Genomic DNA, 121,896 nt, shown 5'->3' on the forward strand with positions numbered 1-121,896 from the left:
TTCTTCTTTCCAGCTCTTTATCGTTATTATTATTTATTAGCTGTGGAGTGTCCACAGACCCTCAGGGATCTGGGCCTCAACGTGTTTGGCACTGCACACATCAGAGAGTGAAATACACTCCCAAGACCTGACAGACTGAAATTAAGGGGAGACACAATTGGTGGGCTGAGTTGCGGGAGAGAGGCCCACATTAGTGGTGAAACAGGCAAATGATCCTTTCGACTAGCTGAGAGCACAAGGTGCAGGTTTGGACTGGAGTCAGTTTTATGTGGGGTATAAACAAACAAGGGATATTGAGAAAATACCAGAAACTTTGTGGTGAGGATAATTTCACTGGAACTCGCTCATCAAACTCCAGCTGGGGTGGGAAGAAATTGCAGGTGGTCGCTATCTGTCAGCTGCTTGGGGGGGTCTGTGTGTGCAATGAGCTGGGGGGTCTCAGAGCAGCACAGCACCTCTGCAACCCAAAACTGACCAGCTAGCCCTCTTGTTGGCAGTCATAGCAGAGCCCACTGAATGGGCTTTCACTGGCCCTAGGGGAGGTCACTCCAGGTCATGGCTCAAGCATGCTGACTGGGAAGCATGGGGGAAGCTCACACTGCTACTGCCCGTGATGTTCCAGTCCTGTGGATAAGCAGGGAGTTTCATTCTCCAGGGCTGGCAGTCCCCCACCTAGCCCCAGCATGAAATTCACTTGGAAAAAGGAAACCATGTATATCTTGTTAGGACAATTTCCAAGGCCTTTTTCTACCAGGGATAGAGTTTTCTCCCTTTCTCACACCCACCCACACACCCCACCATGGATTTCTAAATTCTAAAATCTGCAACACTCCCAAAGTGATAAGCACATTAGCAAGACAATGTCATTTTTGGGTCCCCTTTCCGTCAAAGTTGCCAGCCAAGGAGCTGAGAAGAGAACCACCTGTTGAAGGATGCACTGATCTAAAACTGCAGACCCCCCCCCGGCCTCTCCCCCCGAAAGCCCTGAGAAAGCGACAGGAATCTGACAAGACTAGCATTTCAGTGCAAGCAGAGCTGTGCAGTCAGCAGCAGCCTGCTCTATGGAAGAAGAATGCTACCTACTTCTTTTAGAACAGCCGCTGGGGCACTCTGCCAGTCCTGAGGTCCCATCCCGAACAACGGCAGCAGGGCACTGCCCTTGACAAGCCATCTCCGTGTGCAGGAGGGCAGCCGTGCAACCTAGAACATCCTGCTGGTACCTTCGCAGGGTCCGTGCTGCACACTTCAAAGTCTGCAGAAGTCTCAGTGAAAAGGGAAGTGCCTGTGTTATTTCAAGACGACTTCCTCTTTCATTTAAGAGGTCTCCCAAGGAGAGAGCCGTTGTTGGTTATCTCTCTGGCATCTCGCAGGGCTCAGGGGAGGGAGAGGAAGGGCCGAGCGTTGCTACACTTTGCTAATCTTAAGAAACTAAACGAACGTTCGGGTCAGGTGGAGACTGCATGAAACATGGCCTGAGCCAAAACTAACAGTAGGTGGCATGAGTCACTTCGCTGGCACTACCCCTCCACCCCAGCTCCAGGGTGTGTCGGCTCTCCCCAGCGAGAGGCTGTGCCTGGAACCTCTCTTGTGATGCCACTCTGCTAAGAAAGGGGCGGTGTCTGAGACAAGCAAGCCATGCTAAATATACAGTGTGTGCACACATAAACAATGTTGCTAAGAGCGACAGGGAGGCATCTGACCAATGCACGGCTATTCTTCCAGCTCCCCAGTGTAGCTTCGGCTTCCTTCGGATAACAGCGCCACTGTGCATTTCTATAGGGCCTTCCATCCCCGGCACGTCGCACAGCCCTTCACAAGCATTCATCTTCACAGGAAGGTCAGTACTGCCCCCATTTCATAGACAGGGAAATCGAGGCACAGGGAAGGGAAATAATGTGACCGCGGTCACACATCAAATCCGTGGCAAAGCTAGGAACAGAATCCACAGAGCCTGACTCCCAGTCACATTGTCTAACTACAGGAGAAAGCTCCAGCCTGAGACAGAATTGCTTGCCTGTCAGTCCCCACTGAAGCTCAATCTTTCACGAGCTCCCCTGCTTATGCCGCGGTGATGGAAGGAACCGTTCCCTGTATAGCTCATGCTCACCCAGAGTGTGAACCAGGGACCTGGCTGGCCTCGCTGCCTAGTTGTGACCCAGCGTACCCTATTGCACAAAGTCCAGCTCCCAAGCGTCCTGGGCCTCGCTGGGATTTTATCACGGGGTAGGATGGGGCAGGGTGGGTGAGATGCTTTTTGCAGCCTGTCCACAAGATTTTTTTTCAAGAGCCTGTCTGCAGCTGTTGCATTCATCTGATAACCAAGCGGATAGGACAACACTGTTATCAGCTGGGGCGCTGGTGCCTGGCGGTGGGAACCTGGGTCCTTTGGGTAATGAGCAAAGGCAAATCAAGCAGGAAATTCCAAGGGGACATTAGGACTTTTGGTCGGTAGAAGCCAAGTCCAAATTTTGGTTCCACGGGGCTGGCCAGGTAATTCCCAGGAACGCTGGCTGTGGGCAGACAGCAATTCTGATCAGTAGTGCGTAAAGCATCACCACTCTCCATTTGTGAGGGGATCTGATTTTGCATGTACAGCCAAGCCGGGGCTGCAGGATCGTCTGCACAGCCTGCTCTGGCCAGTTCAGCATGAATTGAGAGGTGACCAGAGAGTAATTATGGGCAGCTACTCGCCCCCTTGTTCAATGTGAATCTGAGCCATGCGAGGTGTTGGGGATAACACGCAAGTCTGGGTGTCCAGTTCACCCACGCTGGCTACTGCAGTGCAACAGATATGCAGAGTCTTTGCTTGACACTAGAGCATGTTTAAGGCCAGCTCACTGAGGCTCAGGCGGGATGACTGAGATCTTGTTGGTAGGTTGTGGGAAGCATCCAGAAGGGCTGGCAAAAATTCAGTCAGCACCCCTGTCTGAGGGTGTGCAATCACCAACAGTGATACAGGTTCATAACTTGGAGGGGGGGGGTCTCGCTGGACCCCCTAAGTTTGTTAGATGTCCAAACTTCAGCCATAGGAGCCCTTTTGATCCTGCTCATGCTGGGTAAGAGGAGTGTGACGGGGGTTTTTTGGGTGCTGACCTTGCTACACTTGTTCATGCTTTTGCCACTGTGACCCTAGACTGCTGTGACGCAGCTACTGCATAGGGCTACATCCCGAGTCCTTTTAGAAACTCAAGCTGGGGCAGAACTCAGCAGCTGGTCTATGGAGCAGGGTATCACATTACAAGCACATGGTACCAGAGCTCTGTGAGTTAATCTGGCTGCCCGGGGGTTTCTGGGTGAGGTTTGTTGTTTTAACCTGTGTAGCTGTACTTGGCATGGCATTAAGCGACTTAATATTCAGGTTGATGGAGGCAGGACTTGTTCTATTCATCAGTAGTCTTATTAATCAGTGGTTTGGCACCTATCACAGTGAAATGTGTGGGTGGAGCAGTCCATTGCATGATGTTTGTGTGGGATATAAATGTGTCTGATGTGAAGTTTACGTTTTGTTAGGGTGCCCAAACACGAGGGATGAATGTTTGTTGCTAGGTGACACATCTAAATAGAATGACGTTTCAACTAGAGCTGGGTAAATTATTTGTCGTTAATAATTTATCCGGTTAATTTAGCACATTCTTCTGCTACCGAAGCATGCACGAAAAGGGCCCAGCCTTCATGAATAGAGTCATTATTCATAATTATTCACTGAATCATTTAGACCAATAGATTCCTGCCTTGTGAAAGAGGCAACATGGTTATTTGCTGATCAGGATTCATGGTTGGAGATGAAAGATCGCGCTCTTAAGTCACACGTACGTTATTGTTGCTGTGCCTTGACTGAATGATGTAAGTGTTCAAACCAGTCATTGAAGCTGTGATTTTTCTCAGGGAGAGGCTGGACCAGAGAAAGCAGGGAGGTGTCCTGTGATGAGCAGGCCAATGGAATAGTTAGTCCATGTTACATCTTGTTCTGTCCTCATTTCGTCGGTGGCAGCATCGGCAATCCTTCGATGCGAGGATAATCTCTACCACAGATTTACATATGTGTCCTGAGATGACTCAGGAGTCCAAGACCACAGATCTGCCCGCTATAGGTACAAACATTTCCTAGCAGGTCAACTCCTGCTGGAAAGAAAGTTTTTTCTTCCTTCTCTCTCTCTTTTCAGCTTCAAGGGCAAGATGCTTCTCCTTGAAGCAGGCCACTGTCTGATGGAGGATATGAAGCCATCGAAGTCCTTCGGTGGCTTGCACCTTCCAGCTTATGATGTCCACATCAGTTTTCTTGGGATATGCTTTCAGTGTATCTTTCCAGCGTTTCCTCTGACCCCCACGAGATCTCGGACCATAGGTGAGCTGAGAGTAGAGAGCTTGTTTTGGGATGCAAAAATCTGGCACCCGCACATAATGTCCAACCCAGCGGAGTTGGGGCATAAGAATCACTGCTTTAATGCTGGTGACACTGGCTTCAGTGAGGATGCTGGTATTAGTGCAGTGATCTTCCCACTTGATGCAAAAGATCTTCTGGAGGCATCGTTGATGATCTCTCTCCAAACACTTAAGATGTTGTCAGTAGGTCACCTAGGTTTCGCATCCATAAAGGAGCGTAGGGATGACAACTGTCTTATAGACCTGAATCTTGGTGTCCTGCCATAGTCATGATTCATGAAAACCTGTCGAAGCAATTTCCCAAAGGAAGCACTTGCGCACTGGATCCTGTGCAGAATTCACTGTCAGTTTTTGCCTTTTGAAAGAGCTGGCTACCAAGTGAGCAGAAATGCTCGATTGTCTCCAAAGTCTGTCCCTCAACAGTAATGTGTGGTAGATCATGTGCAAGACCTGAGGCAGGCTGATAGATTACTTCAGTCTTCTCAATATTAAATGATCAGCCTAGGCTTGCGCAAAAGAATCTAGTGTGGACTGAAGGTCATTCACTGTAGGCGCAAGCGTAGCATAATCATCAGCATACTGAAGATCACTAATGTCTTTGTTTACACTAGAAAGAGCAATATATTTGGTTACAGACGTGGGCTCCGCAGTTAAAAATAGATGGTTTCCTTCCTGACCGAAAGAGAAAGACAGAGGCTTGATTTATGTGCTGTCTTACACATTAGCTTGTCACACCAGGTAATAGTGCATGGATGTGATTGGTCCACTTTATAAAACCGTGCTATAAAACTGCTATCTTTTTTTGGTCAGACCTTCACTCCAAATCTATTCTCTGTGTGTGCATGTGCATTGCTGTTTACAAAGGGTGCTTTCATGTACCCTCGCCCTTCTCGATGTGTTACCTGCATTAGTGACAAGTCTCTAGCACCTTTCTCATTACTGTTGCTGACAATCCCCCTGGCAAGTTTAATTATTGCATGTGCTTGTGTGATACCATTTGCAAAGGGTGAAGTCATGCACCCCAGTCAGTGTCATGTTTAGGGTGCCAGGTCTCTGGCCTGAGATTTTGGGACCTGCTTTCTCACTGCTTAACGATCCCCTCATCTTTCCATAAATACAGCAATATTTCATGGAGTATCTTTCTCCAGCCAGAGTTACAGGAAATGTCCCCTTTTTGCAGGCACGTCAGTAAATAAATCATTTGTGATCTGAATGCTGGTGCGAAACAGTGCTGAGAAACAGACTCACTGGCTTTATTTTTGGTGTGTCAGCCCCAGTGCTAGTTGATTCAGAGCTGGCAACCCATTCTTTTCACACGGCTCTGAGCACTGGCTACTCAAATTACTAGTAAGCCGATGATTCCAGCTTTCGCTGTCTAGATGTGGGAAAGGGAGGAGGTGCATTATACACCAAAAATAGACACCTTTGTTCTGAAGTCCAAAAGTCTCTGGATAAAGATAAAAGGGGTAAAAGATGGGGGTGAGGGCATAATAGAGGGTCTACTATAGACCGCCAAATCAGGCAGAGCAGGTAGCTGAGGCATTTCTAGAACAAATAACAGAAACATCAAAAACACAAGACCTGGTAGTAATGGGGGACTGCCCAGACTTTTATTGGAAAAATAAAATACAGCAAAATACCACATTTCCAGTAAGTTCTTGGAATGTATTGGAGGTCAACTTTTTTATTCAGAAAATGGAGGAAATAATCAAGAGGGCAGCCATTTTAGACTCGATTCTGACCAATAGGAGGAATTGGTTGGAAAAATGTGAAGGCGGAAGGCAATTTGGGTGAAAATGATCATGAAATGAGAGATTTCATGAGTCTAAGGAAAGGAAGGAGTGAGAGCTGCAGAATAAAGACGATGGACCAAGAAAAGCAGACTTTAATTAACTCGGAGAACTGGTGGGTAAGGTCCCATGGGAAGAAAATCTAAGGGATAAAGCAGTTCAGGAGAGCTGGCAGTTTCTCAAGGAAACAATATTAAAGGCACAACTGCAAACTATCCTGATGCAAAGGAAAGATAGGAAGAATAGGAAGAGGCCACTATGGCTCCATTAGGAGATCTTTAACTTGACTTGAAAGTTCTTTGACTTGAAAATCAAAAGTGCAAACATGGATAAATTGCAAGGAATGAATACAAAAGACTAGCGTGAGCAAGTGGGGTCAAAAGAGAAAGGCTAAGATACAGAAAGCGAGGGACATAAAAGGTAATAAGAGGCAGCTCTGTAGGAGCAAGAGAAAGACAAAAGTGTACATGCTCTTCTTAGCTGGAAAGGAGCGCTAATCAGAAGGTTGAGGTATTTAATGCCAGTTTGCATCAGTCTTCACGAAAAATGCTGATGGTGACCAGTTACTCAACACAATTGATATTAACAGCAAAGTGGAAGGAACAAAGGCCAAAATAGGGAACAAGCTGGTAAAAGAATGTTTAGATCAGTTGGATGTATTCATGTTAACAGGCGCTGAGGAAATTCACCCTAAGTTACTTAAGGAACTAGCTGGAGCAATCTTGGAGCCGTTAGCAATTATCTTTGAGAATGCATGGAGGACGGGTGAGGTCCTAAACGCCTGGAGAAGGGCAAACATCATACCTAGCTATAAACGGGGGAAAAGAGGACCCAGGAAATGATAGGCCAGCCAACCTAACTTTGTTACCTGGAAAGATACTGGGACAATCAACTTGGAAGCACCTGTCCTAGAGGATAATAGGATTATAAAGAATAGCCACCATGAATTTGTCATGAACAAACCATGCCAAAGCAACCTAATTTTCACAGCACAGCTCCCAGCACAGCTCCCCCCATACACATTTAACCGTTTAAACGTTCTGTTTTTAGAATGTTTAAACAGATTTTTAATTAAACTAATTTTTATATCCCTACTCGGCACTGGTGCGTTCTCAACCTGAGTAGTGCGTCCAGTTTGAGCACCACACTTCAGGAAAGATGTAGATAAATTGGCGAGAGTCCGGAGGAGAGCGACAAAAAGGATAAAAGGTTTACAAAACCTGACCTACGAAGAAGAGTTAAAACAACTGGGCAGGGTTAGTCTTGAGCAAAAAAAATCTGAGGCAGGACCTGAAAACAGTCTTCAATATGTTAAGGACTGGTATAAAGAGGATAGTGATCAATTGTTCTCCATGTCCACTGAGAAAGAGTAATGGGCTTAATCTGCAGCAAGGAAGATTTTGGTTAAATATTAGGAAGAACTTGCTAACACTAAGGGTAGCTAAGCTCTTGAATAGGCAGCAAGGGATGTTGTGGAGCCCCCATCACTGGAGGTTTTTGAGGCAAAGGTTGGGCAAACACCTCTCAGGGATGGTCTAGTTCACTTGGTTCCTTGGTTCACTTGGTCCTGCATCTCAGTGCGGGGGGGCTAGATCTGATGACCTCTCAAGATCCATTCCAGCCCCACGTTTCTATGATTCCTTCCAATGTACCTGCTGATTCATAAATCTCATTCAGCAGATTTCAAGGCTGGAGCCTCTGACAGGAAATACACTGGCCACTTTCACGCCTTCTGATATTTTCAGACTTCCCTTTTCACCCACAATTTCCAGTTTCTGAACTTTCATCTTCCCCCTTATTTACTTTCCAAGGGTCAGTTGGTTGCTCAGGGTCAGACGAGGAAGAGGTCACTGAGTGATCTCACCAGTTTCCGTTGTTATGGACAAGGCAGCTCTGTTCTATCTGTGGATGTCTGACTCCGTTTTTGCTGGCCCTTTGGTTATATATGGAGCTCAGCACCATTGTGGCACTGGAGACTGCTGTGGGCTCAGAATGCAGAAGCAGAGCTTATCACTTGAACTAACCTGCCAACAGATTTCCCCCTTGCTGAAGGGTTCATGTCAGCTTCCTTATGAGCAGCGGATGTCAGGTCTGCATTTTTTCCTTACAGATTTGACGTGGCCAATGTTGGCATTTTACAGCATGAAGGAACTCGGCATTCCCCATCTGCCTGCTCACACTCTGACAGCTGACAACCCTGACTTGCAGATGGTTCCTATGGAATACTGCAGGACCTATATATATTGCTGCAGCCATTGGCTGTTCTGGCCTTTGACTTGTCTCCATGGAATTCCCTCCTCTCCTGAATTTTACCATCCCCGTTTCTGTCAGTTCCCTAACTTCCTCCACCATGAAATCCATTTAGATTAAGGAAGCCATGCACATCATACTTGGGAGCCTTTCCCGAAAGCGGATAGCATCTACACATACCATGGATTTCTATTCACTAAAAACTAATAGATTTCAGTCCAAGCCTCCAGGTTATCTGCTTGGCTTAATATTTTTTGTCAGTGACACATATCACAAAACAGATGGAATTAGTTCCTCCCTGGCCTCTCTGATGAACCGGCCAATTGGCATCAGTTGCAGTGCTAGGTTTTAAGATACGGACATTTGTCACCTGAGAATTAGGCTGAGGATCATCAAAATCATTTCATACAGTTCCCCAAACAGCTCCTAGACAACTCTGATTCATTGCCAGCCTGAGCTGGACTTGAACTGACAACCCAGAGGTGAAAGGTTTTGTTATGAGCCAAAGTGAAACCAGTCAGAATTACTTTTAGTTTAGATTAAAAAAACAAGAAAGAACAAAAGCCAAGTCTCCTTGGCCGAGGGAACACATAGCATTTCTCTTCTGTGCAATCTGTATGAAACTGCCCTCAGAATGGCACTCTGTCACTGCAGACAGCAGAGTGCTTCAAGATGGGAAGGTGCTGTGATATGGAAACAAATGAACAAAGATGGCTGCGTATCTAAATATGTCACGCATTCCCAGTCCTGCTACACCTCTCCGGTGCCATTCTGGCCAGCTTTATTGAACCTAATTTGTTAGACTTGTCTCCCCACAGCTCAGGCATAGGTGAAGATCTCTCCTCAGAAACTGTTCGAGAAGGATGTTTCAGACCAAAGGGGAAAGTGTCAAACAGAAGGGGGATTTCCTGCCCTACAGCCATGTGGTGTACTTTTTCTCCTCTGATAGGCATTGAAGACATGAGGCTCCATGCTTTTGCCAACAATAATGCCTCCTCTGACATCGCGTGCTCTACAGATTAGCTAGACCCTGCCCTGCTTAGTAACCGGCCTTGCTGTTCCAGTTCGCTTGTTCCCAGCTATGCTGATTGCAGACTTTTTGCTATGAGGTGCACACCCAGCTCCTCCTCCCTGTCAGCCTTTAACACAAGTGCCCTTTGCAGCTGACTCAGTCTCCTTGGAAGTGGTACTGCACTAGGAGTGTTTACGGCTATGCTTGGACTTGCAGCAATCAGGATGTGTTGCCAAAATCCCTAATAGCAAATAAGGTCAGAAGCCAGAGTGAAGGCCACTGAGCCACTTGTAGGAGCTCAGTTCCTGTTTTGGTCACAGCCACATGCACACACACCTCTCCCCTGCTACGTGCTCCTGCCCCGGGGAAAATTCTTCCTGGAATCACATTTGTGCTTCGGCTGCCGCTCATGGAGAGTTTCGTTTTCCCTACCGTGATGTTATGTCGCTGTGTGACCCCTTTAATAACAGACCCACCAGGTCACTGACTTTGTGATGAGAGCTGAATCAGCTTGAGAGAGGAAAAGATGCTGCCTGCACAACTCTTCCTGGATGACGTGGGCTGCATCCAGTCCAGAACCAGAAAATAGACTAGACGAAAGGCTTCATCCTGTGCCAGTCAAGTCAATGGGAGTTTTTCTATTGGCTTGAAGGGAAGCTGGATTAAGCCCAAGATTTCAGGAGCTATTTTGGAGCCAGAGAGTTGAATCTCCCATCTCCCCCACACCACCACCTGAAATTCAAGGATATTTGATTTAAAATTCTAGTTTCATCCCATCTCTGGTACATATGGGCTTGGGAGAGGGACGGAGAAGGGAAAGCTGGGTAAAGAGACAATTTTGCAGCCTGGAAAATGGAGAATTTTTCTGGTCTGTGCCATACTGAAGAAAATGATCCTCCTATCCACAGAGGGATGGTCCAGAGCACCCCTCTTCCCAGAGCTCTGACCATAGGCATCTACATAGAGCAGTAGTTGTTAATGAGCCCTGAATTTCCCCTCACTTTATTTCCTCCCTCTCAGTGAATCTCCCCGTCACAGATCCCTGGCCAGCTCTTCAATGGCTCATGGCAAATATTAAAGGTATCATAGAAATAATGATGACCTTGAAGTGGTGAACAAGGTCACGTATCTGGGCTTCACTATCACAGACAACCTTTGACTTGAAATGGAACTCAACATCTGCGTCGGAAAAGGTGCTACAGCAATATCTAGACTGCGTACGAGGGAACGGTAAAACAACAAACTGACAGAACACATGGAGCTCTGTGTGTATCGTGCACATGTTCTCAGTACATTTTTGTATGGGAGCGAGACATGAACCTTTTACTCTCATCAGGAAAAAAGGCTCAACAGCTTCCATTTGCATTGTCTTCATCGAATTTGTGGGATCTCCTGGAGGGACCGAGTCACCAACACCGAAGTGCTCAAGAAGGCCAGTGTACCCAGCATGCAAACACTCCTTAAACAGAGACACCCCCGCTGGCTTGGGCCCGTGTGCCGAATGAATGATGGGAACATCCCAAAGGACATCTTCTACGGCAAATTGGCATCTAGGAAAATAACTAAAGGACACCCAAAATACCATTTCAAGGATGTGTGCAAGTGAGACCTCGAAGAAATGCACATGGGTAGCACACATGGGTATGGTGAACTGGGACGATCACACTCAAGACTGCAGTCTTTGGAAACAAGAACTCAATAAAGGTCTCCAAAGCTACGAGAGGAAGCAGTCCATCTTAGCAGAGGAGAAAAGAGCTTGCAGAAGGCAGAGCCGAAAGGGTCGAAACACCCCCTTTAAATGTGACAAATGCGGCAGAGATTGTCTTTCTCGAGGGGTCTCCAGCCACAACCGCAGCTGCCATAAAACCAACTGAGCAAATTTTTTACCTCTCAGTGGTGCATACCCATGGTCTCTCGAGACTGAAGGATGCCTATTACTGGCAGCTGCATGCCAACCTGTCTCACATTATATTAGTCTGCCATCTTGTTGATATAGCTCCCTCCCCACCCTTCATATGACCACATGGAAACACTTCTCCAAGGGCTCTGTGGTGTTTCGGAGGGAAAAGGAGAAGAGTGGCTCTCCATGGAATTTTTGCCCTCTCCTCAGCCCCAAGAGGCTGCCCAGATCCCTCCGGATCACTTAGTCAACTGGACGCAAGCAAACAATATGCATGTTAGTACCGCTAAATGTAAACGTGTACATTGCGGAACAAAGAACGCAAGCCATTCTTACAGGATGGCGGCTCTCGCCTGGGAAGCAGGGACTCTGAAAAAGTTTTGTGGATTGTGATGGATAATCAGCTGAACATGAGCTCCCAGTGCGACCCTGTGACCAAAAGAGCTAACATGGTCCTGGGATGTGTAAGCATGGGAAACTCAAGTAGGAGCAGAGAGGTTATTTAACATCTGTATTTGGCACTGGTGTGACCGCTGCAGGAATCCTGGGTGCAGTTCTGGTGCCCACAGCTGAAGAAGGATGTTGATAAATAGGAGAAGATTCAGAGAAGAGCCATGAGAATGATTACATGGTTAGAAAACCTGCCTTCTAGGGATAGACTGACTAGATTAAGCTCCTTGTGTCTAACAAAGAGACAGTTGAGGGGTGACGATCACAGTCTATAAGTATCTATATGGGGAACAAATATTTGATAATGGGCTCTTCAATCTAGCAGAGAAAGGTCTGACTTGATCCAATGGCTGGAGGTTGAAGCTAGACAAATTCAGACAGGAGATATGATGTTCATTTTTAAGGGTGAGAGTAATTAAACATTGGAACAATTTACCAGGGGTCGTGGTGAGTGTCCATCACTGACAATTTTTAAATCAAGATAGGATGTGTTTCTAAAAGCTCTGCTCTAGGGATTGTTTTGGGGCAGTTCTCTGGCCTATGCTATCCAGGAGGTCAGACGAGATGATCACAGGGGTGCCTTTTGCCTTGAGATCGATGAAACCCTTTGGAGAGCCATGCTCCACATCAGGCATTTACTTGGACTCTTCGCTTGCATCCCCTTCAGAGAGGAGTGTTTTGCACACGAGAGGGCTGTCGGGTGAAATGAGGAGGCGGTTCTCTGTCACAACCACCACCACTGCAGTTAAGCACTGATATAACTGGCCCTTCGGTGAGCAGCATCAGCAGAGAAGCCAAAGAGTGAAAGCCAAATGGAGGGTCTCCCCCTTTGAGGTTGTCCTTTCGGGGCAGGGAGGAAGGAGCTGTGCTGGATCTGGTCAGGTGAAGAGCTAAAGAATGTGGGTGTGCAGGGCTGTTAACCCAGGACATTGCACTGAAGGCAGGAGAAAACAGCGAGTTGAGTCTCTTTTCCCCGAGGAAGCCGTAGGTCAGATGTTGTGAAGAGGGTACTTGCTAGTCCTTATGCCCTGAAGTGTAGAAAACTCTTGACCCCTACATCTTCCATCCTGACAGCAGTATCCAAGCAAATGGATTGTAGCTGTGTATGATTTTGATATTGTAGATGTCACAAGTGAAACATGGGTGCAGGAGACGACTGACGAGTGGTGGATTGATGTTTTCAATTCCCGCCATCTTCACCAGCTGCTGCGTATCAAGTGGTAGGACAAGATCAGCAACGTGGATGTTCCTAGTCACACCGCCCTTCGCACAGTGTGCCCGCTGCACAAAATGGTACCTTCTGTACAGTCTGACCTCGCACATATGGTGGTGAGGTCTCACCTTGCATGTGAGTATAGAATGGCATGTCTTACTAAAAATGTCACGGCACGGCAGTCTTAAAGCAGGCACCCAGCCTGCGTGCCTGTATATGGATGCGGATCGGCCCTGATAGGAGAAACAATTCTGAGAAGAGCTGGTTGAAAAATGTATATAAGAATGTAAGAATGGCCATATTGGATCAGACCAATGGTCCAGTGTCCTCTCTTCCGTCAGTGGCCAGAGTCAGAGGTTTCAGAGGGAATGAACAGAACAGGGCAATTATTGAGTGATCCGGCCCCCGTCATCCAGTCCAGCTTCTGGCAGTCTCCACTGTAACATTTTTTTTCAACAGGAAATTTACTTTCACCACAATGGAATTTTTAAGAAAAAATGTCCAATTTGGTCAAAATCCAAAAATGTTGTATGTCACTTACTGAAAAAAGAAAGATTTCTAGGATTTTTGGGGATTGTATTGTTTTTTTTTTTTTTTTTTTGACGTGCCCCACTCAAAATCTAACATAAATAAATAAATGAAAACAACAGCCAGTGAAAAATGTTCTGGTGACATTTTTTTTTCCCCCAGGAAAAAAAAATCCTACCTAGTTCCGAGCAGAGCTTGGGATTCCAGTCATGTCACTCCCACTGCGGTGAGTGATAACAATGTCCTTTGAAAACTGAATGTACAAGAACGAAAAGCAGGAAACACGACTGCTCACCTACAGACTAATAAATAGAGGGGAAATCCAAACGAATTGAAAGGGACTGCTCCAAAGAGCAGGAAGAGAATAGTTAGGGGATTTCTGGTAAAGGAACCAACAAGGCCTTTAAAGCTTTTCTCTCTAATCTCCAATCTTCTGAGTCCTGGTGAATTCAATCATGTGTTTGATCACACAAAACCAAGGCCAATTAATGAGCCACAAACAAAAGGTGATTAAGTAGCTTAAAGAGGAAGAGGACAGGTTTTCGCAATAACTTTCTTAAAGTGAGACCTCTAGTCTGAGAAGCAGAAAGAACTTATCAGGGTTCTTGGGACTTCCCTTGAGAGCTAATGTGTTATGCTTACCTAATCAAGGACTATATTTTTCAAGTGCCCTCACTACAAACTCCACCTATGATCCTTTTCACTGAGAATAAAGACTCTGCTCGTGGTACCTAGGTGATGATTTTGGAGTGGAGTCAAATCCAGCTTGCTCTCCAACTGGCTCTGCAAGAGATAAAATATACAAATACATATATATAAAGTAAGTCAGCTCAAAAGACACCCAGGGAACAAATTACCTGGGTTGGAAGGGCCATTTTACTGTTACTTTTCAGACTTTGAGTCACCAGCACTTTAGAGACACTGCAGGAGCTTCCAAGCTGAAGTATAAGACAGAGAAAGCACAAGTTCATTGCTTAAACAACAAGAGACTCCTGCACGTACCTGATTTGTCAGGCAAAATGCATCAGCAATGCTGTCCCTTGTGCAGGTTACATCCCCTCTGTATAAGATTGCTGCCTGCTGTGTTTAACAATAAACAATCATATCTAGCTCTTATATAAGATTTTTAATCAGTGGATCTCAAAGCACTTTGTAAAGGAGGTCAGTATTATTATTCCCATTTTACAAATGGGGAAAGTGAGTCACAGTGCAGTCAAATGACTTGCCCAGGCTCACTCAGCAGGCCAGTGGTAGAGCCTGGAATAGATCCCAGATCTATTTTAAAATGACTTGATCTACCTCTCCTCAGGTCAAATCCTCCTCCCATTGGAATCAAAGGGAGTTCTGTTTATTTACATCAGTGGGAACAGGATTGGGTCACCTGAAAGGGCTCAGTGACATTGAAATGTACAATGCAGGGCCCACAGTCACTTCCAGTATAATCTCGCACATACTGTGGGGAAATCTCCCATCCTCTCTTGTTTACAATCATATCATCTTGTGAAGAATCCCCTTTTGACATATGTTTTCCATCAATGAATATCGCTGAAGGAACTCACTCCAATATGTCACTGGGAGACCTGGTTAACATGTTTCAGAGACATTTGTGTCAAATTATGGCTATCAAAAAAACTTTTTATTGCAAAAAATAGTCTATTTTTAAAGCTATTTTGTAAAATGGTTTGGAATTTATTTTAACTTTTGTGTGTGTTGGTTTTTCTCTTTATTTCTCCTATTTTCCTCGTCCTTTTCAAACATTGGGGAGTGGGGGGGAGGGTTGGAATTAATGATGGGGTAAAGAAAAAAGAGAAAGGAAAAAACAAAAGAAGACAGAGTGGAAAGTAAAAAAGGATAAATGAAAAATTATTTTTAAAAATTCATACACAAAAGTTGGGAAGCCAATGAAAAAAAGGGTCATTTTCAAGCCCAGTGTAACAAAACAACTTTGAAATCATGAATGAAATTGTTTTTTAAATTTTTCAACCAGCTTCACTCCCTGGCTTTCCTCACCACGGATAATATGGGACAAAGGACCATGCAGAGCAGGCCATACTCAGGCCTGGTCTACACTGACAATAGTGGATGTCATAATGCAGTTTACATCGACCACATAAAGGATGCATCTCCACTGGCATGTCAGTTCCGCCGACCTAAATTGCGGTAAAATTCAACGTAATAAAACCACCTCTGCAAGCGGTGTAGTGCGGAAGTCGAATTCTATGGCTCGAACGAGCGTCAGTGTAGGCAGAGCGCAATGTAAATTGACATCATTGACCTCCGGGAGGTATCCCATAATGCTCTGTTGTGACCACTCTGGACATTCGCACTCTACTGCACCACAGCCACGTGCACAGGAAAGAGCCCTCCCTTGAAGCCTGGGAAGTTTTGAACTCCCATTTCCTGTTTGGTCAGCGTGGACAGAGCTTTGTAGCTGAACTGCTTATGGTGACTGCACGCCCCAAAGGCGCTCCCGCCTGGAGTTGACCTGAGGTCTTGGATCTCATCAGCGTGTGGGGCAAAGAGTTTGTTCTGGCTCAGCTCCAAGTCAGTAAAAGAAATGTAGATATCTACGAGAAGATATCACGTGGTATGGTGGAGAAGGGTCACAACAGGGACACGCAGCAGTGCTGCATTAAAATCGAAGAGCTGAGGCAGGCACATCAGAAAACTAGCGAGGTGAACAGTCGTTCTGGCTCATCACTGAAGACGTGCTGCTTTTATGAGGAGCTGCATGCGAGTCTCGGTGGTGACCCCATCACTGTCCACAGCGCAGCATTGATACCTCTGAAGGTACCTGATGTCGGTGAAATGTCCCCTGTGATCCACAAGTGCCTGCAACACCACTGAGAAATATCCCTTTTGGTTTATGTAACTCTGTGGCAAGGTGGTCCGGTGCTAAGATAGGGATATGCGTGCCATCTATCGTCCCCCCACAGTTTGGGAACCCCACTGCAGCAAACCTGTCCACTATGTCCTGCACGTTTCCTATCCTTCTTAGCAGAAGTCTGTTAATGACCCAGCAAACTTATATTACAGCTGCTCCCACGGCGGATTTACTGACTCCGCATTGATTCCCAACTGACCGGTAGCAGTCTGGCATTGCTAGCTTCCACAGAGCGATGGCGACTTGCTTCTCCACTGTAAGATCAGGTCTCAAGTGAGTGTTCATGCGCTTCAGGGCTGGGGACAGCTCTGTGCAGAGTTCAATGAAAGTGGCCTTTCTCATACGAAAGTTCTGCAGCCACTGCTCATCATCCCACATCTTCATAACCACGCGGTCCCACCAGTCAGTGCTCGTTTCCCGGGACCAGAACTGGCGCTTCACAGACTGAAGATGTTGCATGACAGGCTGTAGCAAATTGGAATTGTTTCGCTCTATGGGATAGCTACTCACGGTGCACTGCTTTGATTATCGATGCAAGTGCGGCTGGTGGGGACACAAACCAACGACGCAATGCACGTGGTGTGATCACGCTCCTCCAATTTCTGCAGCCTGGCGGGTGCAGGTCAATTTAAATTAAATCGACTTCGCTCTGCAGTGTAGACATACCCCAAGTCTTTGGTGATGTGTCTCACAGCGGTGGAGTGCTGCACCTACAGCTGCAGCAGGTGAGTCTGTGAGGATGTGCTGAGTGGGCAGTAAACGTTGCAACAGACATCTGTAACATCCTGTGATGTTTCCACCTTCCCGCCCACCCACACCCTCCACTACTGGGGGTAGTGGGTGGAAAGGCTGAATGCAAGTGTCTCACTAACTCTATTTAAAAGGCGCTAATGATGTTCAGCATCAATATTTCTGGCACTGAACTACACCAGCTGACGACAGGATGGTCTGTCAGCTTAAGAAGCTGTTTGGATTTTTATTTGTTTAATTTTTTCCGTCGTGATTCAGGTCATTTTGCTGTTCTGAGTTTTCTTGTTTTGTGTAGGATGAGGGCCGGAGCAAAGGGAATGTGAGTGACACTTTATATTAAGGGTACATTTATAAATAGTGCCTAAAGGGCTAATAAACGACTAATAGATGTTTTGGTAAATTGTTAACCAAGTGTTCATAGGCGTGCGCAGGACGTTTAATTAGGGTGTGCACCCAGGCAATTTCCATTCGGGTGTGCACCCAGAATCTTTATAAGGGGTGTAAAACTGAATTCCACCGGCGGGCCACATTTGAATGGTCTCCGCCGAGAAGTCTCACGCGGAACGGGATTTCGGCAGCAGATCGTGGCGTGTTGCCATCCGCCACAACATTCTTTTTCTTCTTTTTCGGCGGCAGCTCGCTTTCTCTGGCCATCCACCGAGAAATCGCGCGCGCCCTCTGCTCTTTTGGCAGCAGCTGTACCGGCCCTCATCAAAAAGGTTCGCAGGCAGAAGAGAAACGATTGGACTCCCCTGAATTAGGGTGTGCCCAGGCATACCCGGCACACCCCATGCACACGCCTATGCAAGTGTTACAGAGTCCAACAGTTGCTTACAACACATACCACTCTATGTCTGTAACATGCTTTGAAACTCTGATTAATCTTTTCAACTGTTGGTAAATGTAGCCTTAATACAAAGCAGGCAGAGGATAGGAACGATGTGGGAAAGGGAGCACAGCCTTGTTTGGAAATGCAAAGGCACAAGTAGCTTACGTGGCTGGGGTGTGTCATACGTCACGCCCAGGCCCAGTATGGCCAGAACACAAGCTATAGACCCCACCTGTCTGAATGACATAGTCAGCATGGCAGGGACTGAACCCAATTCTCCCACATCAGGACCCTAACCATCGAGCTACAAAGTCTCTCTTGCTTTCCCCCAAATGAATATTTATTTATGCAAAGTGGAATAGCTTCCACAGGCGAGACTGAGCGAACCCAGCCCAGAACAGCCGACTGGTTCGAGCACTCACCTGCGAGGGGGAAACGTGAATTCTAAACTCTGCCCCACCCTAGGCGGAGCCAGGATTGAAAGCTGGGTCTCCCTGTCCCAGGTGACTGCCTTCCGCACTAGGCTAGGGGCATGCGCTTCAGCTCCTGCCACCAGGCGGGGGATCATGGCTGAGACTCCTGGACAGAGACAGACAGACACCCCACCCCCCTCCCACCCTGCAGCCCTTCAGCCAGGTGCCTGAGGCTCAGATCAGAGCAGTTAGGAGCCTAACCTTCAACCATCTGGCCCTGAGCTCTGCCCCTTTCCTCTGCATTTCACTGCTGGCTGGCTAAGGCAGCTCCCCGCTCAGCATGCTGCCTTTGGAGACTCCCATGCTGTGTGCGCCTAATGCGGGGTAGGTAGCAGGGTGCCGATGAGCTAGGCATTGCACTAAGTCCCTTTGTGGATCTAGTCCTATGGGGCAGGGACTGTCTCTTGCCGTATGTTAGTACAGCGCCTAGCACCCTGGGGCCCCACTTGCAGCAGAGAGTACTTGAATACAAGTAGTAACGCAATTCCTCAAGGACTGTATGGAGCAGGACTATCCCCCTTTTCACTGTGCTGTGCTGGCTCTTCAGACACAGGCCAACCTTCCAAAGGGGAGAGAGGTCATGAGAGTTTTTCCATTCTCAAGATACTAGTGCCAGTGAAAGCCAAAGGTTCCAGTGGATTCTTTCAGTGCTACAATAGCCTGTAGATTATTGACAACACTGGATGACTCCTGACCAGGGTCCACCATTACAATCGGGCTAGGTTGGTAGTGACCAAAAAATCACTGTTTGATGGTCTACGTGAAAAAGCTTGGTAGCATCAGTCCACTCTTGGCAGGGAGCGTCTTACAATGAGCCTGGGTTAATTCAAGAACTGGGCAAATACTGTAGAAGCGATCCATGATACTTAGTGGGAACTTTTCAATGAGTTTGCTCCATCTGTGCTCCTGACCCACCACACTGGCTTTCCGTGAATGTGCCAGTCACCGTATTTACTGAAAGGAACAGTGAATACCAGAGAACATTCGGGAAAAGCAAATGCTGAATTTGTAATCACGCATATTCAAACGGGAAACCTGATTCGAGAGCTGTGTTCCTCCAGAACACATTGGGTCCATTATATGGGAGGTTGGGGATTGCCCCCCCAAGCAGAACAGCTCCATCTATGGACTAGTCCGCACTGCAACATGATTGCAAAGGGGTGATGGAGAGACCTCTGTGACTAATGGCTTTTTTGGTTCGCAGCCAATGCTGAAAAATTTAAAACAATTTAAATTTTGAGCCTTTTTGTAACTTTATATTTTAAACTAAAATTGAAGGAAATTTCAAAACTGTCATTTCAAACAAAAAAACCCCAAAAGCTTTCATTGCAACAGTGTCAAAGTGCAGTTTCATTTTTTTCTGGTTGTTTTTTGTTTTTCAACAAAAAACAATTCAGTGAAACCGACATGAATTCACAATCAGTGTTGCCAATTCTGCATTGTTTTATTAAAAAAAAGTTTGTTTCACTCAGCTCCAGGTACAGAATTACACCCAGGAATTATTCAGTTAATTTCAAACAAATAATTAAATTGAGAAAATGACAATTTGAGCACACAGTCAAGAGGTGAAGTTATTTCCTTATTTCAAACCTTTTTGGGGGCTCAGGAACAAACCATCCCAAGGTGCAGAAAGCATAGCAAATGTGGTAGGTGGCCAGTTTGGCTTAACAGGGAAATCTTTGGTGAGCTTAAACACAAAAAGGAAGCTTACAAGAGAGGAAGCTTGGTCAGATGACTAGGGAGAAGTATAAAAATATTGCTTGAGCATGCAGGAGTGAAATCAGGAAGGCCAAAGCACAACTGGAATTGCAGCTAGCAAAAGGGACATGAAGGGAAACAAGAAGGGTTTCTATAGCTATGTTAGGAATAAGAAGAAGGTCAGGGAAAGTGTGGGTCACTTATTAATTGGGGGAGGCAAGCTAGGGACAGAGAATGTGGAAAAAGCTGAAGTACTCGATTTTTTTGCCTTGGTCTTCACAGACAAGGTCAGCTCCCACAGTACTGCACTGGGCAGCAGAGAATGGGGAGGAGGTGAGCAGCCCTCAGGACTGAAAGAACAGGTTCAGGACTATTTAGAAAGGCTGGACATGCACAAGTCCACGGGGCCGGGTGCAATGCATCCGAGGGTGCTAAAGGCTGATGTGATTGCAGAGCCATTGGCCATTATCTTTGAAAACTGTGATGATGGGGGGAGGTCCTGAACAATTGGAAAAAGGCAAATCTAGTGCCCATCTTTTAAAAAGGGAAGGAGAAGGATTCAGGGAACTACAGACCGGTCAGCTTCACCTCAGTCCCCGGAAAAATCATGGAGCAGGTCCTCAAGGAATCCATTTTGAGACACTTGTAAGAGAGGAAGGTGATCAGGAACAGTCAACATGGATTCACCAAGGGCAAGTCATGCCGTGACCAACCTGATTGCCTTCTGTGAGGAGATGACTGGCTCTGTGGATGTGAGGAAAGTGGTGATATACCTTGACTTTAACTTGCTGGCAAGAATACTGTGGGAGACTGTATCCAAAGCTTTGCTAAAGAAGTATGGGTTGCATGAATGGACTATAAGATGGATAGAGAGCTGGCTAGATCATCAGGCCCAACAGGTAGTGGTCACCGGCTTGATGTCTAGTTGGCAGCTGGAATCAAGCGGTGGGCCCCAGGTGTTGGTTTTGTTTGACATCTTCATTAATGATCTGGAGGATGGGGTAGATTGCACCCTCAGCAAGTTCACAGATAACACTAACCTGGGGGGAGTGGTAGATACACTGGAGAGTAGGGATAGGATACAGGGTGATCTAGACAAATTGGAAGACTGGGCCAAAAGAAATCTGATGAGATTCAACAAGGACAAGTGCAGAGTCCTGCACTCAGGACAGAAGAATCCCATGCACAGCTACAGACTGGGGACCGACGAGCTAGGCAGCAGTTTGGCAGAAAAGGACCTGGGTGTTACAGTGGACAAGAAGCTGGATATGAGTCAGCAGTGTGCCCTGGTTGTCAAGAAGGCTAATAGCATATTGGGCTACATTAGTAGCAGCATTGCCAGCAGATCGCGGAAGTGATTATTCCCCTCTATTTGGCACTGGTGAAGTCACATTTGGAGTATTGTGTCCAGTTTTGAGCCGCCCACTACATGTAGGATGTGGACAAATTAGAGAGAGTACAGAGGCGGGCAACAAAAATGATTAGGAGAAGCTGCGGGAACTGGTCTTATTTAGTCTGCAGAAGAAAAGAATGAGGGGAACTCTGATAGCAGCCTTCAGCTACATGAAGCGGGGGTGTCCAAACAGGATGGAGCGAGGCTGTTCTCCATGGTGGCAGGTGACAGAACAAGGAGCAATGGTCTCAAGTTGCAGGGGGGGAGGTCTAGGTTGAATATTAGGAAAACATTTTTCACTAGGAGGGTGGTGAAGCACTGGAATGGGTTACCTAGGGAGATGGTGGAACCTCCATTCTTAGAAGTTTTTAAGGCCCAGCTTGACAAAGTCCTGGCTGGGATGATTTAGTTGGGGTTTGTCCTGCTTTGAGCAGGGGGTTGGACTAGATGACCTCCTGAGGTCCCTTTATGGGTTTCTGAATTATTTGTACCAATTATGCATTAAGCTCTAGTTAATTCTAATCCTGTAAACACAAACCATGAAACATTTAACATGGCTGGAAGCGCTAGGTCATTCCTCTGCTAATTTTCCTTACAGTTTAGAGCTGATTAAATATCTGAAAACAATTCCAATAAAATATTCCATTAAAAGCAGCAAAACTCAGCTCTATAGGACTTAATTCTGTGGATTAGCCCTGTCAAAGTAACACCATGGCTGGGACACCATTTCCTTTACTCCCTCTAATAGGCAGAATTTATTTGAATGTTGCCCATTGCATCTGAAAACCATAAACCAACTTGTTTACAAGGAAGCAGAAATAAAGTACAAAGGGCCCTTCAACCTTACCGGAACAACTTACCTAGCAAAAGAAAGTGATTGGAAACATTACATTGAATAAACAAGTGGGAAACAAGAACTACCTACCAGCGAGCCAATGCCCATTAACCAAGGTAGCAGTAAAACATCCTTGTATGCACGTTGTTCCATCACCTAAACAACATAACAAACACCTTCAGCACCATCTTGGCTTCTCCAGATACTCTTATCCAAATCCTGACCTGGCATATCCCTGCGTACCTGTAAGAGCTGATGAAATGCAAATAGGTGCGGTGGCTTAGCTGGGCTTGCAGAACAGAAGGCAAAGCCTTTCCATTCGAACACTTCCCACCATTATTGTTAAAAACGACAATGAATCCCTCCCAAAGGCTAATTTCCTTTCTGCACCCGTATGTTAAAAGGGCAAGTGAACCCCAAGCAAAGGCTTTTGTATGGCCAAAGTCCTACATGGCTTTGAACAGGACACTGGACACAACAGAGCAAGTATTACATTGTGATGGGCTGTGATCTGGAGAGGGAAATGAGGCTGCACTAGGGTACTGGTGCCAACATGACCTTCATTCACCAGGGTCTTCTGCCCCAGGGCCAAAGGTTGAGGGCTTTTTAATGATCAGTTAGCTACATTTTCCTGGAGCTTTCTGGCATAAGAGCTTGTTTACAAAGGGAAAGTTACTGGCAGAACTATCCAATTATACCAGTTTAGCTGTGCTTGTTCATTTTCCCTGCATAGACAAGCCACTCCCAGCTGTCTGAGCTCCTGGGTCCTCCCCCACCCCCTCCTAGTCTGGCAGCCTTGTCAATTTCATGGCTCACTGAGACTTCTTGCCCCAGCTCCCAGCTGGGAGCCGGGTCCAGCCACCTAGCTCTCCAGGGGAGCCTGGGACAGCTGAGCTCTGGCTGCCTGGCTTTCTTGTCAATTTCAGGGCTCCTGCCCTGAAATTAACAAGACAGCCAACAGCTGATGAAAGGGACACAGTGTCTAGGTAGCTACTGCCTCCCTAACTACACAGACATAAACCTTAAGCCTCTCATGGAGGGAGAGTTATGATGTCAGTGTAGTAGGGCACTGCATTTGGCGGGAGGAAGGCTGTAGTGTGGACACTGACATAAGGCAGCTTATGTCTACCTAACTGTGTACTGTGTAGACCAGCCCTGATTTCTTCTTGCTAGCCAACGGGCAGGGCTATAATATACTATCATAGGTATATTAGGTTGTAGGAACGATGGCGTGCGCTTTGGAGGTGCTGCAGGTTCCATTCAGACAAATCCTGGTTTACAAATGCCATTCAGGTGTATGGATGGAGAGAAAAGGAACGGATGACTGAGCCACGGAACAATTGTAGGACATTTATGGGGTTCAGTTCCACACAACAAACAAAGAGGATGAGCTGTTCAAAGAAGTGCAGGGAATTTAGGCCAACTCTGTAGCAGAAACTTTTGCCAGTACTGTACTGTGGGATAGAAGTGTGATGTATAGAGATCTTTTTTGGACACATTACTACACTAGCAGAAGTTTCTAGGATAGATGCAGTTATCCCACTATAGAAGTTTTGGTCATGCTGGGGGAACTGGCAGAAAGCACTCTCTTGCTGCAATAAGCTTTATCTCTAGTTTACTGATAAAGCTAAACAGGAATTTTCTAGTGTAAACCTGACCTTAGTCATTTTAATGGCAAATGTTCCTAAACCCCTTGCACTACACAAAAATAAAACCAAGGTATCTAACAGTGCTTAGAGGATCAGAATTAGTTCTGGCTGACAAATGGCAGGTATTTTCCATGGAAAGTTACAAATGAAAGTAGAATATTTCATTTTGTTCAACTTTTTCTTTTAAACGAGTGTTCCATTTTGGTTTGGTTTTAATTCCCCCCCCCCCCCCCCCTTTCCTTTCTCTCCCATAAAAAGGGGGAAAAAAGAGAGAAAGATAGGGAAAGTTTTTTTTAAAAAAGGCCAAAAACTGGAGGAAAAAAAATCAAATCATTTTTGAAAAATTAAAAAAGAGTGAAAAGGTTTGTTTCCTTCAAAAAGACATTTTTAATTAAAAATTGATAAAATTTCAACCAGCTCTGATCAGAATTAAAATAGTGTTGGGTGGGTAATTCCTGAAAGATTGTTTATATATAAAGGCTGTCAGCATCGCTTTGTACAAGTTGTTCACCTCACGGAAAGGGAACACAAAGGGGGATAGGAACACTTCGAACAATTATTTTTTTAAATGTAATAGTGGGGACCTATTTGCTTGTGTGTGGAGTTTTGGGGGTATAGTGTTGGCTACAAAGGCACAGGCCAGAATGCAACATGTGGTAGGTGAAAAGAAAACACATCCCAGCTCCATAGCAGTTGTGCTAACCTTACCATAGTGGTTACTCGAGCCCCTCACTCTAGGACTGTAGTTTTTTCTGTAACTCTGCTGCTTGGATGTATCATACTACAACCTGGTGTAACTTTATTACAGCCAAAGGAGCTGCAAGACTTACAGTCCTGGAAAAAATATCCCTTCTTTATCTGCAAAAGAGGAGTTGCTGCAGGGTATTACAGAAGAAACTCATTCACTGTGCTCTCCTGGAGACTTTACTTTTATTCTTTCTCCTCAATCTGACGGAAAGCTGTTTTAGACAGACTGTATACAGCCACTCTTTTTATGGAAAAGCGTATGTAACTCGCATCAACCCAGTGTGGGTGGGTCTTCACTCCCCTCTAGTGGCTTGACTATATACCCTTAGGATAAGCCGGTCCCTGTCCTCAAGTAATACGTCCAATACTTCAGCTCAGGCTGTCGAGGTTAATTCTTTTCAGCTCAAGGTCATGGCTTCAGCCCCTGTAAACCACCCATCTCTGGCCATCGCAACGTTTGAAAGGATCCAACTCCGATGCCTCACTATTCCCCTTTCACCATCAGGAATTGCTGGGCACCTTTATTTACGACACGAACTCTGCACTCACATTATTCTTGAAATGAATCAACTTTTAATATTTTACAGTTTCCTTAAAAGTTCATTTTGAACAATATTTTACAAGTTAGCCCAGACACACAAACTTGCTGATGTCCAGCATATGTACAGTTCAACCTGACATGAGTTTCTATCATTTTAAAAAAAGCATTGCAGGCCCAAAGAATTGAATCGGGTTATACAGTCCTGGAGTTTTGTGCTTGCTTTTCTTCATCACAGGGCAGTTCTGTTCTTCAGTATTTTGTATGGCCAGTGAAAGCATCAGTGTTTACAACGTTAACAGGGGCAAGGATCTATTTAGTCACAATGGCCACGATCACAAATTACACTATGACAGGATAAGGTGCTATTTTAAAGTGTTAAACAAAAAATGGCTTTCCATCTGCAACTCCACTCAAAAGACAAACACAGATCTGCTAGCCAAGAAATGAAGAGTCAGTGGGAAATTGTTGTTCAGTGTCTGGAAAAAACATTTAGAGTGCAATGCTATAAACCCCCCTGACTGTTTTACAGGAGAAAATGAAAAGGACACTGGACAACCCTGATTTCCATTTTGGGACCTCCCAAGGCTACTTTTAAATCTCAGTGGGCTGCTGTACATGCGCACAATACATCACCCGACCCCTGAGCTCTTTCGATGGTGAGTGGCTATGAAACAACCTAGCCCCTCCAGAAGGACAAAGCGGGTCCGGGTCTCATTGCGGGTCCGGGCTGGCTTGGCATTTCCACTGAGATTACTGCTGAGAACAAAAACGAAGTATAAATATTAAATAAAAGGTTCTGAGGCTCTTGGGTCCATAGAGCTGATGTCCGAAGCAGGTGCCTCTCCAGGCGGGCGGCTGTGGAAGCCCAGACAGCATCCCCCGGCCATAAATTCCTGCTGCCGCACAGGGGCAGCGTAGGTTCGAGACCCACTTTGTTACATGGAGGTGCCTGCTTAAAAAAACAACCCCATGCGCTGCAAGCCAAGAACATCACTGTGCTGGTTCATTCAAGTAGGAGGAGGAATGCCAGCCTCAGGCTGTGAGGGCTTTACTGGGAGGCATCTCCAAAATGCTGAGGAAGGAGCCATTAGATGATCTTCATGCACGAAGAGTAGCTGTTTGGGCTGAGAGGAGGATGTGTGGGGGGCCAAACACAGGAACATGCTAGGTCACTGGAGAAGCCATCACTTTCAGATCCATACCTGCTGAAGACGGTTTGAGTTGCTACCCCAAGCCCCACCTTTTGTCCCTGGGCCATGAGTAAGGGGTCAGTTCTCATTTCCGTTCCCATCACCAGAGCCAGAACTCCATACACAGAAGCAACCAGTGCCCAGGCCGGGAGGGGGCTAGGGTCTGTGCTCTATGCTGGATCTACTGAGCATCATGTATGGAGGGGGGCAGGGCCACACCAAACCAGTGGGCTAGTGTCAGCCGGGAAAAGGTGCCCCTGGGGCCAGATGGGAGCTCAGTCTGCAGCCATCTGGCCTATTTCGCAGCAGTGACCCCTTCCAGCTGCCCGTAGGTGCTTGCAGTTTACAGCATGGGGTGCTGGAGGGTGAGGAGTAAACAGAGGGCAGAAATGCGAGGGGTCCATGCCAACTCCCCCCTTCCCCCCTTTACACACTCATTTCTGGGTGCATTTCACTCTCCTCTGAGCTGTGGCCAGGGAAAACCCCAGCAGGACACACAAAAGTTCTGCAGTACTTTTCTTTGCCAACCCTGGACTTTGTTTTACAAAAGTTTGTGGGCTTTTGGGCGAATGGGGACTTGCGGTTCGTCAGACCTCGAGGCTGACACAGACTGCAGGAAGGTAAATCGCCATCCAGCTGTCTAACAGGGCATAAAAGGGATCCACTAACCAACCGGCCCAGGACCTGCAGCACCCCTGAAGTGCAGTGGGAGAAGGGGCACATCCCTGGCCCACTGGGCACAAGCCCTCTGGGAAGGCTTAGCAGGAACTTGGCAGACACAGGTCTGGGCTACGATGCTCAGCCAGCCGTGGACAAAGAGGGGACAGCTGGCATGTGCCCGACAGATTTAACCCTCAAAGTGCAGGCCGTCTCAATATCCAGATCAAGGGCTTCACGGCCATGCGGCAGCACCACCCATCCTGGGGGAACAGGGGTCCCAATCTCACGCCCAGCGACGCCAGGGGCACGACAGATCCGACTCTCTGTTCCCAGTCAAACAACACGGATCCGAACCTTCTAAGTGACTCAGGCCACTGCCGGCAGCCTCCGGGGACACCTCTCAGTGCAGTGAGCCCCTTCTGGCTTGGCAAAAGGGCATTTTAGCTGGGGCCAGGGGCCGAGCCCACCTTGCGTTCAGAACCGCCCGTGCTCACGGGAAGCAGCCTAGGCCTGCGTGCGTTAGCGGGTTAGTAACAGTGCAGTAGGGCAACGAACATTAATAAATAGCTTCGTGACGAACAGCATCCAACGAGGCTCTTCCACCTTGCGTTGCATTGTGGGTCGGTGCACACCCACAGCTATTGCACCTTCCTGGCACCTTGGAACAAGACGGAAGGGACTGACTGGTCTCCTGGTGGAGAGAGGGGTTCTCTCGGGGGCCTCAGCATCAGAGAACCACTGTGTCACTAGTGTTTTTGGCTCCAGGGCCTCCTGCAGCAATGCTGTCATGCTGGTACGTTTAAACTTGACCCCACTCGATACAGCGGCCCCCCCAGTACTTGCCTTCCTCCCCTCATGAAATGCGAGTGTGATTCCATCGGCACCACACGCTCACCTCTCCAGGGTGTTTCTAACCCAGCACTCGGTGCAGGTAAGCCGGCCACAGGAGCGTTCACTGAACGGGAGAGCTTGTGTCTCCCCCAGAATTTGAGCTTTCAGAGATGTGGCGGAAGTAGAGGCGGATCACGCGGGTGACCTGGTTTTACAATGAATGTAACACGGTGCATAGAACAACGTACGGCCATAAACTGCCTATTGCACTAGATCACTGGCACCCAAGCCGTGGTCTGCAAGCTGCATTCAGTTCCTCCTTGCCCTAAACGCAGCCCTCATCTTTGTGGCTTGGCCTGTAGGACATATAAGACGCAGAACAATTCAGAGTACACATGCCCTGGACCCCAAAGAATTTGTAACTAACAGAGATCCTAAAATTTGCTTTAGGTGAAGCATCATCAGGACATTGGCAGCAGGATAGTTTGAAACTCTCCAGCAGTTTGAGATGACTCGCTACACCCCAGCAAGTAAAGACCTTGTTAATTTGTGTGACCCCAAAAACATCCACCCGTCACAGTCTTTCCGGTATCTACACTGGCTGCAAGTTCACTCCAAGTACAGCTGATCAGGAAAGTGGGTGGCACTCCTGTCCTTGTCCCATCCCTTCCAACCACAGTGCCATTTGGAGATCACAACGAACTCACTTCCCTCCCAGAGCCAGGAACTGCGACAACTACCAGAGCTCTGAAGTGACCCCTCCATTTCACAAGGGCATGCCAGACACAGCCAGGGGTAGCTCATCCATTGTGCTAATGCTTCAGGTGCAGGATGGTTGGGTGCAGGAAGATCTAGTTCCCCGACTCAAGGGAGTGCAGTAAATTTCCTCTGCCAGAGGCTGCTTTTGCATCTATCGGGATCCGCTGGAGGCGTGTCTGGTCGGAAGCGTGTGGGGCCTTGGACGTTACCCTAGCCTTGCTGGTTCCTCTATGGCAGTGCTCCGCTGAAGGTGGCAATGGGCAAGCACAGAAGAGAACAAAACTCAGGCAGGCCTTGGTGGAGGTGATCCAAAGATGAGGTCCTCGGCGTGCAGGGTTCGCCATCCCGGGGCTTGTAGCATGCCGAGACCTCGCACCTGCAGATAAAGTGAGAAATGGAAAATCACAGGGTTGGGGCTGGCTCAGATCGAAAGGCTCAGAGCGCAGTAAGGACGTATGCCATGGAATTCAGGTTACAGGGACCACACACCCCCTTAGAGAGGGGCCTGATCTGCACAGGCGCTGAGCACCTGTACAACAACCAACCCCTTTCAAGTTGCTCAGATTATGGACCCAGAAGTGGAGGCATCCAAAAGCAATAGGCACTTCTGAAAATGTACGCCCTAAAAAAAACCAAACCCACAAAACTTTTGCATTTCCTGAATTTAAGCATGGAACACTTTCTCTTTTGCATTCTCTGTATCAAATTTTTAAATGATCTTCTTTGGATCTGGCAACAATAAAGGAATTAAGATAAGAGCTGGGGCATACGTAGTTGAGGAAGACCTCTGTGAAGCTCAAAAGCTTGTATCTCTCACCAACAGAAGTCGGTGCAATAAAAGATCTGACCTCACCCACCTTGTCTCTCTAATATCTTGAGACTGACATGGCTCTAACACTGCGTACAATCAAATTAAATGTTCATAGGTTCCAAGGTTAGAAGGGACCATTCAATCATCCAATCTGGCCTCCGGCCAGAGAATTTCACCCAATTACCCCTTTACAGAGCCCAAGTGATAATACACTGCTCTGGGTCATGTCATCCAATCTCATCCCTGGTAATACAGCTTGGTCCTCTCTGAGGAGAATTAGTAACCCATCGAGGATGATACTCTAGGCTATACTCATGGATGGAAAAGTCAATTGTCTTTTCCCCTTTCCCCCACAACCTCCCCACTGAAGGTCATGTGGACTTTCTGGAGTGGGTGTCCTGATACCAGGGCAGAATCCATCTGCTCTGTTTATATGCTCAGCCCAGTTTCTAGTCACAGTATTTACTGTGCCTGGAATTCCCCTGGTTTACTGATTTGTCCTGCTGGAAGATCTCTTTCAGCTTGGAGATCCTTGGAGACCGCACCATACCCCTAGGTGGGCTATTGAATGTTAGGAACTGGAGATCTTCTTTCAAACCTTCGACCTCTTGCTAAAAGTTCAGTCTCCAAGTGGCTCCAGCATGGAGCAGAATTGGAGAGGAGCAGCACAAGCACTGAGGCCTGTTGATAACAGTGGGGAGCCTTGGTGCAGAATCCATCCTGGGACAGAGGACTATTAGTTGTACCCATGTCTGCACGCAGCTGTCGGGATCTGAGAGGCGCCAGGGCTCATGACCTGCAGCGTTGCTGTATAGCGCAGAGCCCTCCAGCCCCACACAGGCCACCTACCGCCTCTACTGCATGTTTACTGGAGCTCTGGCCACATAGGGTCAGAAGCGTAAGCAGCACATATAGTCTCGTCCCCCCAGGGCTCACCCGACTCGTTGGGGGTGCCTTACACACAGCACGTCACCAGCGGAGGGCTGGCCACGGCAGCAGAGACACATGCTGGCTGCTTCCTACCTTGTGACACTCTGCAGGATTTTCTGCTCATCCTGATCCAGGCACACGGCAAAGGAACAGTTGACCCCAATGATCTGCACCTTGTCTGCTTTTATCTGGGACACGCTGATCTGCTGCGAGAGAGAGAGAGAAACACAGTGGTCTTCAGCCAGCGAAGCTGGGCCCTGTGGGGTGGGCAGCAAGGGGCCAGGAACCCTTTCACTGTGCGCTGCACCTTTCAGGGTACATCTGCACTTAGCCCTAGGTGCGATTCCCCAGACTCGCTCTCAGTGCAGGCGTGGGGGCACAGGCAGCAGCGAGCAGTGGTAAGGGCTTGCTGTGCCAAAAACAAACCCGCCTGAAACCAGCAGCTTTGCACTAGAGGTGGCTAGCCCAGCGACACTACTTCTGTTAGCAGGTCAGCCCGCGTATGTCTGGGACTCACAGCCCTGGTGTCAGGGCTTGGCCCGGGGGGGCAAGGCTGAGAGGCAATTCAAGAGGGAGGATTTCATGAGGTAAGACACACCCTGGACGCTCACGTACGCATAGAGACATTTGTCTTCCTTACTCTAGGATAACGAACTAGACTGGGAGACTGTGTTGGTATAACCTGCCGCTGGAGGGGCGGGGGTGTTACACACCCACCTCTGGGTCCAGTCCACGGAGGATACGAGTCTGTTAAGAGATGTCCTTTCGCACAAGAGTAGCGGCTCGTTCTGATAGTTCTAGAGCCCCCGGTTCAATCCCCACTTACGACCAAGGCTCTCATCGGGGATTTAAACCGCTGGGCCTCACACACATACAAACGGGAATTTATCCAGCCTGGGAAAATGCTTTGAAAGCAGGAGTTATATATATAGATATTTGGATATCTGGATTCGGGTGATAGAAGCAGAGAGGGCTCAGACTCTCCCACCCGGGCTATTAAAGTAATTGTTCAGTGTTAAAATACTGTGACCAAGATTTTCAGAGGTGGGGGCCCATAAGAAGGCTCCCCAGTCCTAGTCAGGCACCTGCGTAAAGGAGCTGATTCTCAAAGGGGCTGAGCACTCAATAGCTTCGTCTGTGGACTTTTCAGCTGCTGGAGACAGCACCAAATCCCAGTCTCCCAGCACACGACGCTCACAGACAAAACTGTCAGCCAAGCACATGGAGCAGTTATTCCCTACAACTCCCCGACCAGCTTCGCTATCAGTGCCAGCATAAGATGGCAGCGCATCGCTCCCTGAACACGTGCTGTGCTGGCAGGGCTCCTCTGCCACCCTGGCTTCCAGGGGCTGATACAGCCCTGGATACACAACAGCTGCAGCTTTGCCTAGGGTTTTCCCTCTGCCACTCGGCCTGCTAGTTCTTACTGTGCTGATGCTACCACCGGCAAGACTCCCTGAGCCAGCTGCCGCTGGATAGGTTTGCTGGCACACGCAGGGTCTTTCTGCCAGTCTCAAAGGGGAAGCCCCAGAGTTCATGGAGATGGCAACTGAGATGGGATCCGGGTGCAAGTTACTGGCCTCTCCATGGCTCTCAAACCTTCTCCTCCCCCAGCAGCGAATGGGCCCAGTCCCTCTCTCCTCGCCCGCCCAGACGAGGATACAAACACAACTTACCTGATTGAAGCTCTTCTTTGACTTGGAGTTTTGCCTCTTGACGACCTCGGTGATGGTTACAGTCAGACACTCCGTTTTCGAGTCTGGAACACAGGACAGCGGGTTTATTTGGTATTCAAAAGGGTTTGGCTTTTAATTGAAATGGTCTCTCTGGCAGCCAGGGCACAGAACCGCCACACTCCCCAGGGAGCAGCCTCCGGCTGGGCCTGGCCAACTGCAGGTTCAGGTCTCTGAAAGGACAGAGGGGGGGAACTCTCGATCCCGTTCCCCATGTTATCTTTAACGAAGATCAGTCGCGCTATCAGGATGGATCTCACACGAGGCCAGAATACACCTGCACCTCGGAACAGTATAGAAATTAGCCCATATCAGATCAACGGAGGGCTATCCCTTAGTCTCAGACTTTGAATGGGCCAGTCCAGGGGTCCCACATACAACCCGAGAGCCTGAAAATGGCACCTTACGTTTGGAAAGGGAGATTATTACAGGAGTTTAGGATGCGCCTTGAGTGCAGGGGCCTGGACTGGAAGACCTTTCGAGATCCCCTCCAGTCCTGAGTCTGTGATTATGATTATTATTATTCCTTTGTATTGGAAATCCCCAGCTGGACACAGTAGCACTCCAGGATGGTTGTGAGCTACAAGATCCCAAATCCCAGCTCAATGGAGTTAATTAATTATCTTAGAATAAAGGGTACAAAAGGAGACATTGCTCAGCTGCCACCTACAACAGATGTTCCTTCCAGCCTCACCTCCTCTCCCCACACACACACACACACACACACACACACACACACACACACACACACACACACACACACACACACACACACACACACACACACACACACACACACACACACACACACACACACACACACACACACACACACACACACGGAGAAAAACCAGAAAAGGCAGGCGGAAATACTTAGCATTATCAAGCCTCAACCACTATTCAGCTTTACAAATGTCACGCTGAAAGCCAATTAACTTCATTAGAGGCTCCAAAAATTGGATCTACAAAAGTGACTATTGCAACATCGGCTGGAACAAATTCTAGCTCCCTCAGCATAACTAGTGCAGGCCAAGTGACCTAAAAACTTTCCTGTCTTCACAGAAGGTCTGACACCTTTCAGCTATTTGTGAACAGCTGGTGTCTCGAGCTGCCGTGACATCCTCTGGCCAAACCAGTTAATCTGAAAGACCCGTGCCCTCACTGAAAAACCAAGAGATAATCCCAGACTTCTGTGGCATGTAGGAAATTCAAGTGCAATGGGGAAACCTCTCCCTAGACATTGCATTGCCTGGAGAAAGACACCCAGAATAAACTCAGCTTGCAGGCAGACCAGCAGATTGAGCTCGAGAATAAGGATAGAAAAATACACCTTTGTAAGATTTGCAACCTGGTGGTGGTGAACAAAAAATAAGCAATAGCAAGACTTCAGCTTTTCAAGGGGGAGGGAGGGAGGTGTCTGAGTGGATGGGAGAGCTTTACATATACCGGCTCTGAGAAGCTCCAGTTCATTGGCTCTTGATCCAGCTGAATGATTGGTCCAACTGCTACTTTTATAGCAAATTTACACGTGCCAGGCACACCACATAGAGCACTTTAGCAAAATGTAATAATGTAAGATCTTCTTAAGTGAATCTATTCCATCTGCTGAAGTAGTGTTGCTTTCAAGCAAAGAGAAGAGCCATAACCCTCTAATTAAGAAGACTATGGTACTGAAACATTTAACAGGGTGGCTCGGACACATTGTACTGCCAGAGTATCTAAAGAAAGACATTTAACAAACAACACAAAACAGACAGACAGACCAACTGCCTTAGGGGAGCAGGGAGGAAATGAAAGCACTGGCCTCTTGTGAGTTCAGTTATTAACTCGACTGGAGAGGCTCAGCTGCTAAGGATGGCAGGAGACAGACAGACAAAGGTCAAAGCTCACATCTCCCTGGTTCTCACATTGCATCTACAAGAGCATTATTTTCTTTTGTGCTTCTAAGTAGGTATTGTGCAGCCTCCAACGACCACATCTCTACTGCAGCAAATTTCTGCTCTAGTCCTCTTTGGTGAAGAAACCCCAAACCAGAGCAAACTCACCAAGATTCATGTGTTTGATACAACCCCAAAACTCAGGCTGGGTGCAACAAGGGTCACAAACCCAGCTCCTGCCAACAGATCAGAGATGCTCCGGATTTCAAACGCCCCCAAAGCGCTGGGTGATTGAGCCAGGCCCCACCTTCACCTTTCAGGAACCAGGGCACAAGCTCTGCCTGAGAGGAATTGCTAGACTAGGTCCGACACTGGTCCGAGTCCAACGTGCTGCCTTTAACATTGGCTGGTACCAATTTTTTCAAAGGAAGGCACAAGAAATTCTGTAGTGGAGAACATTATGCAAACTTCCACAAGAGAGGTTTCTCCCTAACCCCAGGCAGTAGGCTGTTGCTTCTATATCCAGGATGTTACTGTTCATATTAGTTATTGGAGATATCAATGTGCAATACATTCTGAATCCTGCTAAACTCTGGTTTCCACATCCTGTGGCAGAGAGAGTCCTACAGGCTGTCGTTGGTGTAATGTACAGGTTACATCTGGCTTTGAAACATGACAGAGCTGAGTGCTGCTATAAACAAACAATGCGTTGAATTTCAGACCCTGCACTGACCAGGTCAGACAGGCTGTCCAACGGTCCCGACACAGCGAGTCTCAACTGCAGCTCTTGTTGAAGGGACACTGCTCAACCCCCTAATCAGCTGCAGAAACCAGCAGGGCAGATCTCAAGCTTGGTGTGTTCTGCATTTTTCCCCCCCTGCATCAGCAACACTTTCTTGTTCCCAGAGCAAAAAAGCTGCTTCAGCAACATGGAGTCTGCGCCTGGGTCTGATGGGATCTGACCCATATCTGAGGAGCAGTTCAGTGACACAGCACTGAGTCTGCTAGGCTGCCTGCCGCTCAAGTGGGCTGGGATGACAGCTGTGTACGAGGAACTGAACGGCAGCTCCGAGAGCACGTTCACCTTGGAGTGGCCGGGACGCACCAGCCCGGCAGGGGGGCCAGGTGTGAGCCGGGACATCCTGAAGAGAGGCCCAGGCACCCCGTTGCTGTGGGGCTGCCTGCTGCCATGAAGGGGAAGTAATGTTAGACTGCCCAGGAAGGTCACAAAACCGCCTATGCATTCAGGGACACCGCGCCCCTCTGCTAACGTGGCAGTTCCCGTGATGATCCCATTTCCCCTCTGGCAGGCTTTGAACTGTCACTGGACTGCTCCTCCTCAGCCACGGGTCAGGTCCCTTCAGATCAAGCAAGGCAGGGAAGGCGAGGAGATGGCTACTAGGCAGATTTCACCCCTGTAACATCCACAGCAGCTTCTCACCCTGCAGTCCTTCAGCCAGCCCTGGGCCTGTCTCCAGCCACAGCAGGGGCCTAGTTCATTCCAAGGATCCTACACAAAGTTAATCCAGGGCATGGCCTGCGAGGCCCAGGGCAGAGCTTGGGGTTGAGTGCTTTAGCCAACAGGCCTGCAACCTCTCCCCAGGTTTGACAGCCAGGTGGAGGGTCAGAATCCAGGGCTCTTACCAAGGAACTAACATAACGATTCACAACACAACATTTCGGCCAACAAGACACGCAGCAAAAAAACTGCTTAGAGAAATCAATGCCCCGGTCCTCTGCAACATCCCATTCCTGGCCTCTGTTGTCTGTCCCAGGCATGCGGTATGTTTACCCTGTGTGCACCTGTCCGCCAGGCAGAATAGTTTTGGAAACAATTTTTAAGCCCTGGCTGTGAGGTTTGTTAATGGGACACGGAACCATCACCTCTGTCACCTGCTTCATCTCAGATCAGGTCAGCACAGATTGCCAGCCTCTGATGGCTGCTCTGCTCCTGCACGAGATGCGTTGCTGATCTCACTCCAGTTCCTAATGGAGGGACGAATGGCACCCTATGGGGAAGGCAGAGAGTCCAATGCCTTTTCACTCCGGAAAATGGCCTTCCAGGTGAAGGGGACCTGATTCAGGATGGTATGGCTTGTTTTGGTCCAAAGCTCATAGGGCATCTCCAATTTATCTTCTATGTATTACACACGCATGCACGCACACACACACACTTACACTTTGCCATGCCAGAACCACCATTATCCACTTCCCTTCCTCTCCCACTGCCCCGGTGTAAAGTTTTAAGGTCACCAGCACTCACCGAGCTCTTCGTATTTTTTACAGCCCTTGCTGAGGTTGACGGAGGTGCAGACCTTTTCAACATCGTTCCAGCGGCTCCTTCCACTGATTGCTGCCTGCAGAGACCAAGCAAAAGTCAGGGAGATGGGTCACATTCCACCTTGACACTGCTCTTCCTCACCCCTGACCTTCGGGCTGATACAGACCAGAACTGGATTTACTTTGAGCTGGAGGGTTCTGGTACTTTTAGCAGCAGTTAAACGTACTTGCTGTGCACTCCAGCTGCCAGATGCCCATCCATTCCAATAATAGTTAACAGTGGACAGCTGAGCAGGGTGCTGAATCGTCAGCAACTGGACTGTTATAAGCAGGTGGGGATTGTTCTCAGGATTCTTGCTATTTTGGTAAGGAAATCCACCAGCGTGAAATAAGAGCCAGTATTTATATCGGGCCTACCACACTTCCTGCTCACTTGGAGGCCACCAGCAGTTATGCCAATAAATGAAGATGAAAGCAGAGGCCAGTCAGCCAAAGTGCTTTCAGCTCCTTTAGGCTCGGCTCCAGCAAAGCACTTAAGTACACATTTCACTGTAAGCATCAGACTAGTCTCGTCGAAGCCAACTCATGAGCTTAAAGTTAAGCACCGGCCAAAATAATTTGCTGGATCTACTGACATGCAGTAAACACTAGACGTGTTTGCCAAGTACCAGAAGAGTGCAAACTGGCACTATCCTTCAGCAATGAATAGCCTCACACCCCCACATTTTGGTTCTTTCTGTCCCAGATGAGGTTCCCTTCATGTTCCGGAAACAAGCACATGGAGGAGATGAGGGTGAGATATGAACAGAGTTCTTCTTGGGGATTATATTCTTTTCATTTAAATAGCCACCCATCCCGTTCACAAAGGGCCATCAGGCAGAATCAATTCACACAAAGAATTCCCCTCCCAAGAGGGCCACAAGGAACCTCTTTGCATTACAAGCGGAAGAGTGTGTGGGAACCTGGTTTCAACACAGACTCTCCAGGGCTGCACCACAGCTCAGCATTAAGATTAAAGTCCTGTCTACACTGCAAAATGCAATCACCTTGTAACCGGGTTCCCAGACACGGGACCTAGTCAGATCTCCCACTCCATGCATGACTTATACTTGAAGGCAAAAACCCCCACCTGGTTGTTTGGCAGTGTGTTATGATGGGGATGGATGTCTTCCCTACTCCGCAGAGAGGAAAGATCAGTTCCTACCCTGAAGCACAAGATATTCTCCCCCCGCCCCGATCAGTTGATATTAACACACTCTCCTAATCATAGAAATGTAGGCCTGGAAGGGACCGCAAGAGGGCCAGGGCCGTATTATCTATTAGGCACAATAGGCACAGTGCCTAGGGCCTACGAAACTTTCAGGGCCTACGAAAAAAAATGTATATATAATTTTTTTTTTATTTAAAAAACTATTATTAATAGCTTAAAATCAAATTAGTTATTTCGGTCGGGGGGCCTACGAAGGCAAGTGTGCCCACGGCCTACGAAGGTCTTAAAACGGCCCTGAAGAGGGCATCTAGTCCATCCCCCCACTACGAGGCAGGACCAAATAAACTAGACCATCCCAGAGAGGTGTCTGTCCAATCTGTTCTTAAAAATCTCCAGCGATGGGGATTCAACAATCTCCCTAGGTAACCTGCTCCAGTGCCTAATGTTAGAAAATTTTCTTAACATCTAACCTAAATCTCCCTTGCTGCAAGCTATGCCAGTCGCTTCTTGTCCTTCTCTTCAGAACAGTCCTTTATATATTTGAAGACTATCATCGGGTCCCCCATCAGCCTTCTCCTCTCTAGACTAAACACACCCACAGCAGCTCTCCGAGTTCTATTTATTTCTCTCTCCACTTGGAGAGATTTCCTTCATAAACTCTATGCAGGTCTCTGACTCTGTGGAGGTCTGCAAAATGCTGAAGAGGTTTCTGCAGCCTCTCTCCCCCTGTGACTAGCAGCCAGTTACCTTGCTGTGGGCGATGTGTAGTGTTAGCGGGATTGCTTCTCTGTCGCCGTCTATTCCCAGTCTTTTGCTGCCGGGACCTTTGCAAGACAAAGAAGCTAAAGTCACACAAGAGCCTTTTCTCTTCCCACTCTTTATAGATGTTCACACTAGCTGCTCCCTACCCCCCACTTAGGAAAAGCTGCCCCGTTTCTGATGAGTCCAGCTCCTCGTGATCTCTCAAGTCATGCACCTGGTGCCAGCAGAACAAGTGGCCTTAGGGTACGTTAGCTTGCTACAAAGCAGAAGGGGCATCATCACTAGAGGCTCAGAGGAAAGACCAGGCACCCTCTCATTGCGTGTGGTGGTTTGGCCAACGAAGACTGCTGGCTATTAGGGACAGAGCTAAGAACACCAAATACTTCAGTAGGATTCGAATCCTGGTCTTACAGGGGTTCTACTATTCTGTCCCAAGGCGGACACTGATTCCCATTTCCAGAAACCATTACTGCATCAAAATGTGCTCTTCAGTACACCTGCAATAGCCAGGGAGGGATCAGTGTTAACCTGTCTGTTACACTCTATCAAACGCCTCCCAGTTTGTGGGAATGTACAGAGGAGCAAACAGGAAAATTAAAGTTACTTCAAAAGCTGCCTCCCGTGACTAAGCGAATGGAGGACTTTCCACATAAGATACAACACGCAACTGGAGACATCTCCACAGAATGAAAAAATGAAATTAAATTAGCAGCAGCTGTTGGGTAAGTGTTGGATCTTGGGGAAAATACGAAGCAGTAAAGAGCTGGTTTACCACCTGGGCCTCCTTTTTTTTTTTTTTTTTTTTGGCAGATTTATACCTATAATAAATTGGGCTTGAAATTTTTCATCTGAAGTTCACAGATGCTTTTATCAGGCAAAATTATTGCAGGTACAAAAGGGTGGGTACAAAACTGCATCATCGAAACCAGAGGCCCAGTTAAAGATCATGTCCTAAGTGTTTAAAGATGACAGTGGTCAGTGGGTGTTAAGCATAACATGGTTCAGTCCATAGTTATGGGGATGAGGCCAACCAATTGAATAGAGAGCACTTTGTAAGCTCTGCTTGGAGACAGGAAGTTAGAGCACAGAAAAGGGATCAGTGCAGAAAGAAAAAACAAGATATGTGGTTGCTTGCAGTATATAATTCAGCCACTAGATGTCTCTGTGTGCTACACAAAGCTCCGAACAGGATGTGGTATCTGGTAAACAAGTAACACTAAATTGGAACTGAAGCTATGTGGATGCCTGCTTGTGTGTCTGTTGTTGTAGCTGTTTTCTATTAAACAACATTTCCTGTTTTAAAATATCTGTGAATCCATCTATCGGGATAGATTCCACGTGTCTGCAAAAAGAATACCTCTGTTCCATTTCTTTGCCTAAGAAGGTATAATCACAAAGATTCTCAAAGCTCCAGAAAGAAAGAGAAATTATAAGTAAATAAAAACAAAACAAAAAAAAAAGGAAATCTAGCTTCCAAGACAGTTGACTGTGCCAGGACCTTAAAATAAATTAACTTTGGATAAGATAAAAGCAACTAAAAACTTCCTTGAGAAACAGAACTCGTAAAGACTGTTACTGAAGGGAAAACGTAGGTTTCACAATACTTTAATTTCCAGGTTTGTAAAAATCCCTTTCTATATCCTAGCTCACTGCAGAGTTTATTTGGAGCAACTTTCTCCCAAACCACCTGCAATCCAACCCAAATGTTGATCTGATTTCTCTGTGCATTTCATATGAGCTTTTCTAGCTTCTCTAAGGTTATTAAGCATCCACCATCAACTCTGTTTGTGCCCCCATTTCTAAAGCTGCCATAATGTCACTACAGAACCTATAATGCATGAGACTCTAGGAAGGCGAGGAAATCTGTGTCCAGATCTGATACCTACCCGACGCCCGGATGGCTCGCGTGGCAGCCGAGTGACCCAGTTCGAGGGAGTGAATGAAGACCTCAGTCTTCTTCTCACCACCAATGAAAGTTAGCTGTCAGAGGAGGGAGAGAAGAGAGGGCTGTCATGTGAACGCATTGCAAAATGGGGGTGCTGGGGCATATTCCTACTAGCCCAATGCCTTCAAGGGAAGCAATGCAAAGAGAGAGAACCCCTCAAACTAGACAATCCCAGCAGGGCAAGTCACAGACCGCAGCATTCCTGCTCTGCGAAATGTCTGCCATCATCACTACCTACATATTCATCCCACACTCATCACCCTGTTATCAGAGCTCCGGGAAGACAAGAACCTTCCTCTCAAGCTCTGCATGCTGGACAGAGCAGACTATGGAGAACAGGCTCCTGGCAGGATGCAGAGGGGTTTCAGAAAGCAAAGCATAGGAATAATTTCTATCCAAGTGTGCAACTGGTAGCACAGGTGAGAACCACACTTATGGGGGAAGGAACACAAGCTGGCTGAGAAGTTGTCTGTGGGACACCCATCCTCTCTTAAGCATTGGGAGAGAGCGGAGCGGGGAATGCAAGTTGGAGACTTTATGGTGTGATCTGCACTACACTGCAACCATCCCCCAGGAGCTGGGAACCACTGCATTCAGCAGCCAGTCGGTCTCTCTGGAGGTTGCTGTTGGTTAACAGTCGCTCCTGCATGGCCTTATCCCTCAGGAGCCTCCTACATCAGCGCCATCCCCAGGATTGGCAAGTCCAAGGGCTGCCAGGTAGTGTCAGCAGAGGCAGCTGCATCTAACAGGCTCTACCACGTGGACTGGCCGAACCCTCGAGCACCCTGGACGTATGAGTCCTGAAGAGGCCTTTTGCCGTGCAGAGATTGGTGCGGTAGTCCGGAGTTGACCCACGCAGAGACAGAAGGTCCCCCAAGCCCAAAGCGCAAGATGGGACAGAAAGGCCCAGCCCCGCATACCTCTGTCTGGTAGAGCTGCAGCAGCACCGGGCGAGTAGCGAACCGGCAGTAGTAAAGCATCATGTCAGCCAGGATGGGCAGCTGTTCCCTGGAGTCCTCCGGAGGCTCCACCTCGTGTTTGGCAGATTGCTGGTGGAGGCGCAAGGAGGTAAATGGGAACTCACTCTGCATCCTCCTTCCAGCGCAGGGCGGGGAGGTCACAGGCTCGGAGACTAACCCCCAAAACAGGTGCAGTGGCCGGGCGAGCTCCGCCCCAAACAGGCCTCCACCCCACCCGGCTGGGCCAGCTCAGCCTCCTCGGCCTCTCTGCTGGGAACGGCGCCACAGGCGTGACCAGGGTGTGGGGAGGGCGGGGAGTACTAGCGAGAACATCACTTGCACCCGAGTCTCCCCCCGCTGGCCAGTCAGTCTCCTAGTGCACAGCAGGGCTGATGGGGGTGCTGGCCTCCCACGCGCTGGGGGCCAGGCTGGAACCAGTCCTGCCCCAGAGGCAGGCCAGGCCCAGCAGCGGGAGAGCCTCCAGGTGGCTCCAACCGGGATCTCGCAGGAGAGCTCAAAACTGTACCCAAGAAAACAGCGCCCTAGGGCCCACTCTACTGGCTCAGACCATCGGCCCAGCTGCTCCTGCACTAGCAGCTGATGGTGGATACCCCAAATGAAGGGGAGACCCTCCCCCCGCCCTATGCCCACAGACAGAAGGGGGCAGTGGGGCCAGGGCCCAAAGCCAAGCTCGTTTCCGCCTGAGCGCCCGGACATACCTGACACAGGACGTCTGTGGGCAGGTTCATCAGCCCGAGAACGTTGCGCTCGTACCACGGGTCCAACATCCCAATGTAATGGGAGATCTCGTTGGTGCTGCTTTGTGCCCCAGCTGAGCCAGGATCCTGCAACCAGACAGACAGAGTCACTCGGGGGGCGTCTACGCTGCAGTTAAACACCTGTGGCTGGGCCACGGCAGCTGACTTGGGGTTGCAAGGCTGTTAACTGCGGTGTAGATGTTCCGGCTCAGGCTGAGCCCTGGTGCTGGGACCCCATGAGGCGGGAGGGTCCCAGAGCTCGGGCCTGAACATCCACGTTGCAATTAAACAGCCCCGTCGCCCAAGCCAAGTCAGCTGCCATGGGCCAGCTGTGGGCGTTCAATTGCAGTGCAGACGTATCCCCAAGGGTTGGGATTTTTCATTTATTTCTCGCACTACATGTGACTTTTGAGCTGGCCGAAGGTGTGGCACTGACGGCCCTGGAGAGGGCAGGCTGCCTACAGACCAGACAGGGACAGGCCAAGCCCCCCTTCCACGCTGCCCCAACCCTGCCAGCTTCAGGCGCACTCAGCCTGGTCAGTACTTGGCCTGTCTGCCGAGCCAGCCACAGCGGGAACCGGTCTGGTGCTGCTTGTGCGACAGGCCGGTCTCTGCCCTAGAAGTTTGTCTGAGGGCAGGCACCGCACGTACCATTTGCCCTGAGGCTCTTCGCTGCGGGTCTCCTGGAGAAGGAGGAGGAAGTGTCAGTGGTGCGGATGAGGTAAGGTGGCTCCTCTTCACCGGGATGTAGAAAAACTGCAGCTTGAAGTACCTTGTCAGTAACGGGCAATCGATTTCTTGTAGTCTAGAGTGGGGAGGGAAGGAAAGCACTGCAGAGAGCCCAATGTATCGACCAGAACGTGCCCAGAGTCAGGGACAGAAGGACACACGCACGGTCCCCGTCCCCACACAAACCGTCGCGTGCACGGTGAGGGGAACAGACACCGCAGTAGCTGTAACTTAGCTTGTAAGCTCCCCGGGGCAGGGACCATCCTTCTGTCATATCTTCGCACAGCACCTTGGCGGGAGGCACTGCCACACGGCGACGTGCACCGCCAGGGGCAGCAGAGTGGGGTGGAAGGAACGTCACCGTGTCACAGTCCTGGAGGCTAACAGAGGGACCCCAATTTCCCATCATCGCCTCACAGCACAGCTGCCTTGGGGCCCAGCCAGCCTCACCAAGGAGGCAGCAGAGCATCTGGGGCCCACCTTTCATGGTCTTCAATAGAGCTACATCCCCTGATGCGATTGACAGCTCTGGTCCTTGGGCACCAGACGGTGGCATTTGGTGGGTGGGCTGGGAAAGGGGGTCGGGATCCTCTGGCTCTGTCCCACTCACCTGAGGTTCCTGTACGCCCGGGCCACTTTCCCGGAGATGCGGTCTGACCCGAAGACCACGACCCGCAGCGTGGAGACCGTGGTGTCCTCGTTGTAGCTCAGGAAGGGCCTGCGCTGGACGCAGACGTTCTGCACTGGGTGGCGCTGAGGGAGCCGCTGGCTCAGCACGTGCTGAGGCAGGGAGTGAGCCCTCCGGGAGCGTGCTGGGATGTGCTGCTTGGCCTCCGGATTGCACAGGCTCTCGGCCCTGCGCAGAGGCAGGGAGAGCGAGCCCGTGTCGGGGTAGTCCCTTATGTCTCTCCGCAAGACCAGCTGGCTTTTGCTCTTGAACAGTTTGCGGATTTTGCTGGCCAATCTCTGCTTCTGTTTGTGGAGCGTCTTCTCCTCCTTCAGGTCCGGCCTCCCTACCAGATCGAGAGAGCTCTCGTCACTGTCTTCCGCATAGCCGCTGTCCATGCAGTCCTTGAGGCTGGAGACAAAGAACTTCAAGGACCTTCTGGAGACCACCGACAGCTCCGTGATGGAGCCCTTGGAAGCGGTGGAGAAGAGAGACAGCTGGGAATGCTTTGACGCCTCCTCCGAGAACGCTGAGTACACGGAGTCCTTGGAAACCGCTGAGATGGAGGAAAGGAGCGAGTCTCTTTCTGGAGAACAGCTATCAGTTTCCGTCTCCTCCTCTTCCTCCTCATCCTCCAAGAGCACCGGTTTGAGGACATCGCACTCCTTGTCGAGTATGTCTCTGAAGATGTCTGAAAGGCACCAGAGGAAGAATCAGAGCCAGCGCAGAATCCGAAACAACACACCACGAAAGATGAGAGGGGTATATCGGGCCTCCCAGCTCATCCACCCCGGGGCCAGTGCAGGGCTATCCTCTACGGCATGTTCTCAGTACTTTGTCCAGCCTCATACGATCCCAGTGCTGGAACTTCCATCACTTCCCTTCTGAGGCCATCCCACGTTCTAACACCAAATGCACTTGCGCCCAGAAGTCGTCTTAATAGGAGGTCGTCAACATTTCTTGACCAACAAAATGTTTTTGGTAAAAAACAAAAACAAAAAACCCCCCCCGTTTTGTCAAAATCTAAAAGCACTTTCATGAAAACTGTTAGATTTCAATGAAATTTGTATGAAAAAAGTTTGAAACAAAAATCTGTTTCCTTTCCAATGGACGGTTTTGTTTCATTTGGGTTCAAGAACCAAAGTGAACGAACATTTGTTTCACTTCCTTTCAAATTGGATTTTCAACTAGTTCTTCTACTGATGCTTCCCACACCTCATTAAAAATGTATTTTAACACTAACCAAGACAACAACTTTCACACGGCAGCCAGGGAGGAAAGCGATAAGGGCACCTAATGGCGACTGGCTCCCTGACGCAAATGTACTCAGTGCGAAGAATGAAACAGACACGCTCAGAGGACATTTGGGCCAAGTTTTCCAGACTGACAGAACTGATGCATCTCGTTGGGGCCTGCTGGTAATGAGTGCAGAGTCTGCAAGTGCACAGTGCAAATACAGCGGCTGTGAGAAAAAGAGAAGTAGCTGCTTTGCTTGCACAATTGCCACTGGGGGGAGGGAAGTTACAGCTCAGGCACCAGAAAACCTCACTCACCTGACTCGAATGGAAAGACCCTAGTATTTTACTGCCCGAAAGGTACGCCGACATGGGAGCGGGAGGTGTAATTCCCAGCTCGGGGAGACGGACTCATGCTAGCTTTCATCAAGCTAGCGTGCTAAAAACAGAGCTTCACCACGGCAGTGGGAGGGACTAGCCACCCCGAGTAGGTAGCCACCCGAACCCAGAGGCATGGACTCAGGACGGCCAGCCCTCCCACCACTCCGGCTGCGGCGGCATGTCTGTGTTTAGCACCTAGCGTGGGGACATTTCCTCAGGCTGTGACTCGCACCTCCAGCGCCGGTGTAGCCCTCCGCAAAGGAAGTTCAACTTGCCCCTGACGAGTGGGCCAGTAAAACGTGGCAAGGTTGCTGTAGGACAGCTGGCCTGTCTGCCCAGCCCGGGAAAGGCTGATGCTGTGCCTCACGTCTCTTTCAGACCCCTGCCGCAGGGCCTGGTTTATCAATTGGAACACAAAACTGGCCAAGTAACAGAGTTATTTCCCAGACCAAAGCAGGCTGCAGGGACCCAGGGGCCTTTCCCCTTGTGTCTCTCCCCACTGCTCCGTGGCTTGCCAGGAACCAGCTTCCTTCCTGCAGCCCCTCCTCAACTAAGTCTTTTCAGCCTTTCTCTGACCCCTCCGCAGCTGGGTCTGATAATCAGCCAGGGCTGGCTGGCCTCAGGCTCCCTGTCCCTTAAGGGGGCGCACTGCCCTGTTACAGTTGCATTATTATTAATGATCTGCCTTGCGATAGTACCTGGGAATCCCAGCCATGGGCCAGTCCCCACTGCGCTGAGCGCTGTGCACACAGAACAGAAAGCCCCAGGGCGCTTCCCATCCAAGTACAGGGTAGGTTCCAGCAATGTACGTTTTCACTGTTTCTCTTGACATTAGCTACGTCCTAGGAACACAAGAAGGTGCCTGACCAGCGCAGAGCAAGGCCCCAGTCCTGCAAACACCTACATACGTGCCCAACTTGAATCCTGCAAGTAGTACCGTTGACTTCAACGCATTGCAAATGAAGCACATACGTGTTTGCAAGAGCGGGGCTTGAAAGCCTCCCTGGTCTGAGAATCTGCCTCCACCACTAGCCGCTTCGGAGGAAGTCAAACTCCCTACAATGCCTGTGCCATGGGGCCAGCGGCGTTCTCCCTCAGCCACACTGGCCATCAGCTGTGAGTGATTTGCCTTACCGAAATTATCCTTGTCCCAGCTGTACGTGTAGCATCGAGCAACAGGAATGGGGAACGTGTGGAGTTTACACGACGGGGCCGCCCCTGAGAAGAGAAAAGAGCAAATGGCAAGTTAGGAGTGTAGGGCAGAAAGGCACCATCTGTGTCACTGAGTCCAGGCCCCTGCTACCACAGGCCGCCCCATCTCATGATCCCATTCATGAATTTATCAAACTCCTTCTTCAAACCATTTCGGTTGTTTGCCCCCACACCACCTATTGGAAGGGCCATTGCAGAACCTCTCTGCTCTGACGGTTCAAACCTTCTTTCATTTCCAGCCTCAATTTATTCATGGCCAGTTTAAGTTTGCCCAGGCAAGCTGAGACCGAAGTGAAAAGTCCAGCATCAAGGCCCCTCTTCCACTCATGACTCCTCCCACTCCTCTCCACCAAGTGATGCCACTGGTGATTCACCCTAACAGCCAGGGATGAAAGTGGGGAGGGGAGGAAGTAGTGAATTCTCCCTAGCTCCTCCCACAAACCAAGCTCCACCCATGTAGGACAGCAGCCTTAGAATTTTCTCACCATAGATGGTGCACACGTTAAACAAAACAGCCTCTGCCAAGCTCAGCTGGTCTCCAGTCCTCCCCTCTGGCTTGCTGGGTCCAGAGATCAGACTGGGATACAGATGTAATGATACTCCCAAACTCTGCCCACAACCCCTGCTACACTCAGTCATGACACCACAACGAGCCGTCGCTCACAGCCGCTCACGCAGCCCTTCTCCATACAGGCAGCCGTTCTGCTGGTGTGCATGCTTTCGGCAGCAGTTCAAAAGCCCATTTAAAGCGATCACTGCTAGGCATTGGTGTTGACACACTGAGATGAATGGGGCCGTTCACAGCTCACAGAGCTATACTTTCAGGCGTCTGCAGACTCAGGCAGACGACAGTGTCCCAGTCAGTTTGTGTTTTGAATTGTTTCTTCCTAACCCCTAATGACTAGAGACTTTTTTTTTTAAATACAAGCTGAGATTCTGGAGCAGAAAAAGTAACAAGAAAAGAAAAGAAAAGACTGGCTCATCGTGACGGAGTGAGCCAGAACAGTTTTGTTGTTCTACTTTTGAAACTTAGCCCCATCAAGGATTTTATACTTCGTAGCATTCACTCCCAAGCTCTCAAAATAGAGCAGCTAACTTCTATGCAAAGGCCAAGGTAGAGAAAGAAGAGTGGAACATCGGATAGATTAGAACAACCCCGCTCGCTCTCCCACCTGTGATTCTAGGGAAGCCTGCCGCCTTCCCAATGTCCTGCAGCATGGACTGCAGCTGTTCCCGGGCTGCAGCAAGGTCGCTGTTAACAGCTGCCATCTCCTGAGCGTCTGTGGTGCTAGCATGGATCTCTGAGAGCTCTTCTAAGGTCTTGGACTAAAGAGAGAACAGAGGTTCAGAGACAGCTTGTCTACACATGAGTCTCTCTCCACAAAGCTTAACCCATTTCTTCAAGAAAGACTCCTAGTCAGAGCTAGGTGGATCCCCCTTCTTCCCCCGATCCTCATGACAGGTTTTGGGTAAAAAATGTTTTAATTTCATTAAAAAATTTCCAATTTTTTGATGGATGGGGGAAGAAATTCAAACTAAGTATTTTTAAATGTTCATTCTAAATGTCATTAAACAAAAATGTATGATAGCAATGAGAAACCATTGTTGAAACCCTGTTATTTGGAGGGGGGGGAAATTTTGGACAACATTTCAACCGGCTTCCCATCGCTGCACTGTAAAAGAATGGGAAAGGATGCTTTTCTACCTTCTTAACTGATCTGCTGCGAGATCTGACCTCCCCCTTGCAACACACGAGACAATTTACATCCATGCAGCACCCGCCACCCCCAGAAAAGCTGTGCAGCCAAACTGATCCGTGAATTACACAAGGGTCATTTCCCCCCGGCATGGAAACGCAGCCATCTCTGGGATGGAGGAGACCGCTGCTTAACAGCACACAGCAAAATCACCCTGTGCTCCAGGGCAGAATTGCTGTGCTGTTCTTTAAAGGTGTCCATGCGGCATGCAGGGCTCACTCTACCTTCAGGACGCGCTGTAAGCTGCCCAGATCACACTTGGTCCCAAAAGCGGCCTGGTAGATGTGTCCAATTAGTATGACGAAGGTGCTGTGCGGTGTGTGCTCCGTGCTGCTCAGCTTCTTGGCGACAGAAAGGTATTCGCTCTGAACCTCAGAGGGGTTGAGCAGCAGAACCGTGCTAAGGGCAACACAGGATGGTGGTTAGTGAGCCTAGAGAAAACCAACTCACTGCAGAGCCCGGGTTAATTAAACAGAACCTTGCCAACTGGGCCCTGACATGGGAATGGACAGAAGAAAGAATAGTTGTGCTGCTAGCAAGATCGGGGGAGCAGAGGAACTTGGGCGCTTTGGGTGGCATTCGATCAATTCCAAACGATTCATCAGACTCCCACCAGATGGCGAGATCTTTCCACATTGCAGGAACACGGAGCCTGGGAGAAGCTCTTCACCTCATTATCCGTGTTTAGCGTAGACACACAGCACCGGTGAGCTCTCTCCCCCTCCGCACACTTATGGGCTATCAGCAATGGCACGGACAGACCAGTTTTGTTCTGTTAGTGCTTGGCAGACAGCAGGGGAGGGATGGGCAGGTTCCCTGGGCTTCCCATCAGCACAAGCTGCCAGTTGCGCCAGGCCGCAGGCTGTTCTACCAACGTGCAGACTGGGCAGAGAGCAGGAAGTTTACGTTGGCATCGGCCCACACCTGGAATTCTGTGACTGCACCCGGCGCTATGGCCCTCTCATCAGACAGACACAGCGGCCCAGCCCCAAACTGCCTGCAGTCTAAATCAGATGGATCACACACCATCGGGGAAGGCCGGAAGGCCGATGGAGTAAGACAAGGAAAACAAAACTTGCCCTTGGGACAGCATCTTGGTTAATGGGGTTGGCTATCAGGCCCACAGGGTGTTAATGGGGTTGGCTATCAGGCCCACAGGGTGTTGGCAGATGCATCAGATCCCTGGTAGCTTCCAGGTGTGATCGAAAATATCCATGTTGATCTTTTAGGCATGATAGGGTTAGGCCAGGCAAGACCCATCTCTCCCAATGTGTAGTTGCTGCTGCAGAGATCAGCCTACATGCTCAAACTCAGATCGAAACATCTGGGGGGGGGGGGGGGGGTGGTCTCAGAGGAAGGCCCCTGAACCTAGACTTGGGCTCCCTGCTACTCCATCAGAGGCAGAGCTTGTTAACCTTCAGGACACAAAGCACAGCCTGAGGCAGAGCAGTGGGGGACCGAGGAGGCGCTGCTTACCCAAGGCAATGCTCCTTCCTGGGCGAAGAGCATCCTCTAATTGCATGTTAATTGCAAACGCCCTGGTCCAGCAAAGCACTTGAGCAGGTGTTCAACTTTAAGCAGGTGACCAGTCCCACTGGAATCAACAGGACTTACTTAATGCTGAGCACACGCTGCAGTGGTTTGCGGGCCTAGGGCCTCAATACGCTAAGGCTCAGGCAATGGGCACAGGCCGGGTCCACACACACATTTTGTGCTGCTGTAACTATGTTGGATGAGGGAGGGGGGGTGATTTTTTTTTTTTTTTTTAACCAATTCAGTTATACTGGTACAGCTCCTAGTATGGATGTGGTTCTGCCAATATTAACGTGCCTAATACCAGTATAACAGTCCCTGTGCCATGCAGGAATAGGTAGCCTGGTATAAAACACCTTTATTTTTATCCTCCCTGGGTGGCGTGGTATTGTACCATTGTAACCAGACCAGCATATTTAAAGCAGTGCAACATGTGTGTCAATAAGCCCGAAATAAAAACTGTTCACAGTCTGGGCACATGACGGCAGCCGTTGCTAATAGCAGGCTAGGGAGAGATCAACTCTGTGCTCAGACTTTCATGTTTACAGATGAGGGCGATAGCGTGGGCAGGAAGGGATCGAAGGCCCAGATAAGGACCCCCTTCCTTCCCTGTCTCAGTCACTCGTGTCTACGTGCTAGCTTGTTTATTTGTCAAGAGAATGCGCTTTTATTGATCAAGCATGAACCCTGTCGAGCTTCCTGCCCAGAACAGGGCAAAGCTGTTCCCCTCCCTCCGACCTCTCCTCCGCATGGCTAACACACAGGTCACCTCGGATGGTCTCTGCTCTCCAGCACATGTGGCGATCAGACCAGTCATTCTCTGGGCAACAGCTGCAGATCAGCCCCCGCTTTTCCTTACCCTCTTCTCGCCAAGGCCATGCATTTCCCACCACCGCCAGGAGGTACATGGGGTGATAGCAAACATACTTACATAGACCCAGAATGGTCACGATGGGAATGCTGGGATTTCCACTCTATCCAAATGCCGTGACCATTCATCCAGTGCTGTTCTCAGCTGCCCCTTCTCCCCCTGAGCCCGTACACAGCCACGGCTACATCTAGGGTAACGTTCTAGGAGCCACTTGCCCAGCTCTGCCTCTGCCCATTGAGCAGGGTTGGCTCCAGGGCCACCTGCAGCTAGACCACACTAAAATGCCCCGTCAAACCCCTCTTATCCCCCCAGCAGCACTCACATGGTGGAGCTCTGGCAGCTCTTCACGGACAGTCCCTGCTCCGCTCTCACCAGCCTTTGGTACGAAATCCCTGCGGGGAAAGAGAGGAGCAATTCACAAACAGCAGCAACTTGGACCACACGGGAGCGAGAAGCCAGTAAATTACTGGCATCAAGCCTGTACAGGCCGTGTTTTTTTAACATGCGCTGAACTGACCAGGAGGGAGCCTGGTCTTTTAAAACGTATCAGCCACCACACACGAACGTCACATCTTCAGGCCTAGCCTAAACAAGGCCTTGAGGGAACATGTATTCAGAGGCTCACCCAGCTCTGCAGGTGGAACTGATCATACCCTGGGTGGGTGGGAACACAGGGTAGGGTGAAATGATAGGAGAGATCATGGTGGTGGTGAGTTACCGGCCCTACTTCACGTATGCACGAGCTCTGGAGAGGGAACAGAGGGGCGGCCAGGACCAGGCAAGGATGAATGTGGGCCTGAGGCTGGAGTGATGGGACAGGAACCAAAGGAGATGGAGACAAGATCAACTGCAAGTCTGGAGCGGGCAGGGAGACGTCGGATGTAAGGTTGGAGGGCGCATGTAAAGCAGGGAGGAGACGCATGAGGCGTCCGGCAATCAGAGGGATGGTCTGGGTGTGAGGTGAGCATGAGACAAGAGAGATTGAGGTGACAAATACGAGGGAGAAATCACAGGAGCAGAGCGCAAGGGGGTGTGGGAAAAAGACGAGGATGCAGGGAGGAGGGGGCTCTGAAGCCGCAGCACCTCCAAGGAGACGTGAAGGCCAGTCTAAATTATGTTCAGCTAACAAGAGAAAGCCAGAGAACGTCATGGAGGGCTGAGGCGGGGGAGAAAGAGAGTAAAAGAAACACACAGCAGAGAAAACCCATCCCTCTGCCCTGCCAGACCGTGCCCCGCCCTGCGGTAGGTTTTCTACTGTGCTGTCCAGTCTTCATTTCCAGCGTCCCAGGATCTCCTTCAGCTGAGCAGACGGGGACCAGGAAGGTGAGCCATAGCTTAGGCATAAGACGTGTGGCCTCAGCTGGGTAGCCACCGAGGCCACTGGGATCACATGACAATGCTGTTCACCAATCTCACCCTCAGCATGGGCTACACCATAGTCTGCACCAGTCCGCAGGGAGCCCACGGTGGTGGCCCAGCAGTGCTGAGCATCGCTGCACATCAGTGTCAAGAACAGTCTCTAGACTGGCAGAGAAGAGTCAGGTCAGCAACGGGGAACCAGGACAAGATAAGTGGCTTTCTACCAGGGTGCAGGTCTGTCTCTGAAGGGTTTGACATGGGTCACTGGTGCGGGCAGGATGTCCATTCCAGTAAGGCAACTCCAGGGGAACAGTCACAGGGGAAGTTTTCCTAGGTCACTAAGACTTGCCCTATTGAACTGCAATCAGCAACCACCTCCAGCTTCCACTCGCCTCTCCAGGCCATCCCCAAGGCCTATTTCTGTGACTTATATATTAGTTAACTCATTCAGTGTCTGGAACATGCTTTAGGAACCAGGAATCCCAGGTGCTGAGGGTGGGTGTAGAGACTGTGCCCCATACCTTCCCTTCCCCATCATGACTTTTAAAGTCATCGCAAGTTGTGTGCACGCGCTATGTCAGTAGCTAACAACCTGCATTCTCAGCCCTGGGCACAGGCTTTTTATTCGTCCGTAGAACAAGTCGCAGTGCAGGCAGCAGCCATGCAAGCTTCCCTCACGCCCCACCCCCAGCAGCCTCACCCCTGAACCAGAAGCACCAGAAGGCGTTCAGTCGATGCAGGACACTCATGACCAGCCACCCACGAGGAGCTTCTCATCAAGGCGGCCAATGAGCACCAAGCGTGGCGACAGCGTTGTCGATCCGGATTTGTAGCTGCAGGGAAGTGGGCTGAGACCTACCAAATGTCTTTCAGTCAGGACACCAAGTCGCTCCCAGACGTGCACATTGGAAAGCCCCTGCAGCAGCATCCCCTGGTTGACAAGTGCCCTCTTGTGCCGCTTCCCAGGGTGGCTTGTGTGATCCATTCCAAGCCGATGTTTTGTTCGCCGTTTCATTCAGCGATCGTGTTCTGCAGAGCAATCCGGGCCGACCCTGGCTCGCAGACAGTACCGAGCCTCGTGGAGTTCTCGGCAAATATCGACAGCAGCTCTGTACCTCTTGGTTTGAACCTTCCTTGTAAGGTTCTCAGGAGAGCTGAAGCACTTGGGTATTTTCTGGTGACCCTACACCACAAACTGCTCCAGCAGCGCCCGGTAAGCAGACTGAGTGCGTAAGGCCTTGGTTGGATTCCCAGTGGACAAGTGTCATCTCCACAAAGCCACCACTGTCACTGGTGCTAGTTGAAAGTGGGAAGGGCAAAGATCAGAGGTGCCATGGAGAGAGAGCGAGGCTCTGCCCCCGAAGGCGGTGCTCCCAGCTCACGAGTGCAGCACTTGGGCACTGCCCCGGGCTTCGTCTGTTTCCAGGACATGCCTCCTCGCAGGGTGTAAACAGCCGTTTGGCTCCAAGCAGCCAGCCAAGTTATTCTTGGGCAGCAGTCCTGGACCGATGAGAGCAGGACGCAGTGACGTCACCTGGGCATTTCCCAGGGTTTGCTGTTGTGTTTCAAACCGGCTTCCTGAACTGGTGTCACTGACCACAGAGATGAGGCTGGGAGATTCCCGAGAAGTTCAGAGACAGCACCCTCTACATCACCACCAGGCCAGCCACATGGTACTTCTAGGGCCCATCCACGCTACAAATACTGCGCGGTTCCCATCTGGTGTGCAGACACAATGCCTTTCCTGGGGTCAGCACAAAGCCGCAGCCCAGCTAGAAGGGCACAAAGTGCATCCAAACCTGGCTCAGGAGGAAGGCTTCTGTCGGGACTGGGACCAAACCTGGGATGGATTTCCAGCCTCCTTCTCCTGCTCCATTTTCCACTGCAGTACCAGAGCTGCGTGAGTGCGTGGAGCTACCATAGCGGTAGGACACAAACTACCCCAACATCTCCTCTCCCAGCCCAGGGGTCAGGTCTGGAGCCCAATCGTACGGGAATGTCCCAGCCTGAAGCTCACACTGCAGACTGGTTCTCTCTGGTGGCACGGCCCCTGCTCCTGTCGGCAGAGGCCCCCCGATTGAAAGAAATTAGATTTGTCCTCATAGCAAACCCAGTGTCCTGGTGGGCTCTGCATGGTTCAGAGGGGGAAACATTAACCCTTTGGATACTGCACACACCACTCGGTATGGGTGACTGGTGGGAAGGGCGTGTCAAACGGACATCTTAGAGCAGACCTGGGGGCTGCAAGGAGAAGAGGGCTATTGTTGCTAAGTCCTGCCTTGCTGCCCGTCTTTGCTCCCCACGCAGAGGCAGCCCTGTGAAATCCGCATAACCTTCGTCCCAGCACCGCCGCTTTCGCTACAGGATAACGAGGCTTGTGCTGCTGTTCAACGGAGCCAGAACGCACGGCCTCCCGCCAGGAGCATGGAGCCCAGGCTGGCTGTCAGTCAGTGTGAGGCATTCCCAAAGCACACTGCCCCTGGAGAATACTGCAGGTTCCTGCCAGGCCACAGTTTAGCATCCCGAATGCATCCCATCACGGCTCCCGTGCAGCTGAGCATCACGCTGCAGCAAAGGGGAACTGGCCAAAAGCCTGCACTGAGCCACAGACGACTCTCCTCGCCATGGTGGGGTCGTCTCCCAGCTCTCACTCTTTGGCTCATGCTTTTTCCCTTTTATCCCTTCTGCTTCCGTTTCCTCTGGAGCCCTCAGCCACTTGCTTGCAGGGGAGCAGTGCTCGTTATGGGGACCAGCAGGTCCCTGGCCAGCGCAGCCTGCCCTGTCAGCTTTGGTTCTTATTCCAGGCAGTGTGGGAAACGCCAGGGCCACCCAGATGTGCATGGCAGAGGGGCCAAGATGAGAATGCCGGACCCACACAGCTTTCTTTGGGAACCTTCACATTAGGATCAGATCCCCAAGGACCCGTCTCTCTCTGGCCAAATCCATGGCAATTTTCCACTTGCTTGCCCTAACTTTAGGGGGCTGAATAAAATGGAACTGGTCCTGAACCGTCCCTGGTTTGCAGAATCACAGCCTGGCTCTGTGTGGGCTTGCCATTCCAAAGAGCAGGCCCAGCCGGATGGGAGGGGAGGGCTGGGGACCCCTTGGAGAGGTGTGGGATGCTAGGCCACGGTTACTAATGCCGTGGTATCCAAGAAAGGCTGAACGCACTGGAGCTGGTTGCCCATTGAAGGTAAACAGACCCTGCAGCCTTATCCCGCTCAGGGCATGTCTGCATTACAAAATTAGGTTGACCTAAGTTAAGTCGACTTACAGCCACCACATCTCGCAGAGGGGGAGTTCTTAGGGCGGCGTAACGGGCGACCTATCTTGGTGGGAGCACCGGTCTAGTGTAGAGGCTGACTGAGTTAGGTCGATGTAATTTGCCTTTTGTCAACCTAAGCCCTTGTCCACACTGCAGAGTTTTGGCGACACAAGTCATGCCAGCGTGCAGCCACCGCTGTCATTAAACCGCTGCCGCACGTCCTCCCTACGCTCCTCGTGTCAGTGGTGTGCAGTCACACCACCAGCTCTTGAGCGACACAGGGCGCAGTGCACTGTGGTAGCTATCCCACTGCACAGCTGCAGGCAGGGTGCGTTGGGAAGGGTTTGCAGTGCCTCGTGGGGCAGGCGCAGTGTCCCAGGATGCAGGTTTCCGAGTCCCACCAGTCCATGGGCATCGACTAGGCTGAGAGCCACGTTCCAACGGCCCTGCCAGCCACACTGGCCGTGCTGAACACACCCACAAGAAGCCCATAGACGTGGGGGGAGGGGGCAGGTGAGAGTGTGTGACAGGCAGTGAGGTGTGTGTGTGTGTGCGTGCGTGCATGCGTGCGTGCGTGCGTGCGTGCACGCTGTCTCTTTCAGTTCAGACAGCAGCCAGAAGCCACCAATCCTGAGGCAGAGGCTGGTGCACAGACAGCTGGTGTCCGCCTGTCCCCCCACCCCAGCTCAGGGGAGACCTGTACACCGGCGGGGGGAGGGGACACCCCAACATCAGCCCCCACCTCCCTCCCCAGCTCCGCACAGCACATCAGGAGTCTCTCCCCCTCCGCCCCCAGCAGCAGCCGGCGCTGCCTGCAGGCCTGCCAGGGGAGAGCAGGATTGATTCCCTCCGAGCTCTCCCACAGCCTCGGCTCCCCGCACACCCAGGAGAATGATCCACCCCCCTGCAGGCCAGGCAGGAGCCCGTTTGCTGCCGGGAGCCGGCACGCTCAGCTGGGCAGTGGCTGTGTGAGCCCCGTCTCCACGCGGAGCAATTTCAAAACTTCCTGGGGCTTTGAACGGGGAGGGGCACATGCCTGTGTAGCTGGTGTGCAGGGCAATGCAGCAGAGTTCAAACCAGTGAGCAGAGCGGTCAGACTGGGCATTGTGGGATAGCGCCTGGAGCCCAGTTACAGCGCACAGCGTCTACACTGACACTTTGTCGCTCTAACTTTGCCGCAAGAAGCTCCACGCCTCTTGCCGAGGTGGTTTTATTGTGTCACCAAAGCAGGGGAGTTGTGTTGCTGGGGGAGCATTGCAGTGTGCGCACCACCACCGATTTGTCGCCAAACGCTGACTGTGGTCAACAAAACCCTGTAGCATAGCCCAGCCCTAACTCTGTAGCATAGCCCAGGGCCAAGTGTAGCCACTGGGCTGCTTCACGGTGAACACTGCTTGGAAGGGCCCGATAGCACCAACAGGTGGAAGGTATCTCAGCCAGACCCCCTTGCTGGCTGGGACTCATTTGCCACCTCATTTAACACAATCAATGCACGATTCTTAACCTTGTACCCACAACCCCCCAAACACCTGGGGGCCCAACTCAAGGCAAGGTAGCTATGTGCTGGGATGTGTTTAGATGGGGGTAGCGTGGCCTCCTGGGGCTTCCCAACTACTCGAGGGCTATTTGCAGACAAGGGTAACTGGCTCCTCCTGCCTTTGACTCACATGACAGCAGTTTGAGGATTTTTTTATCCTTTTGCTTCCCTCAAAAGCATCTTTTATCCAATCCCACTTCTGGTGCCTCTGAAATTTTGCTCCCACTTCACACCTGGCTAATCACCACTTAACCCTTGGCACTGGCTGAGGAATCTTTGCTGGTACCGATAATCTGCTGATAATTAGCCTCAGCTGTTGCCATTCACGGTCACCAGCAGAACGTGGATCCCTGGGTAACATCATTAAGAAGCATGGGAGAATCTCCCCCATCGGCATGATAAACCTGCCTCCGCAAGTGGCAGAAGCGCTGTCGGCGAGAGAAGCTCTCCTACCAGCATAGCGCTGTCCACACAGGCACAGATGTCAGGGGCACTTATGTCACTCGGAGGGGTGGTTTATTCACCCCCGAGTGACATAAATTATGCTGACATAAGCTGCAGTGTAGACGTAGCCAAAGCCTTAGTGTAGACGGGGACCATTGAGTTGCCAATGCAGGTTTTCAACAGCATGTCCCCTAACCCTGCTTGGAGCTCATCTAATCCGGCATCAGCACTCGAACGGTGCCAAGGGGTGACGCTTTGATTAAGCAGATGGTAAATGGGAGTGAAATTCTACAATCTGTTCTATTACAGTACTGAATGAAAACGATTCTCTGCATCCCACCCTAATCCTACGACTCTTTTTAAATGACCTCTTCTTTTAATTGGAATAGCTGCTGAATTGGAATCAATAGGCCATCCACCAGCAGCGCCTAACTGAGAAGATTATACTGCATAAAGACAGATACTATCACACGCCGCAGGTCTCAGCGGTAGCGGAGCCCAAAGTCCACTTACACAGAGACACCATCTCGGCCACAAAGAAGTGGCTGGGAGTTCCAGCGTACTGTATGAAAATTTTTTACAAAGCAGCACACTCAAAGACTAAAACCACCTTGATATGAATGAATGGATTCACTGTTATTTAACCAAATTGTGCTGCTGAGTCACTTTCCTTCTCCAAGCAAAGTTCAGGGCTCACTGGAATAGTAGCAGGGGGCAGCCAAAGCTGGTTTGCCATGCAAAAGTTACCCCCAGAACAAAGAGGCTGCAGAGGAAAAGCTCATCCGCTTCGTTGATCCAAGAAGATCAGCATGTCTGGGGAGACGCACCCAGTGCTGTGTGATGCGGCTCCTCTACATGACAGCATTAATGCTAAACACATGCCCCTAGAAACCGAACTCAGTCAATTCAGCTTTTCACCTCTGAAGGAGTTTGCTTCCAATGTGTGTTAGGGCACCAGTGAAATGAGTTCAGCGGTCTCAGCCCTCTCCTCCCAGATGACAAAAGCCCATTTACAATTGTGCAGGACACACAGAGCAGAGGGTAGCAAATGGACCCACAGTTTGCTGCATGGCAGCTGTTTGTGAGCTTTGCATGATTTGTTTAAACACAATGTGTGTGCATGAGAGCAACCCTGGGAGAATTTCAGAGAGAACACTGTGTATACAAGGCCACTGTGTGAGCACTTCTGGTTTGGCATGAAGAACAGTAAAAATACTTGAGGCGAAGTTAGCTGCACCCAACACCACAAACACTAAGGAACAGAGGATCTATAAAACCATGGACTGTTTGGATTCCTACCTGGGGCCTTGAGTTCATCGGTGATGAAGGTCAACAACTCCCGGTAGATGTTGCAGTAGGGCACAGGCCAGGTGAGGAAGCTGTGGTAGGTGCTAACGGCCTTCAGAAGCAGATCACAGTCTGGTGGGAAGTGAGGCGTCTACAGGGGAAATAGAAGTAGCGTGAGGATTACAATTCAAGGTGGGTCACGGACGCAGTCATGGAGGTCTGTACTTCCCCTTCAGCCTTGCACCCCAACACCACTGAGACAGATCCAGATCCTCCCGGGTCCCCAACTAGGCTCCCACACTGAGCTATGGATAGGCCAAGTAAAAGAGGAGGAAGCCTCAGAGGCCATTAACATCATGGGAGAGCAGGTCTGTGGGCTGGCGCTGGGAGGTTGCTTGTTTCTGATCCCTTTCCACCTCTGCTAGATGGTTTTTGAGATGGGAAGAGCACCGGACTTTAGGTGAGGATATCCCAAAAGTATAATTAGGTTCAAAAAAGAACTAGATACATTCCTGGAGGATAGGCCTATCAATGGCTATTAGCCAAGATGGCCAGGGATGCAACCCCATGCTCAGGGCAACCCTAAACCCCTGACTGCCAGAAGCTGGCAGGGGAAGCTGGAGTGGATCTATCCAGAACTGACCTCCCCCGAACCTCTGGTACTGGCCAATGTCAGAGACAGGATACTGGATTAGATGGACCCAGTATGGCAGTTCTTATGTCTCATACAATGACATTATATTGCTTTCAGCTAGGACAGAGCTCCTATTCTCAGCCCAGCCCCGAAGCTGAAGTTACAATAGGTTAAAAACTTTAGGACTTACACACACAACTGCAGAATAGAAGAGCAGAGCCAATGGAGTGAGAAGGTCATAGTTGCATGTCTCTTGGACCTGCAGGAAACACACATGAGAAGAGGATCAGTTATGCTACAGCTTACAGAGATACACCAAAGGAGATGGAAGGAAGCTGGCATGAAACCAGCCCATAACAAGAATTGCTCATATAGGGTCCTATCCCAATGATGTCAACGCTAAGACTCCCGTTGATTTCAACAGGCCTTTAGCTATATCTCTAGAGCAGATACTCTACCCATAGGTCAATGAGCAATCTGCCCATCACCCAGAAAACCTTGATTGTAGTGGTAAGTGCCCATCTAGTTCATCTGCTACTGTACTGTGAGATGGACATGATTAAACCCATCCACGCGGCGGTTTTCTCCAGGTAACTACTTATATTTATACAGCACCTCTCCTCCTTCAGTGTTTTACAAACACCATGTACAGAGATTACTCTACCCGCCAGTGCCAGAACTCAGCTGATGTCTGACTGCACAGCAACAGTCAGAGCTGTTTTGGCCAAGGAACGAAGAAAAATTCTGTATCTAGTTGAAACTATAGGGCAAATTCTAGGGTGGCAGAATGCAGCTTACTTCGGGCTTGTCTACATTTAAAATGCTACAGCGGCACAGCTGCACCTCGGTCGCGCTTCAGTGCAGATATTCTCTAGCCCAACAGGAGGGGCTCTCCCACCCTTTCATTAATCCACCTCCACAAGAGGTGGGAGCTAGGTCAGTGGAAGAATTCTTCCATCGACCTAGCGCTGAATACCTGGGGACTGAAGGTTTGTCTGCATGTACAGCGCTACACCTGAAGTGTGTTCGTGAAGATGCTACTATGCTGGCAAGAGATCCTCCTGTTGGCATAGTTAATCCACCTCCCCGAGAGGCAGTAGCAAGGTCGACAGGAGAAGCTCTCCCATGGACATGGCGCTGTCTACCCAGGGGTTACATCAGTATAACTACATCACTCAGGGATGTGGATTTTCCCACACCCCGAGCAACGTAGTTATACTGATATAGGTCTGTCATGTAGACCTGGCCGTAGGTTGGCTTAACTACACCACCTCTACACTGGGGATTAGGTTGGTGTACCTATGTCGGTCAGGAGCGTGGATTTTTCACACCCCTAACCAACGCAGTTATGTCAGTCTAGATTTGTAAGTGTAGCTCAGGCCACTAGCTTCAGCACATCCAACTTTGTCTACACCAGGAAAGTGAGGAGCATTAGAAAACGTGTTAACTACAATCTTTAAATTAAACACTACTTAGCACCCAGCATGGACAAAGATAGTCATGTTTAAAAACGTGCCTTAGCTGGTGCCAGTCAATCCTAGATTTCCCCTTCGAGGAATGAGCACCACAAGAGTGAATAATGGAAAATATTTTTGCAACTGTCCAAATTCAAAAGGGAATTTAGATTCAGCCAAGTTTGTGACCCTTTACATTTTCTGAGTGACTACCCTTTATTCACACTTGTTGCAATGTGTGCTGTGTATGGAATATAAGTCATGCAACCGGATAACAGAAACACCAGTCAACTTATGTCACTAGGCAACACAAGGCAAACTGTGAAAATTCGCCACAAACTAACTGTGGACAATCTGCAGACTAAGAATTATTCACTGAGGGAACTCACCAGCGATTTTAACCCATACAGGAATAGTGCAATCTGTTCATGAACAATTGGAGAAAAGGGGGGGAAAGAGTAAAAATAAAAAATAATCAACTTATTAGTTGCTATATTGCCAAACCCAGCCATTTAAAAATCATGAATCATGCCTCAAAAAAACAATTTTTTTTTAAGACAGACATTTTTGGTTCATTTTAATTCTTCTGGTTTGAGTCTTTAGGGTAGGTACACTTGGGTCATGTTTTAGAGCTTTTCTCCGTAACTAGGAAGGCTAGAACCCTTTTACAAAAAAGGAAGCTGAGATTCTCATCTACTCACACGGGCCTAGGAGCTGGGGCTTTTAAAAAAAATAAATAAATAAAATATTGCCAGACTCATGATAAAATCGTGAGTGTTGGCAACACTACGTGCCTGTTTGTACTCCAGCCACCAGCACCACCTCCTGCCAGGCTAAGGTCTCCCGGCCAAGTCCTGCTGCTGCTTAGCTTGGGAGAACTGATGGTCTCACATCAGAAGATGGACTTGTTGAAGGTTAACAGAGCAGCACCTCTGATCCTTCTTTTCCCATGCTTAGCTAGACACAGCAAACCCGAGAAGCCTGCTGCTTACTACGGCTGCTGGCATTTGCTCAGAAACGTCCCTAAGTTCCATATGTATTTTTGGTTACAAAGCAAACCCAGAATAGCCCAGGCAAACCTTCCATTAAAATAGCAGGAAGCCATCAATTTCTTCTGAATTAGACAGGCAAAAAAAAGGAAAGATTGCAACAAGGGAGGGTCTCAGGAAACCAAGCCTCATAAATCGTAGCGCACCAAACCAACGGCAGCCCTGCCCCTAGAAACGTGCATGGCCAGGACTCCGGGAACCCTATGGCTGGAATCTCCCTTCCCCGGCTTCCCCCTGCACAATGGGCAGCCCACAATGGAGAATGAGCCTGGAAGCCAGGCTGCTCCCCAAGTGCATAGGAGGGCAGTCGCTATTGTAGGCTTGGAGGTCATGCACACAGCAGCACTTCAGGAAGTAGGAAACCTCTCCTTGTATCTTGTGATGCTATTCAAAGTGCAGCTGGTCAGGCTTGCTCTCTTCCCCGGTGCACTGCCACATCCCTTTTCTTTGCAGTTCCCACATGCCAGAAGCTGCTCTCCAGAGGTCTGACCTCAGGCCAGCCTGCCTGCCTCCAGGTGCAGATGCTCAGTCACGTGTTACTACAATACCAGCAAAAAACTGCAAAATTCCAATTGTCTCAGGCTCAGGGGCTGACCCTTTTGCAAGCTGACTGGAGTGGGGCAAGCTGGAATGGAGCCAACTCACAGTAAATCAGAGTCATGTTTGGGGGGGTGATCGCACAGAGCTGGGCGGCTCAGGTGCTGAGAGAGAGAATCTGGCCAACTGACCAGCAAGCCTGCATGCCGGACACCAGCTGCTCTTTCACTGGGCCTAACGCTCGGACTTCCTCCTTCTCAAAGGCTTCCTCCATGGAAAGCAAGAGATCTAGCTGCGAGGGCTTCTGCGACAGGAGTCAGGCTGAGCTACAGATTCCAGTCCTCCCATGCACTGAAGCCCTGCCCATGCTACTGTGGCAGACCTTGCTGAAGGAACGTGATGCTGTTTAGAATCTGGCAGCACATTTGGCATTGTGCACTCTGTGCAGTCCACAGGTAGAAATGGGGCAAATCTCTGCACTCAGGTGAATTAATGTATTTAATTGACATAGCAGCTTCCTATTTGCAGGCGGCCTGTGAACAGCATCTTGAATTGTTATTTGAATTATTTGCCAAGTAATTCCTGTCAGCAATTCTTACTCTAGTCAGAGTTTCAAGCCAGAAGGGACAACCAGATCATCTACCCTGATCTCTTGTATATTGCAAACCACCACCACCACCTGTACTCGCACACTATACCCAAGTATTACAGCTCACAGAAGACCAGACTATTATGTGCCACAGCCAAAGAATAGAAGGAACTGAGGTGCACCATGCCGGAAGGCCCCCGCAACGGCAGGGAAATGGTTAAGTAAGAAATATACAGATAATCCTCAAAAGTGACCTGTACGCACATGCTGCAGTGGAAGGCAAAAAACCCACCAAGATCATAGTTAAGTTTTTATTCTGCCTTTATCTGGAGATTCCTCAGGCACTCTTTACTAATGCCTCATTACTACTATTTGGTATTTGAAGCTGTGATGATTAATTCTGATTGGACACAAGTCACTTGGTGTGTTTCCATTTCCTGACTGCATGTGCATAATTCTCGGAATCAGGTTTCAGATTGTTGAATTCCTGAATGTGAATTCTAGCTTCATGCTCTGTGATCATTTCCCAACATTCTCTTAAAATTCACCTTTTCTGTGAACTTTCCTTCCAGCAACTCTGTCTGGGAGAATATTCAGAGAGAGAGAGACCACAAGAGGGACACAAATGCCTTCAAAGGGATTTATCAGAACCATGGGAATTGTTGGGTTTTTTTTTTGCGTAATATCAACCACCCAGCTCCAGTCTCAAGCCATGCTGCCAACTTGTTACAGAACCATGCTCCCACTAAAGGAAGGGAGAGATCTGCGAACGTGGCTCTAACACCCTTTGCTTTTATCCCACTAAGCACTATGCTGCAGGCACTAATGCCCAGATCCTCAGAGGTATTTGAGCACATAACGTCTATGGGAGTTAGGTACCTGAATACCTTGGAGGATCTGGGCCCAGCCTCTTGTGTAACAAGTAGGGTGAGTGCACTCAGCCTGTTCTGGAAGGGTTTCACTGACACAGTTGCCTCTCATTTCTGTGAAATAACCTAGCACCAGCAGGACTGTAGGAGGGAAGGAGCTGGTACCAGGAATGAAGCAAATGCCCTCAAATTAGGACTTGCAGTGCTCCCTGAGATTATCTCCGTATCACAATAGTGCCCAAAGGCTCCAGTCAGGGACATTCTGCTAGGTGCTGTTCATGCACACACGCACACACGTGTGCACAGAGTTCCTGCTCCAAGGAGTTACTGTGAAAGACAACTGATAAAGATATAAGAAAAGGGCCTCACCCAAAACCCACTGAAACCAAACTGGAGCCTTTCCACTGATGTCAGTGGGGTTTGGATCAGGTTCCAAAGCGAAGGGACCTCCCGAGCGAAAAGCCCAAGCGGCGGTGTCTTGAGCTGCAGAGCCAGCGCTGCTGGGGCAGCTGTAACAGACTCAGATCCTCTGCAGACTGGGCACAGCCGGAAGCCTGGGTTACCCTAGCATTTCAGATAATCCATGTCTAAAATCCTTCACAGGTGCATCCAAATGATAAAACACACAGGGCAAGGGACTTCTTTAGAGACTTCAGCGCCAGACCCCGCCAGACCCCACCTCAGTGACCACAAAGCACCCTCCTTGCTGGGGCAGCCTTCGTTCTCGCTGGCAGGGCCTTACCTCTTTGGTTTTCTGCAGGATTTTCTCCAGGAGGATGAGGTAGTTTCCTGCATCTCGGCTGACCAGCTCCTGCAGGCTCCAGCAGTTCAGACACAGCCCAGCTATCGGAGAGAGAAAGGAGAACCACATTTCAAACACTCCAGCGATGGCAGTGGGAGTGTGCAGAAGGAACCGACAACACATGGCGTATGGGGCTAGCGCTTTGTTTCAGTGAGAGCTAGGAACCCAGCACGTTCATTCTATTCTACTCTACAAGGGTCTTATCCCGCCCCCATTGCCACACTATCTGGCAATCATTCTGGCAGGGTCTGGGCTTCGTGTTCAGTGCCCATGCTGCTCTGTGTTTATGTCCCAGAAGGCAGGTCAGGGAAGCGCACACAAGGCACTTGAGGTAGAAGGTTGGGAGGTTTGCGATGGTCCTTAGAGCCTGGAGGAGTTTGTTCCATGGTCCGGGACTGGCCCAGAGAAATCTCCATCTCCTGCACAGATGAGCTTTACCCTTGCGGTAGAGAGGTCCGCTGGGGCAGAGGAGTGGCAGTGTCACCTACAGCAGGGCTCGACACATTTGCTTTGGAGCTAGGAGCCAGCCCAAAAATTAAGGAGCCAGACAATGTGGGCTCAGCGGCTGGGTGCCCTGGCCGGAGCGTGGCAGCCGCAGCGCTCCCCCTTCCTGGCCTTGCCCCTCTCCCACAATGTGGGCCCACCGGCGGGGCGCCCTGGCTGGAGCACGGCAGCTGCAGCACTCCCCGCTCCCAGTCCTGCCACATGGACGCAGTGGTGCCCTGGCCGGAGCGTGGCAGCCGCTACCCCCGGAGAAATACTAGGCGCCAGAATTAAATTTCTAGGCTCCATGGCGACCTGGCGCCCAGGGTCTGTCGAGCCCTGACCTACAGTCCTCACCCGGAGATTCAGGCTCTTTTAGATGCTCTACGCTCTGGCCCCATAGCACCTTGAAGGATTGAACTTGGCCTGACAGCGATGGCATGTCTGGGTACGGAGGTCATGAGGCAAAGAGCTCCTATTGGGATCAGCCAGGGATTTAATAACCCTCAGTTCCAAGCCTTACGCTGTTATCACCCCACAGCTTCCCACCTGTGCAGCTCGTGTAGGAGGCCAGAGACGTTAGAGACAGTAAAGAGCAGCAGAGCGAGCTGAGGAGAGAGTCCCTCAGACAGAGGATGCCTCCAGTACATTGATACTGCCACTAGCCGTAGCTAAGAGGCTCAGAGAGACGTCCCAGCTCTCAGCTAACCATCTTCACAGAGGTCTGGATACAACTTATTTCTTCTGCCCTGGTATTACAGGATTTCTGAAGGTGAGGATGCAAGATTAATGAGACACAGAGAGAGGAGAAAGGTCACAGAGGGCGGGTAAAGAAGCCTCCATCCAGACCAACTGAAACTGCATCACCAGTAAACAGGGGTGTGCACAGGAATAAAAATTAGGCCGCTTTTGGAAAGGCAATTTCTGTGCCCCGGCGGCCGGTGGAGCTGGCTCTGCTCCTGTAGTCCCGCGTGTGTAGGAGTTATTCTCCCACCCCGGCCCCAGAGGAGTTCTCTGCCCCCACCGATTTGGGAGGCCCATGCCCCTGCTTGCCCTCCATGGCGCACGTCCTTGCCGGTAAAATACATCTCCTGATACTTGCTTCCTTTGTTAGTCCACAGTCCTAGCGCTGAAATGGTGCAGGGCGCCTCCCTGTTCCTAGCTCCTCCTGTTTCAACAACCGATCAGGGGGTCACCTCGGCCCCCAACTCTTCCCAGGCGGTCGCGGAGGAAACACTCGGTGCTAAGATAGCCCCTGCTCCCCCACTGCACTCCTGACGGAGCGGTCCCCGGAGAAGAGATTCACTTGTTGGCTCGGCTGGTTTTGCATGTGTGTGGTTCCAAAGAAAGCGACTGGTGCAGCAAAAGCGCTGCACGAGAACGTCTGCAGAATGCCTGCCCTGGGACCTACAAGGACCATTTACACAGCCGCATAGAGCGAAGCTGCTTGGGAATGGAAACACCATATATCAGAAGTCCCTGCATTAACCCTTTAATTGTCAGTCCCCCTTTACTCCTGCTCATGCCGTCAACCATTAAGATTCAGTTGGGCGTGCTACCTGGACCATTGGGCAGTGTAGCTGGTCTACTGAGAAACACTCGTGCAATTTCATAATGCAGTCTTGCTCCAAGGTTATTCTGAAAAGGGGTATGGCCAATCTCCTTATTTATTGGATCACTGTGGCTCTGGATCAAATGTGATCAGCTGACAAGTAAAAGATATTTTTTCCCTAACTGCCAGCTCACCCTGCAAGTCTGAGAGTCAAGTTTGGTTCTTTCGATCTCATGCATCATTGCTAGGAACCTTGGCCCAGCTGTGGTGTATTATCACTGTGATTAAGCTGTGCACGTTTAATCCTAGAAAGAAAGATGCTGCCATAGGAACTGAGTAATTGTGTAAATAATGTGCAAACCAAACAAAACTCCAGCTCCCTCCGCAATAGCTGCACTGGCTTTACAATGCAAACCGCAGTCAAACTTATTAAGGTCTCTAGCGTCAGCAGGTAGGATTCTGAATGCCGCAAGAGCTCAGAACAAGGGAGCCTGTACAGTCCTCATTCTAACTAAAACCTTTGCATGTTGTTACAGGGCTCAGAGGCTGAGATTTCCTAAAGGTGTCCAGTTCCTATTAATTTTGAATTTGAAAAGCGCAGTCATAATGCTCCAATAGTCTCTTGTTCCAAACTAGAAACTCGCGTCTTTCTTGTGGCATGGCTTGAATATATGGTTTGACATAAACACAGCTGTCAAACAAGGATGCATTCTCTCACCCCTCCTTTTTGTCATTGCCCGACTTCACGATGAGACATGCGGATGAATACAATACAAGCCTCATACGCTTTAACTACACTACTTTAGGAAATTTAGGTTTTGCTGTCGACCTCCTTCTAAATGACAGCTCAACACACATTAAGCATGGACGGCCCACCACTGCAGGAAAGGCGGATTTAATAATCAGTTATAAAAACACAAATCTAATGAAAAGCCCGGCTACTCCCACCTCGCGTGTTACGTTAGGAGGCAAAGGAATGCAAGAGGTGACTCAGCTCATGAACTGTGGCAATAACGTGCAAGCCAGTGGGTACGTCCAGGAGGAAATAATGTCACAACCTGGCAATTCACCAGTGTAAACAAGATTTGGTCATCGAAAATCTACAACTTAAAGACGAAACAACAAATCTTTGACTCAAATGTTATTGCTACCTTAACAGATGGATGTGCAAACTAGAAACCCTCCAAAAGGTACTGACACCTCAATGCCTTCGAAAGCAAACGCCTTAGGTATTAAACACAAATACCAGGTATTAAACTGAATGAGTTTATAACCAATGTCGAGATCCACCAGATTGTTCAACAGCCCCTTATCTCTAAAGTTACCCAGAAAGGGTGGAAATATCTGGTGTTAAGAATGAAGCCAGAGCCTCTGCCATTGGACAGGGAACACGCAACACAGGCCAACCGAGAGAAGTTCTGTGTCAGAGAGAGAGGAAAAACACAGAGGACAAGCAAAGAGCAGTCCAGGATAGACAGGGATGGCGGTTTATGCCCTACGTGACATCTGCCAGCGCAAGGAGGATTTAGACTGGCATGCTGGGTATAACTGGACTGTGACTAGCCTGCTGCCAGTGAGGTTACAGGCAAAGTCCAATGCAACACGTTATGTTTACAGGTTGCAGCAGGAACCCATGTGGCAGGAACCCCTGAATTACCCGCACTTTGCTCCACCAATCCCTCTCCTCCTTACTGCTTTGCTAAGTCCCCATTACCCATTTCTCCCTCAATATTCATTTATTTTTGCAGTTCAAGTTCAGTTGCACATTGCCTCTACATTGTCAGCGGCTGCAGACGTTTGGCACTGAACACAGTGGGCTGCTTTGCGGACAGAGGGTGCTGGGCAGTGCGGGGGGAGGGCGGAGGTTTTTTGGTACTGGAGAGGGAGATGCATCTCCTCTTCTCCCCTTTCTGGGCAGAGGTGACTCCAAATTTGGAGGAGGGAGAGTCTGAATTCCTGGTTTCCCACCCCCAACAAAGCTGACCGACAACCGGCCGTCACACTGCAAGATCTGCCGCCACTTCCAACAACTGACAGGCAAAATATTAGCTTGACCTTTTTCAATAAACTGATCAGCAGTGAAATACTTGAAATGCCAACATTAACTATATCATCAGCCTTCAGAATGAACACCCCCTAAACTGAGATTACGGGGGCAACTCCCACCTCTTAGCTCTATTGTTTCAGAAGGTCCGTACAGGCAGCACTATGTCATTGCCCTTGCGTCACATTTTGAAGGTTTTCTTCACAGCCTATAGTGGCTAAACACATTTAATAAATAATAATAAAGCGGACTTTGGAAGCCAGTTGCTCTGCATAGCCAGTAATTATACGTTAACGAATGTGGCTGCACAACCGCATTATAATACGCAGTGCCCTGGTTATGCTTACGTCAGTAACTGCACGAGCCAGACAGGTTTGTCCTGCTTGTAGGCACAAATTCCATGGGTGATAACAGTGATAAGACTCTCCAGGCTGTGGATTTCAGGGAGGTTACTTCATCGTTTGGCTGGGCAGGATATCACACAGTTAAGGCCCAAGATTTAGCAGGGGAAGGCTTGGTCAAGAAAAAGCATTTTTGCAAAACCCAAACTTTCCAAGCAGCTCTAGTCCATTTGTATCTGCCTTGAGGCTGACAGAGTGATTGTACTCGGGTGTGCAGCTTCCTTCTTCTAATCTAAGAGGTGATTTGCAAATACATACAAAACAGCTGCCTCATTCACCAAGCCCTGAATCAGGCAAGGGGCCTGCAGAAACAACAGCATGTGATTTCACAGCTAAAGACCTAAGGGAGATAAATAAAACTGCACTTGTAACCTTACCTTTGGCATTCCCTGACTTGTGACTGCTTTGCTTACAATGTTAGCGCTCTCCATGCCGTATTGTTAGGATATAAGCTGTGGTGTACTATGGAAGCATGGCCAGCAACTCAATAGTTAATTCAACAGCATTTCAGTTTTTCATTCAACAGTACCTCTGACTGACTTTCCTCCCAGAAGCCAATCAGATCTGACATACACACTTCCTGAACTTCACTACTCTCTTTGCTGGGCTTTGGTAAGTCGCTGTAATCAAATCTTTCAGGCAGTGGGGCTTCCCTAGGTCAGTGTCAACCTAGATTGCTGTACCTTCCTGGGAAAGTCCCAAGACACATGAGATTTTTCAAGAAAGAAGCTGTCCCAGGCAGCAGAGGTGGCTAGAGTCCTGGGAAGTGGCTGATTTTGGCAAAGCAAGAAGGATGTTGGGACCAGGGGAGAGGTCAGGACAAGGACTGGTCATGATCTGGATACAAACTACCACTGCCTTCAGCTGGAGATTTGGGCAAAAGGGCACAGGCAGGTTTGCCCATCACTAAGGCAAATCAGGGCTATTTGGAACAGATGCCTTGCAGACTATCTGCCTCGCGGTGGAGAAGGGAAAAGCCCACGGCAACAAAGTGGGATTTGCAAAAGCGGCGGGCACTGAAATACACTTTGGTTAATTGCCAGATGAGGAGAACTTCATTTCCTGTGCAAGCACAGCCACAAATACAAATAGCCCAACAAGAACCATGCTGTTTCCTTCCTCTCATCACTAGCAAGGCAGAAGGAAATCACAATGATGTCTGGATGCTTTATTCTGGACTGAATGAGATGAGGGCAAAGGGGCTGGATTCCTTAGGGGGGGGGGGGGGAGGATTGGACAAGCTCTTAGAAAATGGCCAACAGGGAAGATGAGGAAGGAAAGGGCAAAGGAGGAGTTAAGGCAAGTATCACAGATGCAAAACTGGCCTGAGATCACATGGGCCATTCTTATGGTCACAGGGTCTCCCAGTACCTAGAGCCAACCTCGTGATGATGTGGCAAAGTGATATTTAAATGCCACACCATAAAATAGAGTGGATCCTCTGTTAGATACAGGTTAAAATCAGGGGGTTGGATAATCGAAGTTTCCTCGTTACAGTAGAAACTCAGAAGGCTCAGGCAGAGGGGTCAGCTGCTTCAGGGGTTAGTTCCTGCAGAGCGCCTCAGTCCTGCAGAAGCAGAGCTGCAGACAGCGCTTAAACCAGCATAACCCCATGGGACATCTGCAGCCTTCAGTTACCAGAGTTCGGTAAGCCAGGGCAGTGCTGTGTCCCTGTTAAAAATATATTTAAGCAAAAGCATTCTGGCTCTGAAATCCACAGACATGGCAAGTCAGGATCACATGGCCCAGTGAAGCAGTACAGTGCCAGTATGGATTCAGGACTGCAGATCTCAGCAGGAATTTCTGATTCCACCCGCCATCGCCGTGTTATTTCCACACCAGCTCTGCATTTTGAGCATCGGGGCTTTGGAGCTCATCTTCCAGGGCCTTGACGTGCACCAGAGAGTCCTGGATCCATGACCCTTTCAGCCCCCGCTACAGCTACACGGAGACATGAACATCATACTGACTATGGATTGGTCAGAAGATCGTAGGCCAGCTTTAAAGCAAACGGGTCATTCAGCCACAAACTCCCTCTCCTTCCTTCCGCAGATGTCATTGTGGGGTGCGATGCAGTCTGCCGGGAAGGGAGAGCAGAGCAGAGCAGAGCACCTGGCAGCACCGCTGCCACAAGAGGGTATTTTTATGAAACACAGAGTAAAGCAATTAAGTGTCCTGTAATTGGAGATGCATCCACTGTAACATGTAGCCAACACCCCCCCCTCATGCCAACAGCAGCTCCTTTCCGCAACTCTTGTGAACATACCTTTACAGTATGGTCACAAGCACCCAGCACACGTGAGACAATTGATCCAACTCCAGATCATTAACTAACTTGTTGGCTAAAACTAAGGCTGAATTCTTGCCCCCATCTCCCCCGTTATAACCCACCATCCTCAGTCAGCTTTCTGTCTTTCCTAGTGTACATCTCCCAAGGGGTTTTCTCTGGGAATTAAACCTGGGGGCTCCGGACGTAAAAGCATGGGTTGCTAGAGTAGATTCCAAAACCAGAAGGAACCACTGTGATCCTTTAGTCTGACCTCCTGTATAACGCAACCCAGAGAACTGCCCCCTTCCCCCCCAGTAATTCCCAGAGCAGAGATTTGAGAAAAATATCCAATCTGGATTTAAAATTCGTCAGTAATGAATCCATCATGACTCTTCATAAGTTGTTCCCAGGGTTAATTATTCTCTCTGTTAAAAATGTATGCCTTATTTCCAGTCTCAATTTAACTACCTTCAGCTTCCAGCCATGGGAGTGTGTTACACCTTTCTCTGCTAGATTAAAAAGCCCATTATTAAACAGTTGTTCCCCATGTAGATCCTCATAGACTGTAATCAATTTATCCCTCCACCTTCTCTTCATTAACCTAAATCGACTGAGCTCCGTGAGTTTCTCTCTCTAAGGCATGTTTTTAATCCTCTAATCATTCTTGTGGCTCTTATTTGAACCTTCTCCAAATTATCAACATCCTTCTTGATTTGTGGGCACCTAAATGGGACACAATATTCTAGCAGTTGTCATACCAATGATAAATATAGAAGTAAAAACCTCTCTATTACTACTCAAGATACCCCTGTTTATGCAGCTGAGGATTGCGTGAGCTCTTTTGGCCTCAGCATCATACTGGGAGTTTGCATTCAGCTGATTATCCACCACAACCCCAAATCAGAGTCCCTACTTCCCAGATAGAGTCCCCCATCCTGTATGTATGGTCTGCAATCTCTGTGCCTAGATATACACATTTAGCCTATTGCATATTGTTTGCTTGTGCCCAGTTCACCAAGTGATCCAGATTGCTCTATATCAGTGACCTGTCCTCTTCATTCTTTACCACTCCTCCGGTTTTTGTGTCATTTGCAAACTTTATCAGGAACCATTTTATGTTTTCTTTCTGTTCATTGATCAAAATTATTAAATAGAATAAGGCTAAGAACCAATCTCTGTGGGATCCCACTGGAAACACCAGCTCATGACAATTCTTATTTACAATTACAATTTGAGACCTATTGGTTAGCCAGTTTTTAATCTATTTAATGTGTGCCATGTTAACTTTATATCATTCTAGTTTTTTAAAATCACAATATCATGCAGTACCAAGCTAAACACCTTACAGAAGTATATTATTTCAAACTAAATTACATTTATCTACCAAACTTGTAATCTCATCCAAAAAAGATATCAAGTTTGTTTGACAGGATCTATTTGCCATAAACCCATGTTGATTTGCATTAATTACTTTACCCTATTTAATTTTTTATTAATGGAAACCTGTATCAACTGCTCCATTATCTTGCCCCGGACTGATGTCAGGCTGAAAGGCTTACAATTAGCTGGGCTGTCTTACATACCCTTTTTAAAAATAGAAACAACATTAGCTTTCTACAGAAACCTCCCCAGTGCTCCAAGACTAATTGAAAATTAACATAAATGGTCCAGTGAGCTCCTCGGTCCGCTCTTTTAAAACTCTTGGATGCAAGTTATCTGGAGCTGCTGATTGAAAAATGTCTAAGCTTAGGAGCTTCTGTTTAACATTCTTCAGAGATACTAGTGGAATAGAAAGAATGTTATCACCAATATGGTGAATTCTCTGTTTTTTCCCCAGATACAGAACAGAAATATTTATTGAACACTTCTGCCTTTTCTGGAATATTATTGATAATTTTACCATTTCCATCTAGTAACGGAACAATACCATTGTCAAGATTCTTTATGTTCATAATATATTTTTTAAAACTCCTTATTGTCCTTAACTCTGCTAGATATAGATTTCTCCTTGTGTCTCTTTGCTTTCCTTATCAATATTAGTTAGCCAGGTGTAGCCAGCTGGCAGGTGTAACCAGCTTATGTGGGCCAGCAAGTTGGGTGGGGAGGGGACAGGGTATCATTCTGTGTTAACGAGCGTTACACTGGGTTCACCATGGTTACATCTGCATGAAAATGCAGTTTAGAGTGTGCCCGTTAGAAAAGACCCTGTGACTGGCTAAGCGCCACATGTGGGTGGAGGGGAGCTGGGCTGATTTCAAGCCCCTATGTTTTAAGAGTGTTTCACAAAGATATTCAGAGTCTCAATATCTACCCGTAACTTAAATCCTTGTCTCTCTCTCACCCAGAGGGATCCAGCTTGCTGCCCAGTGCTCGAGCAGGTTTGAAGCTAGGCACAAGGTCTAGCACCTAGCTAGTTCAGGGACTGTCCCTGTCCTTTTGAAGCTGCTGGAGGTTTTGCCCCGGAGTTCAATGAGAGCAGGTCTGGGTCTGAAGGGCACAGTATGAAGGCACACAGGGGTACGTAAATGCATCGTATGCCACAGCAGTTAAGTAGCACCAGGAGGCTTCAAGTTCCTTTTACTGATCAGGGAGGAGAAAATCCCGCAAATTCTCAGAGGCCTCACTTCCTAGTCTGGATACTGAAAGCTGATTCCAAAACCATGTGACAGATGGTGCACCCCATCATTCCCCAAGGCAGTGCGCACTGCTCATCTACAGCCTTGACGGCAGGCATTTTACTGCCTTATGCTTGCTTGATATCTTTAGGAAAGGCACTGATTTGTCGATGACTTCATGACACATGTGCAGCATCTCTCTCTCAAACTACATGCCTCCGACCTCCATAAAACCAAGAACAAGCACTTGGCTCCTCACTGAGGGCTAGTTTCATGCCATGGCATGATCTTCAGCCAGTTTTTAGTAAGTCCGTTTTAAAAGCATGGTGAGAACTGTTTTAGAGTTGGAGAAGTCCTTATTCAATGGAATGGCCAAAAGGATCTTGCTCAAACTTTCCAAGAGGAGCAAATCACCTTAGGCAAGAGACCAAACCTGACACAATGATTTTCCTTACAAAGCCACAACTGCATGACCAGAAGTTAATCAGTGACAATGTTTTGCACCAAGCGGCAAATGCCATAATCACGCCTTAAATCACAAATGTTGGGCTCGATACAGGAGTAGCTGGGTAAAATTCTATGGCCTGTGTTATAGAAGAGGATGGACTAGATGATCTAATTGTCCCCTCCGGCTATAAAAATGTATGAATCTCTCAGCCTGCAACACTCCAAATGCGGGATGAACAAAGACCCCAAATGAGGGAAACAAAAATTATTCATGCAGGAAACTGCTAATGCTGTGGGACCATCCCTTTAGTGTATCTCATTGACTTTTGCACCATGGTTCTTTATTTCTGATGTAAATAATTCTCAACATCACACATGATGGGAGACCAGATGTGTGTGGTGTGCACGGAACTCTGGAACTGGAATGAGGAACATCCCTTGAAACGAGGAACATGGGTAATGTATGTCTGCAAACTCTGTCATTCTTAATGAAGCGCTGTTCTCAGGCAAAGACCAGCCAAGGCACTGTGTGGGCCCTGGAGTCGGTGGAGTGAACATTCCTTTCCTTACTAACCTAAGCCCATTAACGAGGCAGGGCTTACCCAGCCCAGGGTCAGGCGCTTGCCAGCTGCAGGCACCGGAAAGTTAAATACGAAACCAGTTTAATATCCTAAAGGAAAACATTGATAGCTATTTCTCTCCCTCTAGATGACAACTGACCCTGTGCAATCTGAAGCAGTGAGAGCCCATTTATACTGTTCTACAGCACACTGACTCGGGGCTGACCTCAGTGGAGGAGAGATGAATGCACTGCAGAGAACAGACGCTATAGATAAGTTCATACAGTGACCTAGGACTAGAATCTTTGTCCCTTTGCTCAAAAACCCCACATCTCCGCCACCTGAGCTACAGAAGAACCCAAACCAGGGAAGTTGGAACAGCGCTGGTATGCCCTATAGCCTGTCTATGGGCAATATCACCCACGCTCACCAAGCTGGTGCATTGCAGTGGGATCACTCTGGCATGCACAAAGAATTAAGACATTTATACAAGCAAGAAGGTCTAGAATAGTATCCCAGTAGCTCTGTAGCCCCATTGTTCTGCCTATTCCCTCCTTGCACACACTATGGTGAAACCAACGCAGCCCAGCAGCATGTTTGAGAGAGAGTACTCTTCAGAGCTTCCATTACAAAGTATTTCTTCCTAATTTCATTGTCAAATCCAGAGTATTCACATGCAGGAGCTCCCACAGCAGTTAGCACGGTCTCCAGCGGAGATAACCTGTTACAGGATGCAGACACTGCAGGGAGAACGGCCATTTAAAACCTTGGCCTCTTCTGCAGTTTTACTGCACCCTAAATGCTTCCTTACAAAATTAAAGTAGCATCAGGTCATAGTGTCATCCAGGAACTCCCAGGGTCCATTCCCAGCAACCTCACAGGGTAGTGAGCAAGTCAACTTTTCAGCCTCATTTCCTGGTCTGTAAAATGGGAACATCACACAGGGAGCTGCATTCACTGATTCTAAATCAGAGGCTCAGAACCACAGAACCAGAGCATGTGAACCACATTGGCCCAGTCAGAGGACTGGTGCTTGACTTGAAAGGTTACCACTACTAGTCACTTCTAGAGTGCGTTACACGTACAAGTTACTTCACAGACATTAATTCATCCTCACAAAGCTCTTGTGAGTTTAGTGGGCAGGTAAATAAGTAGGTAAATAAGTATCTTCACTTTACATGTGAGAAAACGGAGACAGATCCATTAACAGCCTGGTTTTCAGAAGTGTTGAGCACTCCTGAGTCCCGTTGTAGTTCACAAGCTCAGCATTTTTGAAAAAAAGAACAGGTCATAAGTCGCCTGCCGAAGATAAGTGTTTACCGTGCTAGTCAGTGGCAGAAGTGGGACTAGATCACAGCTCTCCTGACTCCCGTCTCATGACCCAACCCCCAGACCATGCTGCCTCCAACACCACCTCAGTATAGACCAATCTGGTTTTTGCAGCAAAGAAATTAACAATGTGACGGAACAGCCAATTCCAGAGAAATCTCACTTTAGAGCAGGACACAGAGACTCACAAGCAGCTTTTTGGGGCACAGACGATCATTTTTGTTCTGTTTGTACAGTGCCTAGCACAGTGGGGTGGGTCCCAGTCCACTTCTGGATGCTACAGTATTACCAATAAATATTACAAACACTGAGTTTGGACTAACAGAATAGCAGCATTTACACTTTGAAATGCTTCTGCTTTGATCTCCAGTGTCAACAAAGATTACACCATCACGCCTAGATCGAGCAACCACCCGCCAATATCACTGGGGGTGGCTAGAAAGGATGAGGCTTGAAAGTTTCTTTTCTCAGAACTATACTGCAATACTTGGCATCAGCACGCCTCCTCCAGCGGCTGCTACCTCCTGAATTCTGCTGCTGTGGTTAACGCTTCCCCTTCGCTTCTTGTCGAAAGGGACAACTGTCAATTTACAAAAAACAATAAACCAATCTCGCCAGATGACTCTTAGCCAGCTGGTACAAGTGACACCCAGGATCACTACAACAGACACAGGTTGCCAGGGACAAAAACATTGTCTATTTTTTTCAGTTTGTTTCCATTATGCATTTGATGCCTCACTGTGAATAAATCATTTCACTGGGATAAGTCGCCCCTGTGTGTGTGTGTCTCCTCAAAGTCTAGTACGTTAAAGAGACACTGGGCAAAATTCTGAAAATGTATCTAAGTCCCACTGAAAAAACCAAGAAAGTCAATGGGACTTTGAAAGACTTTTGAAGGTGCTTTTGAAGCCGGTCCTCTTTGTCAGAATTCATGTCCCTCAGATGTCACCTGCCTCCAACTCCAATTTTTGTTCCAGGTTCCACTGAGTTCTAGGGTACGTCTCGTCTCCCACATCTCCCCGCAAGGCAAATATTTTAAATGGGCTTTTTTCTTTGATCTACACAAAAGAATGGCAGTAACCCCTGAATCAAGAGGCAGCCCCAGAATAAGCCAATACACACATCACAGGAAACTTACCAAAACCAAACCATTTTATGCACTATCGGAGGATTTCAGTTTCCATTATTAATTTGGTTTACATTTGTGTATAACTCGTACCCCCTCACCCGCAATTAGCGTTGAAAATATCATTAAAGCATGAGGAAAGGAGGTTTTCCCCCACACTTTTAGTTCAGATTCATGCATTATCTTTGAAGCTCATGCCAATACATAGGCAAGCCAGGTATTTAATCAGCATAGCAGATGAGCACACCACTCTCGTTAGCAGCTGTTATTCTTATAACAACACTCAGGTCAGGAGGGATCATTAGCCCCCTTTTATAGGGGGAGAACTGAGACACAGTTAAGTGACTTGCCCAGATCACATGGAGACTGTGGCTGAGCTAAGAACTGAATGTGGATCCCGTCTGCCAGTCCAGTGCTTTCACCACAACCCTAACCTTTCCTGCTTAGATCTCTAACCAACAGCCGAGAGCCGTGTGTTAATGGCTCGCCAGTCCAGGGAGCTTAATATGTGCTATGGGTGGTGCTAAGAGGACACAGGACTTGCAATGAGAGGTTCAATTCTTTGGCTGAGAGTGGGTCTTGCCAATCCATTTCCCAGCACTGGGTTTTCAGACATGGGATACAAATCGATAAACAATTGAGGAATGGTAATACAATAAATTAACATGGTTTTATGGAAAATAGGACTTCTTTTATGGGGTCACAAGTTTGGCTGGTAAAAGGTAACTGTGTTGGCATAGCAGACTTATACTTTTGTAAGGCATTTAATTTAGTCTCTCATGACATTCTGAAAAAAATGTAGCCCAAATTAAAATTGATTAAAAACTGATTGATGGATCTCAAAAAGTAATTTGAAATGGGGGGGAGTCATTCAATGGGAGAGTTTCTAGTGGGGTCCCACAGGGATCTGTTCTTGGTTCAATTTAATGTGAACTAAGAAATATAAAATTATTGCTAACAACATTTGCTGACGGCACAAAAATTGGTAGAGTAGAGAGGTAAATAATGGTGGGGACAGGTCAGTTATACAGAGCCACCTGGATTGCTTGGCAAACAGGGTCATTTGAACATGTTTTAATACAGCCAAATGCAAGGCCACACAATTAGGAACAAGGAATGTAGGCCACATGTACAAGCTGGGGGACAGTATCCTGGAATGCAGTGACACTGAATGACCTAGGGGCCAAGGTAAATAACCATTTGAACATGGGCTCTCAGCATGATGCTGTAGCTAAGAGGGTGAAAGCAATCACTGGATATATAAAGGAGGAATATTGAATAGAAGTAGGGAGGTGATATTACTTCTATATACAGCATTAGAGAGACCATTACTTCATATTATGCCAAGTTCTTGGGTCCCCACTTAGGAAAGGATGCTGAAAAATTGGAAAGCATCCAGAAAAGAGCTACAGGAATGATACAAGGTCTGGAAAATCTGCTTTACAGTGAGAGACTAACAAAGCTCAATCTATTGAGTTCATTCAAAAGAAGGTTAAGAGATGACTTGATCACAGCTTACAAATATCTAAATGGGAAGAGCTTTCTGACAGACTGATCTTTAATCTAGCAGATAAAGGCCTGACAAGATCCAAGAGCTGGAAGCTGAAGCTAGACAAATTCAGATTAGAAATAAGCCACAATTACTTTTAACAGGAGGGTCATTAACCACTGGAACAATTTACCTAGGGTTTCTCCATCACTTGACATCTTTTAGAAAGGTACCAGTTTGGAATTAAAGATCTGCTCTAGCTCAAGCAGAAGATATGAGGTTGATGCTGACGTTTCAGGGTGAGCATTTTTAGCCTAGGTTTTGCAAGAGGTCAGACCAGATAATCATAATGATCCATCTGGCCTTAAAAATCTATTAATCTAATGTCTCCATGAAAGCGTGCAGTGTGCAACTCCTTACAAGCATGCTGCATCAGCTCAGCCTTACCAAACGGCAGCTGCAGACAAGCAGACATCTAGAAACACAAAGGTGCCCTACATCGAAAACAAGCCATGACAGTTACCTACACAAACACAGCACACCCAAGCTGGGACACACCCGTTATTTTTCCAGCCACTGATTGAAATATGGCTGACACAGCTGGCTAAGAGAGGGTTGTAATACTTGGTTGTTTTGGCAGAAAGGGAAGAAGTTGGTAAGGAATGGATGGAATTGTCCCAGGCCGAAACCTGGCTCTAAGGTTTCAATCCAGTTACTGATATATAAGTTATAAAACCCTGAAAATGAGGGTAGCAAAGACAGACAGTCCCAGAACTGCAGTGACTGGTGAGTGCAGAGGTACCCCCAGCAGGACAGAAATTCAGGGCCAGTTTCCAACATGCTTACTACACAGAGTAACACCATACTCGATAAGCAGTCTCAATGTCTTCAGTGATGCTGCCTGACAGGAGTAAATGACAGAGCAGGAGGGGGATGATGGAACTGCCGTTCCAGGGGACGGTTTAATCGCTGGTTAACAGAACGCCCACTCCCCCAGTGAACTGAGAGCTGCTCACAGCCCCCAGCACCAAATGACAGGTAGGACTGCCAGAAGACAGTGCTGAGCGAACTCGGCTCCCAGTGCAGTGAATGGGAGTTTTACCATTGACTTTAATGGGAGCAGAGCTAGGCCAGCACTGCGCTTTTTGGAAAATGCCATCCACCATGTTTCGTTGGCTCACCTGTCCCAAACCCTAGTAAACCCACCCCCTCAGAAATACAGCTCTGAGCTGTGTTTACACCACAACAAGATCGCACCAGGTAGTCAAAGAACAGGGGTCATCCCTTGTGATGAGTGGAGGCACCTACCCTTTTCAACCCATGCTCTGGCCAGTTCACATACACCTAGTACTTCTGCTGGAGACCCTCGCCTACGTGAAGCTTAACATCAATCTCTCAACATCTTGGCACATCTCCCAGCTAGGTGAAGGACTTGGGAAGGCACAAGTGGGTAAGTAGAGCGGGCCCATCTCTAATTCATGTATTGAAGGGAAGATGGTTCTGAGCCCCAGAGTTTCTAGAGGAATGGGGCAGTAGCTCCTAACCACATTGTCTTCCCACTGCTTTGGCAGAATGTTACCAGGCGAAGGACAAGACATGCAAACATCAACAGAAAGGGCAGGAAGGATCCCAGGACATTTATGCCACAAGGTTTGGTGAGGATACCTTGGGCCTTCAGGAAGCACATGAACATTGGGTCACCTACCGGTCCACGTGGTGGAGGGGGCTGCACTTCTGCTAAGTCCATGGAGACATCTTTCCAGCGCATGATGGATCCTGTCCTCTGTGCATGTTGTGTGCTGCATTTTAGTTCATCTCCTAAATGGAGAGAGACAGAAGAGTTAGTATCACCAGGCCGTACCCAGGAGCACTCTGTGCTGAGCAGAGGACACAAAACAACCCCCTCAAAGTCTTGACAAGCAAGGCATCCGCTTTGAAATTTCGCCCAGTTAAAAGTCTCTTTTCCTGACCTTTTCAGCCACTGTCATTGCTACCTTGTAATCTTCTCTGCCAGTCCTGTCTTCCCCTATCTACCCAACTGTCAGCAAAACAAGAGACGTGCAACTCAATCAAGAGGAGCTGCAGGGTCCCTTTGTGGTGTCAAGGGGGCGTAAGATCCTCCAAACCCGCAGCACATATATTCTCACCACTATCCTCTGCTGGAGAGAGCAAGATCTGCTCGTACGTTTACAATGATGATGAAGTCTAGTGGCTAGTGGCCTGCAAAGAGTCTCAACGTAACACAACTAAAGACGTCCCACAGCTTAGGTGGCAAAGGAAGCAGATGGTTCCGAGTTCTTTCCACCCCACAGTGCATGCACGTCATTTAATTGGTGACCATGATGGACATTGTTGGTGGCTTTGGATTCATCCCACAATGCCTCTGCTCACAGATTACAGTCCTAGCCTTAGACAACTTGCAAAGGGGAGCTGGGTCTGCTGCCTTCTCCAGCCATCCCCTGCTGCTGACTGGCCAACGTAAGGCAAAGGCGAAGAAGCTATTGGGGTAACACAGGAAACATGCATGGTCATGGCATCTGTGCCAGGACAGAGCGCCTCCCCATGCAGAATCATCAAGGCCATGTTGAAATAGCAGATTGCACGCACATTTCACAATCAGACTGTATGGAAAATACCCTTCCGCCCCTACCACTCAGGAATCAAATCCACGACGTGGGCTAACACACAACGAGTCATACGTGATGAGGTATCCTCCGTCTTAGAGCATTACATCCAAACCAAGGGAGTGGCAGGTGACACACCAGTGGTAAGAAAACTAGCCTTACAATTAAGCATTACGGCCACTTATCTTCTACTATTGCAAATAATCAAGAGACTGCTGAGTTAAGGATATCTCCCCTGCAATCAGAGCTGAGCATCCAGATGGCTCCTGTTCAGTATGCACCTTCCCTTCTTTAGCCCGTGGTCTCAGCGGGGTCACCGAGAGCTTCCTTGCCTCTTGATTTTAAATAAATAAATAAATCTAAAATCCATCTCTCTTGGGACAAGGGGATTGCCAGTTCAGCCTTTGCAACTGGATGGCAGGAGCAGCCTTCTATTCATTCTCTACACACTAGGATCCTAGAAGATCCTCAAAGGTTTGAACTTGAGTCCAGGGTATCCCAGCATCTGTCTTGGCTTGATTCGCCAGTGCATCCAAGCAGAGCGCGGCGATCATGGTTCCCTGATTCGCAGACACTGGGGACAGTTTAACTCAGTGGAGAATCTGGTGTAGCAGAGCCATGCTCCACTTTGCTCCTTCCTCCCCACTCGCTACCTCCCTTAGTCAGTGGGCGGGAAAGGGGTTCTGGCCTAGCAATTCATAGAGCCACACCATCAGCTATATGCTGATGGAGATTACCCCACGCAGGGGAAGATCGCTAATGCAGGCCCCCAGCTGCCTTCGGTTCCCAAAATGAACTTGCCAAGTCAGAGAATCAAGCCCCTATTCCTACCTCTTCCACACTTCAGAGAATCCACACGAGGGCATCCAGGCAAAAGTGGCACTGACGCACAGGTCTGGCAGGTGACAGCACTCTGCTTCACTGTGAAGGGAAGAGCTGCTTTTGCACATTGGCACTGGACTCTGCCACAGACCGTGTTGTTTTCTATCGAGTATTGTACGCCCCCTAGACTGACTCTGCTATGCCAGCTCAGGGAGAAGAGATTCTGCCACAAGTGTCCGAAGAGAACAGACAGAGAGTGTGTGCTCATCTTCAGATCCGCTTGGCATTTCGCTCATGACTCGTGGCAAGCGTCAAAAGGAAAACGGTGACTAAGAAGGGCATGACTCACCCAGCACATTGCTACAGGACATAAAAATACAAATCCTACATGTCAGCTTGTTTGAGAACAAAGTGGGATCATCAGAAGAAAGGCTAATGTTAGTCTAGCACTCAGCAAAGAAAGACTAGGAAATTCCTCTTGCCTCTTGAGAGCGCTTGAACCACCTGCAACGCACTGTCCCAGAACGGCAGAATTCCCTGTCATGCTCCTTGATGTTTAAATCGGAAACTGACATTGGGACATGAAGGGAAAGTCATTACTGTAATTTTAAAACCACAAAGTACAGATGCTTCTGTCAATTTCCTAATATGCCTGTGGTGACCCCACACATATCTAAGTCTTGGCATATGCAACAAAGTCTGTTGAAACTTCATTGGAAAAATGAGTTGGAATGTGTCCAGAATGGTGAACTGGCAACATTTCATCCCCCTCACCTCCTTCCCTCCCCAAACACACACAGCTTATGCAAAATTACTTTACTTACAGGGGACAGTACTGGAAAGTGCCAGTCAGACCTGTCACGCGGCCTTGCTCAGGTCAGGGTCTGTCTACATTGCAGAGGACGGTGGATGTATCTGAGCAAGCTTCGCTCTAGTCATCTCGGGGCTGGAAGCAGCAAAGCTGCAGTGATGCAGGCTGTACGAGCCCACCTGGGACCCTAGGTATTTACTGGGGCAGTGGCCTGTGCTGAAGCCCACGTTGCTGCAGCTTCGCTGCTCACGCCAGCTGGATTAAAGACAGGTCGAGTAACTCCACATGCTGCAATCACACACTTGCACTGCAGCGCAGACGTTCCCTGTCTCACCTCCCTACTCCCAGAAAGGTGAGGGGAAGCTGAAGACTGAGGCTAAGGTTTTTAAGAGTGTCTAGTAATTTGGAGTGTCTCCTTTTTGGGTGCCCAGCTTGAGACACCCTAAAAGGGGCCTGATTTTCTCTAAGAGCTGAGCATGTACCCTCTGGAAAACAGGCCCTCTTTATGTCTCTCAAGCTGGAGACACCCCAAATCACTAGCTAATTTTGGAAATCTTCGCTAGCACATTAGTGCCCCTGGGTGAGTTCTTCGAATGCAAGTGGCGGAGGGAGCTAAGAGCATGCACGGTGAATTGTCCACAGTGGTGCTTCTGAGCACTTGATCCCAAAGCATCAGCCCCGCTCTGACAGCCCCTGGGGCAGCTCCATCGCCACACCTTGGTGTTGCTTTGTAGATTTCCAAGCAGAATGCCATGCTACAATGGAAGGGCTCTCCTGCCTGTAACAAGTCCTGCAGCTGTGGCTCAGCCAGGGTCCCAGAGAAAGCCTGAGAATGACTTACTGAAGGCTGGGCAAGATCTGGCAGAAGACAAGAGGCACCTGGAGAGTTTTCGGTGGAGGCTTCAAATCTGGAATTGGTTCTTCAGGGAAGGGAAAAGAAGGGAAAGCACCAGAAAAAGACCAAGACAGCTAAGAGATTCAGGGTGTGTCTTTTCTAGTCGTTACAGAACCGGCTGTGTGTGGAAAGAAAAAAGCAATAGTGCATGTCACTACCATTCACTCCACACACTAGCATCTGGAAACGCCACACCCAGGACAGAGGAGGGAGGGGGAGAAGCGACAGCAATGTTGTTTTTGTGGTGGTTGTCGGTACGAACACTCCACTTGAACAAGGCAATCCAAGTCTCTCCTTAGAGAATTTACTTGCATATGGAATAGGGTAGGTTTCAGCTCAACTGCGTCAACTATTCTGCACAAACTGGGCATGTGCTGTATGAACCAGATGTCAGGGTTTTATACTACTGCCCATCACTGTAGTCTCTGGGCACCTTCCATGTAAAATCAACAGCGAAGTCCCAGTGGACTCCATGGAGCATCTGACAGGTCTCCCTTTGTGGGGTAAAATCTCCCCATCTAAGAACTTTGCCTTTCGATAACAGCCTCCATCCAAAGATCTCCAAATGCTTCACATGCATGAATGATTTAAGTCTCACAACCAGCCCCATTTTACAGACAGGGCAACTGAAGCACAAAGAGGTTAAAGTAATTTTCCCAGGATCACACAGTGAATCTGCAACAGTGCTGGGAACAGCACTCAGGTCTCCTGACTCCTAGTCCTGTGCTTCAACCAAAAGCCATCTTTCCTCCATACCCAGAACAGTTAGAATAATCAGGAGGCACTGGGACTTCTGAAAGAAAACAGATAATCGCACCTAGACAGAGATTTCTAGTGCACCTCATCACCATAGTATCTACTGGTAGCTGATCAGGTAGGACAAACAGCTACTGTTATACATGCTACAGTATGGAACCAGCCTCTCTCTTCCCCATCCATGAGCGGCACCACACAACTAGATTGAAGTGGCTTCTTACTAATCAAGGAGAAGTGACTGAGAATGAGAGGACAACAGGGAAGCTTACAACCATTATCCACCAACTATGTGAATTACAAAGAAGTAGCAGTCAGTTCACAGAAAGCAATCAACAGGGATGTTGGATCTCAAGAAAGCAAGTTTTGCTCCTATCAGCATTTTAAACACCTTTAATAGTGGCAACAACAAAAGAAAGCCATGTTGCCTCTCATTGGGGCATACTTCTTTTGAATACCAAATATACGTTAGCTAGTTTTAGTTGGGTTTTTGAGAGATGGGGTGTGGAGGATAGAAGCGTAGATGGGCCCAAAGCAGAGTAAAAGCCGATCTAAGCCTCACCATGGAAGAGTCTGGATTTGAATAGAGCTGGTTGCGAATTTTCTCACCAAATGATTTTTTCTCCCATCAGAAAATATTGGTTAGTCAAAACCGAAACAGTTGGCAGGAAAGGGTCGGTTTTGACAAGTTTCCCAATTTGAAAAAGATTTCAAGCTTTTTGAACCAAGGAGTTGTGGGTTTTGGTACAAAATGACTTTTTGTTTCAAAATTTTCGTTAATTTATAGTAAAATAATGTTTACATTTTGTTTAAAGGCCAACACGGAAAGGAAACAGTTTGACTGACCCATTCCAGAATGATTCTTGGACTGGCTGTTCACAAACAGAGCTGAGATTTTGACTGTTTGTCTCAGGTCCAGGGCAGGTAAATTCTCAAAATCTTGAAAATTCTCATGGGATGGGAAAATAGTTTCCTCCTCAGTTCTAGATCTGAACCATGCAATTCGAGGCCATCTTTCAGTTATTAGCAGGGGGTTTCAGCTCTATTAGCCAGGCCAGAAAACATGGCAAAAATAGTCAGACGGGAATGCCCAGGTTAAACATTAGGTGAGGGCATCAGCCGTTCGCTACGGCCCTTTTATACTGTGGAAGTGTCGAAGGGCAAGTAAAGGGAGAATTCCCCCTGCTGTAGGCTTTGGTCAGAGCAATTTATGCAGCCCTATAGGTCCACTGCTGCAAGTCACAGTGTACAGGGCAAGGCAGAGTTACAGTGCACAGCTCTGTGGGCATTGTGGGAGGAAGCCGGGACAGGCTGCCATAACTTGGGCACTCCCCCAGGGCTGTGTAAGTTAGGTCCCTGGAGCAGCCCAGAACTGGAAGGATGGAAAGGAGGCTTAGGCTGTCAAAATCGCACAGCTCCTGCGTGAATAGGGCACGGTATGCTACAGATCTGAAATGCGTGAGGGCTTTACTGTAGGAAAAGCGCCTGTCCTGACTCAGAGATGTCTATTACGTACAGTACATCCTACATAGATAGGGCCCAATTCATCCCCTGCACCGGTGAGGGATCAGGAGTAGTTGCACTGGCCAAATGTAAACAAGAGGGGAATCAAGCATAAGGGCCAGATCCCCAGCTGATGTGAATGAGTGCAGCTCCACTGCAGCGAATGGAGCTGTGCCCATTAAGACAGCTGCTTTTGCTTAGGCTACACAAGGGGCAATTCCCTACCCCACTCATCTTCAGATAAATCAGACAGCTCCAGCAAGACGTCTGGGGAAGGCACAGCCCTGTGCATCCCGGCTACGTTAATGCTCTTTCTATTCTGTTTGCCCCTCAAAGGCCAAGAGAGGAAACACAGACAGCCATGTCACAATGTGAGATTTCCCCGTCCATTGCATCCAATCCCAGCAACAGCTCCCCAGCATGCACATGCAATCATCTCCTACAGTGGAGGGAAAACCCACGGCACGAAACAAGGTCTTTAATCCAAGCATACAGGTCACACAAGAAAGCCTCCCGGGCACATTCATGGCAAGACAGTAGCCCTTCCTGCCCCAATTGTTCAGAGGCTGCTGGCTGCACCTCCAAAGTAGGAAATGGAAAAAAAATGCACAGCGCAGAGGATCGGTTTGTAAACATGTTCACTTTCACTGGGAAGTCCAATGGGTGGAGACCTGAGTGTGAGCATGATTCAAACGCTGCCCTGCCTGCATCTCAATCACTGACTGCTCCTCCAATGCTGACACTCTTCACCCAGCCCTCACCGTAACTTGAATGAGAGAGGAAGGGCTTGGATCATCTGAGCCAAAGGAGGGAAACTAAACCAAACCAGGGATACAGAGAAATCCATGCAGGTCTGCTGGGTGGGAGAAGAACTGCAGCAGCAATCATTTCATTTGGAATTGAAAGCATCCAGATCATATCTAGTTGTTTCCCAAGCCCAAGAACATGTCATTTAGAACCAACAGTGAATTCATTTTCTTCCTTTGACAATGTCTGGTCTCTCCACCTTCCCCATTTCGCTCTGAATCAGGGTCAGCTGCAGGAATAAACTGACATCCCCAGAACATAGGTCCAAGTAGATCAATCCCTCCAAGCGGTACCAGAAGCTGAAGCAGCACAGCAAACCCAGTCCCCTCCCACAAAGAGATTTGGAAGTTCAGCACCAGTGGAGAAGCAAGTGATTGTCTCGGTATCTCTCTTGCTTCACATGCCAGCCTGCAGGGATTAGAAAGCAAGATGTCCACAGGAGGCTGCAATGAGAGGCATCAGCTCACTACACCATGAGCAGGTCACCTCCCAAGAAGAGCTATTGCCAGTGATCACTCCTTGAGAGAGACAACCCTAAAGCCGCCGCGGACTGAAGACTATTAGCCTCAGCCCTAGATTCTTCTGACTCTGATTCTTCCGATTAGGAGTCCCCTCTTGGAGTAAGAGCAGTCCTTGTCTCACAAGTACAGGTCTAGAAAGCAGGAGAGCACCCATTTGCGTGTGTACACATGTGCTACATGCAGCAAGTCCTACACAGGTGGTACTTACTCCTATGATATCCACGTATTTCCTTAGATTACAGAGGAAGCCCTAGTTTCTGCCATCCTTGGTGTCCCAGCTTCTAGGGTCTCCTCTGTCCACCAAATTCCTAAGTACCAGGGTTAAAGGATGGAGCCCCTGAGTGGAAAGACTGAGCAGCCATAGGATATTTCTTGTAGGATCTGGGGCAGAGCAGGGAGAAACACACCATTTTTTAAGATCCTCTCAGCTCAGGCACAGCCATCATCTGTGTTTATACTCAAGCACGCACAGAGCATCAAAGGGCAGGGAGATGAAGAAGATAAGAAATTCGTTCAAACCCCACAAAGGTGGCATATCAAAGGATCCAGAAGGCAACAGGTTTGACAAACATCCGCTCGCAAAGCAAAGTGAGCCATCCAAACACCCAGGCCGTAAACATTATTTCCTTATAGGGTCACCTGTTCCTGCCCCGCTGGTGTAGGAAGTGAGCTGATCACACAGCGGGGCTGATGGAAGAGAACAGCATGTATTTAAGCTCAGGCAGCGCAACTGGGAGCAACCCTCTCTGCCCATGTTGTCGGAAGCCAAGTACCCCAGCAACGATGACCATAGATCCCATGCCTAAAGGCACTAGAGACTCCACACTGATTTGAGAATCACCACTGGCTTGAGAGGAGAAATCAGAATCTGACACAGAATCAGAGGATCTTTGGCCACAGCTGGATGGCGAGGAGCTGCCTCTAGTCACAAACCGAGCCCTTAACAGAGCCTGGGAGTGAGGTCGCACTGCTCAAAAACACTGGCTAGGCCTCACGTGACAGTATCTCTAGAAATAAGAGAAGTGTGAACTGGTTTTGATTCACCATGTAAAAACCAAGCGACCAACTGGCTGTCTGGGCCCAGTTGTTCTGTTTATAATAGCACAGACAGCATGGGCTTGAGAATAAAGGCCTAAATCTGAAAATCAATAACTCTTGGGTCTTCTTCTGATCCCGTCTCTGGACTTCACCCACCTCCTGCTGAACTCAACAGGAGCAGTACTGGGCCCTCACTGTGTGACCGTCTCTGCTCCACTTTTCCCAGCTATACAGCAAGAATGAGATGATTATTTGAACAGGGTAGTGCCTATAGATCCCCAACCAAGAGGAGGTCTCCATGGCGATGGGTACTGTACATGAACATAGAAAAAGACAGTCCCCTATGATCCAAACAGACAAGAGATTATGACCCAAACAGACAAGAGACAAAAAGGAAGGATTATCATCTCCATTTTCCAGATGGGGAAAATGAAGCAGAGAGATTAATAGATTTGCCCAAGGTCACACAGGGACTCTGTGGTAAAGCCAAGAATTGAACCCCGATGTCCTGAGCCCAAGTTTAGTGTCTTAGCCACAAGACCATACTGTGTCTCACATCTCCATACTACTGATCTACTTCGTACTTCAAGGGCCATAGAGAAGTTGAAGAGCAGGTCACTAACTCCATCCCAATTATGGCAGCAGGTGCCACTCACTCATGGTTTCTTCCTAAATGGAGCATGAAGCCTTTAATATCTTAATTTCAGCTGCGAGTTGAGGCTGCTGAGTATCTCTCAGGTCTTCGTGAGCCAAGGATGAACGGCTTGGTTAAGCAACACCCTAAGCATATGGCACATGGGTGGCCATCCACAAGAATCCCACTTCAAGTATGGAAAGAAATGATGTAGTTCAGAATGGAGGACTGTGGGTGTACCTATACATCTAATGGGATAATGGGACAGAAAAGAAAGAAACAGATCATTTAGAATACAAGCAAAACTCTCCAACAGCAACAACTCTTCAACTAGTGATTATACTCTCGAAGGAAGCAATGGAAGTCCCATCACTGAGGATATTTAAGATTGAATTGGACAAAGTGCGCACACATACGCACAGTGTGGAATAACCATGCAATAATCCTTGCCTTCTATTATGCAAAAGAGAGACCCATGCTTCTGCTTTTCTCCAGTTTGTAATGAATACTGACAATACGATGCCTTTTAGCTAATGGTGTATTTATATTTTACTACTTCACATTATTTTTCTGGCCATAGTCAAGCCCTGCAGAATATTCTACACCAGCCTGTGAAGTGCTTTGCTACCTATCTAGATGAAATGTGGTATAGAAATGTAAAGGCAGAAAGTTGCACCAGTAACATGGATTACTGCAGCGTCAGAACAAGGCATGGGACTGACTATGAATGGTCTCAAACACAACATTATGGACATATTGGAATTCAGCACCAGGTATCTTGGAAGTAAAAATCAATGGTGCTCTTCCTCAGGCAAATCTATTGTGATCATGAAAGAAAGGGTTGTCCAAAACTGACCTGCAAAAGAACTGGAATAGTATAGTGCAAATATTAAGCAGAATATAGAAGAAAGAGCAACTTCCTGAAGAGTTACCAGCTGCTGGAGATAAATATTTAAAAAACACACCCCAGTGAACCAGAGTGACTGATTTTCCAGCTCTTGATACCAAAGTGTTGGCTCTTTTGAATGTGTTAATCACGTGTGATTTATTCCCCTAACTCCCTCTGGTACAGTTTCTTCTGTTTAGCTTTCACAAAGTACCACAGATAAGGGGATCAAAAAAGAAAGCCAACAGGCAGCCGAGAGCTGCTTCAGAAATGTCATCGCCACATAAATTCCTCTCTCCAAGCCTTTCACGCTGCTGAAAAAAGGAATTATTTAACAGGATTTCCCTAATTCCCCCCTGGAGATTAACTGCATCAGCAGCAGTAGCTTAATGCTAGGGTTCGTGCATTGAAGGGGCCACAATCTTGTGAAACTAAAACTAGAGACGCTTATCAACTCAAATACCCAAGAAATTGATGTGGCTTCCAGGGAACCAGAAGATCTTAGTCCAACGGCTGATTCTGCCAGTTTCCCTGTGTGACACTAGACAGGGTGGGCAATAAAGCACAGATGACAATTGGGTCACTCAGAAAGCATCTGAAAGATCTGAGCCCCAGGTTAGTCAGGTCCCTTGAGCTGCGTAAACACATGTAGGACATTTTTGAAGCGTGAACACTCCCTGCATGCTGTGTGGACTGACTGGAGACCAAAGATGGTCTCGTGGTTAAGGCACCTAGCCTGGGACTCAGGAGGACAGAGTTCAACTCCAAGCTCTGCTATAAGCGCCCTGTGGATAGGTCCACATTGCATAGTAAACCCGGCTGTGTGGGACTCATGCCTGTGGACCTGTTCTTCCTAAGCGTGCACTGGAGCATCCACACTGCATCGTTATACAGGCATCAAACCAGTGCCGGGGGCAAATAACGTAGGGTAACATTTTCAAAAGCATCTCTGTGACTGAGGAGCATAAATCCCATTGACTTCAGTGAGACGCATTCTACATCTACACTGTGTGGAGGGGTGGCATGTAGCACATGTGGAGCTGCATGCCGCATCCACACTGTGCTGTGTAGCTACACGTGGCAGAGGGGAGGCTGCAGGGAAAGTCTCCAGAAACAGGGAGTTGCCCAAGCCTTTCTCTGCTGCCGGAGCCTGTTCCTGAGGTGGGGAAAGGCAGAGGTTGGGCCGTGTAGAGCATGTACATACACACACCCTTCAGGCGTGTCTTTGCCCTGCTTTATCACTACTTACTCAAGTCTCACGGTCTACACCACTACTTAGGCCCATGCTGGGGGGCTACGTGGGTATTACGCTACGTGCACTTTTGAAAATTTTACTCCAGCCTCTGGGACTGATTTGTAAAGGTATTTAGGCACCTAAAGATGCAATGAAATCAATGGGTGTTCGGTGCCTAGGTGGTGCTGCTGAAAATCCCACTAGGTGCCTAAATCTCTCTGAAATCTGGCTTTTTGTGCCTCAAGTCCCCCATCTGTAAACAGGATAATATTTCCTCTCCATTTAGTTTGTAAGCTCTTCGGGACTGAGACTGTCTCACATTTTGTTTGTACTGTGCCTAGTAGCCACAGCACCCCATCTTGGCTGGGGCCTTCAGCCGTTACTGTAACACACGTAATAATGGCCATCCTTTGTCTTTGTTTTTTTCTTTTTTCCTTGGTTTCTTAGGCCTCTCTCTTCTCCAGAACTGCTTTCTTAATCTTCCTATGTTCCTCTTGATAAAGAAACCAGGCTCGTGAGCCTAAAGACTTCATAGAATTCTTTTGTAACAGTGGATTCAAGACATCGTAGCTGAATGTCTGTCTCTGGTATTAGCTGACTCCATGCCAGTAGTACCTGACAGCCTCACAGCCTTTAATGGATTTATCCTCATTACATCCCTGGGAGATAAAGCAGTATCCCAATTGTACAGCTAGAGAACTGAGGCAGCAAGAGATTAACTGGCCTGCCTAAAGCCACACAGAAAGCCTGTGGAGGAGCAGGGAACTGACCTGGGTCTCTCCAGCACCTGACCATCTCCTGTACGCAGGCTGAAAGATTATACTTAAGCCTATACTTAGGAGCATTATCTTAAAACGTCTCATGAATGGAAGAACTTTTCAGTCATTTAACCACCTGGCTTTGTGGCTGGAGGGAGAGATGTAACTACAAGAATGAACACCATCAGACCTGAAGAACAGACTCTGCAAACCTGTCAGCTCCCAAGAGAGCTTCTGCTACCTCGACAGATGTCTCAGGGCAGGAAGAAGCTCAGCTCACAACCAGAGAGCTCATGGTGGTGTTTATCTAGTAGTTCCTGTTTTTAGCTTGGTCTCTTTTCTCTGTCTTTGTTCCAAAAATTGAATTGCTGCGCTGGTGATAAATAGTCTGCAGGGAGGAGGTTTGCTGTGAAACATGAAGAGGTTATGCATTTGGGTTTTCAACTTCCCTTCTCTAATAAAAGACCGAAAGCCTTGACATCCAAACAAACCAGGTTCAGATCACAGCTAAAATCCAAAACACCAGACAGGTTTCTTTAACAGTGTTGGTGCAGACGACAGCTGCTCTGGATCATTTGGATTTGAAGGGACAAATTCATCTCTGATGTAAGTCCACTAAAAGTCCATGAAGTTACACCAGGGATGAATATGGCCCTAAAGCCACAATGACGGCAAGAGACTAACAGTGTGAATGGGCAAGCTCAGCTTTCGTATGTCTGAGTTTATAGGATTCTTCACCCCCCATTACTGGAAAGCAACTCATCCTTACAACTGCATCCTTCGTCTGTGAAACGTGGATAACAGCACTGCCCCACCTCACAGGGGTGCTGTGAGGATAAATGCACTAAAGACTGTGAAGCGCATTGAGATCTACTAATGCCAAGTCCTCCACAACAGCCAGCTATTACTGTTATTGCCATCACTTGTGTTGTTGCCATTGCAAGAGACGCACCAGACTCAGTTTAACATTGTAGTGCTGTCAGGCGATACACTGCGGACAACACATGCACACCAGTCCTGGTGTCTAATTTGGCAGGGTTTTCTTTTAAAACTACAATTACTTCAGCAAAGTGCAGAGGGGCCCATCACTGGGGCGTTCCCTCTGTAGGCAGCAGGACAGGCAAACACCCTGGCTGACACCTGGGGGCAGGATCTTCACAGTGAGGCCAGCCAGGCTAAAGGCATCACCCCAGCCTAGAACACAGCCAGCAGTCACCCCTGGCAGATACAGTCCAGCAGAGTTTCTCCTTTATTCACACCCACAGACATGCTGTACAGTCAAGGCTCACTCTTGTTCTTCCCCAGGTCCCTCTTGTCCATGGTCCCGTCCCCCTCACCACCAATCCGTAGCCTGACAGACAATTAGACAGACTACAGTTTCGAATCCTATTAAGGCAGGTGAATTAGGGGCACAGACCGACCCCACCCTTCACACCAAGCGCTGTCACTGCTCAGCTGTTGAAAAGGCAAACCTTTCCACAAACACGGCCCACAAAGAGCGGTGGCTAAGTCAAGGCCCGGCTGTCTCTCACAAGAGCTTGCTGAAGAGGAGCCGGACTCTGAGAACGTACAGTTGGGTGCCAGACCCTGAGACTCTTTGGGGGCTCCATACCAGCATCTCTTCATTCCTGTCCTGCTGCTGCTGCCATGTTTCAACTCCTTGCCCTTGTTCGCAAGGCCTTGCATCCCTGGGGCCTACCCTGCATTCGTTAATAGAGGCTCTTCAACCTAGCAGACAAAGCTGTAACAGCCTAGATAAATTCAGACCAGAAAGAAGGGTGCTATTTTCAGAGGTGAAGGGAATTAGCCATTGGAACAACTGACACAGGAATGTGGTGGATTCTCTGGACATTTGTAAATGAAGACTGTTTTATCTGAGCACCCCTCAGGCTTTAATGTATTTATCCTCAGAAAACCCTTGTGTGGTTGGGGAGTGATATTATCCCCAGTTTACAGTGAAGGAACTGCCTCAGGTCACTCACAGAGTCTGTGGTAGACCTGGGGCTACCACGGCCTAACTGCTGGGCCATCCTTCCTGCTTGAATAAGGGGATAAACATGATTTTGCATTCTTGTTCTTCCTCTTACTCCTCCTCCTCGTACTTTGTTGATCTTTGATCCTCACTCCTCGGGTCATGTCTGAATTCAGCTGGTCACGTGTTGGAGTAGGGACTGTTTCTTATCTCAGTGATGCGCCTAGACACATTTTTGGGTGCTCAAAAAAATGTAATTAGTGCAGATGCTGCACACCAGAACCACTGTGTCTTGTTTCTACACAACATCTAGGAGGCTCAAGGAAGCAGTGTTACCAATCCCAAGCATTCAGAAATCATAAGTCAGGCCTTTCCCCACCCAGTGTCCCTAAAGAGATTTTAAACCAAACAACAACATTCGGGTCTTTTGATTTGATTTGCCCTCTGGTGTTTGTGCCTTTAGGGGTTACATTTTCCTCTGCAACTTCCATTAAAAAGAAAAAAAAGGCAGATTCTCACATATTCGTGTGGCTGATAAAAGCTGGAGCTACCAGAAAGACACCAAATGTCACAAAATTCAATGAAATCAACACTGGGGTTGGTTGTGTGGCACCACGCCCTGCTCCTCAAATAACTGTGGGATTGCACAGGGATTGAACTAATTAGCTCCTACAATCCCCAATCCTTAAGCAAAGAAACTCCTTAGCACATGCAGTTTGCATCCAACAGCCATTTACTATTCTGGCAGAAACTGATCTTTCATTTTCTGAGAGGACAAACATCATGTATGCTCCATGTGAATTGCTTTTGTCACTGCTTTTGTCATTTTCTAAACATTCATCTGCAAAACTCATTCCAGTAACTGCATCAGCACTGGGGCTGGCTCTCCCTGGAGGGAGAATTTCCCCATCTGTCATCCCTTAATGAGCACAAATTCAACTATCCTCTAATCACCAAAGGTTGTTCTTGGTATCAGCCAGAGAAGGGAGAAATAAGCCTCAAAATGAGTCAGCAGCAGGATCAATGTGACTAAAGGATTTTTTTTTTTTTTGATTGTTGATAAATAATCGGGCATACAGCAACTACTCCAATTCCCTCTTCTGCTGCAGCGGCGATGCTGCATACAAGCCTGGGGGACATGATAAGAGGGGTCATTTCCTTGGAAGATCTTTACTGGCTGGCCCAACAGCAGGCCAGGCCACATTTTAGGGTCTCTCTCTAAGATAGGGACTATGGGTGCTGAGTGCCACCCTGAGAAAATCAGACTCCTTTCAAGGGGTCTCGACTTGGATAGCAAAACAAGAGTCATTTCCGAAAATCCCAACCTACAGGCTGATCCTCAGCCCGTCAGCCTGCCTGGTGCCACGCCAGCAGTGGAGAGCAGGCTTAAAGCTCATGGAAATGGCCAGCTAAGGATTCCCGCTGCATAGAGGCATAGAACCAGGTCTACACAATCCCCAACTTTGCAGTCCCTGGCACCAGAGACACAGTCCTGGAAAAGGGGACAAGACACGAGCCCCTTTGCTCTCCTGTGATCCTGGCTGATAGATTCTAGCATGATGGCAACTGCTGCTAGCATAAATTAGCAAGTCCTGAGGCTGCTCTAAGCTGCTCCTTGGTAGAACCAGAGCAGCAGGCTGGGGAATCAAACGACTGCAGAGATGGCCATACCCACCCCAACTGCAACCTGCCCGAGGATCTGGCCCTGCTTGTCTATGTTAGTAGAACACTGCACACTTTGCCGAAGAACAGCACAGGTAAGCAACTTATCCAAGAGCCCCTACAAAACTACACAATATGCTCACCACGTGCCATGCCCCCTCTATTACACAACCCCCTCGACTGTGTATGTTCTCCAGCTTCCTACTGCTCTTTTACCCCAACTAACTTCTCCAACTGGGAGTTTGCACACCATCTCTTGAGCATCTCACCCTTATCAAGCTTCATGCAGATAGCAGACCACACTTGCTTGTTGTTATACTGCTGACATTTCTGCAAAGGAAAGATTTAAATTTGGGGGTGTGCACTACTCTCTTTCGAAGTCCCTTCCAATTTTAATTCCCAAAGCAAGCGAAGAGCAAGTCTCACATCTCAGCTGCAAGCAAAGGCTCTGCCTATTATTGTGTATCAGCCAGTAATTACAAGGAAATTCCACTTATAACATGGTAATCAAGTCCAGATACTGCAAAAATGATGCAGGCTGAATACCACAACCTGCCTACTTGACCAAAGGCAACACACAGTGGTTTGCGAATCTAACCTGAGTTTAGATGTAACCTGTACAGAGAAATCCTAGGCAATCATATGAAACAGCAGCTCTCCCATTTCATCCTCCAAAGCGTTACGTTGCAAGACACACACACGCGCGCTCAGCAGATCGACTGGACTTGGTGGCACATCAGAGAGGAAGGATAATCCAGTGGTTTGACCACTAGGCTGCGATTCCGGAGAGGTAGGTTTAATTCACTGCTTGGCTCAAAGTCACACAAGAAGTCAGTGGCAAGTGAGTGACTCTCTGTGCCTCAGTTTCCCACCTGGGAAAATGAGTGGGGGTATTGGTAATAACAGGGCTTCAATAGCTCTTAAGGTGTTGAGAAGATAAATATATTAAAGACTGAGCTGCTCCAAGACTATCATAATGGGAGCCAGATAAGTACCTAAGACAGAGAGAGAGACAAATAAAACCACCCAAAACCCTAACACTCTCTCTCTAACAACCTAGTGTACAGTCCAGATGTCATAGCTACAGTAAGATGGTGTTTCCTAGTGTTTAGAAGGGGAAACTGAAAGTCCAGACTGCTAGCAGCTTCTTCTGACTGCTTCTGAGTCACTGTACAAGCTAAGGTGATGTCTCTATGCCTCGGTTTCCTCCTCTGTGAAATGGTGATGTCTCACCTGCCTCAACCTGCTCTGCTCATTAAGAGTAACAGATGAGGAGAATTATTTTTTCTTAAATCACCTTGTTTTTACTGAGACTAAAGAACCTTCTTTGACCTTAAAAGGTGTAGGGCGCATATACTGAAAGCTTCTTTTAAATGGCAAACAAACTCTATTTCATAGAGGTTATTTCTAACCCACAAGAACCACTTGTTTTAACCAAGACATCCTGCCAGGGGTACCTCAGAAGCAGTACATGCCAGTGACTGACTGAAGCTTTAAAGTCATGTAATTAGGTTAAACTCTCAAATACACAACAGCTCAGACAACTTCAACCAAGAAAGCAAAGCTAGCTTTGCTTACTTATCTAAGGTCAGAGCCTGAACTGGTGTAAAACAGAGCAGATCCCCTAAAATCCACACAGCTATCCCATCTTAGAACAGCTGAGGATCTGACCCCTAAAGTTCAAATGTGTCTGGGGTTTGGGTCTTATTAGAAAGAATTACCTATGGATTTCCAAGAAAATATATTAAGAAATATCTTGCCCAGGGGACTGCAGCAGCAGCAGCATCTGAGGACAACCACTCTTCTTGCAAAATCTAATTCACAAGCAATGAAAAGTGTAATTAGTTTGCTAGCTATTTTACCCCATATTGCCAAATAGATAAATAAAAGATTTAGCTGTGGCAATGGGCAGGACTCTACTTCAGCCAAGAGAGCCAGGATCCTGGCAGAGAGCACGCAGGCACAGCAAAGGATTAGGAAAAACAACAGAAAAGATTAGTGTTTTAAAAACACAAGCACATAAATTTGCTTATCCCGTACATACAGGAGTGGGGAAAATCACAGCACCCCAATAACGCTGTACACGGCACCACAGCTCGACTGCATTTTGCTTGTGGGTGAGGACATAACAAAATGCAAATTCTGACCAAAAAACGGCCTTGTTTTAAAAGCAGCATTACGATCCTAAATTCTTACAGAAAGTTGTTGTTCAAAGAAAGATTGCCAAAGGCAGGAAAGTCACAATTTCTTTTAAAGTTTGAAAGTACTGGAATGTGGCACTATGTAACTAAGGGAATTCAAGAGAAAGGATGGCAGTGTGGTTATGGCTCTGGGCTGGGTCTCAGGAGATCTGGGTTCAATTTTAGCTCTGCCACTGATTACCTGATTGACCTTGGACAAGTTATTTGCCTCCCTCAGTGTTAGTAAGAGTGATGCTATAGTGATAGGTCCCGTAAAAGTACCTAGACAGAGAGAGACCAATCCTTACTCTGCCACATGGCAAACCTCATCATCCCCTACAGGAACTCAGTCTATGATCCACACAAAACATTAGCATTAACGCAACATTAAGGCTGGGAAGTCAAGCCCTCAAGAGGCATTATTAGTATTACGGTATTATTAGGCTGAACTTTACAAAGTCAGTGGGATGGAATCCCTAATTCAAGCGGAGAGAGAGTTGGTCAGTTGATACCTTACCACACCTCAGTTGATCACAGAAAGCGAGCTTCAGTAGCTATAGCCTGAGGGTAGCTTTGTTTGTAGATTTCACTGAGGTTTAAATATCAAGACAAGCGACTGAAGAACAATAAACCAACGGCTTTAAAGTTAGGAACTGGGAAAAATCCATTTGAAAATTCTTCTGAATTGACTCCAATCTAGAGTGTTTTAACATTGACTGTGAAACTGTTCAGTGGTGAAAGGATCAGTTCCTTGGAGTCCATCAATATTATATAGATAACAGCAGCATTGGAGGTTCCAGCTGAGATCAGGGCCCTATTGTGCTAGGCGGCATATGGATGTGGAGGCTGGGTCAGCAAACCAAACGCTGCTACTGTGGACACGGTTGATAGTGGTATCTCGTATTTCAGCTCCCTCAAGTGAAATAAGCTATATGCAAAAGTGCAACTTTGCCAGGGTAACTGCAGCTACACTGGGCCAAAACAGCCATGTGCCAGCAAAAGTTTTCAGTAGAGACCTGGTCATAGACAGAGACTCCCTGCCCCAAAGCGCTTACAGTTGCAATAGAACAAGACGAAAGTTGGAAGAGGAAACAGGTGCAGAGTGGGGAAGTGATTTGCCCAGGGCCTCATAACAGGCGATTGGCAGAGCTGCGCATAGAACCTGGATCTCCTGATCCCCACACCACCCCGCCTAGCAAAAACCTCCTTTGTGACTGCACCTGCTGGCTATAGGAAATGCTCCTGACATACATTCCCTCACTAAAAAGCAATTTTCTAAAATTAAAAATAATTTTAAAAGTAATTTTCTTCACTAAAAAGGTTAATGGTGACCAGATACTAAATATAATTAACTAACTAAAAATAACTAACTCGTGATGACCAGATACTAAACATAATTAATATTAACAACAAGGGGGGAGGAGTGAAGCCAAAATAGGGAAAGAACGGCATAAAGAAGATTTAGATAAATTAGATGTATTCCAGTCGGCAGGGCCTGATGAAATTCATCCTAGGATACTTAAGGAACTAGCTGGAGCAATCTCAGAACCATTAGCAATTATCTTTGAGAACTCATGAAGAACGGGTGAGGTTCCAAAGGACTGGAGAAGGGCAAACATGGTACTTCTCTTTACAAAGGGGAACAAAGAGGACCTGGGGAATTACAGACCAGTCAGCCTAACTTCAATATCTGGAAAGATACAGGAACAAATTTTTAATTATCAATTTGTAAGCACCTCGAGGATAATGGGGTTATAAGAAATAATCAGCATGGATTTATCAAGAACAAACCAAGCCAAACCAACCTAATTTGCTTCTCTGACAGGCTTACTGCTCTAGCGAATGGGGGGAAGCAGTAGATGTGATAGATCTTGATTTTAGTAAGGCTTTTGACACAGTCCCACATGACATTCTCATAATGATAAGGTGGGAGCTTGAAAGACCATACTTATCAATGATTCGCTGCCAAACTGGGAGGGCATATGAAGTGGCGTCCCATAGGCGTCAGTTCTGGGTATAGTACTATTCAATATTGTAATTAATGACTGCAATGAGAGCCTGTTTATAAAATCTGTAGATGAGACAAAGCTGGGAGGGCCAGGATTCAAAGTGACTTTGACAAACTGATCTGAAATCTACAAGATGAAATTCAATAAAGATAAATGCAAAGCACTACACATAGGAAAGAAAAATGAAATGCACAACTACAAAATGGGGTATAACTGGCTAGGGGTAGCAGCGCTGAAAAGAATCTGGGGATCACAGCAGATCACAGATTCATAATGAGTCAACAATGTGATGCAGTTACGAAAAGGCTAATATCATTCTGGGGTGTATTAATAGGCATGTCATATGTAAGCCATGGGAGGAAACTGTCCTGCTCTACTGAACACTGGTGAGGCCTCATCTGCAGCACTGGGTCCAATTCTGGGCACCGCACTTCAGGAAAAATGTGGACAAATTGGAGAGATTCCAGAGGAGAGCAACAAAAATGAAAAAAAGGTTTAGAAAATGTGGCCTATGAGGAAAGGTTAAAAAAACTGGGCATGTTTAATCTTGAGAAAAAAAGACTGAGGTGGGGATCCAAACACAGTCTTCAAATATGTTAAGGGCTGTTCTAAAGAGGATGGTGATCAATTGTTCTCCATGTCCACTGAACACAGGGCAAGAAATAATGGGTTTAATCCGCAGCAAGGGAGATTTAGATTAAATACTAGGAAAAGCTTTCTAAATATCAAAGTCGGTAAACTCTAGAATAGGCTTCCAAAGGAGGGTGTGCAATTCCGGTCACTGGAGGTTTTTAAGGATAGGTTGGCCAAACATCTGTCAGGTATGGTCTAGGTTTAATTGGTCCTACCACACACAGCACAGGGGGCTGGACTTGATTACCTCTTGAGGTCCCTTCCAGCTCTACCATTCAGTGAACCTTATGCACCACATCAGCCCCATTGTGCTGGGGTGGGAAATCATAATCTCATGTATTACAGAATCAGTAAACCCAAATTCTAATCTTGGTTTTGACAATGACCGGCTGTGTGACTTTGCGTCCGTCACTCAGATATCTGGAATGCGATGGCTTCAGATATGTATTTGCATATGCTACTTCCCTGTGTGTTTTCACCCGCTGCTCAGAAAACAGAACTGAGTAATCAAATTAGATTAAACTCCAACAAAAAACCCTGATATGTCAGCCTTTTCCCCAGTTGCAACGATGAACAAACAGTTGTCACCCTAAACAGTGCAATTCACAGTCATCCAATCCTCTCCCTTCCCCCTTGATGAGGGAGAAATTACCCTATAGTAATTTCATCTAGACACAACCTGAGCTGCCATTTTGGGTTCAGAATAAACTTGTGGCATTAACACACTGCAGCAGGCAAGACTTCAACTCAGGACACAGTTCAGTGATGGGTGGGAGATTCCCCCAATAATTCCCTACTGTCACAACAGCAGCATTATGGAAAGAGACTCTTCAGAGAAAACAGCCAGTTCCTCTCAGCCTTTCATTTTACACTGCTAGACTTCCTGTCTGAAGAGGAAGCAACAAGCTGTGTGGCTGAATCCATCCTCAAACATACACACCAAGGCCCAAATGGTTCAGGGCCCCAACAGGAAGCTCCCATTGGCTCAAAATGGTTTCCACCAGCAACCTACACTTCTTCATTTTCTGCAGAGATCCTCTTACTTCACCTTTCCGTATGATCACCCCAAAGGGGAAGCACTCTGGATTCAGAAGGAAGTTCTGCCGTAATTTCCTATTCTGGCCTATGACTTCACCTCCTCCCACTGTTGAGAACCATGCATGATATTCCTTCGCACTATGCAGCTGATCTGCGTGGTCACTAGCAGGCAAAAGACTTTGGTCTAGTCTATACAGTACCAGGAAATGTAGAGAGTGCGTGTGTGAGCATTTGAGAGAAAAATAAACCACACACTGGTTACTCAGAGCCAAGAAATAACCACATTATCACAAAGGCAAATCACCCAGCAGGTTACCCACGAAGAGAATTATCCATCTCGCCACCAAAGGGAATGTAGGATTTAAGGTGGGGGGAAATGGGGGAGCCTGCCAAGGATTGGAGAATGAAACTGATACAGACACAGGGGATCAGAGGATACAGAGCCAACACCCCATGTACACAAATGGCATCCCTCCTCCACAGCCGTTGATACTCCCCACTCTAGTAGAACCAGTGTGGTTGCACCACAGAGATAGGGCAGGATTTGGAGAGCTAAGAGGGACATCCTCCTCTTGCATTAAGAGGAATCCAGCTTCCCCTCACTCCGTGCATGTTGCCAGGCAGTGGGGATTGGGGGAAGGGGATCCACCACCCTCCCCGCAGAGGCTATTCCAACCTTGACATTGGAGAAGCAGCCACAGATTGGCTGCCATGAGGTGTCCTGCCATGAGACTCCTTCCATCTCCAGACCCAGAGGGATTCCCCAGGGCACAGTCCATCTGCTCAGCCTAGGCACTGAGGACAGGATTCGCAGGGTCTCAGAGAGTTCAGGTCTCACTGCTGTTTCAGGCTATCACTGCATCACTGACACTGAGAAGACTTTCTTCACAACCACAGTCGTTTAGGTTTGCCAGTGTCAGATGGGTAGATTCCCTCTACCTACTAGGGAAAATTTCTTGCTTTCTCCCTGCCAGAGTATTCATCAAAGACACATCATAAGAAACCATTTCACAGCAGAGCTGTGTGTCATGTTTGTTTCACAAAATATTCCCTGCTTCAAACTTACTGTTGTAGCCTCATCACCAGATTAACACATCTAAATATTTTTAGAGGTAATATTTGCTAATCACGCTATGATTCTTCAGTTTAGGAATTACAGTGTATTAATTAGCAAGCACAAGGCCAACGACCTATTCCTGTAATTCACACCCCATAGAGTCCTACTATGTAATTGGCAAGTGTGAGAATCTGCCCTGGGACTTAAGATGCTTGAAAGACAGGAGTGTTTTGTCATAAAAAAAGCCGTAAGGCAGGCAGACCTCTTACCTCCCCACTGCACGCTTATTTTCTGTCCCTGCCACCTGTACAGAATACAGGGTGCGGAACAAAGCTTTTATCACTGAGTTTGGGATGGCCAGATTCCCAAGAAACATGCTGAGAACACAGCCTGTTTCACCTTTGTTATCACTGGAAATACACTTCCAGCTTTTCAGAACAATTATCTGACACTTCTTAAAGCCAATTGTGGATGCGAGGGCTACTAAAGGAGAAGCCCAAAACGGTCTTGTTAACATCTGAAGACTTCTTTGCCCGTACACAAAATTGCTAGTGTTATGTATTAGTATTCATCTGTATTTCAGTTGCAATGGCTCCATATTCTCTAAAGACTGATACATGTAGTCTCTCAGGGTCAAAAGTGTGCATCTGACCACCTGTGAGATGGGGCCAGTTCTTCATGGCTGATTAAGGCAACATTAGGTGTCTATCACTGATAACTGTGTCCCTGTGATTGCCAGTCACGCTTACATAAGCTATGATAAAACCCTTCTTAAAGATGCCACCTTTCATGACCACGCTAAGATGCCAATGCCCTGTCTTGAAACTCCTTCCTTTGGGTAAAATTTATGGGTCATTTTCTTGACCCATATCAGTATCAGTTATGGAGGATAGATGGCACTGATATCAATAACTGCTTATGATCCTCTAACAACAGACAAAGGTAAGGATACATGAAGATTTTATTAATTTTCAATTCAGAGACAGATTCAGAGATTCCAAGGCCAGAAGGGACCACTGTGATCATTTCGTCCCGGGTGAGTACCCCATCCACTAGGCTAAGGTCATAAGAGAGATCTTCCTTCTCCTCCTGCAGCCCCATTTGTTTCAGTCCCTGCACGCCACTTAGGCAGCTGGACACCTGTCTTCCTCCACTTCTCCGCCAGTTCACGAATTGCAAGCAGAGATAGACATTTCCCTGTAGCCCAGATTTAGGCACTTATCTCTGTGAGAGGAGACCCTCTTGTCAGCATCTCCCATTGGCTGGCTTAGGCTGCTCCCCACCCAGCAGGCTGGCTTTCATGGATCACATTCGTAGGTGCCTGTCTCTCCCTGGTCATCGTACAGGAAGCCTAGGCGCCTACCTCAGCTTGGTGGATCACAGTGCTGTTCCTATGGTTTTCTAGGCGCCTCATGGATTCCACCTTTAGTCTCTCTGTGCTTCCATTCTCCATCTGCAAAATGGGAATAAAAGCATGTCCCTACTTCACAGAGGCATTGTGAGGATAAAACACATTAACGATTGGGCGGCTCTCAGACAGTATAACGGGGCAGACAAGTCTACCAGATAGATTCATCTGGTTTCACTTTAACTTGTTGTGTTTGCAGTTTGATTTGTGACAAATGGCAACAGAAGCCAACGTTTCTGCAGATGCGCACAGCAGCTAGAGCCCTCCAAGGGTCTCCACTGTACCTTCACTTAGGGGCAAGCAAGGAGTAAACTCTGTAAAGACGCATCCAGCTGATGTAATGAAGAGCAGTCTGTAATCAAAGAACCAGAGAGGTAGTAAGAAGCGTACAACGTGCAGATTTCTACCATAAAAAAAGCCAGACTGTTTCCACTTTCACCATAAAGAATGTGTGTTTCATCACCTTCCAGCGTCAACTTTTTGAACAGGTGTTTCATGGACAAAGTGTATTAGATTATTGACAGAGCAGTCAAAACCAAAGAGTGAGTAAATTCCAAATGAAATATGACTTTAGGGCTGGTGATGGGTTCTGGATTGACAATCCTAGTTGACAAAGGCCAACAGATATAGCACAGGCAGCACGGACTTCATCTCCCAATGGGCTCCGTCACAGATGGATGCCCTGGAGACACCAGGCCATGGGTGAAATCCTGGCTCCATTGAACTCAATGGCAAAACTCCCACAGACTTCAATGGGACCAGAATTTCACTCCATGTCTTCAATAGACGTAAATCAACTAGCTCAATGGAGTTACACCAGTTTACAGCTATTAAGCAGCCAGCCCAGCACCTCTAGAAAAGAAAAGGCTTCGTTTCAATCCTTGACACCTCTGTTGAGGCTACCAGTAAGATTACCACTTACAAGTAGGGTCTGAATCAAAAATAGAGGCTCAATATACCCCAGCCCTCTAATTCACTCAATTCCCCAAGGGCAGCTATTTAGGGATGTACGGGTGACACATTAAGACTATAACCCTGACCTCACAGAATAGCTTACATTCACTTCTTGGTGGGAAAGTGTAGAGAGAGGCAGGCGGGGTTGTACCAAAAGTTAGCAAAATGTGACCACAAGCGCACGTTAGTTATTTCAGAGTAAAACCACCAGTACAAAATGGACAGATGCATTCACATTCTAATTCTACTAATTAGACTCACGAGGGTTTGTTCTAGGGTTTGTAGTCACTGCAGAAGTGGGACAGGATGGATGCCTCCCCTAAAGAATGAACTGAAAGTCAGAGAGAAAGATTTCTGCTCGCAATGGAGCTATTGAGCTGGAGGTGTCAGAAGAAAAGTGTATCCTACTCCAGGCCCAGTTCTGGGGCCTGACTCTGCTCTCAGTTACACTGGGGTAACCCCTGGATTTAATAGCAAAGGGATTTTACTTCCATGGTATAGCTCTGGGCTCTCACCAGATACCCAAGGGCAGCCCTGGCCCTTGGTGCCTGGCATAGCCGCAGGGCATGGCTGACACAAGAGGTGCTGTCACAGCAGCACGAGTCTTTCCAAAGTGAACAGCCCGTGTACCAGGGCTGGGCAGGGCTGCTGGCACCTCACTGTGGGGTTTCTTACCTGCAGAGCTGCTCAGAGGGACAAGGACCTTCCCTGCAGATAAAGCCTTCGGGCTCCAGACAGTACATTTTTCCTTTTGGAGGAAGAATTTGGAAGGGGCCGGGAGGGGCTGGAGCCCCACCTGTGTTAAGGAGGGGATGGGGCTAGAACCCCCAAATTTTTGGGGAGGGGAACTGGAGCCGCAGGATCTGTATTCCCAGCAGAGGGCCCCTAGCTACAGAAGCCCATACAGAGGAGATTAAACTGAGCCGAGATCCAAGTGCCAGTCACAACTGTTTGATAGAGACATTCCCGCTATCTCCCTCAGACAGACCCACAGGGGTCAAAGAGGAGGGAGGAGAGGAAAATGCCATGGGAGAGGGAGGATCTCTCCTCTCACGTGTGAGAGCCCAGCCCTTTGTGGGCTCAATGCTTCTCACTCGTTGCCTGGCACCCACATGCCCAGGCGCTGGGCACCATTGAGGTACCCAACATTAAACTGATGGGGAATTGGTGCCTGACACAACCACACGGCGGGAGCAGCGGATGAAGGGGTAACTGGTGCTGTCTAGGAAATCCTTGTACTCGTAATACGCTAAGCCAGCAATGCACCATGTAAACATTAGTCCTGGTAGGTCACTAGTCATCAGGGACAGGTTTTCCCTCTCATGGGGGGCTGGGGGTGGGAGCCTGAGCGTGAACAAGAGGACAGGAGAGGAGGCAAATCAAGCAGTGAACTTACCAGAAAGGAGTTTAACATGAGCAGGGGAGGGGAAGTGTCGACAGTCTGTGCCTGCCCCACACCTCCCGCCAGTCTCCCACTCTAGACTTCTGCTTTTGGTTTCAGGCACACTCACTCGCACCCCTTAGAACATCACATCAGCTCTTAAAGCCCTTTCCACCATTCATAACTAACAGCCCAGACTCACAGCACTTACAGTTTTACTGGACCCAGCCCCTGCCAGCCCACCCCAATCACATTTTTATGCCATTCAGTTCAGCTTTGCCCTCCTTTGATCCCCTCCCACTACTCCGACTTTGCCAGTTACTACAGACGCAGAGATCACGCTGATGGGTGGAGCTTACCGACAGTCAATTGATAGAATAGGTTGTGAAACACAGGAACCTATGTGATGTCACCATGACTATCTATAGAGTGTGGCATAAATCTCTCTCATTACTGAACAGATAAGGCTTGTGTTGGAATTCGCTGCAGATAAAATGAAAGCAGCTTCATGAAATACAAAGAGTTAAACCCACCCAGATCTTAAAAAACAATAAATCACTTTCAGAAAATCTAGCAGTATGTATTACTTGCCCCCCGGCTCTAGAGGTCAGGGAGTCCTTGGTTGCTCTCACAATTTGCCCCCATTACTCTCTGTCAAAGGCATATTTTTTCCAGTGGTGGTAATTTACATTACAGTTCTTAGGACTTGCTCAGTATTATCCCTCCATTTTTCCCTTGGTTGGCCATGAGGTCAGACACCACAAGAACGTCCTTCCAAGAGAACCTCACCAGCAATGCCCCTCTGCCATGTACATTGGCCAAACCGGATTGTCACTATGCAAAGAATAAATGGAAACAAATCAGACATAAAAAATGGTAACATCCATAAATCAGTCGGATAGCACTTCAATCTCCCAGGACACTCTGTAGCTGACTTGAAAGTTGTCGTATTTCTACAAAAAAACTTCAAAAACAGACTTCAGTGAGAAACTGCAGAGCTGGAACTCATATGCAAACTTGACACAATCAGACTGGGTCTGAATAGGGACTTGGAATGGTTATCTCATCACAAGAAGTAATTGTCACTGTTCACACATTCTCACCTTCTGATCAATGGTTGTGAATAGGCCTCATCTACTCTAGCTGAATGGACTTTGCTAACACCTACCCTCCCCATTATTGTTCCTTACCCTTGGATATACATATATACCCCCCATCTGATTTCTATTTCTTGCATCTGACGAAGTGGGTTACAGCCCACGAAAGTTTATGCCTGCAGAAATTAAATGTGTTAGTCTTTAAAGTGCTACAGGACTCTGGTTGTTTTTGTCTGATCTGTCTTTCATCATCCTAATCCTATCCGCTAAAATTGCTGGGATTTCACTGCATTTACTGTACTTGGTTCTCAGCAGAACTCCCACTGGTCCCCATTAGATCTTCTTCTCCACACGTCATTCTCCCTTACTGGCCCAACTACTTTCTCCAGCTACTGAGAAAGCTTGGTCTTTCTCAGTAGTTGGTAGCTGAACATTCTCTGCAGAGAAACGTAACAGGCATTCCTGCTCCCCTACCGTGCTTTAATTTCCTCCTTCATCAAATTTTTATGGGTAATTAATGCTCCTAGGTATTTAAAATGGTCTAAATTGTGGATATCCAGGATTACTGACAGCGAGGTAACCTTGTCCAAGATTTTCTCATCAGCTCACAATTATATATTGCGTTTTATCTTCATTGACTTCAATCCCATTTTTCTTGCTGCTTCCTTCATGTTTCCAGGCATCCTTTGTACCACAGCATCTCTCTCTCCTACAAAGACAGGTCACCATCATACCCAAAAGGAGGTGCAGGCCATTTAAATTCACCCCATCCTGAGAATTTGCAGTGACGGTACCACTTTCCACAGCCACATTAAAAAGTACTGGGGATTGTGCATCTCCCTCCCCAAGAAAGTGTCCAGGATTGATGTCAAATAAGGTAGAGATGTCATAGATTCATAGAGTTTAAGTCCAGAAGGGACCATTAATCATCTAATCTGATTTCCTGGAGAGCACAGGCCATTCCATTTCACCCAGTTACCCCTGTATTGAGCCAAATAACTTGTGGTTGGCTAAAGCATAATCCCCACGCACACTCTGCTTTTGAACCCTCACCAATATGTATTGATAGGATCAATTATATAAGGCAACTGGAGAAGACAAGACTTCAGTGTAATCTAGGAATTTGGGTGACATCCAATCACAGGGGCAAAGGAACCAGGAATTCACCTTTAGTCTGGCCATTCAAATCCAGCCCAGCTTCGTGAAAGAGCGAGTGATTAAAAAATGGGTATAAATGAATGGATCCACTGCACAAGAGCTGCCACCACAATCAGTAGTGTCATGAACAACCTCGACAGAGATGCAAATGACTAAACCGCTATAGAAAATGGGAGGGAAAATAAAGGAGAGAGAGTCACGTAAGTGGGAAACTGATAGGAAAGAAAGAGGTCACAGCAAGAGAAAGATAAAGGGAGTTGTTTAAGCATTCATCTCACTCTTAACATGCAATGGATGCCGACTGTATTAGCTTCAACATCAGCCTGCATCAGAGACAGGTCACCAACTGGGCATTACCCTGGAGTGGCTGCTGCATCGTACACAATGGGTGGGAAAGACAATACATTTTGCCACAATACAGGCACGGCACAGCACAGCTTATGGCGAGTTTTCCTCAGCACTGGTGCGTGCCCCATTCCTGACCAGAACATCTCTCTCAAAGGTCTGGGTCTTTGGCCTCTATGCTGAGACTGTCAACTTTGGTCACCTCGTCAGAAGTTACCAGTGATAGCGGGCGTCCAACTTCAAAGGGCTCAGAAGAACCAGATCTTTAGAAAGTGCTGAGCATCCTCCTGTGAAAAACAGGCCTTTGTAAGGGGTCTCATATTGGGCACCCAAAATCAGTGGTTACTTTTGGGAATCAGGGCCCGAAGGTACATGATGAGAACCCCTGCCAACTAGGAGCGAGAATGAGCCCAACACCCCATTTTCACATAGAAAAAAATCTATATTGACCTGAGCTGGATTCAAACTAGTGCTTTGGCTGCTGGAACCACACGCTTCCATGTCAGAGACCCGAGTTCAGACATAACTGTGAAATGTCTTGTCCGTTGGACTAGTGAAGTTCAGAAGCACCATCAGGTTCACCATGAATTTGCAGGCTTTCAAGAGTTAAAAGACATTAGTCAGGGGACACCTTCTTCCGAGCAGACAATCTCCCCATGATTAACTAAGCAAAGGAAACAGGTCTAGCTTTAGATGCCAGCAGCAAGACTTTGGAGAAACTGAAACCACTCACAATTCAGCACAACATAGTACTGACCAGGACAGAACTCTCTGCTGAATGGTTGGTAGGAAGATGTGCAAACTATGACTTCCTCCCGGGTTATTTTTAAAATATCTTTCTTGGTATTAGCACTGTCACGGGACAGGGTCTATTACTGGCTTCGATGTACAGAAAGAGGGGGGATTCCATGCCTGACCCCTCTAACGCGATGAAGAGAGATGTTGATCATGCTGAGAAATAAGGCTGCTAATTTTGTCCCGTCAAGTCATCTCCAGCACAGACAGTAACAAATCTGTATCTTGCCTACCAGACCAAATACGTTTCCTCCATGTAAGCCGCCCACATAGGATCACAGAAATGTTCGGCTAGAAAGGAACTCAAGGGGTCATCTTGTCCATCCATCTGCACTGAAGCAAGACCATCTATACCTAGACCATTCCTGACAGGTGTTTGTCCAACCTGTTCTTAAAAACTTCCAATGATGGGGATTCCAACAACCTCCCTTGGAAGCCTGTTCCAGAACTTAATTACTCTTATAGTTAGAAAGCTTTTCCTAATATCTAACTTAACTCTCCCTTGCTGCAGATTAAGCCCATTACTACTTTTCCTACCTTCTGTGGACATGAAGAACAATTGATCACCATCCTTTTATAACAGCTTATAACATATTTGAAGACTTATCAGGTCCCTGCCTCAGCCTTCTTTTCTGAAGACTAAACATGCCTGTATTTTTTTAACCTTTCCTCATACGTCAGATTTTCTAAACCTTTTATCATTTGTGTTGCTTTCCTCTGGACTCTCTCCAATTTGTCCAGATCTTTTCTGAAGTGTGTGTCCAATACGGGACACAATATTCCAGCTAAGTCCTCACTAGTGCCCAGCAGAGAGGGACAATTACCTCCCATGTCTTACCTTGGACACTCCTGTTAATACACCCCAAAATGCTATTAGCTTTTTTCACAACTAAATCATACCATAATACATTTGTGATCCACTAGAACCTCCAGATCGTTTTCAACAGCACTACCCCATCTAGCCAGTTATTCCCCATTTTGTAACTGCGGATTTGATTTTTCCTTCCTAAATGTAGTACTGTGCACTAGTCTAAGTTGAATTTCAGCTTGCTTGTTTCAAACCGAATTTGTTCATTTCAATATAGCCAGCGTGTTTTGATTTCTAATCTTGTCCTCCAGCCAGCTTAAAACCCCTCCCAGCTTGGTGTCATCCATACATTTTATAAGTGGAAATGAAAATACTGAATAGTACCAGCCCAGGACTGAGCCCTGTGGAACCCCACAAGATAAACCATCCCAGGCTGACAGCAAGCCATTGAGAACTATATCACTTGCTGATCTCCCAGACAGGCAACACAGAGCAGTCTTCAACTGGGAGATGCTTGGCTTTTATTTTTTTATAAATAGTGAGGGCATCACGAACACAGATACAACACCCAAATGTCAGAGAGCAGCTAAATGCAGAATGGACAAATGCTCTTGTCCCCAGCTCAGTAATCCAGTTATCATTTCTAGGAAGAAATTATTCCCTCCCATGTTATCTTATTTGAAGATTCCCTCCAACTGTTACAAGTGTCAAAAATTTAGGGCAGTCAGAAAAAGAGACCTCAGCTCTTTAGATTGCCTTTATGCTCTGAATCAACATTGTAACCTCTTAACGAGGAGATCTATTAATCTCTGAAATAATCTCCCAAAGGAAACTATGAAAGCTCAAGACTATTGTTCAAGACATTTAAAAACTAGATTGGAAAAGGTGCTGTAGAATAAGGAACAAATATGCACTGGCTCCCGCAGGGTAGAAAATGGGCTAGATGTGGGAGACGGAAAAGACCGAATAGGTCTCATCTACAGTTACTTGGAAGCTACCAGTGTATGCCTGGATTTCTTCTTTCTGAAGTGCAGTTCCTACTCTGAAAAGCAACTTTATAAAAACAACATTATGGTGCTTCCTGTTTTTCATTTCACAGTAATTCTAGATTCTAATGTGCTCAATTTACAAATCAAAACGTGTTTTTTCTCTTTTATAACTGTCAAGCCTGAAAACGTTGCTGGGATCTGAGAGTCAAGCTGATTTCTTCCTTTCTCAAGCATCTTCAACCAGTAATAAAAGGTCCCATAGTATAAATTGTGGCCTTGGCAACACCTATCTTCAGCGATTGCTCTTAGTAATACCTGTGCATTTCCGCTGCCGTTAATGGAGTTGCACAGGTGTCACTGAACTCAGTAGCGATTCTGTTGAACACAATCCAGTTCACTCCTCCACTGGTGTTTGTGATACGCGAGCCAGGGACAGGGGAGTGGGGGAGCTTGTTTTCCTCACTGAGATCAGCAGCAATGACTCGAAATATGAACATGTATCTTATTTGATGATTAACTAAAGGCCAGTTTTACATATTCACTTTTCAGACAGAAAATGCACTTGTTCCTGGAATCAATTACAAAAAAAAAACCCCACCTTGGCCACATGATGGAAGAGTTAATTTTAGCACATATCAGTCTTTATCATAGCAGTGAAGGTTAAAGTTTCAGTCAGTATGAACTTCAGTATCAAGCCTGAGGAAGATTTCAATTGAGATAAGCGAGGGGTTTGACAGTTTCACTTGTGAGATTAAACATTCAGTCAGTGGCATGCAATGGAAATTCCACCAGTGCTATTCACAGAGCTTTGGAAAGGGAATAATTGTTTAGGAAGTTATAAAGCACCAGGACACTTTTTTAATACCTAGTTTCTTATCCTGCTAAAGCAACACTCCCTAACCTGGGGAGCACAGAGCAGTGGAGATGGGGAAAGCTGCAGGACGCTGAGCGCACCCCAGACCCACTGGAAAAATGTTTAAAACTGACCCTAATCCATTCATAGAGTCTAAGGCCAGAACCACCCATAGAGTCTAAGGGACTGGTTGAGGGCCACAGATATCATTTTTACAACCCTGAAGGGCCACCAGTGTCCCCCAGCAGTCCCCCCTCCCCGCAGCCAGACGGAAGGAGTTCAGCAAGGAGGCTGATCTCCCGTACCCCTGCCTGCAGCAGGGAAACCACACGCGTCCTATAGCCCCGTGCGCACCACCTGGGTCCCTGGGTCCCTCCAGCAGGGACCTCAGGGCCTATGGACCCAGGCCGAGCGCTTTGCCGAGCTCCCTGCTACAGCCAGGGGCAAGGGAGCGCTGATCTCCTGTCGCCTTAGCTGCAGCAAGGAGCCTGAGCCAGTCTTGTAGCCCCGCGGCAACGCGCTCCACCTGGGTCCCTAGGCAGCGGCTCCCTTCTGCAGCCAGGGGGAGGGGAGCAGCGGGCCACTTTGAAAGACCCCAAGGGCCACAGGTTGCGAACCACTGCTCTAGCCTGACCTGTTTAACACAAGCCATAGAACTACTCTACATAACTCTGGTTTGAACTAGAGCCCATCATGAAGGCATAGGGCAATTACCAGCCTTTGAAAAGGCTTGTCTGGGATTTGAACCCAGGACCTCTTACTCCCTCAGTAAGAGCCATACACCCACCATGATGGCCTCACTGCAACCAGCCACAGAAGCAGTTCCCATGGGATACCGGCTCAAAAAGCAAGCTGCCCCGGGCCAAACTTTGCTCCTCTGCTCCTATGGCTCTATGCCCAGCCACATGCCCAAGTTCTGCCCAGCCTCAAGGAGTCACCAATGGACACCCACAGCAGCAACAAAGGAAAGACAAAATGAGAGGGCAGACGAAGGGACACATGGCAACAGCTCTACCAGGACATAGCATTAGGGAAAACCAGAGTTTTAACATGGGAAAGGTACATGTGGGTGGTCCATCACGTAGGTTTGTAGCATGAATAAGTGGAAACAATGATACTGTGATACTACAGAATCATCCCCCGTCCCATTATTTTCCCCTGCTCCACTGGCCATCCACCTTCTTCTCTCCCCCCAAAGTGCTCGTGTCTACAACAAAGAGCCCCAGAGATAATGTGGCATGTCGGATCCCTTCCTGCCAATTAGCTGTACTATTTGCATTATGGCAGCACCAGAGGCCCCAGCTGAGAGGAGGGCCCCATTGTGCTGGGTGCTGTACATACGTAATAAGAGACAATCCCTGTCCCAAAGAGTCTACCGCCTAAAAGGACAAGATGGGAAAACAGAAGCACAGGGAAGTGAAGGGACTTGCCCAAGGTCAAGTGGCAAATAGAACCCATGTCTGCCAAATGCCAGTGCCATGTTCTACCCACTGCTCCACATTGCCTCCCTCTAGTGAATTCCGTGGTATGCCTATAGAGTAATGACAATGCTGATGACTTCGCCCAATTTAGTTATTTCTGAAAATTTTGATTAGATCAGTGTCTGCTTAATTTCGCTAGTGGTGAAACAGAGACACTGCAGGACAGAAGGGTCAGGAAGAAAACAGCCCAAATGTTCCTGAGCGTTTTTTTTAAACTCCCAAGGTACTAAACAAATTTGCTTCTAACTTAACAGAAAAACGAAAACAAACAAAAACCAAATCCAATCTGTACTCTAAGGCCCTGTTTCTAAAACTCCCTTTGCATAGACATTTCCCATTATTGAGGCAGCCCCTACCTGGCAAAACGGACACTATTTCGGCTGCTGCTGTCATTTTTATCAATCATTTATATTTTCTCCTAGCAAAGTTAAACTGAGGGATGCTGAAAACTACGTCAAAAGCCGAAACCTCCTCCACGCTGTGCTTCCAATCACTGCTGGCCTTCTGCTAAGCCACTGTGAGAAATTTTTCAAAAAGTTCCCTTGGCATAGATGGATCCTAACAGCAAACTGGGATTCTGATCCATCCACATTTGTTTTCATGGCTGACAAACTTAATTGCACCCAAAAAACTGAATGCAACTCTCACTATGGATCTGCCAGTAACACCTCCACAAGCTACGGCTGAAGATGAAGTCACTCCGCCTTCTGACCTGGAGACAGGCTAGGGTTAGCATGGATGGGGTGGGTTTTAATGTCCAACATCCACCCAATTACCCCATTGTGTGGAACAAGAGGAGTCTCCGCAAGCCCAGGGCTGCTTTTGTTGGATAATACATTAACATAATAGGAGGAACAACTAGGGAATGAAGCAGATTTATACACCAAGGTTCCGGCCCTGCAATGTCATCCCCATGAGTAGATCCCAGCACCCACTTGGAGAGAGGAAGGATGCCCCAGTGGTTAAGGTGCTGGGACTGCCAGATCTGGCTCTATTACAGACTTCCTGAGTGATCTGGGCACGTCACTTCGGGTATGTCTACACTGCAGCAAAGGCGTGACTGCGGCTCACAAAGACACACCCATGCTAGCTTTGCTCTAGCTGGTTCAAGTAACAATAGCAATGAGACTGCAGCAACACGAACTAGTTGCTCGAGCACACACCCGGAGTTCTGGACCGGCTTCTGTGGCCCATGCCGCCACCCATGCAGCTGCAGCGTCACCGCTACTGTCACTGGAGCTAGCGGGAGCAAAGCGTGCTGCCGTCACACCTCTGATTGCAGCATAAAGATACCCTCAGTCTTTCTTCGCCAAAGTCCCTCATCTATACAATGGGGATAACCGCATTTCCCTATCTCACAGGGTGCTGTGAGGATAAAAACACAAAGATCGGGAGGTGCCCATACTATGGTGCTGAGAACCACACAGAGTGCCTTAGAGAGTTCATGCAGGGTAGGAATTGTAAGGACTGACACTACAATAACTCTCAGGTTGCCTATTTCTGCAAGCACCTAGAAGCAGGGTCATCCCAAAACTTGTATAAAGGTACCTTACTCCTGTCAGTTGGGACGGGGCTGCAGTGCATAGGAACAGGGTAGAAACCCAGTAAATAGTTAATGAGCCTACTATGTTCTATGTTTAGAAAAAACACCAGCCAGAGCAGCAGTGTGTCTGAGCAATTAGGCCCTGCATGTTGTGTTCAATGAGTTGTTATTTGGACCCTGTGGTTTCTTCACATTACTGTCCCCCTGTGGTTTCTTCACATTACTGTGTCTTTTGCCCTTCACACAGTAACAGCCAGGACCCAGACTGGGTCCACCTAAAAATGAATCTAACCTGCTCCACATTGCCTCCCTCTAGTGTCTCAGCAGCAATTTAGGCCCTTATCCTTCAGCGGGGTCTATGTGGCCAGACCCAAGCAGAGCCTCACATATATCTAGAGGGTTCTGAGGGGGTCCAAGTGCAGGAAGGCACCCTCATTGTATTAAAAAGGCATGATTTATAGTGCTGTAATATGTTCAATCAGAATTGAAGCTAAAAATTGGGCTAAGTCCTATCTTCGCCCAAGAACTGTTCCTTCATTACACAAGCGGACCGTGCGCTGTCTTGTACAAAGGAGCTCAGCCTTCCTCAGTTCACACTGAGCCATTATTTGCCAAGTTTTAGTAACACAAAACCACTGCTAGTGAAGAAACATATGTGCAGCTTCACATATACAGATTGTCAGAAACAATGAGAGAAAGGAAATGCCACCTGAAAGGATGAGAACTTGTTTGTGGAATAGCCTCTGACTCAAGGATATGGTTTAAATAGACATGCCATCAGTGACTGAAGAAATAAGTTAAAGGACATACATTGTCATCACAAGCTGGTACCCGTTAGAGAGAAAAAACTTCGGAAGAAGCATGTTTGATCAAAACAAAAACAAAATACAGAAAACTGGAAGAAAGTTACATCCTTCTTCAGACAAGGACAGCTGAGAACTGTGTAATATAGACAGTAGCATTCCAACAGCACCTTCCATCTGTGGATCTCAAAGCTCTTCATGAACTTTAAACAATTCAGCTTCACAACCACCTTGTATGGTAGGCATTGTAAATAGCCCCAGCTTACAGATGAGGAAACTGAGGCACAGAGAGGCCATGATATGCCTATGGTGGAGGCTGGAAAGAAAGTCTAGCTGTTAAAGAACTGGACTGGGACTCAGAACATATGGATTCAATCCTGAGTTCTTCATATGTGACCTTGAGCAAATCCAACCTTTCAGAAGAGCTCAAGCTTTCTAGAGCTCCTGTTGTTCTCAGGTCCTGAACACTTACATGAAGTGGCTAGATTTATCAAGTACCTCACTGGAAGCTGAGCTCTTGAAACCCAAATATGGGTGCTATGCACCTGAAAAGCTAGCCACCTCTGTATCTGTTTCTCATCTACAAACTGCAGATGATGATAGCTCCCAGGGGTGTTGTGAGAATAAAGGCATTAATACCCGTAAGGCGTTCTGATACTACAGTAATGATGGCCATATAAGTACTTAGTTAGCCATGGGACATTTGCTGTTTTCCTAATCAACACAAAATTATGACAACTGACAGCAGTCACATCTGCTCACATCAGTGGCAAAAATACGTGTGTTCTGCTTTTTACCCTTCTTGTTCTGCAGAACCAACACAACTGGGAGAGTGCTGGAGTCTATTCCTTCGTGTGCATCAACTGATCGACTCTGTAACTGGAGCTTAGCTAACCAATTAGTTACAGGTGTGCATTCAATGCGTACAATGAGGTTGCACAGCTGTCCCAGAGAAGAATATGAATTTTTATTACAGGCATGAGAGGCAGATCCCAGCTTAATTCTCAGATCCTGGGCGAGTTTTCAGGGCTGGCATTTAGGTAAGCCACCTACTAAAAAACAGAGCACACTGGGCACAAGAAACAACTGAGACACAAATATGACAACCCATTTTTTACAAAACCACTTTTCACAGGGGAACTACATCAGTTTCACACAAGAGCTCCAGCTCCAGTTCTTATAAATATATTTCAAAGTCAGCCATGCTTTTGCCTATAGAATCTCTCAGTGGAGATCATTCACAGATTGTGATATTGAGGACACAGATCATCTCACTGCCTTTTAAATGGCATAGCCTGAAATCAAAGACTAATAACCTACGAGGAGTTCATGTAGTCCAAATCCATGTGTTATAACCACTACTTGTCAAACAGGACACAATTAGTAGGAAAACAAAGCATTTATCTTCAAGCTCCCAAGAGGGCATTAGAAACAATGAAGAGGAAATACAAAATTAACATTACAGAGGAGCAATTGGCAGCGCCCTACCAGAGCCTGTTCTTCACCGTGAGGCTGCCTATTCAATAGCGTTCATTAGGAAAATTGCATCTCAGAAGCATTCCTCCCAGTCCGTGTCCTTATTTCCTAATGAAGGCTTGCCAAAGAGCCGTGTCTTTTAGTTACCGCACAGCATAAGTTCCAAGTTCATCGCTCGCTAGCTGCTCAAACCTTCGCAATTAAAACTCCCGAGGAGTCCCATTAGAGAGAGGTGAGAGAAGTTCTCACACGGGGTTACTTGGCAGTCAAAGAAAAGATCATAAATCCAGAATGGTCCCCTTTCCGTCTTCATAACAGGAAGTGAGTTTGGAAGCTGCATTTGCTCTCCTCTCTCCTCCCCAGAAGTACAATAAAAATGGATTTCCCCCCCCTGGGTGCAGTTTGGGAGGGAAGGGCGGGGAGGGGTGTTTCCCCCCAAACTGCAAGCCTTAGGCAGGTGTGGAATTTACACACACCCGCACGCGGCCCCATTGCCCTTCCAAATATAAAAGTCAAACTATGCCTATGTTTTTCCCCAACAACAACTAGGCACGTGACCAGGAGAAGGTCGTGTCCACGCTGCTGGAGCACCTCACCCAGGGGCAACAGCACAGCAGGATGATGACACCAAGTTGCCCGTGCAAAGCCCTTGTGTGCCTTTAAGCATGTCACTACTGCATGGCATTCACAGAACACAGGTCAAGGATGCAACTGCTAACTCCCTCCCTTCGCCGGAGCAGCAGCTCAGACGGCAACGCAGAAGCACACTGACCAAAACCACACAGGTATCCCTGCAGCGGTGAGGAGGTGCATGTCCTGCGTGGTGATCCTAGAGCTCACTCACCACACTTCCATGCATCTGCAACCCAGGCTCGGCCCCTCCGTCCTTGGGCTGGCAAAGGCCGCAATGCTGCACAGAGAGCTTGCTCCGCTCCTAGATGGGGAAGAAGTGCTGCACATCAAGCTAAGGGCAGCACTGATGGGATCTGCCTGGCAATGGAAGATCACCACACCCAGGGCCTTTTGAGGAAGAGGAGTGGGAATCTTCTTGGAGAGAGAAGGAAAAGCCTGAGATCAGCTTGTAAGCGACCATCCTGGAGTGTATCAATGAACGATATTATTTCCCAGTACAATCAGGATGAAAATTCCAACCCTGAAATCTCCACAGCTAAACATCTCTGCAAAGCCACACAACTGTGCATCACAGCTTCAGCTAGTGATGAAAACCACACATTGACCTGTGGAGTGAAGCCACTGGGGAGCCCCTGTTGCCATAGGAACCTGATCCAATCCTTTCACCTGTTCCAGATAATGGAAATAGAGAGCTCTGAAGCATTTAAAGAGTGGGGCTTAAAAGTCAACAGAATCTATATTGTTCCAGGCGCACACTTGAAAATGCTCACGCAGGGCTCGGTCCATGGTCTCCTTGCCCCAGTATGCCTTGCACATTGTCCTATCCACTTGAAAGTTTACAAGGAAAACCCCAAGACATAAATTGTTCATCCCACTCATTAGAGGCAGGTAAGTGTCCACTTTATTACATAAATAAGTAGATAGCCCCAGTTGATCTGTAGCTGTAAAATACAAAAGGTGCAAGTGTTCTTATCACTGAGCTGACAACGTGACAAAGATGCCCTCGTCTTGCCTATGCTAGCATCCACTAGCTACACCACTGGTGCACTTGCAACTACAGAGTTTAGTCAAGGCCACTAGGTCTGCAGTGCTTAAAAGAAGGCTCTTCTGAGAGCAGCGTGTGGTAATTTTCATCTGACGCTTTCATCTAGATTCAGTTCTTCTTTTTCATCACAGAACGTGAATCTTTATTTTTAAAGTCAAGTAGAAGCCACAACATAGTTTCGTTTTGCTTCGCTCCCTGCCTCCCATGTAGCCTCTCTCTTGGGTAGCTTGCTAAGAACTTCAGGGACCTACTCCAGCATGTTTGCTGTCCCCTCCCATCACATCAGGGATGTCCAAACTTTGCCCAACTGACTGTGTTGGCATCTCTCCAGGAGCCCCCAAGGTAAGTTTGCATGAAGTGATGCAGATAGCAGCTGCCTTCATCTTTAATTCACAGGCGCAATCCACAGAGGCTGTGTAGCCAGGCATACAAAGGGTGCTGAACTCTTGGATCAAGACGGAGCATTGCATGCTGGGACTGGTTGTCTTTGCATGCCACTTTTCCTCCCTCATAAAGAGCAGGGTACCTATGGATTGTATAGCACAACTCCAGGAGATATACTTGTCCAGCTAGCTGTAATTTGAACCCTCCTGTTTTATATCCCTTGCTTAGTAGTATAACTATATAACATCACAACGTGCCAAATATAAATCTCCTTTATATTTTTACCTTTTCATCCTCTTTCCTTCCAAATTTCTCATTACAAATTCTGATCTGAAATTCATACAACTACTTCATGCCCTGGAATTGTTTGCATTCAAATTTCTGCACCAGTTTTCAGAGCTACCTCAGCATTACTATAAAAAAAGCAAAAAGACTGAAATAGCATCTTTTTGAAAATAACGTCATGTATCATTTTCCTAAATGGAAGTTTGCAGAATATACAAACAAACATACTCTTTAAACTCACTACTAAATAACAACACTGTCCCTGCTCCAGAGATACTATTACACAGCAATGTAGGCAACTCCAACCTTCATCTGAGCCTGATCTTGGGACAAAAACTGTCAGCCCTCAAAGTGATAACTGGGAATTCTTAAGTAATCAATATCTAATCTACAGATCAGGATACAACTGTTGCACCATCACTGCTAGTAGTGACAGTGGACACACTACTGCAGACAATTAACCAGTGATGCTGAACTAGTGCTAGTGCAACAGTGTACAATTTTAACAAACGTGGTAGTGGAGATAAGGTCTGCTAGGTTGTTTCGGTATCTTATGCTGCAGCTAGTTCAATCAGCTTAGTCTTTCTTTCTATAATATCTGCTTTAAGCCTTTCCAGGAGGTGGTCAGGACAAGCAAAAGCAATACAGGCACCAGCCTGGCTCCAGCCAGTCGCAGCTTTATAGAAAAGTGATCCTTGCAGTGAAGTGTAACGCGGGATGGGCGATTGAAGCCCTAAAGGAGAGTAGCTCCTTTAGACTGGAGGAATACCTGCCACAGAGAAAGGTGAAGGGACGTGGTGTCCATATTTACCACTAGACCGGATGAAGCTCCACAGGGAACAATCCTCCACTGATAGGAAGATGGATGTAAAAGACCTATTGGCTCTTGTCTGCTTCTAGATGCTATGATCCTAGCAGTATGATTTACTCCTGTGTCCATCTCAGGGCAGAGTCCAGAGCCACATTCCATTCCCTGTGTGCAATTTTGGATGGATTCTGTCTCCATTTTAGTGCCTACCCCCATCTCTTCCAGATTCCGACTGCTTTGGAGGGGAAGGCGGCTCCCCGCTCACAAATCACACATGGATTAGGATGGAATTGATCAAAAGCATGTGGCTCCAGGTATTTCTGGGGCACAGGGCCTGGGGGAGCCAGTGCATTCAATCCTGCCCCAACAGGCCCCTCTTCAAAATCCTTCTGCAGAGGGGGGGCAGGTCACTGCTTGCTCTCCCCCCTCAGGCAGCAGAGACAGGCTCAGAAATCCAGCCGCTGCACAGACAGGCTGGAGAGCCCCTGAAGTTCCCCCGGCCCCGCGCAGGGCTGAGCCGGGACACCCCCACCGCGCAGGGTCCACACCTGGGATGGCCCATAAACAGCCCAGGAACTTTTCACACCCACCCAGGCTCGGGCAGAAAAACAAGCTCCAGAAATGACTCAGCCCGGAGGGCCTTTCCCCAGCCGCCTGTCACCAGCCAGCCCGCACCCGGCCTGCAGCCGGCTCCCCCCCGCAGGGCGCCCTCGGAAATGCCAGGGCAGGGGCGCGGTGGCCTCTCGGCGCGGCTCCCCCGCCCTGCAGCGCCCCGCCGCCCAGCCCCAGCCGGCTCCGGGGCGCCGCTCACACACCTGCCGGGCAGCTCCCGCCGGGGCTCGCTGGCCATCCTGCGTCCCGCGGCAGCGCTACAGCCCGCGGCCCCGGGCTCCGGCTCGGGCTCGGGCTCCGCAGCGAGCCGCTTCCATGGCCGGGATGGAGCCGAAGCAACGTCGCCGCCGCCGGGCTGCACCAGAGAGTCGGGACCGGGACGGGCGGGGCGGAGGCGGGGCGGGGCGGGGCCCAGCAGCTGCCTCTGCCCTGGGCGCGTCGGAGCCCGGCACGGCACGGCCCGGCACTGAGCCCGCGCTGGGGGGAGAGCGATCAGCCTGTCTGTCCGTCCGTCTGTCTGTCCGCATACAAAACACGTCACACACCCCTCCGTCAGTCCGTCCCCGTGCCCAGCTAGCTGTCTAGCCTCATGCTCACCCCTCTGTCTGTCTGTCTGTCCTCAGACACACCCCTCCGTCTGTCCGT

General features: G+C 48.0%; 1 protein-coding gene across 2 annotated transcripts; it reads right to left on the reverse strand.

Moving 5' to 3' along the window:
* Window positions 1-25,334: 25,334 nt before the first annotated feature.
* On the reverse strand, window positions 25,335-121,611 carry PIK3R5 (phosphoinositide-3-kinase regulatory subunit 5). 2 transcript variants are annotated; one of them, XM_067547764.1, is made up of 19 exons: window positions 121,455-121,611; window positions 80,262-80,374; window positions 64,182-64,282; window positions 59,132-59,200; window positions 58,320-58,458; window positions 50,738-50,807; window positions 48,236-48,410; window positions 47,427-47,580; window positions 46,177-46,260; window positions 43,370-44,117; window positions 42,682-42,835; window positions 41,992-42,117; window positions 41,234-41,362; window positions 40,255-40,348; window positions 38,354-38,430; window positions 36,380-36,473; window positions 32,183-32,265; window positions 30,600-30,709; window positions 25,335-29,141 (listed from the first exon to the last, which is right to left on the reverse strand). In XM_067547764.1, exons 2-19 carry the CDS (start codon window positions 80,359-80,361, stop codon window positions 28,994-28,996), a joined length of 2,655 nt encoding a protein of 884 aa, XP_067403865.1. In that variant the 5' UTR covers window positions 80,362-80,374; window positions 121,455-121,611; the 3' UTR covers window positions 25,335-28,993. The 2 variants fall into 2 exon arrangements, with proteins under 2 accessions (XP_067403865.1, XP_067403864.1); XM_067547763.1 differs by having other exon boundaries at window positions 30,600-30,712.
* Window positions 121,612-121,896: the final 285 nt, after the last annotated feature.

This window comes from Emydura macquarii, unplaced genomic scaffold (genome assembly GCF_026122565.2).
Source record: "Emydura macquarii macquarii isolate MOO-44397 ecotype Brisbane River unplaced genomic scaffold, CSIRO-AGI_Emac_v2 contig_1230, whole genome shotgun sequence".
Lineage (NCBI taxonomy): Eukaryota > Metazoa > Chordata > Testudines > Chelidae > Emydura > Emydura macquarii.

Coding starts and splice junctions, on each gene's coding strand:
- PIK3R5 (XM_067547763.1), bottom strand. CDS start 80,361: ATGCAGCACACAACATGCACAGAGGACAGGATCCATCATGCGCTGGAA. Junction 48,411..50,737: donor AGCTGCCAGAGCTCCACCAT/GTGAGTGCTGCT, acceptor TGTTGCCCTTAG/CACGGTTCTGCTGCTCAACC. Junction 42,118..42,681: donor GAAGAGCCTCAGGGCAAATG/GTACGTGCGGTG, acceptor GTCTGGTTGCAG/GATCCTGGCTCAGCTGGGGC.